We start from the raw sequence: 129170 nt of genomic DNA, 5'->3' as shown, positions 1-129170 counted from the left end.
AAATATGTTCAACATCTTTAGTCATAAGGGAAATGCAAGTCAAACAACCCTGATATTCCACCTCACACCAGTCAGAATGGCTAAGATCAAAAACTCCAGCAACAGCAGATGCTGGCAAGGATGTGGAGAAAGAGGAACACTCCTCCATTGTTGGTGGGGTTGCAGACTGGTACAACCATTCTGGAAATCAGTCTGGAGGTTCCTCAGAAAACTGGACATTGAACTGCCTGAGGACCCAGCTATACCTCTCTTGGGCATATACCCAAAAGATGCTCCAACATATAACAAAGACACATGCTCCACTATGTTCATCAAAGCCTTATTTATAATAGCCAGAAGCTGGAAAGAACCCAGATGCCCTTCAACAGAGGAATGGATACAGAAAATGTGGTACATCTACACAATGGAATGTTACTCAGCTCTCAAAAACAATGACTTTATGAAATTCATAGGCAAATGGTTGGAACTGGAAAATATCATCCTGAGTGAGCTAACCCAATCACAGAAAAACACACATGGTATGCACTCATTGATAAGTGGATATTAGCCCAAATGCTCTAATTACCCTAGATGCACAGAACACATGAAACTCAAGAAGGATGACCAAAATGTGAATGTTTTACTCCTTTTTTAGAAGGGGAACAAGAATACCCTTGGGAGGGAATGGGGAGGAAAAGATTAAAACAGAGGCAGAAGGAACACCCATTCAGAGCCTGGCCCACATGTGGCCCATACATTTACAGCCACCAAACCAGATAAGATGGATGAAACAAAGAAGTGCAGGCTGACAGGAACCGGATGTAGATCTCTCCTGAGAGACACAGCCAGAATACAGCAAATACAGAGGCGAATGCCTGCAGTAGACCACTGAACTGAGAATGGGATCTGTTTTTAAAGAATCAGAGAAAAGACTGATAGATATGAAGGGGCTTGAGACCCCATATGAACAACAATGCCAACCAACCAGATCTTCCAAGGACTAAGCCACTACCCAAAGACTATACATGGACTGACCCTGGGCTCCAACTGCATAGGTTCCAATGAATTGCCTAGTAAGGGAACTAGTGGAAAGGGAAGCCCTTGGTCTTGCCAAGACTGAACCCCCAGTGACTGTTTTTTTTGGGGGGAGGACGGTAATTGGGGGAGGATGGGGAGGGGAACACCCATATAGAAAGGATTTGGAGGGGTTAGAGGGATGTTTGCCTGGAAACTGGGAAAAGGATTAAAATTTGAAATGTAAATACGAAATACCCAATTTAATAAAGATGGGATAAAAATGAAAAAAAAAAAGAAAATTTTCCATTTCAAAACAAAACAAAACAAAACAAAACAAAACAAAAAATGTCTAAGCCTACAGGCCGTATGTGCTAGTACTAAACACTATTGAACTTCAAAGGTTGTCATTAAATTTATGATAGAGAACATTTATTAAAATTCACAAAACAAGTAATATTTCTGTGAATATGTACAGATTTGTGAGCATTTTCACCTATGAAACACAATGGCAATGAAATTATATGGCTTCCAAAATTAGGTAATAGAGAGCTGAGACAATGAGCTTGGAAAGGACACTAATTGAAACTTCATTCCAGAATCTAGAGTGTTGCCCAAGAAATCATCAGTGAATCAAAGGCTGTGAGTCCAATGAATCAAATGCTAAGTTACCAAAGGCTAACTACCCATAGGAAGCATATTATTTTGCTAAAGGGAATCAAGATTACTAATCATAGATCTATCAGAACAATAGAATGATTACTTTATACCATAAATATGGGATATAATTTTTAATGTGGGCAGATTATAGAAGTGATTAATGGTCTTTAACTTTTCGTGTGGCTGATTTTCTAATAGTGAGAAAAAATGAATTTACTTGTGGCACATACAAAATATATATGGAATGAAATGAAATGTTTACATGCTAATGAAACACTAATTATAAGTGATGAATCTATGCAATTAGGAGGGTTCATTCTGACACACTCCACTTTTTTATGTTTTGTGAAAAACTTATCTCTTGGAAAGTTTCACAGGGAAAAAAGTAAAAATAAATTTCATTAGGAATAAAAGTGGAGTTTAGGAAGACTATGGCACCTTCAACTTGTTATCCAAATCCTAGAAGAAAGAAAGAATTAATATAGGATTTGAAAGGAAGTTAAAAGTTATACTTGAGAAGAATTAAAGGGAGAACAGGACCTGAGAGATCAAAGTGCACCTTGAAAGATATGATAAAATCACTTTGTTCTATAATTCTGTGTGTTATGTGGATGTACTTCCCACATATTTTAGAAACCATTTTGGACAAGAAAATTATCTTTACCTTTGTATTTCTAATGACTTGCCTGCTACTTGCCATGTTTAGGACATTCTGACATTACCTAAAGGGGAAGAAGTGTGAATTTGAGTTTTAATAGAAGAAAAGCTGTGCATGTGTATTTATGCAGAGCTGACTATATGGAGAAAGAGTTATTAATAAATGAGTTCTTAGGTTCTGGCATCAGAACTGTTATGTATGTCATATTGTAATTCATATGACAAATGAGCCGGGCATGACATTTTATAGTTGAAAATCATGTAGAAATGGACATTTAAATAAATCCACAGCCATTTTCATTTAAAAAAAATACAAGTATATATAAGCACATGATTTTGTCATGTGTTAAAACTGATTTGAGGAAATGTTATAGAAATAAAATAATTTCTAAAGATAAACCATCAAAGTTCTCCTCATCCTTTTACCATAAGAAACTTTATGCACATGAATATGTGTCCATGCACACACGTGTGCATGCTCATACACACAAACACACACACACACACACACACACAAATTAGCACATAGACATTAAAACATCTCTGCAAATGAAAAACTGTTACTTTAATGATATATACAAGAGTTTCACATGTTGTATATATAACTGAAATATGACAAGAATTACAGTTTTCAAACAACATATTATTACCTCCATGAAATAAAGAGACAGAATCATTCAGTTCGTAAATGGCTACAGTTCAAGGCGTGCTTATCTCTAAAATAGTTACCAATCATTAAAATATTCAGCCAGTCTGTAGTACCAGATTGAAACATACTAAAGTAGACACACTCATTCTGACTATTTATGAAGGAAAAAAATTCCCTGAAATGGGGTCAGAGAATTGATAATGTTTTTACACAAGGAAATATAGAGGTTGCATAAGGCAATGTGAGAATGTTAGCTTTTCTGAACTTGGTATGATAATAGCTGAAATTAATTTCTCAAAACTAAGAAATTTGGCAGAGGTATTTGGAGGTTAAGAATATCCCTATGAGAGAAGGAAGAAATTAAAAAATATAAGAGCGATGATCATGGGGAGAGAATCCCTGTTCACCTTTCCAGATGTCACAAAGTGGTGGCTCATGTTTAAAAATGATATAAAAAAAATTCCCCTGGGAAAGAATCAAGCCAACAGCTTTAAAGAGCAAAATAGCTGGAGAAATGCTTAAAGAAATACAGAGGCTGAGAAATCCCATCGAAGACTTGAAAGTAGAAATTCACTCAGAATTATGGGGTCTATAAAGACCACATAAAGAAAAAAGAAAGACCGGTAAGGATAAAACATATCCCACAGATATCTAAATTATGTAAATATAAGAGGGACGAGCAGTAAAATGGCACAGGAGAGTCTGACACTGGAAAAAAAACACAAACAAACAAATCCAGCAACAACCAACCAATGGCAGTGCCTCTGATCCTAGATGATAGCTGAGGTCTCTCTAAAAGAACCTTGGAAACGAAAGCAGAGTCCGTTCTGGTACAGCATAGCAGGCGAAGAATAAGGAAGTGATTTATTGGCTAAAAATCCCGGTAGGGGGGGTCAAGGATAAAAGAACCCCAATGAATTATTGTGGCCAAATTTAGCATATTTTAATATATTATTCATTAAAATATTTTAAAATGTTTTTCACTGGGCCCTTCAATTAAGATTTTTGTTTTTAAGATCTATTTAAAGAGATGGATACCATTGTAACTGAATAATGACCTCCAGACTTTTTAAAGTATGACATACGACACATTAGGTACCTCAGTAGGATGAGAAATGCAGAGACTTTGGGACACTGAAGAAATACAATTTAAGGAGAAAGTAAATTATATATATATATATATATATATATATATATGTAAAATTTTAATGAAAGAAATGTTTGATCATGAAAACAATAATAACACAAACAGTTTTTCTTTGAAGCCATCTGTCTGAACATTGTGGAAATAAGTGTAGACGTTTCCCAACAGCACTGTCACTAGCCTGTGATCAGTGGTTGGGGAATGTCTGTGAAGGTTGTATAAGTCAATGTGGCAGAAACACAAGTCCTCGTTTCTGGTCAAGCTTTGGTATGTCTACGTAGTCTAACCACTCTTAAGAAGTAGTCATTTCTGGGAAAGTAAGCAGAATAGGAGTCAGGGTCGTAATGTTAAAGCTGCTGTTGCCTAATTGACAAATGTATTTCAATTCTTTGGAGATTTAATACGTTAAATCAAACACTTTGAAACAATTTCAGAGACAGTGAATTGGAATACCTTCAACCATAGTTCCAGTAAACTCTTACTTATATCCACCTATTCCAAGCCCAGGGAAAGACTCTTGTGGAAAAGATCTCAAAGATAATACAACTGTGTTTGACTTCCCCAAAACTTCACTCTAATGGGAGAATTAGTCATCAGAGAAGAGACAAGAAGGTGACGACTGCCACAAACAGACAGACTTCTGTTCTACTGAGGTGAGTGACAAGGGATTACTCTCAAGCTATCTTCTTCCTAAAAGGGTAATCCTTCATTTCCAGTGTAATTTAATCTCATCTTCTATCAACAAATGGCCATTTTGCCTTTACTGCAGAGAAACTGTGACCCAAACTATGACTGTCCTTGGTGCATGTTTGTCTCCCCTGGAATTACTATTATGTAAATTATCTTTAGGCTTTTGCTTTCCTTTCCATGTCTAATGTTTGTAAACTACTCCGGATTTGCTTCACATTGTCCATAGCTCTCTTGCACAGATTCCCATTTGCTCATTTTTCTCAGTTTCTTTGTTTTTGCACAGGGAGAAGTGAGTTCCATTCACTCCTGAATTCAAACTGAACTGAAGCGATATAGGAAAGACTAAGGAAAGGGGACTGTTTTACTGTAAACTGAAAAAAAAAAGGTAAAGATTACAAATTATTTTTAAAAGAAGATGTTAAATAATAGACAACTGTAGAGATAAAGATAATGTAAAAACATGGAGGTTACCTTATCTAACAGATATATCATTAGGGACAAATATATAAATCAGACATGTTTAATCTTAGAGATGAAGATATTTTTAAGTTTTATTTTTTATTAACATATCTGAAGGAAGTTATAGAACTGGGTCAAGATAAAGATGTCTTTTAGGGAAGACATGAGGTTCTGTCTTAATGCCATACTAAAGGTCTTCCTAAGAGAATTTGCTAAGGAAGAGAACAGGAAATAGAAATTAGCCGGGCAATTTTATGGACAGTGCCCATGAATTTTATCCTTGGCCAGAAGCTGAAAATGTTCTTAAGTTTTGTTCTTCTATGAACCTATAATTAACTTATTCTAAAAACTCACTTTCACAGTTGTCCACACAGGATATTACTGAGTCTGAATGACAAAGGGCTGGCGTCTGCTGGCATGGGATAGCTTTGGTAAAGATCAATAATTTTTCGACTAGATCTGTGAGCTGTGGATGATTAGAGACAAGAAAGCTCCTGTCACCGACAAGGGCTTCTGACCTCAAGATTGCTTTAATATAACTCAGCTCAGGTTGTTTAGATGGTAGTGACAGTAATTTTATTTGCTTATAGAAAAGTGATGAATTAGAAAAGAAAATTGTCAGAATGAGCTAGGAGAGAAGAAAATTTTATCAGGACTGTTTTACAGGTTACAGAAAGAACAAGCTAGTCACCCAGTGAAGACAGAACAATACAGAATAAAAATCCAGAAGATTAGAACAATTAGAAGATTAGAAGATTAGAAGTTAGTATGAGGCCAAACACAGCAATTCAATCAGAAACCAAAAGGAAAGGGGGTTTGAATCAGTCAGCTTGGAGAAGTGTTTTGAGTCATAGCAGCTTAGTTAAACCAACCAACTATAGTTCAGAAAGAATAGAAGGATAAGTTTATTCAGCATTAAACCTCCGAGACAATTGCATCTGGCAAATAAAAGTTACTTTTACACACAGTGTCTTTTCAGTCATCTAGATTTGCATAGTATCTGAATTTTCCATGATTTTATAGACATAGTATGTATCCTCCTGTACACACTGGTCATCATATCTGGCAGAAAAAACACATCTATCTCTGTAGGCCTAAACAAGCCTAGGATATATTGCCATTCATTTTGTGTCTTGTTGCATCAATGTCACTGATATCCCAAGATATCAAGATATCCCAAGAGAAATGTGAAGCCAGAAGAATGAAGAAATTGACAGGCATCTGGTAAATAATGGAAAAACAGTATCTTAAATCTTGGAATACACAAGGAAGAAGTTATTTTCTAGCAGAGCTCCTTAAAATGTGGCTTATGGAATGGAATTTGTCTGTTCTTCTGTCCTGTATTGTAGTAGGTAAACAAAGACACCAAGTATAGGTGACATCAACTATAGAGTCCAGTCACTCAAACATAGATGAAATAAGTAAACTTAAGGCCATAGCGAGCTCTCTTATTACACTGAAAACTTTACATATAGATTTTATAGTATTTTTCAGAATGTGAACAATGTGCAGAAATACCATGTCCTTTATAACTGTGGGCTTACCAAAAGTTAAGGAATAAATGTTATGAGTGTAATAGTGATTATTTTAGTCAAGAGAGTTAACAGGATTTTTAAATAAATTTTTGGTATTATACTTTAGTGTTGCGGCATTTGAATTTAAACCTGAGTCAATAATTGCTATGCTTTAAGTATTTTTTTTAATAATGATACTCCTTATTGGATTTTATGGATTTATTTATTTTCAATCAAAAATAAAACTAGAAATAATGTAAAACGGTCTCCTTTCAACATCGCTACATTACATAAAAAATGTTGCTAGGAGGATATTGGGGAGAAGCAAATTGCACTCAAAATAGAAAATAAATAATAAAAGGGCTATTAACTCAGAGGAATGAACCTGTAATGATATAATTTCAATAGAGGATGCCATTTAAAGATATTTGTGTCATATTCAGGTAACATCTAAAATAATCTTATAACTGAAAGGCACCATAGAAGCAGATCCAATATGGAAATACACATCTCTTTTTTATTTCAACACTTATATTTTTATTATTTGATTTATTTACAGTATACTATGTTCATGCACTCAGAACTTTTATAATAGATTCATTATCCACAATGTTTGATTCAAGCTACCAAGTATTTAGTTGAACATGAGGGAAGAAATGAGTTTTCTTTTTCATGTATTTGGCTAAGTTATTTTTAAGAGTGAAAGTTAATATTGGTATTTAAAACCTAAATATTCACACACAGTTTAGGGGAATGTCAGGGCAGGGAGGTGGGTAGAGGGGGTGTTTGGGGAGGGGGAGCACTCTTATAGACCAAGGGGAAAGGGGATAGGATAGGGGGCTTATTGACAGGAAACCGGGAAAGGGGATAACACTTAAAAGGTAAAAAAAATATCCAATAAAAATGAATTAAGAAAAACCCTAAGTTTTCAAGCTTACTGTTAATCCAACCGTAAGTCTGCTGCTTAGGTCACAGGGCTGCCCGTGAGTCTTCTTTGTTGGAGAGCAATTAATCTCTTGAGCCACTTTTTTTCAGTTTCAGCTTTTTCAATAAATAAATTTAAATGAGCTAGAGAATTGTCATCTTGGTACTTGATAGCCGTGGGGATGCAGTCAGGGCCTATGTGCTGAGTGGGTCAACAGCTACGGATGCTGGCCCTGGTGCTGGAGTCACATGCGTCACTTCACTTGGTTCCACTGACTTTTTGGCATCTTTACTTGACCTGAATGTCTGCTGAAAAAAGAGTCACATTCAATTGCTTCAATTTCTTTTGTTCTTTTTATTTGTTCTACCAGTGTGACTTGGTCTTCTTTGGTTCTCTTTGGTTCTCTTTGCTTCTTCCTCATTCCTTTCTTTGACTTTTAATGCTTCATCTGCTTTTGCAGCCCCTTCAAGGACCAATTGAAATCTGCTCAGCTAAGGCAGATGTTTTCATCCAGCTTTGGTGTTTCCAGAATCCCCGCGTTTGATGCTGTACACTTCTTTGTCTTTGCTTTTATCCTTCTCCTTTTCCCTTTTCTCTTTGTCCGGGACTTTCCGTCCATCTCTGTTCCTGGATCTAATATGAGTTCTTCGGTGACTGACCCTTCACTGCTTCTACTATGTGAGCACGGATGAGGTCTTGACCTGGACCTTCTTGTTCTGCTCTTTTGACTGAGACCTTTGAACTCTATAGGATTTCCTTCGGCCCCTGGAATGACTGCGACTTTCTCTTCTTTTTCTTCAGGAGCTGTAAGAAGATATATTTGCGATATATCTAAGATATATCTAAGAAGATATACCTGCGCCTATATCTTCTCTGATAAGAATGTGAGTAAGGATGACCAAAATTCGGACCAAACTCCTTCTTTAAAAGGGGAACAAGAATACCCTTAGGAAGGGATTGGGAGGCCAAGTTTAGAACAAAGGCTGAAGAAACGGCCATTCAGAGCCTGCCCCACATATGGTCCATACATATACAACCACCAAACTAGACAAGATGGATGAAGAAAAGAAGTGCAGGCTGACAGGAACCGGATATAGATCTCTCCTGAGAGATGCAGCCAGAATACAGCAAATACATAGGCGAATGCCAGCAGCAAACCACTGAACTGAGAACGGGACCCCCGTTGAAGGAATCAGAGAAAGGACTGAAAGAGTTGAAAGGGGTTTGAGACCCCATATGAACAACAATGCCAACCAACCAGAGCTTCCAGAGACTAAGCCACTACCCAAAGACTATACATGGACTGACCCTGGGCTCCAACCTCATAGGTAGCAATGAATAGCCTAGTAAGAGCACCAGTGGAAGGGGAAGCCCTTGGTCCTACCAAGACTGAACCTCCAGTGAATGTGATTGTTGGGGGAGGGTGGTAGTGGGGGGAGGATGGGGAGGGGAACAGCCATATAGAAGGGGAGAGGGAGGGGCTAGGGGGATGTTGGCCTGGAAACCAGGAAAGGGAATAACATTTGAAATGTAAATAAGAAATACCCAATTTAATAAAGATGGGAAAAATTTTTAAAAAATTCCCAGAAAAAAAAAAAGAATGTGAGTGAGGTTGGTGGTTAGTAGACCAGGATCTTGACTCGGACCTTGGCCTTCTCCCGCCCTACTTGCAGCTGTATGTTCTGCTGTCTGAAGAGCTGCTTGAAGATGACTCCCTCCAGTGTTTCTTTTTTCTATTGCTTTGGCTTTCTTCTTCAGTGTCTGAAGACCTTCTGGTTCACACCTCCTGATGTAGGGACCTGGAAACCCCTCCTCTAACCTTGGCTCCATGAGCGTCCTCAGAACTTGCTTCAATTTAAGCTCAGAGCCTTTCTGGTTCTAGCCAGAAATACATCTCTTATTTATTTTTTATTTATCTTTCTTTTCCTTCCTTCCTTTCCTTCCTTCCTTCCTTCCTTCCTTCCTTCCTTCCTTCCTTCCTTCCTTCCTTCCTTCCTTCCTCCCTCCCTCCCTTCTTCTCTCTCTCTCTCTCTCTCTCTCTCTCTCTCTCCTTCTGTCTGTTAACATTTCTTTGTTTCTTGAAGCTATAGTTTTTATACATGCTAACAAGGACCGTATCACAAATCTGCATCTCCATTTTTTCCTTCTACTTCCTGCATCACATATCATAAACTGCTATGTCAAATAAAATGGCAAATGAGGAATGAAAAAATTAAAGCATCTTGGGTCATTGAAATGGCTTAGTAACTAGAGGCGTTGTGGTAGTGTACTTGGGATGTCTTTGTAGGCAAGCAGTTTGACCCTGTAAGCAGTAGGAAGGAGGAAGCTCCGGTGTTTGGACACACTGTGAACCAGAGGAAAGCTTTGGCAATTTCAAGCCTCACCTGTATGAGAAAGATTTTTGACAATTTCTCTTGGGTCTGAGACTATGCCATGTAAATAATTCATGTTCACCAAGGATCTCTTCTACTCTTACAGGTTTACTCAGGCTCCACACATCTCTGTAGTTTTCAAGGCTTTGTAAAACAAGATATAACATGGATTTTATACGTAATTATTTTTACTATAAGGAAAGAGATAAATATCCTTAATTCCGTCATTCACAGGACAAGTGATTATTTACATGAAAGGCATGATTCCAAGTTATTTCTTGATGATGTTTACAAATGTCTAAAGCCATTAGATAGTTCAGAAAGGATATGGGGTTCTTTCAACAAAATAAACCAGTTTTATTTTCCAACCAAGTACTCTATGGCTCCCTGTATGTTTTGCTGATATTTCCTTAAGTTTGTCATCTCTGCAATGCAAGTCAACGATCCTGAAAGGAAAGTGCCAAAAACAAACAAACAAACAAACAAACAAACAAAAATCTAAAATTGGGCACCTTTCAGAGAGGTAAGCAGACATAAATTTCCTTGAAAGAAACTCATTTAAGGAATAGGTTTCTGTGTAATCCTTAGTCATAGAGTACAGGCTTACCCACATAGGTGTCAGACTGGTTTACCCACAGGGTCAAACCACGGGACTGTTTATGTCATCCATGAGCAAAGTTAGTAGTATTTGAATATTTGTTAAGATTTTATAATAAATTGGTGACAATAGTGTGTGTGAGAGAGAGAGAGAGAGAGAGAGAGAGAGAGAGAGAGAGAGAGAGAGAGAGAGAGAGAGGAGGGAAAGCTGAGAGGGAGAGGGAGATAGAGAGCAAGAGAGAGAAGAGAGAAGGGGGACATAGCAAGAAGCAGATATAATAAAAGACTTGCTTATACACTGAAAGGCATGTTATGTAGGACACTACTTTTTCTTACTTTTCTTTCTTTCTTTCCTTTAATGAAAATAGAACCTTCTCTCATAACCACGTCCTGATCAATGTTTCCCTTCTCTTCATTCCTCCTAGTTCCCTGTGACTTCTCCCCTCCCCCAATCCACTCTCCTTCCTTCTCCTTCAGAAAAGAGCAGGCTGCCAGGAGACATCAGCCAAGCACAACTGTACGTGAGGGGTCCGGAGGTACCTGGAAGAGAATGGGGGACAAGGGACATGAAGAAGGCCGCCAAGACAAGAGTCTGATCAAGGCGACAATTTTATTTTTCCCCAAGGAATTTATACCATAACAGGGGTAACAGAGGGAGAGGGGAAATAAGAAACATTTATGCAGGCCAAGGACACAGTATTCGTGTGGTCAGGGAGTCGGCTGATGTTGACAGCTTGTCAGAAAGGTCACAGGTTTGTCATACCTATTAGTCAGCAGGATGTCTTTATCATATTATTATTCATCCTGACCACCAGATTTGTATCAGTCTTCTGCAGCTGGCTGGGGATTTTCCATGAACCCAGTCATACTTAGTTCTAACATCAACAATGGAGGGCTAAAGGACACCACTCCCAACACACAACAAAGCAAAATACAGCAAGACAAGGCAAAAGCCCTCACATGGAAGTTGAACAAAGCGACGCTAGAAGAAAAAGAATCTCAAGAGTCAGAGGTACACCTGCTTCCCAGTTAGGTTGGGAGCACTAATGCAGACTAGGCTATTTTATTTTCCTTCTCTTTCCAAGTATCAAATTAGTTTTATATTTATTGTTTCCTCATGATATCTTTATGTCATTGACACCTTTCCAGATTTGAAGGTGAAAAAATTCCCTAAATATGCAAGTCCTTGTGCCTTATAGAGCAGCTGGCTTGTCCCGTATCCAGGAAGTGAATGTGCACACCTGTGAGTACTTCATAGCCTGTTTTGCTGTAGACATCGCAATCATCCTATGTTGAAAGATTTGTTGTTTGCAGAGCCATCTAAAGCTCACATCAGAAAATATAGGAATCTATATGCATTTATGCATTCCATATGAAAAGAAAAGCTGATTTGCCTTACCATAATTTTTACCCTGGAAATGTTCATAAACCCAATCTTGTGCCTTTGTTTTTTGTCAAGATGATTCATTGTCCTTTCGAGCCTAGACTTTATTCTTTTTATACAGGAAACTAAATATTTGCAATGGCGCCCTCCCTTCCGGCTTTTCTCTTCATTGGGGAGAGTGGCTAGACAAGTGTACAAGCATATTGGTCAATCTAACTTGATTGCTTTCCTCAAGCAGTGGGCAATTTTAATTTCCTATCACATTTATAGTCAGATTTGAGAAAGGGCAAAATAGGTTAATGAAATCATTATAATTTCATTCAAATGATATATATTTTAACAGCTCAATTAAAGAAAGGGGTACCAGGGCACCACATTTCAGTTTGCCGTTTGGAAACCATGGCACTATACTACCTGTAAAGACCTTGAATGCATTCGCAAAACTCAAATCATTCTGAAGATATTAGCATCACCATGCATACCTATAAAGTATTCTGTGAAAATAGATCTGTTCCTTTATCTACCTAATTTGTGCTTAATCACATTTCTGTTCATAACTTTTTGTTTCTTGGTTTTCTTTAACAATAAGGTATTACATGTCATAGTGGCATTTCTGGACAAAGTATGTTTTAGTACATTTTCTCTCTACTTATCTTTTCTACTTCCCTTTTTGTCTGTCTCTTGTATCCTAGTTTAAAATTTGATTTGATGGCAAATCCTTTGTATTCATGTTGTATGTCTTCTTGAGTAAGTTTATACGTATTACATGCATGCAAGTGATGTCAGAAGCTGGAGGAGGGCAACAGATCTTCTGAAACTAGAGTTAGGGGCAATTTTGGGGAACCTGATGTGGGTGCAGTGGATGCTTTTAAGTCTCCAGTCAGCTCGTGCTCTTTGTAAACTAAAACAACAAAAGTTTCTATTAAAGAACAGGAGTTAGACTCAGTTAGAATTTTGTTTTTGTTGCTTACTAGATCTATATCTTTTATATGTAATTAAACCTACTTGTCTACCGTTGCCTTTAATAAAGAACTTGTAAATATCATTAGCCCCAGGCTGATGGGGCAATGAATAGGCAGTGTGCAGTAACATATTCTATGTACATGTTACATATATGATACATGCGTGCTTAACATATACTGTCTAGGATGTTTATTTGGTGTGACCATTATTATTACTTTCTCATTGCCTTTGGGATACAGATGTTTCTGAATTGAAGGTATTTCTTGCTTTTTATTAGATACATTTTTTTTTATTTCTTGCTTTTTTATTCCTTAGTATCCAGGCCAGAAAAGAAATAGAATGATAAGCCTTATTCTAGGATTGGATATAAACACTAATTAACATGATCTTATGCACACTGTCAGTCATGATTTACGTGAGACTTCAAGAGTACTGTTGTTTCACAGAGAAGACATGAAAAAGGCCACAGAATAAGGACCCTCTCAGTCACATGTACAGCTAGTGCTAGGCCGAATGAGAGCCAAGAGTCACTATTTCTGAAGTACAGTGTTTAGTTCTGCTAATTTTTTTACTTTTCTGAGTAACAACATCCCACAAAGTCAGAAGCACTTTTGCTTTTTTCTTAAAATACCTTTCCCAGATCCTGAATTCTAGCTGCTAAACACTGTTCAGGCTTGTAGAGCTTTGCAGAAGGGCTGTCCTCAAGCTTACTCAATTTTAATAAGCCACTAGGACACCTGTGCAGAATTTCTCAAATTTCCAGATGAGTAAGCACCTTCTTGAAGCTGAAAAAAAATATTATGGTATCCATTGATTGGAACAAAAAAATTGCTAAAAAGTTGTTCAGCTACACACTTTGCGTAGTATAAAAAACTGAGTGTGGCAAAAATGAAATACTCTCTTCAGCCAAGTTACACACGGAGCATCTGTTCCTTTAGCTACTGTAAATAAAATGAGAATTATTATGAAAGATATTGTCATAGATACATAGATGGATGGTAGAAAGATAGACGCAGCTTAATTTATAAATTTATGAGTGAACCTTGGAATAGCAGAGTAGTCTCATGTCCAAAACAAACTTGTTTTCATGTGAAATTATCAGATTTGGGGTTGGGTAGTTTACCAGTGTAAGACACTGCACTGTTCTTGTGGTGGACCTGACTTCAGTTCCTAATACCCAGCTCATGGGATACACAATGGGCTCACATCCCAGACTGGTGGATCCTACAAAGTCTTTTGGCCTTTGTTGATACTTCATTCAGCAAACCCCCATTTACACATACATAATCACATAACTAAGATAAAATGGCTTTAAAATAAAGCTATAATGTATGATCACAATTGTTACATGAGAACAATATTGTTTTAGAATTATTTTCCACCTTCCACACAACTGTGAGAATCCAGATATTATAATGTTATGTGGATAGGTTAAAATAGCTGTTTCTTTTTCCCTTTTATTGAACGTAGATTTTCTTTATCACATGACTTATGATTATGTGATATAGTTTTCTTAATATGGTTAAGATAACTTAATTATGGTTCTCTGTCCCCCTAATCCTCCTCATTTCTTCCCACCTCTTCTACTATCCTGATCTACACCTTTCTTCTTCTCAAGCAAAGACTTTTAAGGAATAATAATAAAGTATGATATAATTACATAGTACAAAAGTAACATCAGAATAGGATAAAACAAGCAAACAGAAGACGGTACGAAGCAAGGAAAGGAAAGAGAAACATATAGACTTCGTGCCCCACTGGTTTGCACTCAGGAATCCCATTAAAATGCTCAAGTGGAAGCCATAACATATATGAAGACCCTGTAGTTACCCTACATGTACTATAATAAAAATAGAATAAAAGGAATATATTTAAAATAAATAGTAAGATTCATAAAAGGAAAAGTCCTAATATGACTTTATGAGACAACAAGGAATTTCCAAAGATGCCGCTGTGGTCATCCACTGCTGGGCACGAAGTATACTTATGAGTAGTTTGTGTCCCCAGTGAGACTCCCTTGGAGAAAACTAACTTTTCATTTGCAAGTGGTTATCAAATGAATATTCTTTCTAGTTTAGGGATGGAGGCTTGTTCCATTTCTTTCTCATCTACCACCAGATCTGGTACAGACCTGTGCAGGCCCTGTGCATGCTGCTTCAGTCTCTCTGAGTCTGTGTGCCTTGTTCTTGTTGATTTGGAGGTCTTTTTTTCCTTTTTTTTTCTTGAGGCATTCTGTCGAGTCTGGTTCTTACCCCATGTCCTCTCCTGCAGAGCCCAGCAGGGAGGGATTTGATGGGAGATATCCTATGTAGAGTTGTGTGATCAAAGTTTCTCTCTATATAGGTAATGGCTGGTTGTGTCTTTGTATTTGTTCCCATCACAAAAGGAAGTCTCTCTAAACCCAGCAAAGCAAAGCACTGTCCATACGCACAATACAATGTGTTTAAGAGTCATTTCTTTTCTTTTCCTTTTATTGGATTTTTTATTTACATTTCAAATGTTATTCCTTTCCCGGTTTCCTGGACATAAGCTCCCTATCCCCTCCCCCTCCCCTTCTTCTATAAGGGTGTGCCTCTCCCCATCCATCCTCTTCCTGCCTCCTCCGAAATTCCCCTACACTGAGGAGGTCCAACCTTGGCAGGACCAAGGGCTTCTCCTTCCATTGGTACCCAACAAGGCCATCCTCTGCTACATATGCAGCTGGAGCCATGGGTCAGTCCATGTATAGTCTTTGGGTAGTGGTTTAGTCCTTGGGAGCTCTGGTTGGTTGGCATTGTTGTTTTTAATGGGGTTACAAGCCCCTGCAGCTCCTTCAATCCTTTCTCTAACTTCTCCAATGGGGACCCTGTTCTAGGTTCAATGGTTTGCTGCTAACATTCACCTCTGTATTTCTGCTGTGTATGTTTACTTTTGAGCAGTGGTATTTGGTTTTATGCTAAATCACTGGGCCACCCAATCTCAGGGTCTCGATAACCCAAATAGCATCAGGCATTGGCTTTATCCCACGGACTGGGCCTCATGCCATATCTGATATATTTTGGTAAACCCAATAAACCTTGTGTCACTATTGCACCAGCATATCTTGGAGGTATTAGGGTTTGTGGCTTGATTGGTATTCTCAGTTCTCCTTTGATACTGTGCAGAAAACCTTCTTGTACCAGCTCATCTTCTGCATTTTCAATGAGTTGTGTGGGTATTGTCTTCAGCTATAGAACAAGCTATAGTTTTTACAAAGGACCCGGTTTGTTTTGGAGATTTTCTATGGACATTTTATGACCAATCCCAGTTTTGGAAGCTTGGTTTGGTGGTAAGAGATATTCAGGTGGAGCTCTGTTTCTCTCATTATTTGGCAATTTAATTTAGATCACCATGTGTATATTTTTGGAAGGTTCTATTGTATTAGGTTTTTTTACTGCTCCTCAAATTTCCCTCATTATCAGCTGTCCCAATATTCTCTTTCATTCTTCTCTTCCCTTATCCTCCCTCTTTTTACACTGGACCTTGCCATTAAAGTTCCACTCTCTATCCATTAACAACTACCAGAGATGCATCTGACACCATGGTGAATAATTTTTTATTTTTTATTGGTTATTTTATTTATTTACATTTTAAATGTTATCCCCTTTCCTGGTTTTCTCTCTTAAAACCCCCCATCCTATTCCCCCTCCCCTGCATCCATGACGGTGCCCCCCACACACACTCTTGCCCCTCTGCCCTAGCATTCCCCTATGCTGAGTCATCAAACCTTCACAGGACCAAGGGCCTCCCTGTGATGCCAGAAAATGCCATCCTGTGCTATACATGCAGCTGGAGTCATGGGTCCCTCCATATGTATTTTTTGGTTGGTGGTTTAGTCCCTGGGAGCTCTCGGGGGGGGGGGGTCTGGTTGGCTGATACTTTTTGTTCTTCCTTTGGGATTGCAAACCCCTTCAGCTCCTTCAGTCCTTCCCATAACTCCTCTTTTGGGGTCCCCTGCTCAGTCCCGTGGTTGGCTACAATTTTTGATGCACTTATTCATGGTTTCAGTTTACAATTATTTTATTGAAAAGTTTTGCATCCATGTTCATTAGGGAAATTTGTCTGTAATTAATTCCCTTTCTTTGCTGGATCTTTAAGTATTTTGGTAGCAGAGTAACTGTGACCTTGTAAAATTAATTGGGCAATGTTCCTTCTGTTACTACTTAGTCAACTAATGTGAAGAGTATTGGAATTCATACTTCTTTGAAAAGCTTGTTGAATTCTGGTCTAAAACCAACTCACCCGGACTGTTTTGATTGGTACAGTTTTAATTACTGCTTCCACCTCACAAGGGGTTATATGCTTGTTAAAATTTTGGACCCAATCTTGATTTAACTTTGTTACATGTTATGCATTAATTTGAGCAAGAGTTTTTCAAGTATGTCGCTATGATTCTCGGGATTTCCTCAGTGTGTTTATGTCCATGTTTTTATCTCTAATTTTGTTAATTTGGAATTTCTCTGTTTGTCTTTTAGTTAATTTGCCTAAGGTTCTGTCAATCTTATTGATTTTTCTCAAAGGACCACCTGTTTGTCTCATTGATTCTTTGTTTTACCTTTTGTTTCTATCTAATTGATTTTAGCCTTCCGACGGTTTCTTGCTCTCTGCTCCTTTTTGGTGTACTTTCTTCTTTCAGTTCTAGAATTTTAAGGGGTGCTGTTAAGATCCTAGTATTAGATCTCTCTAGTTGCTTTTATGTGGGCACTTTCTCTAGAAACTTGCCTTTCAGAAACATCTTTTTTTTTTTTGGTTATATTTTCTTTTTTTTTATTGAAGTGCTTCTTAGAACATGTCTCTAGAATCAAATTTCTTTCTTTTTTTTCTTTTTTTTTTTTTACTGATTTTCCTCCTATTTTTCTTTTTTTTTTTTTTTTTTTTTATTAACTTGAGTATTTCTTATGTACATTTAAGTGTTATTCCTTTCCCGGTTTCCGGGCAAACATCCCTTCCTCCCCCCCCTTCCTTATGGGTGTTCCCTCCCCACCTTCCCCATTGCCGCCTCCCCCCGACAGTCTAGTTCACTGGGGTTCAGTCTTAGCAGGACCCAGGGCTTCCCCTTCCACTGGTGCTCTTACTAGGATATTCATTGCTACCTATGAGGTCAGAGTCCAGGGTCAGTCCATGTATAGTCTTTAGGTAGTGGCTTAGTCCCTGGAAGCTCTGGTTGCTTGGCATTGTTGTACATATGGGGTCTCGAGCCCCTTCAAGCTCTTCCAGTTCTTTCTCTGATTCCTTCAACGGGGTCCCGTTCTCAGTTCAGTGGTTTGCTGCTGGCATTCGCCTCTGTATTTGCTGTATTCTGGCTGTGTCTCTCAGGATCGATCTACATCCGGCTCCTGTCGGTCTGCACTTCTTTGCTTCATCCATCTTGTCTAATTGGGTGGCTGTATATGTATGGGCCACATGTGGGGCAGGCTCTGAATGGGTGTTCCTTCAGTCTCTGTTTTAATCTTTTTGCCTCTCTCTTCCCTGCCAAGGGTATTCTTGTTCCCCTTTTAAAGAAGGAGTGAAGCCTTCACATTTTGATCATCTGTCTTGAGTTTCATTTGTTCTAGGCATCTAGGGTAATTCAAGCATTTGGGCTAATAGCCACTTATCAGTGAGTGCATACCATGTATGTCTTTCTGTGATTGGGTTAGCTCACTCAGGATGATATTTTCCAGTTCCAACCATTTGCCTCAATTTAATTTCATAAAGTCGTTGTTTTTGATAGCTGAGTAATATTCCATTGTGTAGATGTACCACATTTTCTGTATCCATTCCTCTGTTGAAGGCATCTGGGTTCTTCCCAGCTTCTGGCTATTATAAATAAGGCTGCGATGAACATAGTGGAGCACGTGTCTTTTTTATATGTTGGGGCATCTTTTGGGTATATGCCCAAGAGAGGGATAGCTGGATCCTCAGGCAGTTCAATGTCCAATTTTCTGAGGAACCTCCAGACTGATTTCCAGAATGGTTGTACCAGTCTGCAACCCCACCAACAATGGAGGAGTGTTCCTCTTTCTCTGCATCCTCGCCAGCATTTGCTGTCACCTGAGTTTTTGATCTTAGCCATTCTCACTGGTGTGAGGTGAAATCTCAGGGTTGTACCCCATAATTTGGGGGTTATTTTTGTATTCATTTGCGTTCTATTCTCAGGTGTCCTTAAATTTTTCTTAATGTCTGTCTTGAACAACTTTTCATTCAGTATGGAGCTGTTCATTTCCAAGAGTTTGGAAACTTTCTTTTGGTATTGATTGGCTTTACCATGTGATGGTCATAGGACAGAGGCTATTGTTCCAATTTTCTTGTATCTGTTAATGATTGCTTTGTATCTAAGTACATGGTCAATTTTGGAGAAAATTTCATGTAGTGCTGAAATAGGGATTTGGGTGTGTGTCTGTGTGTGTGTGTGTGTGTGTGTGTGTGTGTGTGTGTGTGTGTGTGTGTGTGTGTATGTTTGGGTGAATGTTCTGTAACCCCCTATTAGTTTTATTTGGTTTGTGATATGTTGATGCCAGAATTTTTGCTTAATTTCTTTCTCCTGGATGACCTGCTTACTGGTAATAGTTGGTTTTGATGTCTCCTATCAGTGTTAGAGGAGCAATATGTGACTTTAGCTATAGTTAATGTTTCTTTTATGATCTTAAGTGTCCTTGGGTTTGGTGTATAGGTCTTAACAATTGAAATGTCCTTTTGATTGAGTTTTCCTTTTATGTGCTATGTGGTGTTCTCTATCTGTTTAGATTAATTTTGGTTCAAATTCTATTTTGGCAGATATTTGCATGTTTGCACCAGCTTTCCTTTTGGGTTCATTTGATTGGAATAACTTTTTCCTCATTTTATCCTGAAATGATGTTTATTCTTAATGTGAAGGCCTATTTGATACAGCACAAGAATGGATCATGTTTTCAGCATCCACCCTGTTAGTCTGTATCTTTCTGTTTAGGAATTGACATTATTGATATTAAGATATATCAGTGATTCCTGTTTTGTTGCTGCAGCTGTGAGGTGGTAGTGGTGGTGTCACTGGTAATAGTGTGTATGTGAAACTGTAAACCATCCCCATTGAACGTCTTCTTTTATAAGAGCTGCCATGGTCATGGGGACTCTTCACAGCAATAAAGTCCTAACTGAGACATCATCCTTTACATTAAAGATTGTCAGGGGGACATAAAAATTGGAAGAGTCTAAATCTGACATTATTCCTAATGCAGGGAAATGATAAATGGCATTCAAAATGTGTAACTCAAGAAGTAATTTTTAAAGACAATAACATGAAAATACACACCGTAATCACTGTATAGTAGGATTTTGTATATATCCACATTCTTATCAAAATCAATTTTCAAATACTGGTGCTTATATCAGATGACAGGCCTTTATGTGTTGCTGGCAGTCAGGATTGCAAATTGGTACAAACACTTTTACAAATTATTTCACATTATATATAAAAGTTGATGACATAAATGTCTATGAACCACAAAGCTTAGTATTCATTTTTACCAGAAAGAACCTATGCATATGTATCCCAAAAAGCATAATATTTTCATAGGGAAATATTATATAACTGGTATCAACATATATTTTTGTTATCATTTTCTTTTGTTAAACAGGTACACACAGGACTTAATGTTTATGAGTAGGTGTATTTATATGAGTTCTTCGGAATAATATGGATACATGAGTTCCTATTATGCAAACTATTTTGCATCTCGAAAGAGTCGAAAGAAATTAAATTCCCATTAACAGTAGCACAAATGAATAAATGCTTGTATTATATTCGCATAGCAAAATGTAAATGAAAGAACTTCAGCTACTAATAAATTTTAAGAAGCTTCAGTGAAACTAAAAACACCCATAAACTAGATTTATATAATTTTACTATTTTTGAAATATTTTAGAATGATGTGAAATAAACGCTGGATTGTCTAAACCTTCAAACTCTATATTTTCTAAATCAAATTAAAAATAAATATGAAAAGCAGGACATGCATTAGCAAAACATAAGGAAATATAAGGAAAAGGGAATTATAAGCAAAGTGTCAAAAACAAATTTATATTCATTTTATAAGCAGAGTAGTTTGGGTATATGACCTTATTTGCATTTTTTGTGTATTATTTCTTAATTTTTAATAAATGTGCCTTATATGGTTAAAAAAATAACTTTCAAGGTTAAACATTTTCAACTTCAATATAATGGAATTTTATATGATATAATATTTAATTCATTCATTCATGCAGAAAATATAGTGTTTCTTGAAATAGTTGTTATATATATATGTGTGTGTGTGTGTGTGTGTGTGTGTGTGTGTGTGTGTGTGTATAACAGAGCTGGACTTGGTAGAATATTCTTTCAATCTCAGTACTGGTGATGTGAGGCAGGAGGATTGCCGCTAATTTGATACCAGTCTGGACTACAGAGTGAGACCCTATCTCAAACAAACAAACAAACAAACAGATTTTTATTTATTCTAAAGGAAAGTGGTCTGCTCTTTAGATATCCAATGAAGAAATAAAAGTATATGACTAGTAACTACAGAAATCTAATTAAAGTGGTTTAAGGATATTCTGATTCTTTCCATATAAAATTGTCTAATATAGGGTCACTATCATGTCTATAGGACTTCACATAGCTCACAGAGTTTAGATTTTTAACGTGTCTGACATTGGGGAAGTGGCTCAGCAGGAAAAGCCAGATGTCAACTAAGCCTGGCTCACGTAATGGGAGAGGCAGAGGACCAATTCCACGACATTTCCCTCTGACTCCAAGTACGTGCATTGTGGTGCACATGACTTTCAACATCATAGAAACAGACAGACAAAGAAACGAATAAAAATTTCATCTAGCAAAAGGTGGACTAATGATTCAAAATACCTGCTTTTCTAAAAACTTTATTCTTTCCAGCACCTCTGACTACCATGTGGTCAAATACAGAGCTGCTGTGGGGCTAAGGAGCTAGAAGACTTGGTAAATAAAACGTGACTTCAAAATTCACTTAATTTTATTAAATTAAAATGAAATCTATTCAATAATTAACTTATATGATTTCAATTGAAATAAAATACATATGGGGAGAAGATTTGATGCTCATGATTTATTTCTTAAAATCATGTCATTAAGCAACTCTAAGCAGATGAACATATGACTTTATTTTGTCCCTTCATGTGTATAGAATTTACATATGCTATGTATGTTTTCTTTTGACAAGAATATAATATTTCATTTTTAAAAACTCACCCAGGGTCATGGACAGATGGTTCAGTGGTTAAGAGTCCTAGCTGCTCTTCGAGAGGAACTAGACATGCTTCTTAGCACTCATGGGCAGATAACAAATATTTGTAACTCCAGTTCAGGGGGATCAGATGCTATTTCCTGCCCTCCATTGGCATCAGCCATACAAGTGGTATGTCCAGGCATATATTCAGGCAAAACACCAATAAATATTGAATGAGATCAAACTAAAATGTAAACATATTCACCTGGGAAATTTTCAAAATAGTTCACTGGAAGCAGCACCAATCTTCTTTACAGATATTCTTCCTTTGAAATATCAACACACACAAACTTGCTTTGTTAACAACACTGCTATGTAGAGATGTTATTTTATATACATGATAGGGAGGGTGCACTAGGAAATGTCAATAATATAATCTCATAAACAAGAGCTGCCCAATAGTACCTGCTGGCATACTTATTTGAAAATATCAAATCCTACAGGTTTCCATGTCTACATGAAGAACTACAGACAACTAATGGTTGCTGAGAGACAGAGGATCAGTCTTCTCTAAGGATGAAGGCCAGAATGGGTTATCCAATCTCAAGTGATATGTGCTAAATGCAAACATGTGCAATCAAAGAATCAATTAGACTTTCTTCATATAAACATATGTGTGTGTGTATTTGTGCACATGTGCATGCATGTGTATGTGTAACAATACTAATTAAAGAAGAAAAGGTCAGGAATTTGACTAGGAGTTAGGGAAACATAGGAGGCAAGAGCGTTGAAATGATGTAAGTAAAATACTTATGTTTATAAAAAGTCTCATAGAAAACAAAAACGATAAAGCAAAACTCAGCTGTGCAATGCTATGTGAGCTCGTATTACCTTTAGTCTGAATTTGCATTGGCTAACTCATCAGAGGGTTGTTAGTCACTTTGAATGATACTTTTCCACAATGATTTTGTAACTAGGTACCATTGTAACGGTGAATCCTGGTTTTCTAAGAAAAGCTACCAAAAATGTTACTAAACACAAAAGGATTTTATTTGTGTAAATTCCAGAGAGTAAATGACAAGGAAAGAGCTAGTTAAGACTGAAAGTATCTTCAGAATGTGATACAAAGCCGACTCCATTGTAGGACAGAATGAGAAAAGTCAGAATTTTGGAAGCTCTGCTTCAATCACGCTGCGTAAGGAACAGTTGGGCAAACCATCAGGGAGTCCTTGAGCCTAAGCCAGGCAACAATGGGCACACTTTTTGTCAAATAATATTTGCTTCGGAAGCCTGGTTCAGTCTAATGCAGACTGCTCTAGGACCAAAGAGGCAGAAGCCAGTAGATTTGGTCAGTAAAAGTGTATCTAGTTGAAAGTTTGCTGATTCAAAAGGAGATAATTCATTCTTTCTGTTGAGAAGGGGGATTAAAAATATTCAAAGTTTAAAAAACATTTACTTTAGAACACTTTATTAGAAGTACTTTCTTATGTCCTTGATATATATATATGTATATATATATATATATATATATATATATATACACACACACACACACACACACACACACACACACATATCACCTCAAAGAATAGATTGGCCTTTATGTATTCATCAGCCTTAGGGTCCAGGAATTTCATTTTGCAGGGGATAGTTTCTCCCTGGCAAACCTCACAGAGAATGGAGCTGCACCCACCATGGTCTCCTGGAAGGAAGGGACTGAGCTTTGATAAGTACCTGCCGGAAGCTGCAAAGGTGTTGCTCAGCCTTCTGATCTAGCGCCTTACATGAAGAGATCCTACAGGTAAAGAAACTCTGAAAATAAAATATTTGTTGAGTGCTTGCTTAAAGCTCAGAGGGTGAGTAAAGGATATGATGGTAGGTAGGCAGGTCTGGTGCTGGGGAGCAGCTAAGAGTTTTCATCCTGATTAACTTTTAACAACTGGGTCTAGCATGGCCTTTTGAGATTTCAAAGCCTACGCTAGTGATATACCTCCTTTAACAAGGCCACACTTTCTAGTGCTTCCTTAGCATGCTGCCAACGAGGAACCAAGCACTCACACAGGTAAGCCTATGGGGTCTAGTTCATTCAAATCATCGTACTTATGAACTAGGTTTTATTTACCAGGCAAACATGTGGAGAGGGCTTCATCCATTCTTGGCTACATAAAGGTGACAGTTGTTCTGTTTTTATAAACAAAGTTTTACAACAGGCATCATATTTCAGTATAATGATTTTAAAATAACAAAGAAATTTCATTCTATACAACTGCAATGGAAAGAGGTAGGATATTGGCAGATCATTTTATTTTCAATGGTTCTGATAGTTTGATTATGCTTGGCCCAGGGAGTGACCCTATTGGTAGGTATGGCCTTGTTGGCTGAAGTGTGTCACTATGGGGTGGGAAATTCTTTATGAAAATTACTCAATATACAGTGTTAATTCCAAATGTGGCCCTGAGTTCTCCATGTACAGTCTGAGCTATGCTCCTTTCCTGTTCTGTTTCCCATAGGGCACATTTACTATTCTGCATTCTGTCTTGGTTACTTTCTTTGACCTTTTCTTGCTTTCATTTCGCTCCTTTTGACTTACAAATCCCTTTCAATCTATAGCAAATGCAATGGATAAATAGCACAATTTTAACTTCTCACCTCTTTATCTTAAATATACTCTTTCTGCAAACTGCTGGTAGTATTTATAGCAATGTACCGATATCCTGATTTTCATAGGAGGTAACAGTCAATTCTTCTCAAACTTTTAATCTTCTTTCATTCTAAACAGAGAAAATTTATTGTTAATAAATTTAAGAAACTTCTGTGACAAGAAAGTATGTACTGACTTTTAAGACAGTAAAATCTCATTTATATAAAATTGGAATGGAAGAGTATCATGTTAATTATTTATATTCCTGAATATAATCGAAACAGTCAAATCACTGTATTATAAAGTTTCTTTTGATTTAAGAAGCTGTCTGCAAACCAATCATGGATCTAGCTCTTCACTAAAATATGAAATGATTTCTTTACATAAGTGTCTGTCTGAAAAGATAGTAGTGAATGAAGTAAAAAACAAAAACACAAAACAGTCAAATATCCAGAATGCAATAGCAATAACACTAACTAGCTAGCAGAGTAATCTGTGTGTCAGCCATCTTTGTAGCACTTGATCCCTGAAGACCACACTAAATAAAGGTGTGGCTCTCTGGCAGGCAGTTTGAACCGTTATGGATACATGGCAGCCGTTGGCTTCGCTTCTGTTCAAATGTATGATTTTATGGAAGTGTTATTGTGTGTGTTTCTTTTCATAGAAAAACAAGAACCCCTGTAATGTGGTTTTGTTTCCTGTTAAAATTTACATCCCATGCTTCTATTTTTTTAAAGTTTTCAGAGCTTTCAACAATAAGATTTTAAAATAACTTTTCATATTTTCTGCCCTTCGTTTGAGAATGTATTTACTGGTATCAGTGTCAAATCCTGATACACACAGTGAGCACACTGAATATAGGAAGTTGGAGTTCTGCGTTTCTCCATGTAGGGTAAAACAACTAGAAAAACAACTCACAGTTATATAATTATGTTCCTTGTGCTCACAAGCAAACACACTCACCAAATATTCCTTAATAGCATCTCTACTCAGTCTCTATGTGATGATCACTAGTTTATCATCATCATCATCATCATCATCATCATCATCATCATCATCACCACCACCACCACCACCACCACCACCACCACCACCACCACCACCACCACCACCACCACCACCACCACCACCACCACCAATTTCCTAGTTTGGTGTTTGGGCAGAGACAACTGGCAATATTTATGTTATACCCCAAAGACACCATCTCAATGTACTTGCTGGATTTTACTTTATACAAGACATATACACTACCTTTTTATTGTTGTTTGTTTTTTATACCTCTATAACATGTGAAGCTAATTTAATTTTAGGTGCTAGATGTTAATTTTAGGTGCTAGATGTTTTAGAGGACTGTGGGAATAGGTTGATAATAAGAAATATCTTTGCAAATAGAAAGGAATCTTCGGTGTGCCAAAGCACAGTTCCTCTTATTTTACAGTTGAGATCCAACCTTCACTATGGTTTCATTCCGCTTCTATCAAACTGAGGATAAATTTCATTCTGGTTGGCCCCTGAGAAAAATGAAGCATCCCAAACACACATAAAACTAATGAAAATCCTCTTGTTTATGTACCATAAATGATAAAAATCTTACATTTACAATAAGGGTTGCCTTTATAACAGTGTCTCATATCTTGGTTTTTCTGACTCACAGTCTCCTGTAATATTAACATGCCATTATTATTAGACTTGACTGCCTGCTGTGAACCACAGAAAAGCACACAGAAGGATTTCACTACAGGCAAATGCAAACACTGAGACTTTAATGGCTGTTAAGTAAATTTGAACTTAAAAATAAACAACAGACTTAATAGGGGCTTAATTACTGTCAGAGGCACTGTTTTAAAAGAACGGAATTTGTCTCTATACCTGTCATGAAAATATATTTTCCCTTGAAGGAAAATCTTATTTGCCTTTTAAAATATGAGAACTGCCAAGCAAACAGGTACCACTCTGTTTAATTATTGACTGTTTTCCTTTAGATATAAGACTATTCTCAGAGATGAGATAAATTTAGAGACTCAAACAACAAACACATATCATGAAAACAGACTTGTCTTTGTCACACATTCTCATATGTTCAGGTTCTTGACACTCAAGTTAAAAGATTGATTGAGTTAGAACTTGGTTTCCTTCTTCCTTTTGCTTGATTTTCCTCAGTATTTGTCTTATTGCTAATGTAGTTAACTTGCTTTTTTATTTTTAGGGCAGCAACTGTTAGATATTTATTGATTACCATTTCATATTGATGTGCTTTGAGCACATCTACAAAGCCACGAGCATATGAAAGAGCATAAAAGCCTTGTTTACGTCACACATCAGTGTCCCATCCATCCATCAGCTCTCATCTACTTAAAGAAATTCTAATTGGCAAGAAAGGATCAGAGTTGGCAGAAGAGAAAACTTTAGCAGGCTCTTTTAGGAGGTTTGTCAGTTTACACACTGGGAAAATGAAACAAAAGTAGATTGACAGAAGGCTTTTGAAGTAAGTAGAGAAGTGGAAGGAATTCCAACTCTAAGGGTAAGATATCTTTACAGTTTTATCTACCCTCCAATGACCTCTTCTACTCAAATAAAGAAGTGTCTCAGCATTGGTGTGTGTGTGTGTGTGTGTGTGTGTGTGTGTGTGTGTGTGTGTGTGTGTGTGTGTGTGTGAACTCCATTTGTAAAAGTAAGTTTTATTTACCTGAAGTAATTTTTTAATTGTTGCTGAATAAGCTCACCCTTTCTAGCTCTTTCTGTACTTTGACTGGTTCAACTCAGCTCTTCTGGCTCAAACTCCTCTCCAAGCTGACTGATTCAAACTAGCTTCTCCCAAATTCTGGAAGAAATGCTCATCTTGGCCTTACACTAACTCTAGTAATCTATTCTAATCTTCAGGCTCCTTGTTCTCTGGCTTCATCTGCCTCTGCTGACCTCCACCAATGCCAAAACTCAAACCCACTGTACTGACTCACTCACTGAGCTGACTGGAACTCAGAGCTCTGAATGCCTGTCTCTCTAGTGCTGAGATTAAAGGTGTGTACCGCCATGCATGGATCTACGAGTTTCTTTACCTAAAACTTGAACTCAGAGACCTGAGCGCTTTGTGTCCTGGGATTAATGGTCTGCCTGTATTCCAGATGAAGTAGCCAGGTTAAAATTCCTGTACACTCATTTTTGGGTAATTCTACATAAAACAATGTCTTTGGGGAAGTTTCTTGCTCCTTTGTTCATTAGCTATGCTAATGCTCTGAAACATTTCCCATAAAACCTCTGTTTTGACTCATTTAGCCATCTCAGACGTTGCTGGCCATTTGGTTTCTTCTGACCTCCTCTCGTTCTGCCCATCTCAGCTGAGGGAGCCGCTCACTGCTCAGTTACCTTAACTACACAGTTCCAGACTCACCAAGGGATACATAATTGTATTAACTTTACTTTTAAATTTTTGTGTTATCTTATATTATGCCTGTTAATAAATTTGGGCAGCTTTGCTATATCTTGTTGTCCTCTGCTTGGATACCAAAAGGAATCATTTGATTCTGAGTCTGTTCTGGGGGACAATTAAAGTCTGTTCTCTGCCATACTTGTTTTTCAAACTCCATGGAGTTCCTTTCACAGTATTCTACATTCTCCTAAATGTTATCTATATTGTGACTCTTCTTCCCTCTTGATAAAAGAACTCATAAGTTTTTGAATAATGTTGGGTGGGCGAGTGTTTATACTGTGTTACTACCCTTTTTTAGTACAATAAATTTGTGTGCTCCATACTCTTTTTAAATTTTTTCTTTTATTATTTTGTTTTTGTTCCAGCAAAGCTACAGGGAACAAAGGGGAGATTTTTCTTTCACTGAACGTTCAGTAACTTGATTCAAATCAGACTTGTGGAAGCACAGTCAAGGGTTCACAGGGCTTGTCACGGAAAGCAAAGGAGTATTTTTGCAGCTAGACTACTGACATTGACCTGTGGAATCTGAGTGAGTAGATCAGGAAAAAAATAATCTGCTTGTTACCTTTGCATTCCAAAATTCGATTAAAATTAAACTTGATTCATTTGCACTAGTCTTAAGGCACCCTGGCTTTGGTGTATGCTACCTTGAATATTCATTGGCTGCCTATTATCCTTTTAGAAGCAACACATTTAGGTTTGTGGTTTATTGGTGTTGTCTTGTAATGGATAGAACAGGATTTAACATTGGCCTAAAGCCTACCTACCTCTACTATTCAAAGGAATCCAGCAGTATGGTGAATGCTGTGTTCTCATTACGAGGGAATCTCTATAGAAACATCTTCGTCGTAAGTCACAGGTGCAAAAGCCATATACTTGCCTTGTCAATGCTCTTAAGAATCTTCCAGTAGTTCTTGTGAGGGAGCTTCTCTTAGTCAACCAACCAAGGGATAAAAGTTTTGGCTTGTGTCCAGTATGTCATATGAAGGAACAGATATTGAACCATGGAACTTCAAGTGAAATGTTCTGTCAAATTTTGCCAAGCTAGGAGAGGAATTTGTCTTTAAGGAACTCAGGTGGGCATATAACACCACATATGATTCTGAAACCAGAGACACTTCCAAGTGTTTGCATGTGTATGTGTGACTGTGCCAACATAAGCCCAGAGTAGGAGGAATATCTTTTCAGAAAACATCATTGTTAATGTTCTGTGGTAATTTGTCTTTGGTTTTCTTAGATCTGGTTCTAAGAGTAAATTTAGTGAACCATGAGATAGTTCTTTTGCACCTTTTCAAGAATGCATCCCACTTTAATTGGACAAATTTTATTCTAATCTTGAAAAAGCCCAACTATTAGTCTTTCAATGTAAAGGTAGAATATGAATGAACAGACATTCCATCTCATATCCTGTTAGTGGCCAGAACATTTGTCTTTTGAATTAGAAAGATTTTCCCAGTAAAAGAATAAAAATTTGAAGAGCTTTCCTTTTAAAGGGCTCTCGTATTGGTACCTATAAAAAGACAAAAGGAAAAGAAAAGGAAAGTAATGAATAGCTTTAAAAGACTCCTTTGATAGATTAAGAGACAAAAATCAGATTTAGAACAAAATGCAAATCTTTTAAACCTGAAGATCTTTTGGATCTTCTGGAACCCTGATTTCTAACTTCCATTCCTGAATATAACCCTCAGAGCTTTCTTGAAATTTACGAGGAACACTTTCATAAGGATTATTTTAAATTAGGAAAAAAGCAATGTCTTTGTTCCACATTTACAGTTGTGGTATCATTTTGTAATTCTCACTTCATATCACACTTCCAATCTGTTCTTGTTTCAACTGCTACTATGCTTCTCCATCTGTCAGTCTGAGGCAACCCATGGGCAAACCAAAGTAAAAAGACTCTTGAACATGTGGATACACAGGATTGGATGGTAGGGTCATAAACTTTTTCTGTTTTATTTTTCTCTCAACTATTATTAGGGGCAATCTAGGTCTTTGAAGGTCTGCATTTTTCCTTTATCTCTGTACACCTAGTTGAATTCACAAAGCCTTACTTCTTTGGACTCCTACACTGTATTTTTGAGCACCTGGTTTTCTATTCTAGAAGGAGCCTTGGGAACACACAGAAAGCATGGAATACCGAGTGAAGGTGAATTGTGGAATGGGTATTCTTATGTGAAGAAAGCAATGCTTTAAGTCTGTGGGAATTTGGCAATGTCTTTTCTCTGACACCGTTTGGAGTGAAAATGTTGGCACTGCATGGAATTACAAGTGTTTACTGTTGGTTTGAACCATTTCTATAGAAACTAACAACTGTAGTTTTCTCCTCCTGAATGCTACAGCCTGAGACTCTTCCCCAAACACCTCCTATGCAGACCAACTTCCCAACTACTGTGATATAAATAATGAACACATTCATTGATCTTCAACAGTGTGAACAGAGCCCAACTGGTGCTAGCATTTCTAGATGTGCATTTTTCATTCTTTATTATCTCAGCACCCCTATTCAGTTTTGAGGAACAAGTAGTCCTCTGATTTAAAACATTGTTTTAGCCTTAAAGTATGAGAATTCCCTTATTTTACTTAGCTTTCAATTTACTGAAATGGGTCCATATACTTAATAAACACTAAAAGTGTAATGTGCCCATGGAAGCTCTCTTTGCCTTGTGATTTTCATAGAAAATATGTTATACTATCCCATGAGACCAGTCATAATCAAGAATGAAGCAATCGTCCTTCTACCATTGCTCCTATAGACACCATGGTCTCCTCTAGGGAAAGGGAGAAGATGTGTTCCTGCCACTAATACGAACAGTGTATGGGTGCAAGACAAGATGCTCTGAGATCCACATCTTCAAAATTATATATTTTTCTCTCCAACCTCAAATACTTAGACACTCATTTCAAGAAGGAAAAGTAATTTACATTTAAAGACCTTTGATTTAAAATATCCATCTAACTGGAAACTGTAATTATACATTTATTTTCTAGTTTTACATATATTACACATACAAAGATATGTATATATCTATATTGTTTTTATAGCATTACATGTACAATGACATGCACATATAGACACACACACACATACACACATACACACATACATACACACATACATACAATACACACATATACACACAAACACACACTTCTCTCATTTGGCTCTCAAATTCAACCAATTTTTTTTTTCAAAACACCCGTCAAACAAACCCTCCGTGATTTTTAGGAAAAACTTTAGATCTACTCAAATTGATTCCTTTAAGACATCATATTTTATTTGTTTCTGGTCCATTCACCTTCACATGGTCACCAGTGAATACCAAATATTAAGAGATACATGAGACTCCTGACTCATATATAAGGGTGTGAGAATGAGACTCGAGTCTTAGAGGGACAAGTACACTGCTAAAGAAAGGAGAAATACTTAACCCACAACTTTTTATTTTGATTTAAATATTTATTATAATATACATGGGAAAATGAACAACTTCAAAGTGTCCAGTCTGTAGCATTTGCAGAATGAATATACAATTCAAATTGAGGCATGGAACACTGCCTCCAACATTATGTTATATAATTCAACATATGTTATGCTATATAAGCGAATGCTATATAAATGAAAACATGCTGTTTGCTTTACTGATTCTCTTCTTTCATTGAAAATTATGGACACATTTTATCCCTGTTAGTGAATGTTCATTTAATTCTGTATTTTACATCATTTTTTTATTTTATTATTTGTCAACATTTGAATATATTAAAATTTTAATGGTTATAAGTGGTGGTGTTATGCATATTATTATATACATTGTGTGCACAAAATAATTACTTGCACATCTTCAGAAATAAAACTGCTTAACCACATGTTATCCTCTGTTTTGGGGTGTTATGCCTAAATCACATCAGTTCTTATGGAAGGAATGTCTGAAAGTATAGACTACTGTTTTATGTTCTAGGGAAACTTGCTTATATCAGGTTCTTATTCATACTTAGCTCTGCATTTTAAAAATTATTATAATGGTATAATGGTATGTGGTAGAGTATTCTCATAGACTTTCATTTCTCTGAAGAAATGTTAAATACCCTTTTGCTCACTGTCTATATGTACTTGGATGTCTTTCTGTCTTTCTCTCTCTCTCTCTCTCTCTCTCTCTCTCTCTCTCTCTCTCTCTGTGTGTGTGTGTGTGTGTGTGCACCTACAGTCATAACTATTATCTAATAACATGGAAATCCATGTTGTATAAATATTTTCAGTGTGGATGATATCACACATGTGTACTGGTCCATATGCAGAGTCCAGACAATCTTCAAGTATAGGTTCTTGCCATCCAACGGTCAGATGGGTTTTCCCTTGTTTCTGCTGTACAGTTGACTCCATCCAGCCTTTCTCACCTTAGAGTTTCCAGAGGATCCTCCTTTTTACATTTCCCACTACATGATAAAAATGCTAGAAGTACAGATGTACAGGGAGGCTTTTCATGACTTTCCCTGATACAACTCAGGTAATCAGACTTGTCCAAAATGCAGTTTTCAGATCTAAAAGCATTCAGATCTAAAAGCTAAATATATCTCTGAAAGAGAAAGAGAGCAGAGAGGGGTCACATAAAAATGATGAACTTCTGGTTTCTAATTCACCATTTTGACCTGAGAAAAATGTCCTCTGGGAATGTTCTTTTACAAGCAGTACCTGAATTTTTAAATAAATAAATAAATAAATAAATAAATAAATAAATAAATAAATAAAATTGTTATTTTCCTGATATAATTGTTATCTCAGAGGCTTAAATTGCCCTTTATAGTTCTTTTTGAACACTGGCTAGCTGCTTCAATTCAGTTGTTCTGGTTCAAAACTTGTCTCCAAGCTGACTGATTCAAATTGGCTTCTGTAAGCTTCTTACTGAGTTGCTCTGCTTGGAAAAACTGCCACGTTTCCCACCATGACAATAATGGACTAAATCTCTGAAATTGTAAGCCAGCTCAAATTAAAGGTTTGCCTTTTTAAGACTTACGTTGGTCTTCCAGTTTCTGCCTGTGCCCAGAGGTGACCCAGTCCTACAGCTCTCTGTACACAGATCCCCTTGGGAAAGAATGGGGCTTTCAGAAGTGCAGAAAATATTGAAAGCACAGGGAAGATCACCAATTCTGCTCACATTTCTTGCCCAAGAGGAGCCAGCATGGAGCCCTCTGGACACAGGAACCAAGGAGCAGACTGAGACAGGATCCTTCCAGTTTCCTCCTGCACCTAGAGCTGACACTGTGACACAACTCTCTGTATCCAGATCACTCTGGGAGAAAGCATGTTTCCAGGAGTGCTGACACACAGGCTTAGAGGAGGATCAAGATACTGCCAGAGAAAGAAAGACCAGCAAAGAACAGAGATAACCAGATGGCAAGAGGCAAGCATAAGAAAGTAAGCAACAGAAACCAAGAATACTTGGCATCATCAACAAAGCAAATAATGAAGATAGAGTATGTTAAGAAGGACATAAATAACTCCCTTAAAGAAATACAGGACAACACAGGTAAATAAGTAGAAGCCATTAAAGAGGAAACACAAGAATCTCTTAAAGAATTACAGGAAAACATAACCAAACAGGTGAAAGAATTGAACAAAACTACCCAGGATCTTAAAATGGAAATAGAAACAATAAAGAAATCACAAAGAGAGAAAACTCTGGAAATAGAAAAACCTAGGAAAAAGGTTCATAGATGCAGGCATCACCAACAGAATATAAGAGATAGAGGAAAAATCTCAGGTGCAGAAGATACCATAGAAAACATTGATGCAACTGTCAAAGAAAATGTAAAACTCAAAAAGTGCCTAACCCAAAACATCCAGGAAATCCAGGACACAATGAGAAGATCAAACCTAAGAATAATAGGTATAGAAGAGAGAAAAGATTCCCAAATTAAAGGACCAATAAATATCTTCAACAGAAATATAGAAGAAAACTTCCTTTACCTAAAGAAAGAGATGCCCATAAACATACAGAACTCAAAATAGATTGGACCAGAAAAGAAATTCCTCCCATCACATAATAGACAAAACACCAAATATACAACACAAAGGAAGAATATTAAAAGTATTAAGGGGAAAAGGCCAAGTAACATATTAAGGCAGATCTATTGGAATTGCACCAGACTTCTCACCGGAGACTATGAAAGCCAGAAGATCCTGGACAGATGTCATACAGGCCATAAGAGAACACAAATAGCAGTCTAGGTTACTATATCCAGCAAAACTCTCAATTAATAAAGATGGAGAAGCCAAGATATTCCATGACAAAACCAACTTTACACAATATCTTTCCGTAAATCCAGCCATTCAAAGGATAATAGGTGGAAAAACTTCAACATAAGGAGAGAATCTATACCCTAGAAAAAGCAAGAAACTAATCTTCTTGCAACAAACCCAAAAGAAGAGAGGCACACAAACATAATTTTACCTCTAACAAAAAAACCAAAAAAACCCCAAAAAACAACAAAAAACAAAACAAAACAAAACAGGAAGCAACAATCACTATTCCTTAATATCTGTTAACATCAATGGATTCAATTCCCCAATAAAAAGACATAGACTAACAGACTGGATACATAAAGAGGACCCAGCATTTTGCTGCATACAGAAAACACATCTCAGTGACAAAGACAGACACTACCTTAGAGTAAAAGGCTGGAAAACAATTTTCCAAACAAATGTTCCCAAGAAACAAGCTGAATTAGCCATTCTAATATTGAATAAAATCGACTTTCAACCAAAAGGCATCAAAGACATAAGGAGGACACTTCATATTCATTAAAGTAAGGCCCACCAAGATGAAGTCTCAATTCTGAACATCTGTAGTCCATATGCAAGGGCACATACATTTATAAAAGAAACCTTACTAAAGCTGAGAGCACACATTACATCTCACACAATAATAATAGGAGAATTCAGCACCCCACTCTAGGTAATGGACAAATCATGGAAACAGAAACGAAACAGAGACATGTAGAAACTAGCAGAAGTTATAAGCCAAATGAATTTAACAGATATCTATAGAACATTTTATCTTAAAACAAAAGAATATACCTTCTTCTCACCACCTCATGGTACCTTCTCCAAAATTGACCACAAAACAGGCCCGAACAGATACCAGAAAATTGAAATAATCCCATGCATCCTATCAGATCACCATGGACTGAGGCTGGTCTCTAATAACAACAAAAACAACACAAAACCTGCATACACATGGAAGCTGAACTTTACTCTACTCAATGATATCTTGGAAAAAGAATAAATAAATAAATAAATAAATAAATAAATAAATAAACTAAAGACTTCTTTTAGAATATTAAAAAAATGAAGACACAACATACCAAACTTATATGACACAAGTGCTAAGAGGAAAACTCATAGCTCTGAGTGCCTCCAAAAAGGAAACAGGAGAGAGCATACACTAGCAGACTGACAACACATTTTAAAGCTCTAGAACAAAAGAAGCAAATACACTCAGGAGGAGTAGATGGCAAGAAATAATCAAACTCTTGGCTGAAATCAACCAAATAGAAAGAAAGAAAAAGAACAATACAAAGAGTCAACAAAACCAGGAGCTGGTTCTTTGAAAAAAATCAAAAAGATAGCTAACAACCTTAGCCACACTAAGCAGAGGGCACAGGGAGTGTATCCAAATCAACACAATCATGAATGAAAAGGACGACATAAGGATAGAACCAGAGTAAATTAAAAAAAATCATCAGATCCTACTACAAAAGCTTATATTTAACAAAACTGAAAAGTCTGCATGAAATGGACAATTTTCTAGACAGAAATTTTAAATCAGGATCAGATAAACCATCTAAAAAGTCTCATAACTCCTAATGAGATAGAAGCAGTTATTAAGTCTCCCAACCAAATAAAGCCCAGGACCAGATTGCTTTATTGCAGAATTCTATTAGACCTTCATAGAAGACATAAATCCAATACTGTCTAAACTATTTCACAAAATAGAAACAGAAGGAACACTACCCAATTCCTTCTATGAAACCTTCCTATGTAGTTTAGGCTTATACCTAAACTACAAAAAGACCCAACAAAGATAGAGAACTTTAGGCCAATTTCTCTTCTGAATATTGACATAAAACTACTTAGTAAAATTCTCACAAACCAAATCCAAGAACACATCAAAATGATCATCCATCAAGAAGGCCTCATCCCTGCATCCCTGGATGGTTCAATATATACAGAAATCCATCAACATAATCCACTATGTGAGCAAACTCAAAAAAACAAACAAATAAACAAACAAAATGATCATCTCATTAGATACGAGAAAGCATTTAACAAAATTCAATCCTCTATGTTAAAAGTCTTGGAAAATATCAGTAATCGAAGGCCCATACCTAAACATAGTAAAAGCTATATACAGCAAAACACTAGCCAATATCAAACTAAAATGGAGTAATCACATTAAATCAGGGACTAGACAAGGCTGCCTACTCTCTCCATAACTATGCAATATTGTACTCGAAGCCCTAGCCAGAGCAATCAGACAACAAAAGGAAGTCAAAGGGATACAAATTGGAAAGGAAGAAGTCAAAATATCACTATTTCAGATGGTATGATAGTGTACTTAAATGACCCAAAAGTTCCACCAGAGAACTCCTAATCCTGTTAAAACTACTTCAGCAAAGTGGCTGGATGTAAAATTAACTCAAACAATTCAGTATACTTCCTCTATTCAAAGGATAAACAGACTGAGAAAGAAATTAGTGAAATGACACCCTTCAAAATAGTCGCAAGTAATATAAAATACCTCGGTGTGACTCTAATGAAGCAAGTGAAAGATCTGTATGACAAGAACTTCAAGTCTCTGAAGAAAGAAATGGAAGAAGTCTCAGAAGATAAAAAGATCTGCTGTGCTCATGGATTATCAGAATTCATATAGGCCCTCTTGCCAAAAGCAACGTAGATTCAATGCAGTCCCCATCAAAATTCTAATTCAATTCTTCCTAGAGTTAGGAAAAGCAATTTGTAAATTTATTGGGAATAACAAAAACATAGGATAGGGAAAACTATCCTCAGTAATAAAAGAACTTCTAGGGGAATCACCATCCCTGACCTCAACCTGCATTACAAAGCAATATTAATCAAAACAGTATGGTATTGGTACAAAGACAGGCAGATGGATCAAAGGAATAGAATTGAAGACCTAGAATTGTAGACCCAGAAATGAATCCACACGCCTATGGTCACTTGATCTTTGACAAAGGAGCTAAAACCTTCCAGTGGAAAAAAGGATATCATTTTCAACAAATGATGCTGATTCAACTGGTGGTCAGCATGTAGCAAAATGCAAATTAATCCATTCTTATTGCCCAGTACAAAGCTCAAGTCCAAGTGGATCAAGGACCTCCACATCAAACCAAATACACTCAACCTAATAGAAGAAAAAGTGGGGAAGGGCGTTGAACACAAGGCACTGGGGAACATTTTCTGAGCAGAAGAGCCTGGGCTTATTTTCTAAGATCAAAAATCAACAAATGGGACCTCATAAAATTGCAAAGCTTCTGTAAGACAAAGGACACTGTATTAGGACAAAACAGCAACCAACAGATTGAAGAAAGATCCTCACCAATCATATATCCTGTGGAGGGCTAAGATTTAATATATAGAAAGAACTCAAGAAGTTAGACTCCAGACAATCAAAAACCCTATTAAAAATATGGTACAGAGCTAAACAAAGAATTCTGAACTGAGGAACACTGAATGGCTGAGAAGTACCTAAAGAAATGTTCAACATCCTTAGTCATCAGGGAAATGCAAATCAAAACAACCCTGAGATTTCCCCTCATACCAGTGAGAATGGCTAAGCTCAAAAATTCAGGTGAGAACAGATGCAGGGGAGGACGTGGAGAAAGAGAAACACTCCTTCATTGTTGGTGGGATTGCAGACTGGTACAACCACTTTGCAAATCAGTCTGGAGGTTCCTCAGGAAATGGACATGGTACTACCTGAGCATCCAGCTATACCTCTCTGGGGCATATACCGAAAAGATGCAAAAATTCTTTACTATGTTCATAGCAGCCTTATTTATAATCACCAGAACATGGAAAGAACTGAAATGACCTTCAATAGAGGAATGGATACAGAAAACATGGTACGTTTATACAATGGAGTACTACTTAGCAATCAAAAACAGTGACTTCATGAAATTCATTGGCAAATTGATGGAACTACAAATATCATCTTGAATGAGGTAATCCAATGGTGTGCACATACACAGACATGCCTCCCCGCAGATGTGGTTACACATGGTATGCATTCACTGATAAGTGTGTAGTAACCCAAAGCTAGGATTACTCAAGATACAATCCACAGACCACATGAAGCTTAAAAAGGACAACCAAAGTGTAGATGCTTCAGTTCTTCTTAGAAGAGGAAACCAAAATATTCATAGGAGGACATATGGAGATAAAATATAGAGCAGAGACTAAAGTAATGACCATTCAGAGACTGCCCCACCTGGGCATCCAGTCCATATACAAACCAAAAGCAAACACAGTCACTATTGCTGATGCCAAGAAGTGCATGCTGACAGGAGCCTGATATAGCTGTCGCCTGAGAGGCTCTGCCAGAGCATGACATAGACAGATGCTGGCAGCCAACCATTGGACTGAGATGGGGGTCCCCATTGTATTGGAGGAGTTGGAGAAATGAATGAAGGAGCTGAAGGAGTGTGCAACCCCATAAAAACAATACCAGAGCTCCGAGGGACTAAACCACCATCCAAAGACTACACATGGACAGACCTATGGCTCCAGCTGCATATGTAGCAGAGGATGGCCTTGTTGGGCACCAATGTGAGGAGAAGCCCTTGGTTCTGCCAAGGCTGGACATTCCAATGTAGGGGAATATCAGGTTGGGTTGTGGGAAGGGGTTTGTGGATGAGTGAGGAACACCTTCATAGAAGAAAGTGGAGGGGGTGGCATAGGGAGTTTATGGATGGAAACCAGGAAAGGGCATAGCATTGAAATATAAATAAAAATATCCAATAAAAAATAATCAACAAAGAAAAAAGTTAAGAAACAAAGAAACAGACAAAGAGGTAGTAGAGCAATACGATTCTGTTCTCACTGCTTCTTTTTCCAGATACGAAGTGACCTCAAGCTCCTGTCACAATACTCCATGCCAAACTGAGCAAAATAAATTCTTCTTTCCCGAAAAAAGGAAAAAGGAGTTATGTTGGTTGTGGTGTCTTTCCCCAACAATGGAAACTCTAACCTCAGACAATATTGAACTCATACATGTTCTTTGTATTCTCCCGTAGGAATTGTATGTTGTCTAAATCTTGCACTGGAAGTCCTCTGCTTGTGCAGTCTTTTGTGGTAATAGTTTTCTGGTCACTCTTTCTTTTCCCTATCTAAATGCCTTGTAGGTATGAGAAAGCCTTACTCACCTCTTCAAGTATATGTTTCTGTTCCTATATCAATTTCCACACCTAGATATGCCATTGTTTTCTTTAGTTCCTCTCAATTTACTTGAAACTGTCTTCTCTCTTTTTCTTTCTGTTCTTGTTATGCATAGTTGTTTCTAACTTGTAGCATATATGTGCAATAATTAATACACAACAGAGGTATTTTAAAGGTGAAGAAAGATACTTGATAGGCAATATAGTATTTAATTTATTGAAAGTAGATTTTTTTGTATCATACATTCTCACCATAGTTACCCCTCCTTTCACTACTCTCAGCTTCTCCCTTCCCCTCTCCTCTCCCTACGTCCACTCTCCTTATAATTCCTTTAGGAAAGAACACACACACACACACACACACACACACACACACACACACACAAAAAAAAAAACATGAAAAAACAAGATACAATAAAACAAGGCAAAAGCACATATTATCGAAGCTGAACAGGGCAATCTAAGAGGAAGAAATTAGCCACAAGAGCAGGAAAAATAGCTCAAGACATACCTCTTGAATTAAAGGGACTTCTCATCAAAATGTTAAAAGATAAACAGTTTTTGGGTAGAAGGTCAGTTAACACCATTAATTTGATATTTAAGTATACTCATTTTTATGTTTGAGTAAGATACCTGACATTCTGGGACACTGGTAACAAGGTCTCGCTCTCATCTGGAATCCTATGCCTCGCTTCAGACACTACTTCCAAGTGTGGAATGAATACAACTTCCACTAAGGAACAAGTAACCTTAAACAGAGACATCAAAATGCTAATACAAATCATGTCAGTTTTATTTCTCATAAATACATAGTTATATATTTCAATTTATTATAATAAAATACCAGATGCAACCAATGTAAAATGAATCAAGCTGCTTTCTTTGGCCCATTTTCCTGCTTTACCCTTTGGGTGTTTGGCTCTGACAGACAGGTAAGCTCCACCCTGTGGAGCTAGGCTACCCACAGAAGTGAGACAGCAAAGAGGAAGGGATTGAGAGCTTCACTCTCTTTTGTGACGACTCGGTCTCTCAATGTTTCCACTGCCTTACAGCAGTGCAAAGTTGAGGCGAAAGACTACCTTCTATAAATAGACCTTTGGGGAACTAGAGAGCAAACTAAGGAACGATTTACAACAATTCTAGAAAGAAAAAGATAGATTTACAGAGATTCTAAGTTTATAAATTCTCAGAATGTAAGAGAGGATGGTTTTTAATGTCTTCATCCAGAGGATTAATCTCTGTTAATTATCAGCTAAGAAGAGACCTAAAGTCCTGCAAACCAGCCTAGCAGCAGTTGGTTGAAGAACGTAGGAAGGCAGTCCTATGGTAAAATTATGAGCTACTGTAGAACAAACAACTAAAAAAGGGCCCATGGGTCTGTGAGTTTTTCACAGACCAGTTCATATTTTACCAACATAAATCTGCAATTTGTACCAGTCTGTTTAAAACTTTTCTAAAAGTCAGCAGTGAGTGACATTTTAACTGTGGTGACTTCAAATTCCTGCATCAAGTGTGCAAGATATCACTTTCCTCTTACAACTCACTTATATATTATCCAGTGTCTTAAGTTTTGCTCACTTCTTTCTAGTCAGTTAAAAAAAGTTTTACTTTCATTTGTTTTACACTATCTGCTTCGAAGAGCCGTGTTTGTCAGGGTTTAAGGTTTGGATTGTTCTACAGCCCATGCTATGTAGTTCTATGGTGTTAACTTAATTCTTTCGTAAGAGTAATTTTTTATTCTTGACAGTTCTACCCACTGCTTGAATAACATCTCCTCAATCATATAATATATAAACCTGTGGTCTTAAATAGCTTACTAGATATATTCTATGTGGATGCCCATAGAAGATTTCAGTTTCATGGCTCTCTAGGTCAAAGTTATCTTCCTCTCTAAAACTGTTCTTCCTTCCTTCCTTTTCCTTGAAGTTAATGAAATCACTATTCAGTAAGTCACCCAGGCTAGGAAACCTCATTAGGATGCTCACCTCATCCATTTATCTCATCTCTCACAATCAGTCAGTCAGCACCTCTTGCTAATTCTAACTCCTGCATATCTTTAAGATCTGTCTTCTGCTTTCCCTTCTCAGTGCTACCCCCCTGCTTCAAGGTTCATCATCCCTTTTTCCGGGATAACCATGGCGTCCTAACATTTTTTTCTGACCACTCTGGCATGCTTAAAAATACTTTGGTCTTCCACGAATCTTTTGCATAATTATACATGTTGTGTTTCTATAGCATAAATCAAATCCATTTCAATTTTACTTTAAAAGCTGCATTTGCAGAATTGTAGAAATAGTTTATAAGGTCTAATATAGGTTGAATCTAAATTAAGAACAATTATATTTTCTGGGGAAAAGGGGGGAATTTTTATCCAATAGAAAAAATATGGAAGTCAATAAAAGGCACTACTTAACTAATTTTGTGTGTTAGATTTTATTATTTTTAAAATCAGTCCTTTAATTTTATGTTATTTAAGGATGTTAATACCTGTACTCATTGTCCACTTTGCATTTCCTTAGATTGAAGCTATCATGTAGTTACTTTTTCTATCCCATATATACACATACACACATATCTATATAATTTACATTGAAATGTACATGCATATGTAGATGCTGCTTAAGCAACAATCCAAGGGAAACAATATTTATGACTTCATGAGAATTTATGAATTCATTAAAATGAGCCTAAACTATCTAATTAGAAGTATTTTTTTTTAGAAAGAACTCTTGGGGTGCATTAAAAAAGAGCGAAAATTGTTTGTAATCAGCACTTTCCCCCTTAATGAATAGGGCAATGAGTTGGTATTAAAATGTGCATTTATAAATAGGATTCTGCAAGCATGTGACATTACACACCTGCCCGGTAGCTTTAAATTGCAAATGCAAGTTTTTTCTTGTCTTTTTCTATTTTTGTATATATTTATAGAAATTGATCAAATTATTTTTCATATGTGATAAAACTTCTATTTCTTTCTGTTATTTAAAATGGCAACCCCTCTGCTAAACATCAAGAGACAAAGTAGTTTTGGTAAAACAAAACGTCGCTTATTAGGTAAAAAATTAATGGTATATTGTAACCTAATAAGTTATCATTCTTCTATCTATCTATCTATCTATCTATCTATCTATCTATCTATCTATCTATCAGAATAATTTTAAAATATTACTTATGCTAAGATGCTTGTTTTAATAACTCATTTTCTTCCCGAAAATTTTTAAAAATAATTCTAGGTTTTTGATTTACACATCTTGAGTGAGTCCAAATGCAAACTGAAGAAATATAGTTTCTACAAGAACACTGAACACTGATTTAAACCAAAGTCAAGTCAGTCTGCCACGATTTCCCTCCAATAAAATTGAGAAGAAACTAAAATAAAAATATATGTTTTGAAAATTATTATAAGGCATTCTTAGTGTCCATCTCTAATCTCCTGGGTTCACCATAACATGAAGATCTGTTCAGCTTTTCAGTCTTATCTTTGGAACTAATTTTATCTGTGAAAAGCATTCTCATATAAGTATTTTTTAACATTACAGAGCAACAATGACTAGAGCAGATTATTTGATGATTTATTAGTTTGGAGACTGACATGCAACTTATAAATGACCCTGTTCCTCCGCATAGTTGTAGCAGTAATTGTTAAAAAATGAAATGGTTTCTTTTATCCAGTGCTAGTGCCAGCACTGCATGGCCACATGGCATCTACGGGATACTTTCATCTCAGTCAGCAAAGCATCTCACCCACTAAGCTCCATCCCATCTCACACTGCCAATGGCTACTCTCTGAGCCTAGCAGCAATCTCTCTACCCATCTAGTTCCCAAGGCGGGTCGCTGCCATTCAATCTCTTGAACTCAATTAAATTGCCACATGAAAGAACACACCACACAACAACCCCTGAACCAATTGATAAGATAACATTTGCCCCTCAAGACAGCACAAAATCCTGTACACACCCATCTCTTAAAAATATTCATTGCAACCTGTAACTATGTGCAGAGAAGAATCTTAACATCTGCCGCCATGTTCTCCCAGCTCCTCCTCTTGCTATGGCTCCCTCTCCTTTTTCTCAAAATTTTTTCCCGCCCATCCCTCCTTCTCCTTCAATGACAGGCCTTGTTCTATGCTGTACCTGTCTTCCTGCATAAAGACATCAACCTTCACATAGTGATTAAAATATAACCTGAAATCGATGCTGCTCATTGGTATAAGCAATGTGCAATACCCTTTAGGAAAATAGACAGGTAAAGAGTGCATCTGTGTGATTCTTTCATTTAATGTTGTAATAGATGCTACTTAGCGATCTATAGGGTTGTTTTAGGTGTATAAGGAGAGTGAGTGATGTTATAGTGAACAAACACCCATTTCTTCCTCCTTTTTTCAGAATATAGATCTCATAAAAAATATTGGGTTTATAAAAAAGACTTTAGTAGTACAAGTGCTTTAAAAATTCTTATTCCCTTGAAGAAGGTGTTTGTATTTGGAAGTAAATATAATCCTTCTTTTAAAATCATATGTAACTCTAACAATTTAATCATTATTCACTTTTCAACTTAATGTTTTTCTTGAACAAAGTTGTGTTTAATGTTATAAATTCAGGAAGAGTTGATGTGGGTCGAGGGGGTCTTGTAACATGGTTCCTTCTAACTTGACTCACAATAGTCCCTCTCAGGTGAAATTCATGTTTATAAGATACATAAACACAAACAAACTGAAGTGACTAAGCAGAGCTCGGCCTAGTTTCAGAAGAATGGATAGAGATCATGAGTTGGTAAAATGACAACAATTTCATACAGTCCACTGCAGATACAATACAAATAACTCCTAAAATTTATGAAAAATGTATTATTTAATAAACTGGTAAATGATAACAAGAAACACAAATTGTGCAGTTTTTGCATGAAAATATTGACCAAATTAATTTATTTCATATTTCTGTGAGAAAGCTGATTGTTTCAAGCTCTAGTTGTCAGAATCACTTGATGATGAGTTTGGTGTAACCTGTAGTAATTGTTATATATAGTTATTCATACTTGTTTATAGTTATATTATTTATAGTTAGCAACTTCGTTCTCATTTTTCTGCCTTAGAACACTTGTGCATGTGGACTGAGACACATATAAGCTTATCTCAATGCTGCTTTACCAACAAAATGTACCCTGTGCCTCACTACCCAAAAATGGAATACCAGTGGGTAAGACGTCAGTATAGTGATTTCTATACAACATAGAAAATGAAAAATCTAAACACATACACTGCAAAACAAATGGATTTCAATATAAATTCAAGGTCATTCTCCAAAATAATAGATTTCTGAGTGAGATAATTGCTTCTCTTACATATTTAACTTTTATTTTCCTTTTAACATGGCATGCAATGTTTGTCTGCCTGCTTTCTCTGTGTTCCATGTTTCAGAATTTTAAACCAATGCATAAAAAGTAACCATAATGATGAACACGTTCGAGGCACTAAGAAGAAACCCAATGGAGGCATTTTCCTATGGAATTTGCTTAAGAGTTCTTTTCAAAACCTTAGGATTCCCCCTATAATTTCCTCTTTCAATCAACAAATCCTGCCATCTCAAAGTTTCATTGTGCCTAGATTTTATTTTATTACCAAAGTAAATTAATAAAGGAGCCAATAACTTATGGCCTCTTTAGAACTGGTAAATACTCCCTATACTGATAAAAGATTGGCAACACAGACATTTTTATTGGTGTTGATAATATTGTCAGTAAGGAAATATAGCAGGATTGATAGCACAGGCATTAATGGAGGTTATATCAGTGGTGACTGAGATAAGTAAACTGTGAAAGTAATATTATCAATGATCACTATTGCCTTAATCGTGAGTATAGAGGGAAAAGAAGATGATTCTATGTATAAAGGTGCATGCAACTAACTTGGGCAATTTGATTGTGATTTTCCTGACACACGTGGAGGAAAGAGAATTAATGATCATAATTTGTTCGCTTGCATCTATATGCTTAAACATGCCTAAACACATGCATATATACATGTATAAAAAAAGCACGAAAATGGCAGGTAGATTAGGGCAAATGCTACAGAGTACCTTTTCTGGGTAAGTTCTTAAAGTGCATGAAAAAGTCACTGGGAATTCCCAGTACAACAAGCTATTTTAAATTGTTTTCTTAAAAAAAATCTGATTGAAGTAGCATCAGATTCTGGAGAGGCTACTTCTAGTGATTATCAATATGATACATATTTTAAATATTTTTACTTTATCAATATTTATCTATTTTTTATACCTGAGTCATGATACACTTACAGATTATATATGTATAAAATGTAGGTTCTATAAATATAAAAGCATAAAATTATGTAAACATGTTTGTGTATCTTGATTTTATATCATGAAAATGTGCAAAATATTTGAGTGCTTAGTGAACAAAATATAAAATAAAACCGGCAGCCAAAGAAGACTTGTGAATACTAAATCAATTTATGGATGACGTTTGAAATATATTTATAAGTCAAGATGTCACTGGTGAAATTGGGAATTTAGAGAAAGTATAATTTGTTGCTGAATATGAAGTGGAAAGTTTCTTGTCTAATAATTCATTCTGAAAGGACACAAGAGTAAGCCAAGCATTGGTTGAAATAGCCTGTCTTACTTTGAGCTGCTATAAACAATTATAATTCTCTTAGCTTGTAAACAGTAGTTCTTGTAAAAGTAACTTTTATTTGTCAGGTGTAATTGTCATCTCTGAGAGTTACTGCTGAACAAGCTTAGCCTTTTTTCTTTCTGAACTCTGGCTGACTGGTTCAACTTAGCCATTCTGGCTGAAAACTTCAGTCCAGCTTCTCCGGATGTCTGAGTGAAATTTTCTGCTTGGCTTCCTACTAACTTTGGAAATCAGTGCTAATCTTTTGGCTAAATCTCATTCTCTGGCTCCTTCTGTCCTCATGTGTGTCTAGCTTGTTCTCTCTGCAGTCCGTCTCTGTAAGACTGTTCCAATAAAACTGTTGTTTCTCTCTCCCTTTCTGTAGCTTATCTTTTTCTCTGTTCTCATCAGAGTTGGGCATATTTTATCTCTGACTCATTCTTTCAAGCCTGTCTCTGATTGAAACTTTATCTGCCCCTCAATTAGATGTCACTTTCAAAGAAGGCTGCTGTTTTCTATAAACTAAACTTACTTTCATTGTTTGGGTGTGTATGAAGGGCATGTCTGTATTTCAACCAGATCATAACTAGAATCCTGAGCATGATTGTACTCCAGCTGGATCACATAGACATAGAAGGTGTTTCGATGTGATCCTTTGCCAAAGCAGCCATGTTGCTGGATTAAAATTTCTCTACAAGTTCAGAAGAGTGGTATTCAAGATTGCAGTATCACCAGGCCAAAATTTCTGGTGAGGAGCACTTTCCCAGCTTCAGAGTACTGTTGACTTGCAATCTCAAAGCCCAGAGAGAGTATTGGGGTTACCTCCTAAGACTCCACTTCTAAGTCCCTTACCTGATGTAAAAATGTCTGCCCCATGAAGAGTATAGCGTCCTTTGATGAGCTTGGTTTTCCATGGCTCCAGCTGCACATGTAGCCGAGGATGGCCTTACCTGGCATCAGTGGAAGGAGAGTCCTTTGGTCCTGTGAGGGCTCGATGCCCCAGTGTAGGGGAATGCCGAGGTGGTAAGGTGGGAGTGTGTGGGTGGGTGAGGGAGCACCCTCATAAAAGCAGGGGAAGGGTGATGGGATAGGGAGGAGAAACCAGGAAGGGGGATAGCATTTGTTTGAAATGTAAATGAATAAAATAACCACATTTTTAAAAAAAGAAGCTTGGTTTTCATAGCAAGAAATTTTGCTCATAAGCCTAGGCAACAGAATTGGGGAGGAAGAGAATAAAACTATATGAACAAAATAACTTTTATGTGATTCTGAGAGACTCAATAAAATATTAAAAACTATTCAGGGCAAAATCAATATAAAATGAAAACAAAAAATCTTTTTTCACAATCGATGTCTTTCAGAATTATGCCTTCATTATTATTATTACTCATTCAATATTCTTCTCAAACTCATTTCTACCTCCCGGTTTATCCAATTTTATGTTCTCTCCCTCTTTTTTAAAGTCTGTTGTGACCAAATTGTGTTGATCAAAATTTCTGTTGTGTGGTGCCATTTACTGGTACGTGGCCTACCTAGCAGGAATCATACATTTATAGAAAGTTGACTCTTCCCCTCCCAAAAGCTATTACATACCATAGCTTCTCTGCTGAGGGTTGACTCTCACGACCATTTTAAACTGCCGATGCTCAGAATCTGTCTGGCGTGAGCCTGTTCTGATGCATTCAGTCACAATCCAGATGAGTAAATGCATATTGTTTCTGTCAAGAAAACACCGGGGTTTTTTGGTTTGGTTGTTTGTTCATTTGTTTGTTTCTTTAGTCTTCTATCACCTCTGGCTCTTAGACTTTTAGACTCTCTTTCTGTCTCCTCTTTCACAATATATTCCTGAGTCATGGGAGGGAAGGGTGATTATATATATATATATATATATATATATATATATACACATATATATGACTTCTCAGTCTTTTATTCTTTGAACCTAGACCACTTATTGGATACTGTTAATTTCCATCAATAGTGGGAAAATTCTTGGTAAAGCTTGAAGTACAAACTAATTTATGGATATCACTTGGCAGAATAATCATAGTCGGTTTTCCTCTTAGGTCTTATGAGTCATACAGCCACAGGTTCCTGGCCTTAATGGTGCAAGTATGGGTTCCATATTGTAGCAGGCCTTAATTACAGTCATAAAGTAGTTATATCTACAACATTCATGCCACTGTTGCAATGGAGAACATATCTTCATATGAGTCATTATTGAAGCTTAGATTGTTTGCAGCTTCCTAAGACTAATGATTTCTCTTCTTTGATAACATGTACAATATATTCTAGTACTTTGATGATTTATATATGCTTGGCCCAGGGAGTGGCACTATTTGTAGGTGTGGCCCTGTTGGAATAATGTAACCTTGTTGGAGTAGGTATGTTACTGTGGGCATGGCCTTAAGACCCTCACCCTACCTGCCTGGAAGTCAGTCTTCTACTAGCAGCCTTCAGATGAAGATGTGGAACTCTCTCAGCTTCTGCACCAGGCCTGCCTGGATGCTCCCATGTCCCCGCCTTGATGACACCAGACTGAACCTCTAAACCTTTAAGCCAGCCCCAATTAAATGCTGTCTTTTATAAAATTGCTTTGGTCGTTTTGTCTGTTCACAGCACTAAAACCCTAAGACAAGCACCATGAAAGCTACTCTATAAGGATCAGCCTTCCAGGTCAGTCTCCTGATTTCTCCTTGGTCTATGACTCAAACATGTGGTGCATTCAGCATCAGGATCTTACCATGCAGTTCTTGAGAGTAACAAAAGCAACCACCTATAATATTTGGGGTTTGTGGATTTGAGTGGTCCACAACTCAAACAAACAAACAAAACAAAAAAGAGTCAATCTTTTCATGGTATTGAAGCTTTTGTTTACTAGCATGTAGGATAAATCTATTTAAACTATTTGTAAATGTGTATATACAGAATTTTAAGAAGCTTCTATAGTATTAGATATCTGTATTAGTTTTGAAGAATTTTCAATAAGTATTTCATGCAACCAATGATGGTTGTCTTTTCATTTTATAGATCTTCATAAATTATGATCCTAACTGAATGGCAGGAGTTAGCTCTCTAGTTTTATAATTGTAAGTCACTATAATCACATTGCCTTTGTTAATGAAGATGCTAATAGAACTCCATAGTAAAAATATCTGCTCTGAATTTCAGATTTCTATCGGAATGAGAGGAATAGAATTGAAAAAAGCAAAAGTTATTCCCATTTGATATCATTTCATATTATTAAATACCCATGTAAGTCCAAGGGAAATATGACAATTCTGTAAGGATATATCTATATATAGATATAAAAATTATATTAAATAGAAACAATACAAATGAAATAAAATAGAGACAGAATTAAAGTAGGAATTTCAAGATCTCTTACAATAAAAGCATATTAAAATAATCATAATTTTCTCATGTTATATTCCTCTTCTGGTGATCTAAAAAGATTGAGTATTTCTTTTAAATTTCCTCTACTTAAATAATTGTTTATGATAAATTTCATATAATGGTTAATAATTTACATTGGAAACATTGTGTTTTTTGAAAGGCAGAATATCTTGATGTACATAAAAATCCATCTGGAGGGGGATGGGAAAAAAAGAATCCATCTGGATATTGTATATGGTAAATTTTAAACATAACTATGAATGTGCATATGCTAGCAATAAACTTTTATATACATATTTATTTAGAATATATTGCATTATATTGAGTACATCTTTTTATATCTGTATACAATTATGGATATAATAGCAATTATGTCTCAATAGCATTTAAAAATTAAAGATTGTCAATTACCGACAAAATAGAAAACTACCAAAGTATAATACTTCAATGTCTACGTTAACATTAAAGATATTTATCAAAATTTGTTCTTATACAGTCAACTTTGGTTTATATTCTTAAAAAATTTTTACACTGTGATTAATTTCTATAATATGATATAGATAAATATTAGTAGTAGTACAATTTTCCCAAGGGAAAGCTGTAGCATAAGAGTTGATTTTCCATTTACTTCAACAAACTTCAATACAAGCCAACAACAGCTATTAGGAGGTGTATGTCCTTCATTAACGGGTGTCATGTCAAGCTTTTTTTAATTGACTAAGGTGGACAAGAGTTTTGGAAATGATACAGAAGAAACCTAGAAAAATATTTATCAATAGTGTTGCGTAAACCTAGGAATCTGGTTAAAAATTTGAGGAAGGTAGACTGGCCCATACTTATTTTCTTAATTTGATTTCCACACAGATAAAAGATAATAATCATTTTCCCAATGGTCCAAAGTGGCTGATGCCTATAATGACAACTCTTTGGAGGTTAAAACCGGAGGATTCCCGAGTTTAGTGTCATCCTGAGCTAATGAAAGAACTCCGGAATGTCTGAGCAACATATATAAATCCTCTTTCAAATTAAAACACTGTATAAGAAATTAATTGTAAGTAGTTTTTTCCAAAGACCTTACAATGTCATAATATAGTAGCCAAAATAAAATTGTTATCACAATCCTTTCAGTCAAAACACATAAAGAAACAAACAACAACAAAAAACTAACCATCTAATAACAAATAACAAAAGATCAAGGAGAAAAAAAGACATTTGCCTTTGTGCTACAATTAAACTATTAAAGTAACCATTGCTGTATCTTGAATAATGTATCAGTACTCAATTTAAAATAGAACAAAATTCACTTATCTCCTTATGGAAAGGTTTGAAAACAAAGAAGCATACAATATATTTCAATAAGGTAATATAGTGCAATATTACATAATTAGCATGATGTTGGCATAGCTGAATCCAAACAAATATGGAAGGAAAGAAAGCATAATATATCTAGAATTTGAAAAGCAGTAAATGGAGTTCAGCAGGAGGAAGAAAGGCAGAAACATTGGAGCATGGTCTGTCAGCTAGACTAATGCATTTATTCCTAGTTTCTTTATTGTCTCCCTATTTGAATACCCTGACAAAGAGCAACTTAAAAGGGAAATGGATTTATTTTGCATTATAGTTTCAAAATGGAAATAGTCTATTAAAATAGAGGAGGTTCATGAGGTTAGCCCATTGCATTTCATTCGCATAGAGAAAGAAGAGAAGAGAAGAGCAGAAGAGTAGACAAGAGAAGACACGAGAAGAGAAGACAGAGAGAAAGGTGGAGCAGAGGGAAATATAGGGCAGGATATAGAGAGAGGGAGGAAGAGATAGAAAACAAAAGAGGACAAAGGGAGTGAGAAACAAAGATAGGCAGAAAGAGACAGAGAGCAAACAATGAAATCACAGCTACATATCAAAGCCTGCCCCCAAAGATTTACCTCCTTCAGCAAGACTCCTCCTTCCTAAGTTCCTATATAGCTTTTCCAAATAGCATTATTGACTGGGGACAATGAGGAAAATGCATGACCTATGGGGAAGATTTCTCATTCTAACTGCATCCAGCAATAAGCAGTAGAGAAGACAGACTTATTTCTGTTTGTTTATAAAAATAGGGAACAAATGTAATGCCAGTTTGTTTGCTTTAAGAAAGTTTAAGAACCAATACGTCATCCCCAGTCCTACTTCTATAGTATAGCCAATGCGGTACCTCAGAGTCTCAAAACTTCTTACCTATACGCCAGGATTTGGAAATAACTAACATGGAATAACGTCATTTAAATGAGGGCATAAATCATAGCAAGGTCTTGAGAATCATGTACAAAGCCTTACCAGAAATGAATCAATAGTCATAATCATCATAATAAATTGTCAAAGGTAACGACTGGTTGTACATCCTTCCCAATCTGCAAAATGCCCATTGGCAAGTAGGAAGAGAGACACAGTGGTATGTATGACGGTGACGAATATCTTATTATGAGCAAAATCAGATAAACCTTGGTGGAGATTCAAGATGCTAAGGAGACAAAGAGCATGTGGAACTCTATCTAGAACTACATGCAACAAGGTATGTCGGCTTACCCTGAATTAGGCAAGTAACCTTTTAAAATTTCCATGCTATGCAAATGTCTAAAAAGCTCATCTTACGTGGCATAAGACCTAAATTCTTTGTACAAGGGAATTTAAGGTAACAAATTACCTCTCTGTTCCTGTACTAGAGACTAAATAGTCAGTTTAGACCATGAGTTATACGGTTGCAAAACTCTTCTTGAAACTTGAGAGATTTCCACTTAACCAGTGGAGAAAACCTTAATCCCAATAACGTCAAATGACTATATATGATTTACCTCTTGCTATGTCTCTGAATTGCCAGCCTCATACTACTGGTAGTGTAAGAAGGAGCTGTAGATACAAGCTTCACCAACAGAATACAAGAGATGGAAGAGAGAATCTCAGGAGCAGAAGATTCCATAGAAATCATTGACTCAACTGTCAAAGATAATGTAAAGCGGAAAAAAGCTACTGGTCCAAAACATACAGGAAATCCAGGACTCAATGAGAAGATCAAACCTAAGGATAATAGGTATAGAAGAGAGTGAAGACTCCCAGCTCAAAGGACCAGTAAATATCTTCAACAAAATCATAGAAGAAAACTTCCCTAACCTAAAAAGAGATACCCATAGGCATACAAGAAGCCTACAGAACTCCAAATAGATTGGACCAGAAAAGAAACACCTCCCGTCACATAATAGTCAAAACACCAAACGCACAAAATAAAAGAAAGAATATTAAAAGCAGTAAGGGAAAAAGGTCAAGTAACATATAAAGGCAGACCTATCAGAATCACACCAGACTTTTCAGAAACTATGAAGGCCAGAAGATCCTGGACTGATGTCATACAGACCCTAAGAGAACACAAATGCCAGCCCAGGTTACTGTATCCTGCAAAACTCTCAATCAACATAGATGGAGAAACCAAGATATTCCATGACAAAACCAAATTTACACAATATCTTTCTACAAATCCAGCACTACAAAGGATAATAAATGGTAAAGCCCAACATAAGGAGGCAAGCTATACCCTAGAAGAAGCAAGAAACTAATCGTCTTGGCAACAAAACAAAGAAAAGAAAAGCACACAAACATAACCTCACATCCAAATATGAATACAACCGGAAGCAATAATCACTATTCCTTAATATCTCTCAACATCAATGGCCTCAACTCCCCAATAAAAAGACATAGATTAACAAACTGGATACGCATAACGAGGACCCTGCATTCTGCTGCCTACAGGAAACACACCTCAGAGACAAAGACAGACACTACCTCAGAGTGAAAGGCTGAAAAAGACTTTCCAAGCAAATGGTCAGAAGAAGCAAGCTGGAGTAGCCATTCTAATATCAGATAAAATCAATTTTCAACTAAAAGTCATCAAGAAAGATCAGGAAGGACACTTCATATTCATCAAAGGAAAAAAATCCACCAAGATGAACTCTCAATCCTAAATATCTATGCCCCAAATACAAGGCACCTACATACATAAAAGAAACCTTACTAAAGCTCAAAACACACATTGCACCTCACACAATAATAGTAGGAGATTTCAACACCCCACTCTCATCAATGGACAGATCATGGAAACAGAAATTAAACAGAGACGAGACAGACTAAGAGAACTCATGAGCCAAATGGACTTAACGGATATTTACAGAACGTTCTACCCTAAAGCAAAAGGATATACCTTCTTCTCAGCTCCTCATGGTACTTTCTCCAAAATTGACCATATAATTGGCCAAAAAACGGGCCTCAACAGGTACAGAAAGATAGAAATAATCCCATGCGTGCTATCGGACCACCACGGCCTAAAGCTGGTCTTCAATAACAATAAGGGAAGAATGCCCACATATACGTGGAAATTGAACAATGCTCTACTCAATGATAACCTGGTCAAGGAAGAAATAAAGAAAGAAATTAAAGACTTTTTAGAATTTAATGAAAATGAAGATACAACATACCCAAACTTATGGGACACAATGAAAGCTGTGCTAAGAGGAAAACTCATAGCGCTGAGTGCCTGCAGAAGGAAACAGGAAAGAGCATATGTCAGCAGCTTGACAGCACACCTAAAAGCTCTAGAACAAAAAGAAGCAAATACACCCAGGAGGAGTAGAAGGCAGGAAATAATCAAACTCAGAGCCGAAATCAACCAAGTAGAAACAAAAAGGACCATAGAAAGAATCAACAGAACCAAAAGTTGGTTCTTTGAGAAAATCAACAAGATAGATAAACCCTTGGCCAGACTAACGAGAGGACACAGAGAGTGTGTCCAAATTAACAAAATCAGAAATGAAAAGGGAGACATAACTACAGATTCAGAGGAAATTCAAAAAATCATCAGATCTTACTATAAAAGCCTATATTCAACAAAACTTGACAATCTGCAGGAAATGGACAATTTCCTAGACAGATACCAGGTACCGAAGTTAAATCAGGAACAGATAAACCAGTTAAACAACCCCATAACTCCTAAGGAAATAGAAGAAGTCATTAAAGGTCTCCCAACCAAAAAGAGCCCAGGTCCAGACGGGTTTAGTGCAGAATTCTATCAGACCTTCATAGAAGACCTCGTACCAATATTATCCAAGCTATTCCACAAAATTGAAACAGATGGAGCACTACCAATTCCTTCTATGAAGCCACAATTACTCTTATACCTAAACCACACAAAGACCCAACAAAGAAAGAGAACTTCAGACCAATTTCCCTTATGAATATCGATGCAAAAATACTCAATAAAATTCTGGCAAACCGAATCCAAGAGCACATCAAAACAATCATCCACCATGATCAAGTAGGCTTCATCCCAGGCATGCAGGATGGTTCAATATACGGAAACCATCAACGTGATCCATTATATAAACAAACTGAAAGAACAAAACCACATGATCATTTCATTAGATGCTGAGAAAGCATTTGACAAAATTCAACACCCCTTCATGATAAAAGTCCTGGAAAAAATAGGAATTCAAGGCTCATACCTAAACATAGTAAAAGCCATATACAGCAAACCAGTTGCTAACATTAAACTAAATGGAGAGAAACTTGAAGCAATCCCACTAAAATCAGGGACTAGACAAGGCTGCCCACTCTCTCCCTACTTATTCAATATAGTTCTTGAAGTTCTAGCCAGAGCAATAAGACAACAAAAGGAGGTCAAGGGGATACAGATCGGAAAAGAAGAAGTCAAAATATCACTATTTGCAGATGATATGATAGTATATTTAAGGGATCCCAAAAATTCCACCAGAGAACTACTAAAGCTGATAAACAACTTCAGCAAAGTGGCTGGGTATAAAATTAACTCAAATAAATCAGTAGCCTTCCTCTACACAAAAGAGAAACAGGCCGAGAAAGAAATTAGGGAAATGACACCTTTCATAATAGATCCAAATAATATAAAGTACCTCGGTGTGACTTTAACCAAGCAAGGGAAAGATCTGTACAATAAGAACTTCAAGACTCTGAAGAAAGAAATTGAAGAAGATCTCAGAAGATGGAAAGATCTCCCATGCTCATGGATTGGCAGGATTAATATAGTAAAAATGGCCATTCTACCAAAAGCGATCTACAGATTCAATGCAATCCCCATCAAAATACCAATCCAATTCTTCAAAGAGTTAGACAGAACAATTTGCAAATTCATCTGAATAACAAAAAACCCAGGATAGCTAAAACTATCCTCAACAATAAAAGGACTTCAGGGGAATCACTATCCCAGATCTCAAGCAGTATTACAGAGCAATAGTGATAAAAACTGCATGGTATTGGTACAGAGACAGACAGATAGACCAATGGAACAGAATTGAAGACCCAGAAATGAACCCACACACCTATGGGCACTTGATTTTTGACAAAGGAGCCAAAACCATCCAATGGAAAAAGATAGCATTTTCATTCAACTGGAGGTCAACATGTAGAAGAATGCAGATCGATCCATGCTTATCACCCTGTACAAAGCTTAAGTCCAAGTGGATCAAGGACCTCCACATCAAACCAGATACACTCAAACTAATAGAAGAAAAACTAGGGAAGCATTTGGAACACATGGGCACTGGAAAAAATTTCCTGAACAAAACACCCATGGCTTATGCTCTAAGATCAAGAATCGACAAATGGGATCTCATAAAACTGCAAAGCTTCTGTAAGGCAAAGGACACTGTGGTTAGGACAAAACGGCAACCAACAGATTGGGAAAAGATCTTTACCAATCCTACAACAGATAGAGGGCTTATATCCAAAATATACAAAGAACTGAAGAAGTTAGACAGCAGGGAGGCAAATAACCTATTAAAAAATGGGGTTCAGAGCTAAACAGAGAATTCACAGCTGAGGAATGCCGAATGGCTGAGAAACACCTAAAGAAATGTTCAACATCGTTAGTCATAAGGGAAATGCAAATCAAAACAACCCTGAGATTTCACCTCACACCAGTGAGAATGGCTAAGATCAAAAACTCAGGTGACAGCAAATGCTGGCGAGGATGTGGAGAAAGGGGAACACTCCTCCATTGTTGGTGGGGTTGCAGACTGCTGCAACCATTCTGGAAATCAGTCTGGAGGTTCCTCAGAAAATTGGACATTGAACTGCCTGAGGATCCAGCTATACCTCTCCCAAGGGCATATATACCCAAAAGATGCCCCAACATATAAAAAAGACACGTGCTCCACTATGTTCATCGTAGCCTTATTTATAATAGCCAGAAGCTGGAAAGAACCCAGATGCCCTTCAACAGAGGAATGGATACAGAAAATGTGGTACATCTACACAATGGAATATTACTCAGCTATCAAAAACAATGACTTTGTGAAATTCAGAGGCAAATGGTTGAACTGGAAACTATCATCCTGAGTGAGCTAACCCAATCACAGAAAGACATACATGGTATGTACTCATTGATAAGTGGCTATTAGCCCAAATGCTTGAATTACCCTAGATGCCTAGAACAAATGAAACTCAAGACGGATGATCAAAATGTGAATGCAGATCGCTCATGAGAGACACAGCCAGAATACAGCAAATACAGAGGCGTATGCCAGCAGGAAACCACTGAACTGAGAACAGGACCCCTGTTGAACAATCAGAGAAAGAACTGGAAGAGCTTGAAGGAGCTCGAGACCCCATATGTACAGCAATGCCAACCAACCAGAGTTTCCAGGGACTAAGCCACTACCCAAAGACTATACATGGACTGACCCTGGACTCTGACCTTGTAGGTTGCAATGAATATCCTAGTAAGAGCACCAGTGGAAGGGGAAGCCCTGGGTCCTGCTAAGACTGAACCCCTAGTGAACTAGACTGTTGGGGAGAGGGCAGCAATGGGGGGAGGGGTGGGAGGGGAACACCCATAAGGAAGGGGAGGGGGGAGGGGGATGTTTGCCCGGAAACCGGGAAAGGGAATAACACTCGAAATGTATATAAGAAATACTCAAGTTAAAAAAAAAAAAAAAAAAAAAAAAAAAAAGAATTACAGAGAACGAATAGACAGGCAAAGATGAGATTATTCAAGACTATCAGTTAGAGAGGGGGAACTAACTCCCCAGCTGGAAATAGATTGACCACATCCCCATCTCCTGCATGAAGTTGGGTCTTCCATTTTATGAGAGGAGTACTAAGTAGCCAGATAGGGATCAGTAGCTTTCAGGGCTATAGACAATGGACCCTACCTCCTGTTTCCTTGGCAACACTAAAAAGTGAAATAACGTCAACATCTGCATCTCTATAGGATTTAAAATGGAATACTAAAATATAGAGGTATTCTGGTTTTGTTGGAGTTCATTAAAAAGAAATGGGATTCCTGCTGGCCAAAAGAATGGAGTCTGAGTTCTTCCTATGACCCTGTGTGGAGACTTGACATTCTGATGTGCTGCAAATAGAGAATCTAGTTGGACCTCTTAATCACGTGTTCAGGAGAAAACTCCATAGAAAAACTGATTTACCTAAAGATATGCTAACAAAATTATCCCCTGAATAAATTCATCTATATATCTATCACTCCTATTAAACATTCTGACCCCTCATTGTAAATGCAGCGGTGTGCAGATCTCCACTGCTAATTCTGCCCGCTTTACTGTTTTCTAACACAAAAAGTATCTGTTTTACTTTTCTTTCTCTTTATATCTTTTTCAAAAACTGGCCAAAAGCTTAACTGTGCCCTCCCTGACACTTTGGGCTTTATCACTGTTTATCTGAAGAATGTCTCCACAGATATTTCCCAATATCCATGCCCAAAAGGCATGTTTTTCAATGTTTTTCACTTCCTGTCTTGTCTCCACCAGGAAGGGCTGAGATTTGTGGCTTGCCTGATTTCTTGTTTTTCTCTCAAACTCTAATGAAATTGTCATTCAACTTCTTTCTGAGTCCATCTCTAATTTCCAATATTAACAAAGAATCCACCAAAAGAAATATCGATTCCCCTGATAGCAATAAAGGTTATACTAATTTACATTTCCACCAACAGTATGTCAATGTCTCCATTTTTCTGTAGCCTTACCAGAATATGCTATATTAACAGAAATGTAGTGTTTATATAATGGAATACTATCCACTCATAAAAACATGTTCATTTGGGTATGGTGAAGCAGTTTTCTCTGATAGCAACCATTAGAGCTAGGAAGAAAGTTCCTTAAGATACAGGCTGTTTTAAAGAGAGCTGGAATATTTTATCCTGCAAGGAGGTTTTTTTCAGCTTAGTGAAATAGACAACTGAAAAGCTCTAGGAAGTCCCTGAACTTAACCAGATTCCCTAGGTGTCTGCATCTCCATGCTTTTCCGAGGGGCTAGGACTGCTGAGAGATGCTACTGACAAACCTAGCTAAATAAAAGATGCAGTTTCCACCAAGGTGCTTGAAAGGCAGACCAGATTAGAGGAGCAGGGAAAAGTCAAGGTGCCTGAGATCCCTGCCAGAGCCCCTCTATCCTGGTGAGCTGAGTGACAGTGAGCTCCAGGTCTCCAGCGTCCACGACTCATTACCCACGTGATGGTGAGCTTATAGTGAGACAGATGCCTTAAAGTCATTTCTCCTCCTGTGAAATGCTACATTCGTGTAAGTGCTCCAATCATTAGTGGTATTTATTAGAGAAAAGCCCTAAATTTTTGAAAGCCATCATAAAATTATCTACAAGATTACAAATAACCAAACACATCTCTAACATGTATAAAACAGGGATCAGAAGATAAACAAGTGACAGGGAAGTAGGATGTGACACTTTCAGTACTCTGTACTTTGCTAATCATCATCATAAAAATAAAACACTTGAAATTTATATTTAGAATCAACATATTTGTTCAAAAGGACTTCTGTCATAGTGTCACAATGCAGAAAACGTGCTGTTTTCACTTTGTCTCCAATGAGTGCAAAAATATTAAAACCAAATATGTAGAACAAAAGAACATCATAGTATGAGGCTAATGTTCTTTTTGCATTTTTAATCTACATAGATATTTGTGAAAAGCAATAGCAAGGTGTTTCACCCTTATATTATGGTGACAAATTACGTGAAATGGTTATGTACAGGAGGAACGATTTATCTTGACTCATGTCTTCAGGAGTTTCATTCCATGGTCAACTGCCTTTTTCACGTTGGCATGGATTCTAGCCAAACGCAGTGGAAAGAAGTGTTTTCACTCAAAGATACTCATTTCATGCATCACAAAAAGAGCTAACAATGGCTCAGAGTTTTCACTGCTTTGTAGAAAACTCAGGCAAACACAGGTTATTTGTTTTATTTAGTATTTTTCTTCTCATCCAAGTCCAAGAATTTTGTCAACTGGAATTTAAACTCACCCAAATACATCTACATAATATTTTACCACTTCTGTGTAAGAAATCAGGCTTGATAAACAGATTCAAAAACACAGCAGCGGGCTAAAAATGAGTTATGCTACCAGGTGGTGTGCAAAATGTCAGGCTGGCTTATATTACAAACTTTAGGTGGTGTTTCAGTTCTACAGGTGACTAAGATAATACCCTCTGCATCACTAAAGTACTTTGTGACAATATGGATCAGTCTAGACCTGCAACTTAAAATAGCCAACGTCTGTCAGAAAAAGCAATCCTGCTGTCTCAACGGCTTACTTCAGGCCTTTCCTTATTAACAGAACAAGTGCTTGCTGAGGGACAGAGTAGCTATTGAACATGTAACCAGTCACCCTTAGATGTTAGTAAATTTCCCCTCTGGTTGTTCTAGTCCCTTGCAGTTGGCATTGAGTCAGAAGAGAAGGTTGAGGAAGCTGTAGCATCGCGACCTCCTGCAGCTCGTGTGAAGAGATCAGGTCTGTTCACCAGGACCCTCCTAGGATACTTCTTCTGACTCTACAACAGGGCAAACACAAATTAACCCAACCTATCTTCCACTCCAAGGCTTTACTGTACCTTTGAAGAGCTAATATCTCTCAAAAAATATATCAGGGGTTACCTCGTTAAATCCTGAGGGTCAAGTACAGTGGATAGGCCCCACATATGGAAGAATGAGATCATTATAGATATAGTTGGGGATGAAATTTATGAAAAGTAACGCCGAAGTCAGCTAGTGAGATTATAAATGTTTTCTAGGTGGGCAGAAGCATTACACTATTGCCATTTGCTTTTTGAATTTTTTCAATCCCAAATGGTCACATAGGTACTCCTATTTTGCATTTCTTACATTCCAGCCAATGAACAGTAATTTCAACTTAGTCTCCAGCAGTATATATGTTATATCTTACATAACTCACTTTTCACTGCTCCTTTTTTTCTCTCTCTCCAGAGAGCTTTCTTCCTATGATCATGAGCCACACACTTAAGGTTTGTCCCTGAAAGGAGGAAACATCACCCACACTATTAGCTGTCACATTCATTATATCTCCCACCATCGGGGACCTCCTGTAACCTCAACTTTTTTAGGGTGACATTCTGTGATTTGATTTACTTGATCTTACAGTTTCATACTCTGTATTTTAGACACTTATGCATTATTATGTTTTATTATCATGGACTTGGATTCCACCTTCTTAATGCTCTACATTATTTCATCATATCTGCAGGTCACCAGTACCCAGATATCTTCTAAGGAAGATGTGTTAATTAGTTCTAACCTTCCTCTTCTGGAAAAGACTCAGTGTTTATAGTTCTGAGTATCTTTTTCTTTAGAGGACAACAGCTTTGAGAAGGATGTATAATAGGAAGCCTGAGGTCTTTACTTACAATAGAAATACTGGCACTTTTCTCCTAAATGATTTCTTTTTAACAGTACACCATTTAATAAAAGCAAATGCTTCCCTTACCACCGCTCCCCCCACATCTATAAATACTTGATATTTCCATTGTCATTGTCTCCTGCAAAGAAAAATAATCTCTCATTTCAACTTTGCATTTCCCCCCAGAGATGCAGAAAGGCTAGGGGGATTTTCATGTGCTTATTGGTCATTATCTCTCCTGTTTACTAATTCTTGTTTATAACCCATGCACACATTTCTCTTTGAGCTATGTGTCTTTTGTTAGTGATGTGTAACCCTTTCATATTTATTGTAATTGTAGAAATATCTCCTAAGTCTATGACTAGTACTCTAATATCATTTGAAATAAGTTGGCCATCCAGTGGTTTTGTTAAGTGCTATCATATGTGGTTTTCTAATCTTTGTTTTGTATTTTTGTACTTTTTATTCTGTTTATGACCTGCTTTGCTTTTTCAGTCCTCCAAATCAGTAAGCTAAATCCAGGCCTCTGATGTGACTACATTTAGAGACAGAGTCTGAGTAATTAGGATTTACAAGATCATAATCTTTTCAGACTGATACAACAAAACAGTAGAGTTCATTAGCTTAAAAGTTTTTAAAAAGTCAGAATTCTGAAAGATGCAAAGTATTAGATTAAGGTGTCAGCAAAATAGCTTTATTCTGATGCCTTGTAGGAAGCAGCCATTTCCCTTTCTGTTTACATGAGCTCTGGAAAAGATGCAGAGAGAAATAGAAGATGTGTTTGGTGTCTGTTGGGAAAGCAACAATCCTATCATTTCAGAACTTAACTATTTCAAGCTCTCATAAAGTTATTACTTTCTATGCATTCCTTTATTCACATCCCTGCTTTCTTGATCCAACGTGGGAGTTATAAGATAGCTATCAATTTTATGCTGGTATCACAAACTGCTTGAGAGCAAGCACTTTAGGAAGAAGGAATGTTGTGTGCAGTCGGGATGGATCCCCAGGTGGAGCAGTGTCTGAATGGTCTTTCCTCCAGTCTCTGCTCCACCATTTGTACCTGCATTTCCTTTTGACTGGAAGAATTCTTGTGGAGGGGAAACAGGGAAGGGGGATAACATTTGAAATGTTAATAAATAAAATAACCAATAAAAAATGAAAAAAGAAGGAGTATTGACTACTTACCTAAGGAATGAAAATTCCAACAACAAGGAACTAGAGAAGCTAAAGACTTCACAGTTACATCATAAAAATATGTTCACATGGTGCAGCAAATGCTAACAATTATTTAAGTTTGAGTCCTGCTTCCTTTTCAAAAGGCCAATCCTACCATAGGTGTCTCACCTTCACTACGCCTACCACAGGTGTCTTACACTCTTGACCTTGTTCCCCAATTATCTCTCATAAGTACCATCTCCAAACCTAATCACTCAGGTATTCTGGGACTAGTATTTCCACTGTGAACTTCCATGGGGTAAAATTAAACCGTGGCTGGGGGAGATACAAATGCTCAGTCCCTTGAAATAGGACCATATGATGTTATGCTTGGAGGCCTTGTAAAAATATTCGTCTTTAGGATTTTCTTTGTCTTTCCTAAATGCCGGAAAGAAGAAGTATGTGACTCAGACTGAGTGCCAGCCAAGAAGTGAAGGACCAACGAAAGCCAATTTTAGTCATGGATGTTTAGAATGTGCAACTGTTAGCAAACCACTTTTAACTTGAAACCTTTCATGGTAGACAGACTTACGACATGACCTATGCTAACACTATGTCCTGGTTTTCAAACGTTTTTGTTTGTTTGTTTGTTTGTTTGTTTGTTTGTTTTTGTTTTTAGAGGAGACCTAAATTTAACTGTCTCCAGTGGATATAACATAGCACAGCTCGTGAGATGCCATAGTAGTTTATGTTACAAAACACATTTCCTTCTAGTTTGATAGTAGATTCTGCAATAAGGAAGGCATGTGGATGCCAATTTTTGACAGCAACTTTTAGCCACAAAGAAGCAGGAGTCTGGAAACCTTTACCTCTTCTGAGGAGCTAACCTCTACCAACATTTTCCCAAGCTTGGGAGGAGTTATGTTCCAATTGCAGCCCAGCCATGGCTTCAGATAGAAGCCTTTATCGAAAACTGTCAACAAAAGATCCAGCTGAGCAGTGCAGACATTTCTGGTCTATAAATCCGTGGTTAGTTAATACCTCCAGCTAGCAAATACCAGTGCAATACTTTTATAATCTCTTCCTATCTAAAACAATGTTGGTGACCTTCAAACTAAACATTGTGTTGCTGCCTTATGAGTGTTACAAAGCTATTACCATATAGCACTATTATTATTCTAGCCACGTTATTTCCCTATAGTACTCACATTAAAATCTCCAAGGGCAAAAATTTACATCAGAATAGCATACCCCTAACTCTAGCAGAAATTTGATTCTCTTCTGTGTGAGAGAGCAGTTACATCTAAGTATGTTTAGGTCCTATAGGCCAGTAAGGTCACTATCGCTATCACACAGAAAATAAGTACCTGCAAGTCATATTATGTTCTTTAATAAATCAATTTATATAAAATACTCATTCAATGTTTTTAATGAGTTTTGTCTTTATTGCGCGTGTACTTCCATGTATGTCAGTGTGACACAATGTGTGTGCTGCGCTCTAAACCTGGGTCCTCTGAAGGAGCAGCCGGTGCCTCTAAGCACTGAGCCACCTCTCTAGCCCTTGAGTTAAATATTACTGTCACTGTATTTGGTAGCAAATTTTCTGACACGATAGAATTTTGAAAAATTCTGCCTCAAGTTTTCCAGAATAGCTTCATCTAGATTTGCTCTATCTTCCTAGTGTGGTTTCAAGAGGAAAAGAAGGATGGAAAGACATCTTTAAAAATTGTTTTGTTTAATAATTGTCTTTCACCAAGTTACCTACTTCACAAATTATTTAAGCATTTTGCTTCCAGTTTCAATTAGTTGATGGTGTCCTTTGAAATTATAGTTTAAAAAATGGTGTGCCTATGCCTAACAATTTGTGATTAATTTTTCCCCACGACAGACACTGGAGCCTGGGCCTGCTCCCTGTGGTTCCCTTTATTCATTACTCAGTGACTCTGTCAGCGATGGGTACACAGAAATGAAATTTTTCTAAGCTAACTTAGCTATGCTCAGCAGGGACTAGGAAGTTTAGCCGTGAGGGAAAAAAAGAGAAAAAGCCAGGTACTCCATACAGCTATAGGCAAACACTTGCTTGAAAGGATTTTCTTAAATGACTATGTTGGGTCCCATAAAGCAGCGAGAATGATTTTTTTATGTGAAATCCCAGGCCAAGAAGGAAGAAGAGAATATATGAACACTGCCTCGTTTGAGTGGAACTTGAAAGAGTCAGACCCATCACTGTGGATCAGCTGGGAGTTACGATTTGCTCTTGTTTTTATGTAGTTAATCACTTCTGGTTAAGAAGCTCACAGGGTTTGCACCTTTGGGATGGATTCTGAAACAGTGTTCACTCTACCTGTCCCCTAATGCTACGCCAACCAGCTGATGAGTCTACGTTTTTTAAAAGTTGTGCATTCTCTGTGACTAGGTGATGTAAATCTGTCACACGATTTCAGGTGACTTGCCCCTATAAGGCACCATGTTTTCAAGTTCAGTGCCATTTCTCTGTCACTTTTCCCTTTTCAAAGCCTTCACCTTCAATTTATCTTTTCTGCCACAGGGGGCGGCAGAGTCTCATGGGTCCAAGGTACTGACCTTGCTGATGTGAGACCCCATTTACCAACTCAGCTCAAACATCATTTTAAACATATTTTAGTTACATTAATTTGAACTTTGAACCTAAGTTTTCCAATGAGGGTAATAATGCATAATATTATCAACACTGGTTATGGATTTTAACTAATCTGATTTGTTTAGGTTATCACTATAGTTGATTTTAATTTACCCGTGTTGATTGAGATTGAGTATATCGAAAATACAGAAATTATACTGATTATCTATTTCTATTCATTTTTCTTCATATTTGCAATGTTATAATCATGTATTTTGACATTTTCTGTAAAACTTATTTCTTTTTTATTTTATATAGATAGCTTGGTCATGAATAATTCTCTACCCCTACAACACTCCTTTTGATCTAGATTTTGTATTCCTTTTTATTGAAGAACAGAGAAAGAATCCCTGTGAGTGATTATAAAACTTCTAGAGCTTTACTTTAAACCTGCGACTTGCTAAGAGTGATGCCCAATCCCTTTATATTAGAGTAGAAATGGGGTAATGTAATTCAAACAAATTCAATGGGTCATCCAATTGAAAGATCATAGAGAAAACTATTGTGCACATATGTAAAACAATCTATCATTGCATATTGTAACATTTTTCCTTATTAAAATTTTTATTATTAATATATTTGCATGTCAAGAAAATTTTTGTCACAAATAGTTTTATATAAATGTTCACACAGATTTGGTTTTTATAGTTATTTAAGCCTCATAATTTTAGAAATGCAAAAATCATATAACATTTAGCTTTATTGTTTGTGTTATTATCATGTTGGAATATATTGAAGCTGGGGAAATGGCCCAGTGGTTCAGATATTTTGTTATTTCTGTTCTTACAGATGTTTGGTTCCATACATGTACATAGCAGATCACCACTGTCTATAATTCCAGTTTCAGAGAATTTGATGCTTTCCTCTTGCTTCTGCAGGAACCAAGCATTCATGGGGTTCATAGTTAAACATATATGCACAATGCCTAGATAAAGGTAAAAATCAGGAAAAGAATATATGTGTTCTGTGACTGTAATGTAAATATATGAAAAAGACATATTTGTGTCTTAAAATTAGCTGTGTCTCTCAGGAGAGATCTACATTCGGTTCCTGTCAGCCTGCACTTCTTGGCTTCATCCATCTTATCTAGTTTGGTGGCTGATATGTATGGGCCACATGTGGGGCAGGCTCTGAATGGGCGTCTGTGACAAAGTGAGAAAAACAGACACCCAGTGAAGTTCGTGGAAATCACTTGGCAAAAGACAGAACCATTAAATGACTGGGAGCATGATTTTAAAGGCACATAGCAAGTGAAGACATATCTGTTAAAAGGAATTTTTGACAATTTAGTGAGAAAATGAGTCAATTGTTTTGACATTTGAAAATTCTCCTTCAATACCTTTCTAGTTTATTAAGATTAAAAAAAAAATACACTCCCGATGGTTGTATAGCTGCTTACAATGCTTCTTCTACTCCTAGCTCTTGTCAGAAAAGCTGTTCTCTTCAGAGGATCAGAATATCTATATTTTTGTTTTGTTCAGGCCACAGGAAGTACTTGTTGTGGATATGCAGTAGGGACATGCAAATAAGAAGATAAGGATAGAAATACTCTCCACCTACAACCACCATCCGCTGACAGAATGATCATTCTCCCTTGGACTTAGTATCACTAAGGTTACAGGCTCCTTGATGACCACATTTATTCATACTCTTAATGTGATAATTTTCACCATGCTATGAAATTTTCAAGTTATTTTTAATCCTTAAATAGTCCTTAGCAACGGGGGCAGAAATATCTCATACACTGGCATTCAATGTTGCCCAGAGATCCTCCTTCAAAACTCTGGTTCAGAGATCTTTTTTGTTTTGCTTTTTTTTCTGGAAAAATAAATATAATTTAAGAAGGATTGCTTCTACATTCTATGATGTTTAGGTCGAAGCCATGGACACTCTCAAACACATCATAGGTTTTCATCAATGTGCCTGGATGAAATTAGTAAATCTGGTGAAGATAAATTGAGTTTTAGCAAGAATTTTAGACTAAAGGGAATCTCTCGGATGTGAGTTCTATAAAATCAGAAGTAAGATTTTTAATTCAAAGTTTTCATAATACATAGTACACATTGAGAAAGAGAAAATGGGGTTATTGAAAAGAAAAACCAAACCAATAATGGAACCAGACATATCAAACACTATACCCTCCCATATTTATGAACAATATTTTTATTTTGTGATGAACTAACCTGTCTTTCAGTAAGTGAAAGTAACCCCTCCCTCTCAGCTTTATGCTTGGGTAATTCTGACTCTTGTGCTGTCAGAACATTGTACCTGCAGTTTTCCTTATTTAATATCCCAAAGTTTTGTATGCCCCCATATCCTGATATTGTAACTTAAGATTCTAACTTCACAGTTCTATGCCAAGCCCTTCAGGATTCTGATCAATTTGGGATCTCACTACCTTCTTGGTAATAAAACTGTGATGTAAGCTTTCTTAATTCCTATATCTCTTGTGATTTTAATGTCTGACAAATCACTACAATGTGATCAATGCTACCTGCCTTTGATAGAGTTGTATTCTAACTCACTCAATGCTACTTGTATATCTGGTTTGTACGCCTTTGTTACTCAGTCCATGCAAGTGCTTTCCAGTGTGTCTGTTTTAGAATGGGAAAGTCCTAAAGTAGCACTCTTAATTCTTGTAAACTCCTTTCAAATGGATTTGCAATGTTAAGAGCAGGAGTCTTTAATAGTCTAGATCTTCACCCAAAGGTACCATTTTCATTATTCACTGCAAAAGCAATGGGTTACTTTTGCGGCAATCTCTGGAACACTTTCAGATTTGCTTTTGTTTGCATCCTTCATTTCCTTAGTTACTCATTCCCTCTGGCTGCTTGATTCACCAACTTTCTTAGTTCCTTGCCCTATGTTCTTCTTTCCTATGAGAAATCTGAAAAGAAACAAACAAACAAACAAACAAAAAACCCACAATGACCAATAACAATTCCATAGCTGGAATGTTCTGTGGGCTTGGTAATTTCTCTGCCAAACCACTTAGTCTATTATTTTTTAACTCAACTTTAATTAATATTTTAGGATGCAGGTAGAATACAGTCATATCCTTCAGCAGAATACAACACAAATGGCTTGTCAAAATTTTGTTACATTTGTTGTGACATTAAATCTCCAACAGATTCTTTATTCACATCTCAGTCTTTATGAAATTCTTCTTTACTATTGATATTTCTAGCAGTTTTATTTTGTCTTCTATACTCCCACCAGGGTGACCTATTATTATTTTCAAAAACTATTTTATGGCTTATCTAGCACGAAGCTTCAAACTTTTCTACATGCGTCTCATAAACATACTCAGAAGCTTAGGCATCCCATGCCCACGTTTCAAGAGTAAAATAAACGGCCTCATCTCTTGGTACCAATTTTGGTATTAGTTACATTTTTCATCAGTATGATAAAATACCTGATAAGATACAACTTACTGGAAAACATCTTAGTTTGCCGTATCTTCCATCATGGTCGGGAAGGCATGACAGCGTGTGTCGCCACACCAGTGGCAGTGGAGGGCAGCTGGTCCTTCACATCCCATAAACCAAGAAGCAGCAGCTTCAGTTTCATGGATTATTGAGCCCAATGCAGTAACCATTCGTCAGCTATTGCAACCTCATAGTAGGGTGTGACCAAGGAACAAGACAAAAAGGTACCTCCTGAAATATTGTCATTTTAGGACAGATAAACACCACATCGCATCACACATGTTGAAAACATTTACTAGTTTGACAAGCAATTATGCCTGAACAGTTCCTCCTCATTTTTGCGATGACTGAATGAAGTGGTTAGAGGTGCTCTAAAGTGTCCAGTCAGCAACACAGAATTGGGAGTTACTTTGGTATGAATGGATGATGTGTTCACTGAAGGATAATCTGGACATAGGAAATGCCAGTGAGGGAAGCTTTAGGGACTATCTTTACAGATGTCTTCAAGACAAGGTTGTAGAGACGGCTTCATGCTTAAGAGCGCTTACTCTTGGAGGACCCAAGTTGCTTCGGAGCACCAATGTGCTTGCTTACTGGAGCCTGCGATTCTGGTTCCAGAAAACACAGTGCTCTCTTCTGGCCGCTTCAGGTACTGCATGCACACTCAGACAAACATCTATGAAAGAACTATACAATATGATTTTGAAAAAATACTGTCTACGCTATGCCATATCGAAAGCTAAAATGTATACTGGAAGCACTATGAAATTCTGGGATAAAAGGTACCGATCAGCTCCACTTTATGCTGTCCATCCATCTTGGTGGCCACCAGCTGTTGTCTCTGATTCTAGTCCTAGGAAGGTAAGATACCTAGATCCAGTGACCCCAACCCAAAAATGTACAGCCGTGACTATCTACTTGCTATGTGATTTACTGCTTTTCTGCCTCCTTAACTTGCTAATGCAAATACCCAAAGATTGTTTTGAGTTGCCTTAATCACTTAAGTAGGCAGACCGGAACGCATTTTACTTGCTTGCATAGATAATGAAGGTCACTGTGTGGACTTCCCCTTTGAAGTTCTCTCTTTTGTGGCAATCTCAGATTTGGCTTAGAGATTGTTTGTCCTGCTAGCAGCTAATCAATGGATCTTTGATAATATTAATAATAATTATAATATATATATATATATATGAGTTAATACTCAAAGTAGCTGAATCAGAAGTGACAGGTGACAGTGCTAGGGTCATTGAGATAATTCAGTGCTTATAATTCAGTATATGCTTTGCTGTCAAGTCTGATCTGAGTGTTTTCTCTGAACACACATGATAGATGCAGAGAACCAACTGCTGTGAGTTATCCACAAGTGTACCATAGCCTTTACATGCCTACACACACACACACACACACACACACACACACACACACACAAACCACACACATACCACACATACACACACACCACATAGCACAAATTAATGAACGTTTAAGAATTTCTGAAAGACAAGTAAATGAAAAAGGATAACAGTAAATGTAAGATGTCACTTTATATGCTGAAAGTGTAAAACATTAGATAAAATAAATGGCAGAAAATTAAATATGAATTTTTCTGAACAAATAATTTGAATAAACAATGAAATCTTTTCCACTGGAAAAGTCCAGGCCCAAATGCATTATTACATTTGCTGGATAAAGTATGTCCCTGGGGTTAGGCCATCAGACTTTTTAGCCCAATTTCACTTTCTGTTCCCTCTCTTTCTTGTGTCTCCATATGATATACTGAATTTCCTCCTGATTTTTCTGTCTTAGATTTTCATTATGTTGAGGTGTAATATCCCCTAGAATTTAAGTCACAATAAAACTACCCCCCTTTTAAAAAATTCCTTCTTATCAGATATTTTTCATAACAATGAAAAAAAGTAAGTAAAACAATGCTTTGAAATAACCGAGTATTCATACTGAGGAAGTGTGACCCTCATCAATGTAGATGGGCATCTTCTGACCTGTTGAGGGGATCAATAGACAATAAGTGGAATTTCTCTGCTTGAGCTAAGACATTGATCTCCTGCCTGGTTTCCACATCTTGAGACTAGGACATGCATTTACAGTGTCAGCTCCTTGCCTTTCTGATATTCTAACTTCTTCGATTTTTTTTTTTAATCTTTAGATTGTGAGAGTTTTCAGCCAATATCTACCATGGATCTCGTTGTCTCTTTGTCTGCCTCATTTTAATTTGGCAGTCACAAATTTGGCAGTCAGTTGCTATCATTTCCAACAGCCTGCTTTGTTAAAAGAAAAATTCTCAACTTCAAATGGAGTAACAAAACACCCAAGATAACGAAAACAATTTTCTACTATAAAAGAATCTTTAAGGGTGTGGGGGGTGGGGATCACCATCCCTGACCTCAAGCTACACTACAGAACAATAGTGATAAAAACTGCATGGTACAGAAGCAGACAGGTTGATCAATGGAATAGAATTAAAGACTCAGAAACACAATCACACACTTATGGACACTTGATCTTTGATAAATAAGCCAAACATAACAGTGGAAAAAAAGAAAGCATCTTTAATAAATGCTGCTGGTCTAGCTTCATATATGTAGAAAAAATGAAAATAAACCCATATCTGTCACCTTGCACAAAGCTCAAGTCCAAATGAATCAAGGACCTCAACATAAAACCAGATACACTAACCAGAATCTAACAGAAGAGAAAGTGGGAAAGAAACCTGAACTCATTGGCACAGGGGGGATTTTCCTAAACAGAACGTCAGTGGCTCATACTCTCAGATCAAGAATTGATCCATGGAACCTCCTAAACTGGGAGGCTTCTGTAAGGCAAAGGACACTGTCAATAGGACAAATTGGCAACCTACAGTTTGGGGAAAAATCTTCACCAATCCCACATCCGATAGATAGAGAGCTAATATGCAAAATATGTAAAGAACTCAAGAAGCTTACCACCAAAAAACAAACAAACAAACAAACAAACAACCCAATCAAAATATGGGGTAAAGAACTACACAGAGAATTCATAACAGAGGAATCTTGAACGCTGAGAAGCACCTAAAGAAGTGTTCAAAGCCCTTAGGGATCAGAGGAATGCAAATCAAAACAACCCTGAGATTCCACCTCACACCAGTCAGAATGGCTAAGACCAAAAACTCAAGGGACAACACATGTTGGTGAGGATGTGGAGAAAGATACTGGACCACCAACCAGGCAGCACACACCAGCTGATATGAGGCCCCCAACACATAGACAGCAGAGGACTGTGGGGTCTGGGTTCAGTCAGAGAAGGTGCACCTAACCCTCAAGAGACTGGAGGCCCCAGGGAGTTTAGAGGTCTGGTGGGGTGGGGACATCCTTGTGGAGACAGGGGTGTGGGGAGGACATATGGGATGTGGAACTGTCAGAAGGTAGACTGGGGGAGGAATAAAATCTGGAGTGTGAAAAAAATATATAGTTACAGAGCAGAAAAATTGACCTATTTCACTTCTTAGGTGGCTTTAAATATTTTTAGATTATTATTATTATTATTGTTATTATTAGATGATGATTCTGTGTGTGTGAAAGTGTGTATGCACATATATGAGTGGGTGCCTGTAGAGGTCAAAGATTTTGAAGATTCCTGCTACACAGGTTACATGTGGTTGTGAGCTGTCCCATATTGGTGCTGTGAACAAAACTTGGGTCTTCTACAAGAACAGGAGATAATCTTAACTGCTGAGTTATCTCTCCATTTCCTCTTAAGTGGTTCTTTTCATTCTTTGAACTTGTTACTGTATTTTTATAAACTAGGAGGGCAAGACGATTAAAAAGCAAATGTCACTAAACAAAATTACAACGAAAATTATTTAAGTTGAAATTTTCAAGGGCCTGTAATTGGTTAAGAAATCATTTAAAATTTCTTAAAAGAAATGAACTCTGTAATGAGCATTTCTTTAAATTCTGCTTGCTTTAATCTTCTTTGTTGATACATAGATATGTTACTAGCTGTTGAAAACACTCAGCTTAGCTTTGACTAGTTTATAAGGACTAAGATAAGCTGTAAGCTACCTAGCTGGCTCTTTGGTACTCACAGTAATCTGGCTGTAAGAAATAGGATCTTCTTCTCTGCTTCTGTACCCTAAATGGAAATTGAAACTGTGCTTAAGAGATGCTCACAGCCAGCCATTGAGCTGAGCATGGGGTTCCCAACGGAACAGCTAGAGAAAGGAATGAGGGAGCTGAAGGGGTTTGCAACCCCACAAGAAGAACAACAACATCAACCAGTCAGATCCACCCGGAGCTCTCAGGAACTAAACCACCATCCAAAGAGTACACATGGAGTGACCCATATGGCTCCAGCTGCATATGTAGCAGAGGATGGCTTTTGTCAGACATCAGTGGGAGGAGAGGCCCTTGGTCCTGGAAAAGCTCAACTCCCCAGTGTAGGAGGAGGAGGCAGGAGTGGGTGGGTAGGTGGGGTAGCACCCTCATAGACACAGGGGGAGAGCAGATGGCATAGGGGATTTGCAGAGGGGAAACTGGGAAAGGAGATAACATTTGAAATGTATGTAAATTAAAAAAATCCAATAAAGAGAGACAGAAGGAGGGAGGGAGGGATGGAGGGAGAGAGGGAGAGGGAGAGGGAGAGGGAGAGGGGGAGAGAGAGAGAGAGAGAGAGAGAGAGAGAGAGAGAGAGAGGTCACCCCATTCATTGATAGACAATAGTGGAATATATTGGAACTGAATTAGATTCTCTGGAAGAGCTGTAAATGTTTTTAACCACTGAGCCAATTCTCTACTCACCACTTTTATAGTTTTAATATTAAATAAAGCAAATTCCTTCTGAAAGAAATATAATAAATTTGTAGACACATAAACTATTTGGGCTATGTTCATCATATACAATCTAAACTTGAAAAAATGTGTTCTTACTACTTGACTTTGGCTTTGTGTCTTGTACAAAAACAAGAAATTGAGCAATTCCTTGAGGTCTGAAAACTGATGTGAGTAGCATGATCATTTTTAAACGTTTTTGTTCTGTTGACTGTCTAGGAGAAAATTAAGAAGAATCTTAATGGTAGTGTGTGCCACCTTGAAAGGGTTTCTTCTCGAGAAAAAAGCCCATAAACCATTGTAGACACAAAATAACTTCAATGAGATTATAATCAGTAAAATCTACATCTGCTATTTTATTAACTTATGAATAGTGTGTGCCTACATTCAAAAAGGCAGAACAATTTTGTCTGTCTGCTATTACTAGAATTATAGTAAATAAAGTAAACTCTAAATATTATATATTTGCAATAAAGAGATGGTCATAGAAATTTTTTAAATTGTATACTATACCTTTAACTAGTTCTAAAACAGCCTATCCTTAAGATTAATTGAACACACTGTGACTTATAAAATAACTGCATGTGCAACCAACTTTTAAAGGTCATAGGGAATTGAAAAGGGGTGGATGGGTAAGACAGTTAAATGCCTTTTTTTTTTTTCTAGGTATGAGTTTTTCTGTAAAGCCTTCCAGAAACCTTTGGCCCAGAAAGTAGTTGAGGAGGGATTAAATTCTTGCAGAGGAAAAAAAAGTTTGTTCCCTGAAGATATTGTAAGGATCCCAGCTGTTGGGGTGCATACTCCCTGGTTATGATTGGCACTGAAATGTCAAAGCTCAAAATCCCAAGCCACTAAATTGCCTTAATCAGAAAAAGCTTGCCTGCTCCCCACTGCTCTGGATCAGTCAGGAGCTGTCTGTCTCACGTTCTCTCAGTCTTTTGACTGAGCTTGCACTTCCCCTGTCCATTAATTATTTTAGATTTTTTTGTTTGTTTTCCTTCAGAAAATCTTCCTTCCATATTGCATTGCTTGAAAAATGATATCAGTTAAAGAACGCTTACTACCCACTCCTTTAGACTTGTTTTTACATGAATAAAATAAAAAAGGTATTTGCTCTTTGAGCTAACCATTCAAATATTATATAATTTGACCTTATATTTCTTTGTTATGATAACACATAAAGACATATAATCTTTAAAGAGTAGTGAATTAATATAATTTTCCATAAAATATAATACATGCCCATATATATAATATGTAATATATGTAATATATATTACATTATATATGTAATATAATATATAATATATGTAAAATCACATATGTGTGTATGTATGCCAGTTTATAGTTGTAAATATGTATACAGATACTTCTCTGATAGCTTGTAGTACCTCCATTCCAATTGCTGCTGTACTGACATCTGTATGTGTACATCTATATGTGCCTGTTTATCTAACAGTATTTCATCTATGCATATGTATTCACTGTCATCAATGTAATCTGTGATGATTTGCATATGCTTGAGCCAGGGAGGGGCACTATCAGGATGAGTGGTCTTGTTGGAGTAGGTGTGCACTGTGGGTATGGGCCTTAATGCCCTAGTCCTAGCTGCCTGGAAGCCAGTCTTCTCTTAGAGATCGGCAGATGAAATGTAGACTTCTCAGCCTGTCCTGCACCATGGCTTGTCTGGGTGCTCCCATGCTCCCGCCATGATGATCCTGGACTGAATCTCCGAACCTGTAAGCCAGCCTCAAGTTAATGTTGTCCTTATAAGATCTGTCTTAGTTAAGGTGTCTGTCTGTTCACAGCAATAAGACAATATCTATACATACATACATACATACATACATACATACATACATACATACATACATACGTGTGTGTGTGTGTGTGTGTGTGTGTGTGTGTGTACTGTCTATCCATTGATACATATACGGAGACAGATAAAGAGAAATGAGAGAAGGTTAAGGCAGATAAAGGTTAAATCCTAATACACAAAACAGGTCTGCAATGTCATTTGATGAAATACTTAATTAGAGTCTGGTCTTCATTTGTCAAAAATATGACTAACATTGGTTAGCCACCACAGGCAGTTTGATTTATAAAAATATTTTGAAAAAGCTTAAACTGATTTAGTAATTTATCCCAAACATAATGTGTGCCACCTGCACAAATATTCATTAAGTGTAGATTTTGTATTTGTACATTATTTCTAACTATAGAAAAAATTCCATTCATTATTTCTTGATAAATTTCTCTGCTTGTTTTATCAGGTGATTCAAATTTTTTTGGGGGGGGGAGTGGCATTCTATTTTGGTAACTTTGGTACTAAATATAATACTTTGGAGTGAAGTTCTTCAACCTGATGCAAGTCTGATACTCTTCTGCATAGTTTTTTAATCCACAGAGAAGTCATCCTTGGCTTAGCTAATGGTCACAGTCATAGGCATGACCAAGAAGCACTGTCATTTTTCTGTGCTTATGTCAGGAACCTTCAGCTATCATCTTCTGGTTAGGTCATCGATTGTGTTTGGTAGACATTTATTTGTCAAGCATCATTCCTTGCATTTTGTCTGCTGAAGGAGCATTTTAGTTAAATGTTTGAAACAGTTTCTTCTAGATATCCTCAAAAGATGGCAGTCAAAAAGACAAAAATGAAACAAAACAAAACAACAAACAGCTTCATGTCTTCCCAAAGAGATCCATGTGCTGAAGTTTTTTTATTCTGTTCAATTTTAAGCCTATTTTTACATATTCAAGGCATTATCTACGCATACTAAAATAATTTTCCTATTTTATTTATGTTATATTCTATGTAGATGTACTGAAATTTCACTTAACAATGCAGAGGCCATTAGTATTCATTGTTTTGGGTTTAGGTTTTGTTTTCTGTCAAACTTTGCCAGGAATAGAAGAGTCCTGTCCTAGAATCTTATTCCCTATGTAGCATCTCATTTAATCTTAACAATAATGTGAGGTAGAGTGATAACTATTCTTATTTCCAAAATGAAAAGGGTAATTTATGATTAGAAGTCCATGTTGCTTTCCTGTTCATGGGTTTCATTCATTTGCTTTGAAACTGTTAACAGTCTCAGGTCCCTGTTTGATGAAGTACATGATAGAAAACTTGAATGTGATTGCTATTTGTTCACAGCCCTCCATCTTTACTTGTGATATAAAACATGGGAGTCCATGCTTTGAGAGTTGTATAGCTGCATACTTAATGTTCATGGATCCTATGAAATGCATGGATCCTGCTAGCAGAAGGCAAGGGAATAAAATCCCGAGCGAAGACAAATGTATTAAATAAGAATTACTGGAGGGAGAGGGCAAAAAAAAAAAAACAAAAACAAACAAACAAACAAACAAAAAAACATGGTATTCTCCCTACATCCCTACATAAAAGTAGGAATTTGGGTTTGTCACAAGCAAACCTTGACAAACAAATATAGCTCTAACTCAAAAAAAAAATAATCAAAGTAATTCTGGTTTCTATGTAATTATGTCCAAAGTCTGGCTTTGCTTTAGGCCAAACTTGTAAGACTTAGCCCATATTGCTATTAATTTTATCTTTATTGCTGTCATTTACCTTGGCATTATGGCAACAAGATACCACAGATTAAATTGAAGGGATTGATTTCAAGGTGACCACCTATACAAATCCTAATTCATCTCAACCCTATTTCTTTTGCAATGGCATCTAGAGAGGGACATTTATTTATTTTTCTATTCTTCCGATGTTTGAAACATGGCACTTAATCCAAACCAAGTCCCCAAAGCATATTAAACATTCTCCAAAATTCCTTTAGATTTTTAAAGATCTGATATTGTGAGAGGGAAAGCAAGCAAGTAAACTCACATAGTTCTTGATTTTACTGTAGCTATTTTTTTTCTTTTCAAAATAATTTAATATGAGTCAAGAACGGAAACATAAAATAGTATAGAGGTTTACAGAATTAACATACTAACTCCTGGCTCACTGTACCAGCGACTTCAGAACGCTTTAAACTCACGATTTACTTACTCTTCTGAAATTGCCTTCTATAGTTTATTTCTAGAAACTTGGTACATACATCTTACTGGTAAATTCACTTGATTATAAGTGTGTAACATTCCTTGTTCCCACTATGATTTTATCAGTTGCCACCTCTGACCAAGGTTGGTTAAATTCACGTCCTTTTTCTATGTCCTTAGGTGGTCAACAAGAGAAATCTTTTTCTTTTTTGTGTTCTCCAGGGACAATTTCTTTGACCAAAGACTGTACTGAATTTCTAAAAGAAATGCACCATTAGGCATTTTTTATTGGAATTTGGGGGATTGGCCTGTTTCATGTCTTCCAATTTATCTGCAGTGTCCTTCATAATAATTAGCAAGAGTCCATTCTTCTGCAATCAATGTCTTAACAGTCACCTAAGAGGTACAGTGAAGGTGTAAATTAACTGGCACTGTAATTCTACAAACTGCAAATTCAATATCTGGGTTTCTTCTTCAGTGCTTTGTTTTATCAGAGAAGACATGTTCTTTTAGCTATGTGATAAAAGGTTTTGGAATAATTTTGCTTTCTTTGGGAAAATATTACAAGTTGGTTTGTACTTTATTTATATTTGCAATAGATATTGGGGAATACGTACATGTGATCAAGATATTAACTTTTATGCACTTGACATAACTTGTCCTCCCAGAAGTTACCTTACTTAATAATCAACTACTATTTGACTTTGTGTTATTTCTATTCATTTGTGCTATTATTTGTGTTAGTATTTTCACTTCCCTAACCACAATCATTACTGTAGAGCCTCAGTTGTCAGTTATACTGAATAATAGGTTGTTTTTAGCATAATAGCGCAGTGATATATGAAGATTAGAACTGTCCTTCCTTCACCTTCTATACAAAGAGAGATCCAGAGTAAGAAAAAAGTATATATGGGGTAGATTTTAGAGTTAAAATCTTTCAAGAAAATGGTCCTTTAAATCGAAAGTATGAATGCCATATTTTGTCCTTTCAACTATACTGCCACATCTCTAGCCCCAAAATATATCATATTAAGGTAGTTATAAAATCTTTCCATAATCTCTGATTATGTTCTCAGCTTGGTTCTAGTTCTAGGTACTTAAAGAAATATTTCTAAGTGCTAACAGATGCTACAACTTTTTTTCTGTAGCAGGAATAGTGGGTCCTATTTGGTTTCATTCTTAGTGGTTGTTAGTACTGATTTTAACTTGGCAGGATGCAGTAACACATAAGCATGCCTAAGATGATTTTAAGGAAAAAGTTAGTGGAAACGAGAAGATATAGCATAAATGTGTGTAGCACTACTGTATCAACTGGATTATGGGCTATAGATGAGAGTAAAGCTTGATGGATATGGGCGCTTTCATCACTTTCTCCCTCCTGGGAGTGGATACAATGTTACTAGCCAGCTTCCGGCTGCTGCTCCTCTGTGCTCTCCTCACCCAGATAAACTGTATCCTTTAGAGCCATAACTGATGAAGGAAGGCTCTACTTTAAGATGCTCCAGCTTGGGTATTTTGTCAGAGGTATGAGAAAAGTAACTCTTGTATTTTAATTTCTGTTGCTACGATAAAACATCCCACCCAAAATAACTGGGGAGAAAAGTATTGCGAATAGTTTTAAAAATCATGCTACCGCCTTGCCCTGGAGCTACAACTGCACTACCAGCCCACTTCCTGATCCCTTTTGTCCTACCCAGTTTAGCTTCCGTTCAATCTCACCAGTCCTAACCCGAGGCCCCTAGAATCCATAGATAACGGACAGACAGACAGCTTTATTATTTTAGAACTTGTGTGCTAGACACAATTGCTGGGCACAGAATCTCCAGCCTAGAAAGGCATATCCTCTCAATCATTATCTCTGTTTCTCCTCCTGCTGTAAACTTATCAATTAGGTTGTATCAGCTACCCAACCCAATCCCCCAACCTATTCTGACCCATCCAGAGTTGCCCTGAGGCCTTACATGACTGCTGCTTTCTCCTCGTTCCAGAGCATGGCCTAAAAGCCCTCTTTCCCTCCCTGAAAGGCCTTGGGATCCGGAAGTCTCACCTTACCTTCTGTCCAACAATTGGCTCTAGGCCTTCTTTATTAACAAGTCAAGAGCCAATTAGAGACCCAGACTTTAGTATCGGCATTTCCCTCTACAAAAAATTATTTATCAAATTGAAAAATACCGGGTACAACCCATGCTTTCGGGGAAATTAAGACCATTATTGAGACCCCTAGTCAAGTCACATCCATAGTCAAGAACAGAGAGAAATAAATATGTCCATGCTACCTGCTTTCAACTGACTTTCATCATTCTGAAGTATTTCAAACTCCAGCCCATAAAATGGTGTCACTCACAACCTGCCTGTCTCCTTCTGTCTCAGTTAACAACCGTGACAATTCCATACAACCACAGGCAATTTAATCTAGATAATCTCTAAAAAGATTATCTACGTGACAACCTACTCAGGTGACTGTTAATTATTTCAAGTTGACAGATAAAACTAACTAGCACCAGTAATGAATATACTATTTTTTCCTATTTTTCTCATTTGTGATTCCTAATGGATTTGTCACCACTAATCTTGGTATTAATTGTGGTTCATGCAAAATACGATATCAGGAACCCAATCAAAATCTCTAGTATTAAGAGGAAGAATTTGATATTTTATGAAATTTCATGCTATCATAGTTCTGTGTTGATGTCGGAGAATTGGATTATATTTTGTTAAATTTCACAATATCCTGGTTCTGTGTTGATGGGCCATCTCCCTCCCCTTTTCTTTTTCTTCCTGCCCCACCATCTTGCATGTTTCAAATGTTCTTTCTCTGTTTTTGTTTTAAACAGCTATTTTGTCACTAGCTGTGTTTGGAGTGTATATCTCTATCTAGAAACTTGAATTATCCTGATTGTATTGGCTATTGTCCCATGTACCTTGTGGATCAAGTGATTTGAATGACACCCACAAGTTCTACAAGGTAAGATTACAAATGAAATGTCTCCCAACAAGTCACATGTGTTATATGTTTTAACCTAATGGAGCTGTTGAAATGTTATTGAATTATAAGTGTTCAAATAACCTCAAGATATAATCTCATTGATGAGTTCATTTCTTAATAGGAAATATGATGTAGGTTATAGTCATAGGAAGTAGGCCTTTGAAAAACAAACACTCTCTTTGGATTTCTATACTCACTCTTACTCCCTATTGGACACAGGGTGAGCTCTGCCATTTGCTATATTCTGATATCATAAAAATAATCTACTTTCTAGAGGCTCAAGACTGTAGATCAAGCTGAAAATGGGTTGAAATAAAAGTATAAGCCAAAATTAATCTTTCTTATTTCAAATTCACTTGTTTAAGCTTCTGTCATGACACTGAAATCTCTCTCTCTCTCTCTCTCTCTCTCTCTCTCTCACACACACACACACACACACACACACACACACACACATGCACACAACACACAATAATGAAGGCAAAAGATTGTTTATGTGGCTATACAAAACTACCTGATTCACATGTCTTTGGAACAAATTTAGGGGATAAATTTTAGAAAGCTTGGATAAGCTAGGTACACAATGGTTAGAACTTTGTTATCAGAGGGTAAATAAATTATCCTGATGTAAACTCAGAATGCAGATAGTCACATGGATACCAACCACTGTATGCATGAAATTTCATAATAAAACTCTATCTACATTACGATATGTAATGTAGATCATTAATAGTGTATCTTGGTGTGAATGTGACCACATTTTGTCCACAAACGAAGACACTAAAGGAAGCTGGGTTGAACTGTCATATATTAATTGGCAGAGAAAATATCAAGGTAACAGAACGTTTAGGTTGCAAAATATGGAGCAGAAATATTTGAAAACCTTTAAATTTAGCCAGAAAAAGAATGCATATAAATATTTGGGCCAGAAATGGTATGGTTGCTATAGAGACTCATGCGACTAGAAAATATCCAAATACTATCCATTGGCAAAATGCAAAAGATACCTTATGGATTTCTGTAGAATAGGCTGGGTCTAGATCTGCCAATTGGTGATTTGAAATACTCTTCTTTGTACATTGTCTGCTTGCAGAGGCTACATAAAAATCTTTGATTTTTCTTTTCTTTTCTTTTCTTTCTTTCTTTCTTTCTTTCTTTCTTTCTTTCTTTCTTTCTTTCTTCCTTTCCGTTCATCTAGTTAGTTAGAGAATATTCTCATCATTCGCTAAGTGAGCTTAGTTGCTGTTCAAGATGGTGGGATATGTTAAGATTGAATGGTACTGAGTTTGCAGTCATGAAGAATGATAGAACTGATTCAATACTGAGTCTTCCAACCAGATTTCAAATGGAAAAAATTGAGACCGTGTCACATGGGGAAGAGTTGAAATCTACGTGAGCAGAGACCAAGAGGGGACTCATGAAGATCTGAAGGTAATGTCCTAGCTGAAATAAAAACAAAATAAAATAAAACAACAACAACAAAACAACAACAACAACAAAACACATTTAAGTTAAAAACAGCAGGAACTTGAACATTTTTTTTATAAAGTTTCAGGCTTTTAAAAGCAAATCGAGCTGAAAAGCCATGTAGGCTTCTATTGTCAAAGATGTGGGGAGGAATAGCCAGACCCTTTGTAGTACAGTAGATTCCATCCGATGCCTGGATGCTGGTCATGGAGCACTAGACTGTGAGGTTTGCTTTGTTACATTTTATTCTTACTTTACTCATTACTCCTGTCTACACCCTCGATTCTCCCTTATTTATTTGGTGTATTTATTCTGTGCCATTTGTGTTTTTATATATTTATTTAATTTTACAAGGCTCACAGGTATGCGCTTTGCTTAAGATACAAAGAAAATTTCTGAGTAATGCTGTATCTTTTGATATCTTAGAGAATTTTAAAGACTGACTCAATGAATTTTTAGTTCTAACAGAGAAACCCCTTTCATATCACAGAAAACAGAGTATGTTTTGGATGTAAATCCCACAGAGTGGCTAGTTCAATTTCCTGGTGGTTGTTCTGAGGAGAGTGCTAAGAAGGTGCTAACTTAATTAATGTATTAATTAATTAAGTTTGTACATAAATGCACTGTAGGTGTGGTATGTAGTTAGAAAATATAGATCACTGCAAACATGCTTCTAAAAACTTATCTAATTATCAGAACATTCCTTTCTTAATTTGAATGTTCATTGTTTGCCATGTGATAGTTATTTTTTTTTCTGTCACAATCTCTTTTTGACATGATAATTTGCATTACTTCAAGTCCAAGCTATTTGAGCCAGATATTTGTAGACTTAAAATCTAAATTAAACTTTAAGTTGATTTGCTTATGCATTTTACCACAGTACTAATAAGTAACTAAAACTACAGATGCTGGAATTTGAGGGCCAAAGATTGCCAGGTTAATAAGATTATTATAAAATTTATTTCTCTATTGTTTCATTTGCTCCTGATTGTTGTGTGTAGTTTCCTGTTATTAACAACAAACATTATGAAAACTTTTTCCCATAATAACAGTTATTTCAAAATACTATATGAAGTTGAGTGAGTTGAACTAACTGACTTCTCTCAAAGTGTTCTGTCCCCAAGCACATATCTTTGCTCAAAGGAGTTTAATGGATATATCAAGGCTGACCAAGGATATATGTTTGACAACAAGGTGGCAATATTACACATATATTTAAGTTGTTCAACTCTTTTAACAATCGTGCATAGAACAGTCTCTTACTTTCTACTACTATCTAAACACTCTGGTGAATGGTTCCTATTCAGATCAAAAGAAAATCAAATAACTTCAAGAAAAATGTAGTAATAGGCCAGACAGATTAGATAACATCATTCAGAGTGATGGGGAAATAAATAGTTGGATCATACAATGTGACAGCCTTGATTGTCAAATTTAGGGGATTGGGCACTATATGGTAGGTGGGCAACTGATGTGTAGATTAAGTTAATAGAGGTAAAAAGACCTAATGTGGGCTCTGGTACTTGACCACATAAACAAAGATAGAAATCTGAGGGCCACCAATTTTATCCATTCCTCTGATTCTTTTCTCTGTGTACAATGTGGCCTAATGTTTAATGTTCCATGCTGTCAGGACTTGTTCAATGTTATACACAATGTCTTATGTGAGGCAAAATTAAATAATCCTTCCTTCATTAAGTTGCTTTTGTTACTTATTTTGTTGACAAAATAAAATTAGACAAAACTGATATACAAGTTTGCAAGGAAACTTGAGATCTTTACAGTCTTCGGATTTATGTTGGCCAGTTTTGAATGCCATGCCAGTCTGATTGGGTTCAAGGATAAAATCCTTAGCTGAGCTATGTTAAAAAGAGTTTGGTGTGTGAAAATTTGCATTCACCACAATAGGCTTTTGAGGTAACAGGTCTCCGCAGGCTGTGAAGTAAATGGCTTAGAAGCTGACATACAAAGGCCGTCTTTGGCTCATTTATGTAACATCTACTGAATGCCATTTTGGGGAAAGGATTTTTCTGGATTTTCAAAATCCAGGTGGAATTCTTAGTTGCCACCAGATGTTTCATTAAATTCACTTGAAGAAAAAGATTAGTTTTGCAGCCCTTCACACTGCATTCTGGTAGTCACTTATTTTCACTGTTTTTTTTTTTTTTTTTTTTTTGTTGTTGTTGTTGGTTGGTTGGTTGGTTGGTTGGTTTTAGTTTTGGTTTTCTTTTTCTTTTTCAAAATACCTTCAATCATGTCTCTCAGTGTAACCTTTTTATTTTCTGTCCTGATTTTTTCAGCTTTAACTCTGGGAGAAAGGAAATACAAACAACATCATTTCTACTGGCCCTTTACCCTTAGTAAATTAATAATTTCAGCAAGTATTTGTTAAAATGTTATAATATGTTAAGTTGAAATCAAAATATATGAAAAATTCATATATTTCATTTCGGAAATCCAGGAAAATAGAAGAATTGAAATACACCCAAATCTGAGATATTAATTATATTGACAGAATGGAGCTATTGGTAAATATATTTTCAAGCATATCAAGATTCAGATCAGGGCTTCTTTGTTAGATTCCATTTTTTGTGAATATTCTTAAATATTTAATTAGACTGACTTGTCAGTTTATAGTTACCACTTAATTCTTTAGAGCCATAACCCCTTCTTAAGCTTCTCCTCCTCCTTTACCATTTCCTCTGCCACCTCTTCATCCTCCTGTTCCCCCTCCTCTTCATCGTCAAGCTCCATCTTCTCCACTTTTTCCTCCTCTTCTTACTTCTCCTGTGCTTTTTGCTGGCTTCTGTGGACATCTGACATACAGGTGATACAAAAATCCATCTTACAAGCTAAATAAATAAACATTTCTAAAAGGAGCGTAATTGATTTGCTGATTAGTTTCCCTCCCCTGTATTATTTATTCCTACCTGGACATACATTATCAGCCGTTGAATTAGTTATGAGAATAGCTTTAGTGTCTATAAGGTACTGTTACTTGTATAAACACAAGAAAGTACTTAAATTTTTGAATTTCTAAAACGTGGACTTTTTGAGTTATTGAGGATATAGATGTTGGAAGGTAAAATGTTGGTAGTGTCCAAGAAAGTACAGTTTAAGTAATGAGCTGATGGCAGCCATCTAAGAAAAAAAGGTTAACAGATAGTTAACATTATTTCTACAACAATATTTGACAATATAACGGGTTAATAATTCATGATTTTGGGCATCCATATTTATTGGGAAATGGAAATATAATTTCTTTCGTATGTGTCAAAAGTAACAAATAAAGGATTAATTATGGCAATCCAGTTCCTGAAAGACCTTTAATGTCATAGTGACAGTGTTCCTTTGTCCAACACCAAATCAGGAGTCAGGTCCTTATTTTTACTGTACACATTGTAAACTGAATAAGTCAGCTTTTTTGTGTTTCTATTTTTGAGGTTAAAAACTTTTAGCGCATTGACTAGAAAGGTAATTTAGATTATCCACTTTCTATTAGTATCTTTCAATAGTCTAAATATAATGTTAATGTTATTTATTACAGAGTCATTATTATAACTGTATTGGTTAAGGGTATTTTGGTAAGTTAGAATAGCATTCACAGGGTTGAGGATTTAGCTCAGTGGTAGAGCGCTTGCCTGGCAAGTGCAAGGCCCTGGGTTCGGTCCCCAGCTCAAAAAAAAAAAAAAAAAAAAAAGAATAGCATTCACACTGCCATCATTTTCCCCTTAGATATAGTTTTCCATCATGTGTCTTAGATTGTAATCCTAACATGAAAAGAACAAGGAATGCAGAGTTAAAGTTACTAGGAAGCTGTTAGACTTTTAACGACTTAGACAAGTTTTTCATTCATGAAAACATGTTGAATTTTACTGACCTATCACTTCTTTGTTTCTACCACTTTAAGTTTTGGATCACTACAATAATGAAAAGATCCATAATGAAAACACACTCTTGGCTATGCCCTGATGATGCAGTGGATAAAGGGCCTATGTAAAAGTCAAATACCTAGTATTCATGTATAATCTGACTGATGAAGCCCCAGAGCTATAATCACAGCACTAAAAGATATAAGGTCAATCTTCAGACCAAACTGATAAATTTATTCAATAAGTAAGTTTCATGCATAGTGAGAAGTCTGGTTTCAAAAACACAAGTTGGAGACGAGTAGAAAATGCACCTGATATGACCTCTGGGCAACACATGTTCACACATACATATATCAAACACACACACACACACACACACACACACACACACACACACAGAGAGAGAGAGAGAGAGAGAGAGCTAGAGAGAGAGAGAGAGAGAGAGAGAGAGACAGACAGACAGACAGACAGACACAGAAAAGGACACAGAGACAGACACAGAGACACAGAGACAGAAAGAGACAGAGACAGAGACAAAGGGAGAAACAGAGACACCAAGAATACAATACTAAAATATATTTTTAATCTTCAAAAATGGAATTGATAATATTTTATTTTAGAAAATTTCTATTGGCTATTTAAATCTATACTTGGATATATTAATTTTAAATCTAATGTTATTGTATGTCCATCCTCATAGATAGTAAGATATTTTAAAATTGGATGGGAGTTATTTATAATTATTTAATAGATACCATAAGCAGTGTGCTTCTAAATCTTAATGTTTTATATGGATTCTCTGGATACAAGGCTTGGGATGAAAGTTTTCTGAGGTCTTAAGGTGAAAAGGGGGGATATGGGAAGATTCCTGGGTCAGTCCCAGCTCTTCTTCTTAGTTCCTTTTTTTTTCTCCATCTTTATTAACTTGGGCATTTCTTATTTACATTTTCATTGTTATTCCCTTTCCCGGTTTCTGGGCCAACATCCCCCTCACCCTTCCCCCTCCCCTTCTATATGGGTGTTCCCCTCCCTATTCTCCTCCCATTACTCCCCTCCCCCCAACAATCATGTTCACTGGGGGGCTTCCCCTTCCACTGGTGCTCTTACTAGGCTATTCATTGTTACTTATGAAGTTGGAGCCCAGGGTCAGTCCATGTATAGTCTTTGTGTAGTGGCTTAGTCCCTGGAAGCTGTGGTTGGTTGGCGTTGTTGTTCATATGTCTTCCAGTCCTTTCTCTGATTCCTTCAACGGGGGTCCCGTTCTCAGCTCGGTGGTTAGCTGCTAGCATTCGCCTATGTATTTGCTGTATTCTGGCTGTGTCTCTTAGGAGAGATCTACATCCTGTCCCTGTCAGCCTGCACTTCTTTGCTTCATCCATCTTATCTAGTTTGGTGGCTGTATATGCATGGGCCACATGTGGGGCAGTCTCTGTATGGGTGTTCCTTCTAGTGGAAGGGAAAGTGCATCTGCTGGGATAAGACTTGGTCTTATGAGATATTTAGCGTTTGTGTTTAATAATAAAACATTTGCCCATCTTAGGTCTAAGTCACTTTGATACTGTAGGTGACCTGCCAGAGTTCCTTTTGTGTCAGAAACTTCAGTCTCTGGAAGTTAGCCCCTCATCTTAAAACAGCAGGGGATTATAAATTGCTAGAGCCAGGTACCTCACTCATCTGGCTAAGAGGAAGTTTGGAACAATATACATTTATTGAAGCAGGAGAGGAGAATGACAACCACAGAAAGAAAAAACTTTCCACAGGCAAATATGAATTGAATTCATATACAAATTCATGTACACATATTCACAAATCTGTTTTAACCAGTTGGGTCAAGATTGTACATTTATCTCATAATTGCATACTTACATACACACATCCATACTTACATATTTACATGGAGCACAAGACCTAGACCCTGTGCAGAAAGAGCTCAGTCACTCTGGATGAAAAATGAGTTCCAGTCTTTTTTACACAGTGAAAGAAAAAGCTCTTACCCTTTAATGCTAAATGAATTAAAACCAAGTCACTAGAGGAAAGCTTTGTTCCCTTTAGTAAGCCTAAGCCTTCCTTGACATTAAGAAAAAGACCTGTTTTATCACAGCATAAGGACAAGCCTGTCTTTTCCTTCTGCTCTTTCTGCAACTTCTTCTTTTATCCTTTTTCACCCGCATTCTGCATATTGCTCCCTTAATATTTTACATTGCCTTATAATTTCTAAGATACCCAACTCTGCATTCTTCTTCTTACTTTGCTCTTTCCTGCTCTGATGTGAAAGTGCTTTTGCTTCCAATGCCTTATTCCCAATGCTTTCTCTACAATATATTCCCATGTGATTTTTCCTCATCTAGGAGAAAAGATCACATGGTGTGTCCAAGAATCCTTTATTTTTTAAACAAAAGTTTATTATTAATTCAAACATAAATTGAATAAGAAGTTTGCAACAGAGCATGTTTACATGCATATCCATTAAGAGTAATTACTTGACTAAACATTCATCATCTGTCACTAGTTCTACAGATTCATGGAGAGTTAAAAACCATAACTTTGTGGTTAAGTTACCAGTGAAATTTTGTGTAGATAAATCCAGTCATTTTTTTTATCTTCTGTCATTGCACTTATAGTAAAAAATTAGTTCCCTTTTCATGACCTTTGGTTAATGATTTTGCAACCTCTCGGAACATGCTCTAAGTTGCAGGTGCCTGCATACTATTTTTGAGGCAATTAACTGGTGACACTTGAAGACTGGCAGGGTTTTCAAGGCAGTTTTGACATCAGAAAGGATTTACTAGCAGTCCTATTATAAAATAGCTTCATAATTACTAATATAAATTTAGGAATTCTTATAGCATCATCATTAAGAATTAAGATATCATCCATTTGTCTATATAGCAATACTACAAAGCAGTACATCTTCATTATTCTGGAGAAATTTGGTTAAAAGTGTGGACTAATACCGATAGATAGATAGATAGATAGATAGATAGATAGATAGATAGATAGATAGATATAGAAATAGAAATATATAGAGATATATCTTTAATAATAACATGGAAAGCATATTAATAGCAGTAGTCTTTCCTAAAATGAAATCCTCATGACCTTGCCTAAATGAGCAAATCTGTTGTAGATTTTTTTTAATTCATGGTAGAACAATCTTGGGAAGATCACCTGCTAGTTTTTAGCTTCTCCTTGATGGCTACTTTGAGGAAGCATGTCAAGGAGCTCCAATGATGATCTTAGATTTCAGCTTTTAGAGGAAATTCTGTGAATTAAACCCCATCATTGGTATAACCACAGCTTAATGTAGGAAAATCCCGCCTCATACATCCCAAGTTAAATGTTATATATGCTTTTTTGTATAGGTAAGATATGAAGAAATGATGGCACATGGGCAGAGAGAAAAGCATGGCCTTTTCCTCTTCTCTGAACTGTTGATTATGTTAAACAATCAATTTTCATTTTATATTCTCAAACCAGCCAGCTGAAACTTTGAACTATATACTATTTTTTCTCTTCTATTACCTACTCTTAGTTACTCCTTCCATGACACCATTGGTATCACACAAAGTAGAAGTGCTAATGTACAAAGTAAATATGCTACTCCCACTATTGAACATTTCATTGGGCTTTTGGGCTATGTATAGTCTTAGAATTATCTTTTACCATTCATCTTCAGAGTTTTCCACGGTGACATTTTTACTGAGGACTTCAGAGACGTCTTTTAGTCCTCAACCATACCTACTAAATACACACTAAGTGGCATTGCTCAGTTGTTTTTGCTTACACAGCTGTCTAACATCTCACTGTAGCTTTTTGTGATTGTTTCACTTCAGGTTTCCCTCATGTTGGGAGGTATATTATCATCAATTAATTTTCTTGATAGGTAGTCTCAAAAACTGAGTACAGTGCCTTCACCCAAAGAGTTTGTTAGGATTACTGAGATGCAATGCAAGGTCTAGGTTTCTGTCTTGTTCTAAATCAATTGAAGTAGGAACATTTCCTAAAGTGAAAGGCCATAAATTACTGAAAGCATAGTTATTTCTCATTGAATAGAGTTCAGTGTCTTTCTAAGGAATGAAGAAAACATTCCAGTTGGTATGAATATTTTGGAAGTTTTTGAATTGTTCTTCAAAAGTCTACATCTTTTTTTGTAAATATCTTCATTACTTAGTTGATATTCCATTTTCTTGGGAGATTTGAGCTAATTATTTCTTCTTTTATTATTGTGTGAAGTTCTTTCTCTTGAAGAGGCAAATTTGGGTTCTGGGTCTGAGAACTTAGTTAGAAATTGAAACCATTACATATTCCAATTATAGTTTATTTCTATATTCTTAGTTTACCTTATTTAATCCGTTAGATTTTGCATATTAGTTTGATCTTCAAAGATGATCAATTATTTACTTTTAAAAACACTATGTTATAGTATTCTCTATAGACCCCAATGGTTTAGGCCTCTTGACTGCAGATTCAAATAAGTGGCTTGCTATTGTCATTATGCCAAAATAGCAATTGATAAATACATGATTATTATTCTGCATTTCTATCTGTATCTCAGAGTATTAGTTGGTTCTTATTACAGTTGTTGTTTTTCATAGAAGATTTTAAAAGTATAAAATTATGTATTGTCTGAGATCTAGGCAGAAGAGTTTGAACATTGGTTGTCTCTCCAAAGCCCATGTTTAAATGCTTGACTCCCAGAGTGTTGCCATGCTTATGTGATGAGAAATTTAAAAGATAGGACATAAGAGTAGGTCCCCGAGTTTTAGAAGATTGTACTTCAAAGAAATTGTTGTGGCTTCAGCTCTAGCCTCTTTTGCTTTATTCTGTAGCTAGTGATGTAATGACTTTCCATAAGCTACATATTCCCACAACTATGTACTGACTTCCTGAAGACATGAAGTAAAAAAGCCAATCAGTGGGTGATGGAAATTGTCACAGCCTAGGAAAGCAGCTGCTGTTTCCACTTAAAAAAAGCTCAGAAACACATATTCCATCCCTGGCTCAGAGAAACTATCTGGTTAACTCTTATCCACCAGTCATATTTCATGAGGATGAGGTTATAGCTCTTAGAGAAAAGATTCAGATTTATTTAGGATAATTTCTTCCAAATAGCATTGGTTGTGAGTCACTTTTGACCTAGTCTTATAACTTCTTATAGCTTATAGTGGGTGATATTTCAGTGTTCACAAGGTAGGAAGAAGATGCCTGAAAATGAGAACACCTAGCATTTTTACATAAATGTAACCCGCATGAGTTAATCTTTACTTCAAATGTTCCGAATCTGTGTGTTTACACCAATTGGAATACTTCAGGTGAGCAAATGACATCTGATATAATCTTATTTTGCTTCTGGGCTTCAGATAGAATATCCACACTTCAAATTACCCAGATGATTGTCAACGTGCACTTTCATTTAGGGCTGTGAAATCCTATACACTAGCTTTATTCATATTGTGCTGTGCAAAATGAAGATGTTGTTATTATCCTGTTATTTGGATCATCCAGAGTGGATAACTTGGGCCTCAAATTGGCTTTTCTTTTCTTACTTGAATGAATCAATTTACCTGTTTAAATTGATAAAAGCCAGCTTTCAGTGGAAGAATATTGGTCTATACCTGTGTGGGATTGGTTTTCCTGCAGAACACCAAATAGTCTAGATGAAATGCTAACCATCAGATGGCTCAGATGAGGAGTGTTGCACCGCAGTTTCCACACAAAGTGAAGAGAATGATTTCAGCTGCTATTCCAAGCCATGATGAGTAATTGTGTTTGTTAGATAATCTATGGCTGTGGTTTCTGTTCCTTAAAAGTAGCTGATTTGATTTCACAGTGCATATGTCATCTGGGGAAATGGGATTGCCTCTTTGTTTCTGGAGAGTGGGAAGATAATAAAAGTAAATTCTGAAAACCTCAAAACTGTATCTTTAAACTTTAAACTTTAATTGGAAATCATATATGCTGATAGCTTTATTTTTTTTTCAATTTTAAAATGTAAAACATTGCATTACTGATAACAATATATCTGGATAAAATTTATTCACTAACACATGTTCACTATTTTAAATAATCTATTAACATATTTGTATTATTTGATATCAGTAATAATAGAACTGTCTTTTATATGAATACTATAACAATATAAAGATACATTAATAACTTTAAAATCTACCATTTTTTGGTCTATTTAGTGAAAACTCTTTTTTTCCTTTTTATCAATACAATTTTGACTTCCTTTGATTTTAGGTATTATTTGGAATTATATGTTACTCCTCTCCCTTGTCACTGAACACTGAGGAAGAGGAGAGTGTAGAAAGAATGCAATAGCCAGAGGATGGCGATAAGTACTTCAAGATTCTGTCTTCTGTATATGATATGGCAATATGGCATGGATGTTGTGCAGTGAGACCTACATTCTAGGTCAAACCAGTGAACAGATACAGCATGGATGGAAGAACAGTTCCCAAGGATGATCTATTGGAAGTTGATGGCCGGTAAGAGAGGAACACTCACCTGTTGTTGGGGGTGTGGATACTGACATGTTATTCATGCTTCAGTGAATGACCCGTACACCTACATGTATGGGTTGCACTAATTGTACTCACTGGGTTAAGATAAATATGTAAATAATTAAAAAGAAGACATGATATTGGGAGGAAGAGGAATAGTGAGTGTTTTAGTTACTGATCTATTTCAGTGATTAGACACTGTGACCAAGGCAACATATAAAAGACAACCTTTAATTGGTGACATGTTTACAGTTTCAGAAGATGAATCCACAACCAACCTGATATAAATGTGGCAGCCAGCAGGTACCATGGTGCTGAAGAATATTTGAGAGCTTATATTTGATATCTGATACACATGCACACACACACACACACACACACACACACACACACACACACACACCAAACAAACACCTGAGAGAGAGGGGGGACCTGACATATGCTTTTAAAACCACAACCCCACTCCTGTGATATATCTCCTCCAATAAGACCATGCCTCCTAATCCTTTTCAATCAGTTCTCTCACATAAATATTCATTTATGTCAGCAGTAGGCATTTTCATCTACACCACCATAGGGAGACTGGTAACTGACAAGAAATGGGAGTGAGTGAGAGGTGTACACAATCAGGATACACACAATCACACACACATATACACACAAACATATATATAATATATATATATACATATGCACACACATATACATAAATAAATATGTATATAATATGTATATATAATATATATACAATACTGATGTTATGAAACATCAATGACTTTGAATATAATCAGTGTTGTGCTTGGCACTAGAGGAAGTCTGCATACTTGAGAATGTGTGTGCGTGTATATATACATATGTATATATGTATATATATGTGTGTGTGTGTTTTTGTGTGTGTGTGTGTGTGTGTGTGTGTGTGTCTGTTGATGGATGGAGAGGTGCTTTTGTTATGTGTTATTTTTAACTGGTGTTTTAAAAGTTACCTTTTTGCTTTTTTTTATTTTAGCCTTTCTGCCCATTATAGAGGTTAGAAAGTAAAAGTTTCCAACTCACTTTCAAATTTTTACTGAATTAGTTCTGTGATGATTCCATACGTATATGAAGTGCATTCAAATATCTTTATATCCTTTTATGTGCAATCTTCTAATCACTTTCCTATCCTTATTGCTTTCTTCCTCTTAGTCTCTTTTTCATATTCAAGTAATGTGGTTTTGTAGTTGTTGTTTTTTATTTCTTGCTTTCTGTGATTTTAAGACCAATTAGTTCAGGTAGGGACTAAAATGATATGTGACCATGAGCTTGAACTATCCATCAGAGCTTGGTGGTTCCTCTGTGGGTAGACAACTGAAAAGAATGACAGCATAGCCTCAGAATTCATCAGTAGCTAGTAGTTAAGTGTCCCCTTCAGATCTGTGAATGATGTTTAACAGAGGGGAGAAGAAGAATACACTCAGTTTTGGCTAGTAAATTTGATCATTTTAAAATGTATATATAAATAAAAATATATAGACTGAAGATGTTATATTTAGGAATTATATGTGTCCATGTGTGTGTGTGTGTGTGCATATGTATATACATATCTGCATGTATGAACAATCTATGATAAAAGTCTATGTATTTAAAAGGGAGCAAAGAAGAATATAGGAGAGGATTTAGAGGGAGTAAAGAAAAGAAAAAAGATGTAATTATATTATAACATGAAAATTAAAAGAAAATGCCTGCTTTCACCATTTTGAAGTTGAACTAAATGGATTCATTTCCTTTACTAACTCCTTTTTCTTATAAGTAGGTCCATTAAAATTTGCATAATGCATAATGCATTTTATTAGAGATAGGAGGAGGAAAAACCTATAATTTTCCACAAAAACTAAAACTACTATAATAGTAAATTATATATGAAATACATCATTGTGGGTAAAAGTTATGATGGAAAAAATTTTAAGAAACAAAAAGTCTTCCCTGGAAAACTTATATTGACAATAAGAGCACCGGGCCTCATGACTAAGATAAATACAAGCCTTTACCATTGACATCATGAACTATTTCTTTCTACATTGGTGTTATTTGATTTGAAATTTATTGATTAATTATTTTAGGGTAATTATAAAATTTATTTATGAGCATTTTCCCATATATATATATATATATATATATATATTTGAAAAACATTTGATATTTTACCACACAATATTACATTTTCATGATTCTCACTCCCATAAACATTCTTACTTCATAATGCTTTTAGGAACTTTGTTCCATAAAACTCATTATTTTGAAAAGGTCTTCCTATATTAGCATTAACCAGAATCAAGAATCCAATTTCATTCTAGATTTTAGCTGTAAATAATTTTTATATGAGACCTTCTCATAGACTTGTTTATATATCAAAGATAATTATTTTTCAACCAAGTAAATATACAGTAATATATTATATATTATTTATTACAGATTATTACTACCCAAGTAGGAACATTTTCTATTAGCTAAGCATACTTATGCCATTTTAATGTATAATATTTATTTGCTTATATAGATCTGAAACAGTAGTTATTATTATTCTATTTTACAGACAAAGATACAGAGACTCCAAAGAACAAAGGAATCTTGCTGATGCAATGTGGTTGTTAAAAGTCAGACTAGAGGCTTGATCTAAGGCAGTCTGGCTCAAAGGATTGATGTATTCATATTTGCCATGTATTTTTCTGTTTCATATATGCGCTTAATTGAATTGTTTCTTTATAAATAGTTTTATTTTATATTATTTATAAGAATCATAATTTGTCTATATTCTTAATTTCTGATGTATATCCTTAAATTTCATAGTTAAATGTATGCTCTGTACCTGGCAATGTATGTATGTGTGTATTTATGTGTGTGTGTGTGTGTGTGTGTGTTTGTGCTTGACTTATAACTTAAAACATAAATAATGCTGTGAAAAGTTTGAAATAAATGGTTCCTCTTTCCCAATTTCATAAAATTAAAATAATCATACCTTGTCATATATTACTGTAAACGACATGATATAAAATATCTAAAATTTACCATAAGTGTCATTCACATATACATATTAATGCACTATTTGTCACATTTTTCTTCATTTTATTATGTTTTTAAAATACTTAAATCAATATTTAAATTTTGTAGTCATTCAAATTTTAATTTCTATTTCCTCAGTTATTACTTTTGTTTGCTTATTGCTCCTCCACAAACTTCTTTTCCTTTGCTTCTTATAGCCCACTGCGCTAAAACTTCTTAGAGTTCAGATTGTTAGGAGCAGGAAGAATTTGCATACAAGTAGTATAGATAGGAATTCAGACAAATCACTCCCTGGTTTATCCCAGTATCCAAGAATACAAGGGAATGAATGAGTGAATAATTAATACATGATTACATAAATAAGCTTACCCACCTTACCTGAAAAAGAGACATGGTATAGATTCATGATAATTATCATACAGTTTCTCATGTAGTATGCGGATGTTAACTGGTCTCAAAACCAGTAGATTCTTTAAAAATTTCACTTGTGTCATCTTTTTTTTCTTTATGTTTTATGAAAAGATGCCCTTACTGATTTCTTTTGAAGAAGTTTCTGAAGAAATCACAGATGAGTTCTAAAACACAGGGATGATAGGGATGGCTTTCAGGAAATCATTCCTAAGCTAAGTCCCTTGTGCAAATGCTTGTTTATAATGCTCACAATCTCTAGCATTACTTAAGAAGACACTGTTAGAAAATATGATGATTTATGGCTTTGACATTTGTACTAATATACACCTTTCAGTGGTTATAGCAAGTTCTTGCTACTATGACTGACTTGAGCATGGGATGCTGGGTTTTTCCAGCCCCTCCTTAGAAGGGGAGAGAATAAATATAAAGTTGTATGGATAGTGTAATAGGGAAACATCTGGAAAGAGTTGGAAGGGATAAATATAATAAAACATATTTTATAAAAACCCTCTATGAATAAATTAAAACATCTCTTTAAAAGATTGACTTTAATTAAAAGAAGACTAATGCTTCTGAAAATGTTTGTATCTAGTGATAAATCTTTAAGACGTTGTTGCAGAGCTAACTGTTACACATGGACGCACTGGAATTGATAAACTTAGTTTTGGATAAACTACCATCCTCTTTTCAGGTAACACTTTTACCATGTAGATGAGAAGAATAAACACTTGAATAAAAAAGCAAGGACTTAGAAAATAGCTACAGATCTCAGTGTGAAATAATGGTAAGATATTTATCAGTGATGGTAACATTGTGGTGAAAATAAGTGCTTAGGAATAGGATGTAGTAGGAGACTAAATGCTGGGAATGGATAACCCGGTGATTATGGGGAAAGAAGACAGAGACGACATAGCATTTAGCTTGTAGGATTCTACCATTTGTCATGGGGAGACTCATGTTTTTTCTTCCTTGCAAGAAGTGGACAAAAGTAAAATGCTTGAAATTAAAGATGGGTCAGTTGGTTCTGGAATCATCCAGTTCGAAGTACTACTAGGAGTGAGAAATGAAACATTCAAGGTATATTTAATATTTGAATTGTGTTTTCATATTTAATTACTTCTTCGGCAGAGATCCAGGTGGGGAGAATCACAGCAAACATGCATATGGTCTTTGAAACAATGACAAAATTGAAAAAAAAATAGAGAAAGTAGAATAAGAACCATGGTCTGGAGAACTTACCTTTGAAAGGAGGATTAAAAAACTAACCTTCCAACCAACTATATTTTTCCATTTTTAAATGTTACAAGTTAAAAAGAGGAAATTTAAAGAAATGCATTAGCTGGTGACATAAACTGAAAAGGTCCATTCTATTAACATTATTCAATAAATTATAAAGTGAAGTCATTTATATAAAAGCCCAAAATAAAGGATAAAATTCAAAACATCAATTTCTTTGAGTTAGAGCACTATATATCCCTATCCTATACCCAATTTCAAGTGTCATTATTAGTAACCTAATACTGCCTTAAGGTTTTCATATACTTGTAAATCACAAAACATTGGGGGAAGGGAAATAATATCTCAAGTAAAATTATTTAAAAATATTGTTGCATAGTCTCAGTATTTCATTTGCTCATTTTTGTCAATTCTGGAAATGGCTGCATAGTGGACAAAGAACTTCTGTAGACACATGACAGTGGAAGAACATGGGGTATCTAGATGAAAAGTATTATTATGCCATTAATAAATAAGATTACCTGGATTACACTTGTTCATGTCTCCTCTTTTCCAATATCGGGTGGCAGAGATGAAGCTAATCTGGGTTATGTTCTAATTTTTGTGTCTGTCTCTAAAATTTCTTTCCATGCATAGCTTATTAAATGTAAGAATCAAAAAGTTTCAAGGACCGAGTACAAGGCATGTATAAGAGGACATTATGTACAGCACTACATCACATGACTTATCTTGGAGTTACTTCTCCAACTCAAATGCTATTCTCGCTACTGTATAGATGCTACTCACTTAAACATTCAGTAAATTTCAGATCTCTAGTTTCATTGTAAGGAAATGGAAGGGCTAGTTTTGCAAAGCTCTGAAGTACCACCAAGATCATCAAGTTTTCTTATACTTGTTTCTTAACTGATTGATGATTTCTTTGAGCGATTGATTTTTTTTTCTAGGTTATGATGTCCTTAACACCTTAATTACCTAGAATATAAGAACCACAAAATTCTTAATCTCATGGTCATAGTGAGAAAGATTTTAGTTTTGTATTAGTTAATAAGGAAGACACTGTCAATATTCACAAATACAATTTAGTGATTCTTGTATCCATTTTGATGTGGTTTGCATAGATCTTTCTAGAATGGAAAGGCATTTCATTTGACATAAAAAATTGCATGTTTCAATCGTTTTCTGGTGTTTGTTGTAGAAGGTCAGCTTTTCATTTGCTTTCTAGAGTATATGCCATATCCTTCTCACTTCCATAACAATTTGGCCTTCTACTCATCCTTCTCAATTGGGGCAGGGGAGAAAGAGTTATGTTTGCCTCAATTTTTGGATAACATCACAGTGTTAAAGAGTGAATTAGCATAGTACATAGGAAATCCTAACTAACACTGTGGCTTATAGGTAAGGAAACTTAAGATTTATGAAGCTCATTAACTATCTAAATAACAGAAGAGTTCAAAATATACTCGACTCTTCCATGAAACTCAAGAAGGATGAAGGAAATGCGGATTCTTCACTCCTTCTTTAAAAGGGGATCAAGGGACTAAGCCACTACCCAAAGACTATATACATGGACTGACCCTGGGCTCCAACTGCATAGGTAGCTATGAGTAGCCTAGTAGGGGGACCAGTGAAAGGGGAAGCCCTTGGCCCTGCCAAGGCTGGACCCCCAGTGAACGTGATTGTTGTGGGGAGGGCAGTAATGGGGGGAGGGTGGGGAGGGGAACACCCACATAGAAGGGGAATGGAAGAGGTTAGGGGGATGTTGGCCTGGAAACCTGGAAAGGGAATAACATTTGAAATATAAATAAGAAATACCCAATTTAATAAAGATGGAGAAAAAAATATTTGTTTTATACTTTTGAGAAAGTAATGTGATTATGTCATTTCTCCTTTCCCTTCTGTCCCTCTGCAACATCAACTATATTCCTTCCTCTCTTTATACACTCAAAGCCTCTGTTTACATTAATTGCATATATATATATATATATATATATATATATATATATCCTGAATATTTAAATACAAACTGTTCGGTCTGTATAATACTACTTGTTATTTTTTTCAATGCTGACCACTTAGTATGGTATGGTCTTCTCTGGGGAACATTATTAGTTTTCTGCAGTTTTTCATGTAGGGCTGAGGCCTCATGAGCTTGACAGGCCACTGTACTAAACTAGTATAATTTCTATTGCATTTAATGAAGTAAATAATAGAGAGAAAAAAGATAGACTGTAAAGACACCAGTTGACAGTTGCTCCACTCAGTCATTCTACTGCACAGTTGCAAACTGGATTGAAGTGCTCTGATTTTCAAATTCAAGAGGGATGAACAGTGATATTTTTCTATGACTCCACAATGGAGATAGTTTAATAAAGGCTTGCTTCATTTTAATTGTTCCTTGTTCACTAGCAATCCTTCAACTATAGTCAATGGTGATTTTTCTCTTGCTTTTTCTAGGCAAAATGAAACTAATAATGATTTTAATTCTCAGTGTTTTGTTATTTGGCTTGAGCCATTGATTTCCAAATTTTAGTTTGTATTTTTGTATTGTATTCATAAAACAGTGGAAAATATTGTTAAATAGGGAAGATTAAGTCTTCATAAAACAAGTCAAAAATTTGAAATGCTCCATTCTTACATGTTTAATATGTCTCAATGTACTGGGACTGTGATATTGAATCACTCATGATACATTATTTTGAGACATTATGTAAATGTGGCAGAAATATTGATGATTTAATTATGTAACTTGCTTGGGAATAATTTGTATGTTTAAAACTTTTAAGTACCTTATAGATATGCTTGAATCAGCATTAAGAAAAATTTGTTTTGCTTAATATCTCTCAAGTTTAGATTGATTTACTTAGCAGTATAACAAATTGTGAGAAAATTTATCTCCTTTTCATCTTGCATGCTCATTTAAAACAAAACACCATTTTAAATTCTTGAGATATTTACTGTCTTAAAATTTGTACAGTACATATTATACATATGTATAGCTTTTATAAGTACTCACAAAAGCATCCTGATACTTGAAGAAGAAAGACATTCATTCTGCATAGTTTATTTTCTAGCATCTATTTACATAACTATGATATGATATGGAATATGCAATTAGAGAGAAATAACACACACATAAAGTTATAGTCAGGAATATAAATAGAAAATATCAACATGTTTCAAACGTCTTGCAATTTTAACATGCATATTATTTAGCACATATATTTAATATGTATATTATTTAGATAAAATGAATAGCCAGTGCTTTATGATTGAGTTATCATATTTAACTGTATGGCACATACTCACTGAAATATTATTGAAAAATCACAAAATTGCCTGTATCTATAGCCAAATAGTCTGTTAGGATATAAGTGAGCTAACTGCACTATAATAGGAAGAAATATGTACATAAAAGCCATTACCCAACCAAAAAATTATTTAAAACCCAGAAAACTAAACTCCTTGTTGTCCCTTATCTTGACATACTGGTACATTTGTCACTTACCAAAAAGATTTATTTCACAGCAATTGCATTTTGGTTCAAATTTAACGTATAAATCTTTACTATATGTTTAGTCCCTAAATTTCCTGGGTGCTATAAGATATGCATATCTACCACAAATACTATCCAAACTTGTTATAGCCTGTTTTCTAAGCAATTAATAGTTATGAAATACAAAGTAAAAAAAAAGCTTGTTAAGCATGGTTTATGATTTTTCTTAAAAGAGTCAAAATGCTATCTATCCAATGGGGGAAAATATCACTCATCTGAAACAACGAAAGACAGAGAACCCCAAGCTTAATATAGAGCCCAGGAGTTTAAATATCCCAAGATCAATATCAGTGAAATAGAATCTCTATATATAGTCTTTGAAATAAAGAAAAGCAGGAAATGGAAAGCAAACAGCTGTATATTATCAACACATCCATATCTTAGCTTAATATACATGGTGAAAGCTTTTTCTCCTCTTCTATAGTTGATCAAGGACAGCCCTACTCTCATGACCTCATTTATCCGTAATTATAGTCCATAGGCACTACCTTCAAATCACAGTGAGATTAATGTCTACGTTGCTTTGTAAAAGTTACATTTGTTCTTTTGAAAATTCTGTACACATATATAGCTCATTCTGGTGACTCTCTTATTGCTCTCCACTTATATCAATCTCTTATCCTGTACACAAAAGGAACTCTCTTGAGTTCATGCTTCTCTGTTTCCCTTTGTGTTTTTATCATCACAGATTTGCTATGACTCATTGGAGTATGATGAGTTCATCAAAAGGTAGACAATGTGTTTGTCTTCCTAAGGGTTCTTGACAGGAAGAGATAGAGGCACAAAGACCCTACACTGATCTATGATTGAGAGTTAACAGGCTCAGAGCTGTTTGGATCCACCTTTAGCTGCTTTGTGATAATGGTCTCATTGACTGTGTCATATTCACAAGATACTATTTCACAGAACCTCTTACTGTCATCCAGATCTTCAAATTTTCCTACCTTATCCACAATGTTACCATAGTCTTAGTAAAATTATATATATATATATATATATATATATATATATATATATATATGTTTAAGACTGAGCATGAGACCATCATTTTTGAGCATACACCATCATTTTACAACATGCTTCCACTGGTATTTTCTTTCTGTCATTGTGAAGAGAAGTTTTTGTGATTATGAGGGAGACTCAGGGATCTGGAGAGAGGGGCTTAGTGGCTGTGAACACTAGATGCTTTCCTAGAAGACCCAGATTTCATTCTCAGGACCCATATAGCATTCAAAAACTGTGTTTAACAAGGTAACAATAAAAGGGGCTGCTTCAGACATCAGCATTACTAATTTCAAGTTGCACTTCAGAGTTACAGTAATAAAACAATGCATAACATTGCCAAAAAACCCAAGATGTTGATCAATAAATTGGAATTGATAACCTACACATAAATTCAGATACTCGGGGCTGGGGATTTAGCTCAGCGGTAGAGCGCTTGCCTAGCGAGTGCAAGGCCCTGGGTTCGGTCCCCAGCTCCGGAAAAAAAGAAAAAAAAAAACAACTAAAAAAAATTCAGATACTCATGGAAAACTGATTTTTGGATAAAGAAACCAAAAATGAAAATTGAAAAAAAAATCATCTTCAGCAAATGTGGCTTGAAAAAATGGATGTTTGCATAGAGAAGAGTGCAAATAGATTCGTATTTATTATCATGCAAAAAGCTGAAGAATGAGTGGATTGAAAAACTCAACATAAAACCTGACACTGACACTGACAGAAGAAAATGTAGGGGAACAGTCTTTAATGCATTGGCATAGACGACAACTTTTTGAACACAACACCAATAATTAAGTCACTAAGGTCAATATTTAATAATTGGGACCTCATGAAAATGAAAAGTTTCTGTAAGCCAATTGAACAAAGACACAGCCTATGAAATAGAAAATAGTTTTTTTATTGGATAATTTTTATTTACATTTTAAAGGCTGTTCCCTTTCTGGGTTTCCCGCCCTTAAACCCCGTATACCATCCCCCTCCCCCATCTTCTGTGAGGGTTTTCCCCAACCCATCCACCCACCCCTTCCTGCCTCCCCAACATGATATTCCCCTACAGTGGGGGGGGGGCGTGTCCAGCCTTGGCAGGAGCAAGGGCTTCTTCTCTCATTGGTACCCAACAAGGCCATTCTCTGCTACATATGCAGTTGGAGCCATTTTGTCCTAATGACAGTGTCGTTCGCCTTACACAAGCTTTGCAATTTTTTTAAGTCCCATTTGCCAATTCTTGATGTTAGAGCAAAAGCCATTGGTGTTCTGTACAGGAAATTTTCCCCAGTGCCCATGTGTTTGAGGCTCTTCCCCATATTTTCTTCTATTATTTTGGACTGTATCTGGTTTTATTTGGAGGTCCTTGATCCACTTGGACTTGGCTTTGTACAGGGCAATAAGAATCGATCCATTTACATTCTTCTACATGCTAACTTACAGTTGAACAAGCACCATTTGTTGAAAATGCTATCTTTTTTTTTCCCACTGGATGGCTTTAACTTCTTTGTCAAAGATTGTAGGTGTGTGGGTTCATTTCTGTGTCTTCAATTCTATTGCACTGATCTACCTGCCTGTCTGTGTACAAATACCATACAGTTTTTTATTGCTCTATGATACAGCTTGAGGTGAGGGATAGTGATTCACCCAGAAGTCCTTTTATCGTGGAGGATAGCTTTAGCTATTCTGGGTTTTTTGTTATTTCAAATGAATTTGTGAATTGTTTTTTCTAACTCTATGAAGAATTGAGTGGGAATTTTGATGGAGATTGCACTGAATCTGTAGATTCCTTTTGGCAAAATGGCCAGTTTTACTATATTAATCCTGCCAATCCATGAGCATGGGAGGTCTTTCCATCTTCTGAGATCTTCAATTTCAGTTCTTGTCATACAGATCTTTCACTTGCTTGGTTAGAGTCCCACTGAGGTATTTTATATCATTTGGGCCTATTGTGAATGATGTCATTTCCCTATTTCTTTATCAGCCTGTTTATCTTTTGAGTAGAATGGTAAAGATTTGAGCTAATTATTTTTTATCCAGCCCCATGCTGAAGTTTTTCATAAGGCTTGATAGTTCTCTGGAGGAACTTTTGGGGTCACTTAAATCTACTATCATATCATCTGTAAATACTGATATTTTGCCTTCTTCCTTTCTAATTTGTAACCATTCGACCTCCTTTTGTTGTCTGATTTCTCTGGCTAGGACTTCCAGTACTCTATTGAATAGGTAGGGAAAGAGTGGGCAGTCTTGTCTAATCCCTGATTTTAGTGAGATTGCTTAAAGTTTCTCTCCATTTAGTTTGGTGTTGGCTGCTGGATTGCTATATATTGCTTTTACTATGTTTAGATATGGGCCTTGAACTCATGAACTTTCCAAGACTCTTAACATGAAGGGGTGTTAAATTTTGTTAAATACTTTCTCAAGATCTAATGAGATTATCATCTGGTTTCTTTTGAGTTTGTTTACATAATGGGTTACATTGATGGATTTCTGTATTTTGAACCATCCCTGCATCCCTGGAATGAAGCCTACTTGATTATGAACGAGGATAATTTTGATGTGTTCCTGGATTTGTTTTGCAAGAATTTTATTGGGTATTTTTGCATTGATATTCATAAGGGTAATTGGTCTGAAGTTCCCTTTCTTTCTTGGGTCTTTGTGTGCTTTAGGAAACCTGGAGCAGTTAGGCACAGGATCCCTTTGGTTTCTACCTGCCTCCAAACAAAAAGCTTGTCTCCAGGAGTGCTGACACACCTGAGAGCAGGGGTAAGACCACCTCTTCTGTTCCTAGAGACCTGCCTAGTACCCTAGGACAGAGGAACCAAGGAAGAATGTGAGACAGGATCCTTCTAGTTTCTGCCAACTCCCAGAGCTGACCCTGTTACACAGCTCTCTTTGCCCAGATCACACTGGGAGAAAGTCGTTCTCGAGGAGTGCTGACACTCCTGACTGAGTGTCAAGTCACTGTCAGAGACAGCAAGATCAACTAACACTGAGATAGCCAAATGGTGAGAGTCAAGTGCAGGAACCTAAGCAAAAGAAACTAATATTACTTGGCATAATCAGAGCCCAGGTCTCACACCAAAGCAAATACTGGATATCCCAACAACATTAGAAAAGCAAGATATGGATTTAAAAGCACATTTTATCATGATGATGGAGGACTTTAAGAAGGACAGAAATAACTCCCTTAAAGAAATACAGGACAACACAAGTAAACAAGTAGAAGCCCTTAAAGTGGAAACACAAAAATCCCTTAAAAATTACAAGAGATCACCAAATAGGTGAACGAATTGAACAAAACCATCAAAAAAATCTAACAATGAAAATAGAAACAATAAGAAATCACAAAGAGAGACAATAATGAATGACCACTGCTCAAGAAAGAAAGAAAGAAAGAAAGAAAGAAAGAAAGAAAGAAAGAAAGAAAGAAAGGAATGACTTTTTAAAATTCAGTGATAGGAATGCACAACCTCTCAAACTTACTGGACACAATGAAAGTCGTGATAAGAGAAAAGTTCATAGTACTAAGTACCTACATAAAGAAATAAGTGAGATCTCATACTTATATTCATGAAAGCTCTCATACAAAAGTATGTGTACATAACCAAGATGAAGAGATGGCAGGAAATAATCATTCTCAGGGCTAAAATTCAAAAATATGAACAAAGAGAACAATACAAAAATTCTATGAAACAAAGTTGGTTCTTTGAGAAAATCAACAAGGTAGCCAAACCTTTAGCCAAACTATATACAAACAGAAAGAATATCCAAATTAGCAAAATCAGAAATGAAAAAGGGGACATAACAATAGATAACATGGGAATGAAAAGAATAATTAACTCTTACTTCAAAAATCTGTACTGTGCAAAATTGGAGGATCTAAATGAAATGGATCATTTTCTTGATAGATACCAGCATTAAATCAAGATCAGATACACAATCTAAATATACCTATAACCCTTTTGAAAATAGAAGCACTTATTAAAATGTCCCAGTCAAAAGAAATGTCCCAACCAAAAGAATCCTTCAGAACTAGATGGTTTCAGTGCAGAATTCTCCCAGAAGAAGAGGCAATTTAAATACTCAACAGATTATTTCACAAAATAGAAACAGAAGTAACATTGTCAAATTCATTCATTCATTTTCATCACCCCGATACCTCAACCACACAAAGACTCCACTAAAAAGGATAATTTCAGACCTATTTTTCTTATGAACATTGATGCAAGAATTTTCAGTGAATTACTACCAAACTGAATCCAAGAACACATTGAAAACATGATCCACCATGATCAAGTAGCTTCATACCAGAAGTGCAGGGATGGGTCAACATGCAGAAATCTAGTAGTGTAATATACTATGTAAGCAAACTGATCATCATATTAAATACTGAAAAAGTTTTTGTCAAAATCAAACATCTCTTAATGATAAAAGTCTTTGAACAATCAGGAATAAAAGGCACATAAGTAAACACAATGAAGGCAGTGCTGAACAAGCTGATAGCCAGCACAAATTAAATGGAAAGAAACTTAAAGTTATTCCACTAAAATTAGGAACTCAGCTGTCTACTATTTCTGTATCTATTCAATATAATACATGACACTCTAGCTAGAGCAATAAGAGAATTAAGGGCAATGAAGTAAATACAAATTTGAAAGGAAGAACTCAAAGTATCACTGTTCACAGATGATATAACAGTCTACAAAAGTAACTTCAAAAATTCTACCAGGGAATTACTAAAGATTATAAACATCTTCAGTAAAGTGACTGGATAAAGAAATAACAATATCCTCCTCCTCCTCCTCATCATCATCAACAACAACAACAACAACAACAAACCAATAGCCCTTGCATATATAAAGCATAAACAGTGTAAGAAAGAAATTAGGAACACCCTTCAAAATAGACCACAAATAAAAGAAAGTATCTCCATGTAATTCTAACCAAGGAAATGAAAGACCTGGATGAGAAGAACTTTAAATATTTCAAGAATGAAATTGAGGTAGATTTCAAAAGATAGAAAGATTGCTTGTGCTTATGGATTTGTTGATTGCCATAGAATAAATGGTCATTTTATCAAAAAGCAATCTACAGATTTAACACAATATTTATAGATCTTGAAAGAATAATATTCAAATTCTTGGAGAAATAAAAGAGTAGCTAAAACAATCCTGGAAAATAAAAGAACTTCTGGAATTTTAACCATCACGAAGATTTCAAGCTGTACTAACACACAGGTTGGTCTATGGAATCAAACTGAAGACAGATAAGTAAATCCACACATCTATGGGCATTTGGCTTTTGAAGGAGAAGTCAAAAACAAGGAAGGCTTGAGACTAGAGGTAAGACCAACTTTTCTGCTTCAAGTGACCTGCCTGGTGGTCTCAGAACTCACAGAGGCAAAATTCCTCCAGGACCCAGCACTTCCCTTTTCTAACTGGGGCCAGAACCTCACTGATCCTGGCCCACAACTCCCTGCTCCCAAACCCCATGGGAGAGAGAGCTCACCACCCAGACAGGTGGGCACTCCTGGGACTGCAGGGCAGGAGAGACTGCCAGTACTGCCCACCACTGGTGACATCCCTGGCCCAAGACTAAACTGTATAGGGCTTCTGGGAATGGGAAGACAGGGGCACTCAATGCTTCTGTCCAGACACCACCCAGATCTGAATGGACCCAGTCAAACAGTTCCCTGCACCCAAATGTCTTGGGAGGGAGAGCTAGACCTTCAGAGGGGCAGACATGCCTGGGAAGCCAGAAGAGACTACTCTCTGCCCACATTTCTGACTCTAGAGGAAAACACCTAGTGTCATCTGGGACCCCCGGGCATGGCGTCTCGAGCAAAGGCGAGGCAGGCCCTCCTGGTTGCTGCCCTCATGGAAAACTGAAACACAGATCTGAGAAGCGACTGCAGGCTCCAGATGAGAGGAAAGACTAACTTTTCTGCTCCAAGTGACCTACCTGGTAGTCTCAGGACACACACCCACAGGAACACCTGAAGACCAGTTGACAGGAACAACTACACGCCTGAAAGCAGAAAACTTTCTTCCCATAACTGGATGAAAGAGAACAGGAAAACAGGTCTACAGCACTCCTGACACACAGGCTTATAAGACAGTCTAACTACTGTCAGAAATAGCAGAACAAGATATCACGAGAGACAACATGATGGCAAGAGGCAAGCACAGAAACCCAAGCAACAGGAACCATGACTACATGGCATCATTGGAGCCCAACTCCCTACCAAAGCAAACAGTGAATATCCAAACACACCAGAAAGGAAAGATCTAGATTAAAAATCACATTTGATCATGATGATGGAAGACTTCAAGAAAGACATAAAGAACACTCTTAGAGATATGCAGGAAAACACAAATAAACAGGCCAAAGTCTATAGAGAGGAAATGCAAAAATCCCTGAAAGAATTACAGGAAAACACAATCAAAAAAGTGAAGGAAGTAAAAAGGAAATAGAAGCAATAAAGAAAGCACAAAGGGAAACAACCCTGAATATAGAAAACCAAAGGAAGAGACAAGGAGCCTTAGATACAAGCATCACCAACAGAATGCAAGAGACAGAAGAGAGAATCTCAGGAGCAGAAGATTCCATAGAAATCATCGACACAACTGTCAAAGATAATGTAAAAAAGGAAAAGCTACTGGCCCAAAACTTACAGGAAATCCAGGACACAATGAGGAGATCAAACCGAAGGATAATAGGTATAGAAGAGAGTGAAGACTCCCAGCTCAAAGGACCAGTAAATATCTTCAACAAAATCATAGAAGAAAACTACCCTAACCTAAAGAAAGAGATGCCCATAAACATACAAGAAGCCTACAGAACTCCAAATAGATTGGACCAGAAAAGAAACTCCTCTCGTCACATAATAGTCAAAACACCAAATGCACAAAACAAAGAAAGAATATTAAATACAGTAAGGGAAAAAGGTCAAGTAACATATAAAGACAGACCTATCAGAATCACACCAGACTTCTCACCAGAGACTATGAAAGCCAGAAAATTCTGGACTGATGTCATACAGACCCTAAGAGAACACAAATGCCAGCCCAGGTTACTGTATCCAGCAAAACTCTCAATTAACATAGATGGAGAAACCAAGATATTCCATGAGAAAACCAAATTTACACAATATCTTTTTACAAATCCAGCACTACAAAGGATAATAAATGGCAAAGCCCAACACAAGGAGGCAAGCCACGCCCTAGAGAAAGCAAGAAACTAATCATTTGGCAACAAAACAAAGAGAAGACAAGCACAAACATAATCTCACTTCCAAACATGAATATAACAGGGAGCAAAAATAACTATTCCTTAATATCTTTCAACATCAAAGGGCTCAATTTCCCAATAAAAAGACACAGACTAACAAACTGGATACACAATGAGGACCCAACATTTTGCTGCCTAGAGGAAACACACCTCGGAGACAAAGACAGACACTACCTCAGAGTAAAAGGCTGGAAAACAAGTTTCCAAGCAAATGGTTTGAAGAAGCAAGCTGGAGTAGCCATTCTAACATCAATTAAAATTGATTTTCAACCAAAAGTCATCAAAAAAGATAAAAAGGCACTTCATATTCATCAAAAGAAAAATCCACAAGATGAACTCTCAATCCTTTAAATATCTATGCTCCAAATACAAGGGAAACTACAGATATAAAAGAAACCTTACTAAAGCTCAAAGCATATATTGCACCTCACAAAATAATAGTAGGAGATTTCAACAGCCCAATCTCATCAATGGACAGATCATAGAAACAGAAAGTAAACAGAGACATAGACAGACTAAGAGAAGTCATGAACCAAATGGACTTAATGGTTATTTATAGAACAATTTATCCTAAAACAAAAGGATATACCTTCTTCTCACCACCTCATGGTATTTTCTTCAAAATTGACTATGTAATTGGTCATAGAACAGGCCTCAACAGATACAGAAAGATAGAAATAATCCCATGTGTTCCTTCAGACCACTATGGGCTAAAGCTGGTCTTCAAAAACAATAAGGAAAGAATGCCCACATATGCATGGAAGTTGAATAATGCTCTATTCAATGATAAACTTGTCAAAGAAGAAATAAAGAAAGAAATGAAAGACTTCATAGAATTTAATGAAAATGAAGGTACAACATACCCAAACTTATGGGACAAAATGAAAGCTCTGTTAAGAGAAAAACTCATAGCTCTGAGTGCCTGCAGAAAGAAACAGGAGAGAACATATGTCACCAGCTTGACAGCACACCTAAAACCTCGAGAACAAATAGAAGCAACACAGCCAGGACGAGTAGAAGGCAGAAAATAATCAAAGTCAGAGCTGAAATCAACCAAGTAGAAACGAAAAGGATTATACAAAGAATCAACCGAACCAAAAGCTAGTTCTTTGAGAAAATCAACAAGATAGATAAACCCTTAGCCAGAATAAACAGAGGACACAGAGAGTGTGTCCAAATTAACAAAATCAGAAAGGAAAGGGGAGACATAACAACAGAGTCAGAGGAAATTCAAAACATCATCAGATCCTACTACAAAAGCCTATATTCAACAAAACTTGAAAATCTGGAGGAAATGGACAATTTCCATGACAGATACCAGGTACCCAAGTTAAATCAGGAACAGATAAACCATTTAAACAACTCCATAACTCTTAAAGAAATGGAAAAAGCCATTAAAAGTCCCCCAAACAAAAATAGCCCAGGTCCAGATGGGTTCAGAGCAGAATTCTATCAGACCTTTATAGAAGACCTTAAACCAATTCTATCCAAACTATTCCATGATATTGAAAGAGATGGAGTGCTACCAAATTCGTTCTATGAAGCCACAATTATTCTTATACCTAAACCACACAAAGACCCAACAAAGAAAGAGAACTTCAGACCAATTTCTCTCATGAATATTGACACAAAGTTACTCAATAAAATTCAGGCAAACTGAATCCAAGAGCTCATCAAAATAATCATCCATCATGCTATAAGGCCTCTGGGAACCAGAAGATAGGGGCACTGGAGCTGCAGTTCCCCTGTGCTCCAGACACCACCAGAACCTGAAGGGACTGGATCAACAGTTCTCTGCACCCAAATCCCGTGGGAGGGAGAGCTAAACCTTCAGGGAGGCAGACACGCCTGAGAAGCCAGAAGAGACTACATTCTGCCCACATTTCTGACTCCAGAGGAAAACACCTAACACCATCTGGGACCCCGGTGCACCAGGGCTCCCAGAAAAGGCAGCACAGGCCCTCCTGGTTGCTGTCCTCACGGAGAGCTCAAAAGCAATACCCCAGGAGCAAACTTGAGCCTCGGGACCACAGGTAAGACCAAGTTTTCTGCTCCAAGCGACCTGCCTGGTGAACTCAGGACACAGGCCCACAGGAACACATGAAGACCAGTAGACAAGAATGACTACAGGTCAGAAAACAAAACACTCTGTTCCCATAGCTGGCTGAGAGAAGACAGGAGAACAGGTCTACAGCACTCCTGACACAGCAGCCTATAGGATGGTCTAACGACTAGAACAAAGAAACACCAGAACTAATCTGATGGCGAGAGACAAGCACAGGAACCCAAGCAACAGAAACCAAGACTACATGGCATCTTTGGAGCCCAATTCTCCCATCAAAGTAAACACTGAATATCCAAACACACCAGAAAAGCAAGATCTAGATTTAAAATCATATTTGATCATGATGCTGGAGGATTTTAAGAAAGACATGAAGAACTCCCTTAGAGAAATGCAGGAAAACGTAAATAAACAAGTAGAAGCCTATAGAGAGGAATCACAAAAATCCCTGAAAGAATTCCAGGAAAACACAATCAAACAGTTGAAGGAATTAAAAATGGAAATATAAGCAATGAAGAAAGAACACAGGGAAAAAACCCTGGATATAGAAAACCAAAGGAAGAGACAAGGAGACATCATCACCAAGAGAATACAAGAGATAGAAGGGAGAATCTCAGGAGCAGAGGATTCCATAGAAATCATGCAACACAACTGTCAAAGATAATGTAAAACAGAAAAAGCTACTGGTCCAAAACATACAGGAAATCCAGGACTCAATGAGAAGATAAAACCTAAGGATAATGGGTATAGAAGAAAGTGAAGACCCCCAGCTCAAAAGACCAGTAAATATCTTCAACAAAATCATAGAAGAAAACTTCCCTAACCTAAAGAAAGAGGTGCTCATAAGCATACAAGAAGCCTACAGAACTCCAAATAGATTGGACTAGAAAAGAAAATTCTCCCATCACATAATAGTCAAAACACCAAATGCACAAAATAAAGAAAGAATATTAAAAGCAGTAAGGGAAAAAGGTCAAGTAACATATAAAGGCAGACCTATCAGAATCACACCAGATTTCTCGCCAGAGACTATGAAAGCCAGAAGATCCTGAACAGATGTCATACAGACCCTAAGAAAAACAAATGCCAGTCCAGGTTACTGTATCCTGCAAAACTCTCAATTAACATAGATGGAGAAACCAAGATATTACATGACAAAACCAAATTTACACAATATCTTTCTACAAATCCAGCGCTACAAAGGATAATAAATGGTAAAGCCCAACATAAGGAGGCAAGCTATACCCTAGAAGAAGCAAGAAACTAATCGTCTTGGCAACAAAACAAAGAGAAGAAAAGCACACAAACATAACCTCACATCCAAATATGAATATAACCGGAAGCAATAATCACTATTCCTTAATATCTCTCAACATCAATGGCCTCAACTCCCCAATAAAAAGGCATAGATTAACAAACTGGATAAGCAATGAGGACCCTGCATTCTGCTGCCTACAGAAAACACACCTCAGAGACAAAGACAGACACTACCTCAGAGCGAAAGGCTGGAAAACAACTTTCCAAGCAAATGGTCGGAAGAAGCAAGCTGGAGTAGCCATTCTAATATCAAATAAAATCAATTTTCAACTAAAAGTCATCCAAAACGATAAGGAAGTACACTTCATATTCATCAAAGGAAAAATCCACCAAGATGAACTCTCAATCCTAAATATCTATGCTCCAAATACAGGGGCACCTACATACGTAAAAGAAACCTTATTAAAGCTCAAAACACACATTGCACCTCACACAATAATAGTAGGATTTCAACACCTCACTCTCATCAATGGACAGGTCATGGAAACAGAAATTAAACAGAGATGTAGACAGACTAAGAGAAGTCATGAACCAAATGGACTTAACAGATATTTATAGAACATTCTATCCTAAAGTAAAAGGATATACATTCTTCTCAGCACCTCATGGTACTTTCTCCAAAACTGACCATATAGTTAGTTATAAAACGGGCCTCAACAGATACAGAAAGATAGAAATAATCCCATGCGTCCTATCAGACCACCACGGGCTAAAGCTGTTCTTCAATAACAATAAGGGAAGAATGCCCACATATGCGTGGAAGTTGTAGAATGTTCTATTCAATGATAACCTGGTAAAGGAAGAAATAAAGAAAGCAATTAATTTTAAAGACTTCTTAGAATTTAATGAAAAAGAAGGTACAACATACCCAAACTTATGGGACACAATGAAAGCTGTGCTAAGAGGAAAATTCATAGCTCTGAGTGCCTGCAGAAAGAAACAGGAGAGAGCATATATCAGCAGCCTGACAGCACACCTAAAACCTCTAGAACAAAAAGAACAAATACACCCACGAGGAGTAGAAGGCAGGAAATAATCAAACTCAGAGCTGAAATCAACAACTAGAAACAAAAAGGACCATAGAAAGTATCAAGAGAACCAAAAGTTTGTTTTTTGAGAAAATCAACAAGATAGATAAACCCTTAGCCAGACTAACGAGAAGACACAGAGAGTGTGTCCAAATTAACAAAATCAGAAATGAAAAGGGAGACATAATTACAGAATCAGAGGAAATTCAAAAAATCATCAGAACCTACTACAAAAGACTGTATTCAACAAAACTTGAAAATCTCCAGGAAATGGACAATTTCCTAGACAGATACCAGGTACCGAAGTTAAATCAGGAACAGATAAACCAGTTAAACAACCCCATAACTCCTAAGGAAATAGAAGCAGTCATTAAAGATCTCCCAACCAAAAAGAGCCCAGGTCCAGATGGGTTTAGTGCAGAATTCTATCAGACCTTCATAGAAGACCTCATACCAATACTATCCAAACTATTCCACAAAATTGAAACAGATGGAGTGCTTCCGAATTACTTCTATGAAGCCACATTTACTCTTATACCTAAACCACACAAAGACCCAACAGAGAAAGAGAACTTCAGACCAATTTCCCTTAGGAATATCAAAGCAAAAATACTCAATAAAATTCTGGCAAACTGAATACAAGAGCACATCAAAACTATCAGCCACCATGATCAAGTAGGCTTCATCCCAGGCATGCAGGGATGGTTTAATATACAGAAAACCATCAACATGACCCATTATATAAACAAACTGAAAGAACAAAACCACATGATCATTTCATTAGATACTGAGAAAGCATTTGACAAAATTCAACACCCCTTCATGATGAAAGTTCTGGAAAAAATAGGAATTCAAGGCCCATAACTAAACATAGTAAAAACCATATACAGCAAATCAGTCACTAACATTAAACTAAATGGAGAGAAACTTGAAGCAATCCCACTAAATTCTGGGACTAGACAAGGCTGCCCACTCTCTCCCTATTTATTCCATATAGTTCTTGAAGTTCTAGCCAGAGCAATCAGACAACAAAAAGGAGGTCAAGGGGATACAGATCGGAAAAGAAGAAGTCAAAATATCACTATTTGCAGATGATATGATAGTATATTTAAGTGATCCCAAAAAGTTCCACCAGAGAACTACTAAAGCTGATAAACAACTTCAACAAAAGTGGCTGGGTATAAAATTAACTCAAATAAATCAGTAGCCTTCCTCTACACAAAAGAAAACAAGCCGAGAAAAAATTAGGAAACGACACCCTTCATAAGAGTCCCAAATAATATAAAGAACCTCGGTGTGACTTTAACCAAGCAAGTAAAAGATCTGTACAATAAGAACTTCAAGCCTCTGAAGAAAGAAATTGAAGAAGACCTCAGAAGATGGAAAGATCTCCCATGCTTATGGATTAGCAGGATTAATATAGTAAAAATGACCATTTTATCAAAAGCGATCTACAGATTTAATGCAATCCCCATCAAAATACCAATCCAATTCTTCAAAGAGTTAGACAGAACAATTTGCAAATTCATCTGGAATAACAAAAAACCCAGGATATATAAAACTATCCTCAACAATAATAGGATTTCTGGGGGAATCAGTATCCCTGAACTCAAGGAGTATTACAGAGCAATACTGATAAAAACTGCATGGTATTGGTACAGAGGCAGACAGATAGACCAGTGGAATCGAATTGAAGACCCAGAAATGAACCTACACACCTATGGTCACTTGATTTTTGACAAAGGAGCCAAAACCATGGAAAAAAGATAGCATTTTCAGCAAATGGTACTGGTTCAACTGGAGGTGAACATGTAGAAGAATGCAGATCGATCCATGCTTTCACCCCGTATAAAGTTTAAGTCCAAGTGGATCAAGGACCTCCACATCAAACCAGATACACTCAAACTAATAGAAGAAAAACTGGGGAAGCAACTCGAACACATGGGCACTGGAGAAAATTTCCTGAACAAAACACCAATGGCTTATGCTCTAAGATCAAGAATTGACAAATGGGATCTCATAAAAGTGCAAAGCTTCTGTAAGGCAAAGTACACTGTTGTGAGGACAAAATGGCAACCAACAGATTGGGAAAAGTTCTTTACCAATCCTACAACAGACAGAGGGCTTATATCCAAAATATACAAAGAATTCAAGAAGGTAGACCGCAGGGAGACAAATAACCCTATTAAAAAATGGGGTTCAGAGCTAAACAAAGAATTGACAGCTGAGGAATGCCGAATGGCTGAGAAAAACCTAAAGAAATGTTCAGCATCTTTAGTCATAAGGGAAATGCAAATCAAAACAACCCTGAGATTTCACCTCACACCAGTGAGAATGGCTAAGATCAAAAACTCAGGTGACAGCAAATGTTGGCGAGGATGTAGAGAAAGAGGAATACTCTTCCATTGTTGGTGGGATTGCAGACTGGTACAACCATTCTGGAAATCAGTCTGGAGGTTCCTCAGAAAATTGGACATTCAACTACCTGAGGACTCAGCTATACCTCTCTTGGGCATATACCCAAAAGATGCCCCAACATATAACAAAGACACGTACTCCACTATGTTCATAGCAGCCTTATTTATAATAGCCAGAAGCTGGAAAGAACCCAGATGCCCTTCAACAGAGGAATGGGTACAGAAAATGTGGTACATTTACACAATCACATATTACTCAGCTATTAAAAAACAATGACTTTGTCAAATTCATAGGCAAATGGTGGGAACTGGAAAATATCATCCTGAGTGGGATAACCCAATCACACAAAAAGACACATGGTATGCACTCATTGAGAAGTGGCTATTAGCCCAAATGCTTGAATTGCCCTAGATGCACAGAACACATGAAACTCAAGACGGATGACCAAAATGTGAATGCTTCACTCCTTCTTTAAAAGGGGAACAAGAATACCCTTGGTAGGGAATATGCAGGCAAAGCTTAAAACAGAGGCAGAAGGAACACCCATTCAGAGCCTGCCCCACATGTGGCCCATACATATACAACCACTCAATTAGACAAGATGGAGGATGCAAAGAAGTGCAGGCCGACAGAAACTGGATGTAGATCTCTCCTGAGAGACACAGCCAGAATACAACAAATACATAGGCAGATGCCATCATTAAACCACTGAACTGGGAATGGGACCCCCTGTGAAGGAATTAGAGAAAGGACTGAAAGAGCTTGAAGGGGCTTGAGACCCCATATGAACAACAATGCCAACCAACCAGAGCTTCTAGGGACTAAGCCATTACCCAAAGACTATACCTGGACTGACCCTGGGCTCCAACTGCATAGGTAGCAATGGATATCCTAGTAAGAGCACCAGTGGAAGGGGAAGCCCTTGGTCTTGCCAAAACTGAACCCCCAGTTAAAGTGATTGTTTGTGGGAGGGTGTTAATAGGGGGAGGATGGGGAGACAGAAGGGGATGGAGGGATTATGGGGATGTTGTCCTGAAAACCGGGAAAGGAAATAATAATTGAAATATAATAAGAAATACCCAAGTTAATAAAGATGGAGAAAAAGATGAAAAAGATTAAAGAAAAAGAATCAAAACAATACAATGGAATATAAATATCCTTTTTATTCCTTAGAAAGTGATGGGATCGATGAGATGAGATGAGTGCTGTACCTAAGCTGTGTGACTATATTGCTTGGACTGAGCCCATAGTGTTGCTTTCTCTCTTCTAACTATTCCTAGGTGTCGCCCTGTAACCTTCCTGCCTTCATACAATTTAATCTCAGAAATGACCAATTCAATCCAGCTTCTCTCTGCTTCTGACTGAATTGTTCTGCTTTGTGTCATACTAATTTTGGCAAATGGGTCTAAACTTCTGGCTCATTTTGTGTTCACGAATGCCTGTAACATGTTCTATACACCCTCCTCTTTTTCTCTCTGCCTCTGTCTCTGTCTCTCTGTCTATCAGTCTCTATCTCTGTCTGTCTGTCTGTCTGTCTGTCGCTCTCTCCCTCTCTCTGTCTCTTGCTGTTCTTAATTAGCCTTTCTTTCTGTTTGGGTATATCTAACTCTCTTTCATTTTGCCAAGTCTTTCTCTGATTTGCTACTTTGTGTGCCCTCAATTAGATGTCACTTCTAAACAAACAAAGCTTACCTTCATTGTTAGGGATTAGAGGTGTATAATAAGAGTATGTCATATATATTTGATTAAATTAATTAATATAAACATGATGAATATGATTATATATCTATATGATGAATAGTGTTGTTATTACTGGAAAGTGAAAATGAAACCGTACATTGAACTACCTGAAGTATTTATTTAACTGTTCAATTTGTATCTATTCCACAATATATTTGATATAATTATAAGTAAAGAACTGACAAATGAAGGAGGTAACCATGAAGCATCAGGAATCACAATCGATATTGTGCAATTTTCTCAGTTTTTTTTTTATATGTACATATAGTTTCTCTTTTCAAGAAGAACTGATTACATTGAATGTGTCAGGTAGCCACTGGTTAATCGCTCATGATCCAGTATAACCACATCCTGTCCATGTGCATGAAAACAACTGTAATTAATCTTGATAGATCGCAAAATAACAATGTAAAAATGAGAGAAAATTTATTGCTAAATAGTTAGGGGAGAATAAGGTATCTATGGAGTGTGTATGATCAAAACAGTATAAACATTTATACAACCATAGAAGAACAAATTTTATAGAGAAATATATCAGCCCTATGTTGCCAGCACTTGCCCATGGAGAACTTGGAAAAACAATTGTCTCGTAGTCACTTTCACCCACTTCTGAACTACCATGTCATGAGTTCAATAGATCATGTATTCTCAAGGTATTATATCTGTTTCATGGAACTGGGCCAGCACAGTATGAATAGATATGTAATTTCTATCCTCAACTTCAAACTAATTTCTCATTGATATAAGTTCAATAGCAAGAATGTTCCCAATTTTTTGGAGTAAGAAGAGAACAGAATGAAGGATAGGGTTCTTGTAAGAGAGAGGAGGCTTCCTGGTGTTACTGTAAAGGCCACATTCTGATAAAACCATGCTTGATCTTGAGGACTGATTGATGAAGGTCAGCCAATCTGGCACAATATAAATCAAAATTCCACCTTAAACAACCACAAATAAAAATTCAGCTCCTTTATAAAGGCTAACTCTGTGAGGGCTTTTGTAGTCATGAGTCACTTGAAATTGCTTAGAATCTTCCCATATCTAATCTGTTTTGGCTATGTCTCCTTTCCAATTGTCCTTTCCTCATACTCACTTTTACTTAGAGGAACATCAATTCTGTCTACCTGTGTTATAGAGGACCTGAAGGAGAAGTTCATTTGTTTTTTGAATCCCAATTATTTCTTATTTCACCTTGCCAATTAATTTTAGTTTATATTACTAAATGTATTATAATTTTACAATGTTGTAGATGTATTAATTTCAAGACTAAGATTAGCCTATTTTCTTCCACATTGCTGAAACAAGTATCTACCACAATGAGGGATGAATTATTCCTTAGACATAGGTATACACTTCAGAATAAAAATGAATTCTTTGGGATAAGAAAGATAGGTTTTCAGTGAATGGTATAGGAATAGCCACTGTGAACCAAATTATAATTAATCAAAGGGCGGTTGGAAGGTACTACCGCTCATTTGGAGGACAGACTATCTCTAATGATTCCACAAGGCAGAAAACCAATAAAAATCAGGATATAAAATCCTAATGCATTCTCGATGAACCATGAAAAAAATAATCTCTCTAAACGTAAGAGAGGATGAGAGAAAAAGAGAAGCACCGTAGCTGTGCTGACTCACTAGTGAGCTTACATGTTGTGGAGACTCATTTGGTACTTACTGTTTCAAAAGAAAGGGAAAGTCTAGATGAGGAATCATAACTGTCTACATTCATCATCTCAATTTTCAGTTAGTTGGTTTTGAGTAGCAAGCATCTGCAAATAATGTTTTAACATCAAAGTTGCAATATTTTTTCACTTCCCTGATTGTGATGCTTTAAAAAGAGACTTTTACCTTTTTCATATATGCACTTTGGAAGAATATAGCAATATAAACCTAACTTCCAATTTGGCTCAGATATTATTTTATCAGACTCACATGAAAAAAACAAAATACGTCTGTGCTTTTATAATTGACACTCAGAATTGATAATGCTCTTTGAGAATCATTTCTATAATTCATTCATAATGGTGTCTATGGAGTAAAAAGATTAGTCTTAATAGGAAAATAAAATACCTTCATTCAAAATTCTCCTAAACCATGCCCATCCTGTATGGATCTCTTGCCAGACAATATGAAGTACATATGGGTCCATCTCCATTTGCTTCCAGGTCAGCTGCCTTCTAGGCCACTTATTTACAAGGTGTGAGTATGACTTTGACTTTGTTTCTTTCTTTCATTTGCTAGAAAGTTATATTATAAGAACATCATTTTTCTGGTTGCTAACCTCACAGAAAGCTGAAACATAAGCCTGAGGAGCGAATTCAGGCCTGAGACCAGAGGTAAGACCAATTTTTCTGCTCCACATGACCTGTCTCGTAGACTCAGGACAAACAAAGGCAAAATTCCTCTGGACAGGATACTTCCAGTTTCTAGATGGTGCCCCAGCCTCACTGATCCTGGCCCACAGCTCCCTGCTCCCAAACCACATGGGAGAGAGAGCAGATAACCCAAAGTGTGGGCAATCCTGAGCCTACAGGGCAAGAGACTGAAACTTCTGCCCACCATTGCTCACATCCTTGGCCCAAGTGGAAACTGTATAGGGCTTCTGGGAACAAGAAGATGGGAGCATAAAAGCTGCAGGAGCCCTGCGGTGCTGGCTGTACCTGGATCTGAAGGGATCCAGTCAAACAGCTCCCTGTACCCAAATACCTTGGGAGGGAGAGCTAAACCTTCAGAGGGGCAGACATGCCTGGGAAACCAGAGGAGACTGCTCTCTGCCCACATTTCTGAATCTAGAGGAAAATGCCTAGCACCATCTGGGCCCCCTGTGCACAGGGACCCCAGAGAAGGAGAGGCAGGCCCTTCTGGTTGCTGCCCTCACGGAGAGCAGAAACCAAGGCCCAAGGAGGGACTTCAGGCCTGAGACCAGAGGGAAGACCAAATTTTCTGCTCCAAGTGACCTGCCTGGTGGACCCAGGACACATGCCCATAGGAACAGCTGAAATCAAGTAGACAGGAATGACTACACGCCTGAAAGCAAACCATTCTGTTCCCATACGGGCTGAAAGAAAACAGGAAAACAGGTCTACAACACTCCTGACAAACAGGCCTATAGATGGTCAAGCCACTGCCAGAAATAGCAGAATATGGTAACACCAGAGACAACCTGATGGCGAGAGGCAAGAGCAGGAACCCAAGCAACAGAAACAAAGACTACATGGCATCATTGGAGTCCAAATCTCCCATCAAAGTAAACACTGAATATCCAAACACATCAGAAAAGCAAGATCTAGATTTAAAATCGCATTTGATCATGATGATGGAAGACATTAAGAAAGACATAAAGAACTCCCTTAAAGATATGCAGGAAAATACAAGTAAACAAGTAGAAGCCCTTAGAGAGGAAACACAAAAATCCCTGAAAGAATTACAGGAAAACACAATCAAACAGGTGAAGGAATAGAAAATGAAAATAGAAACAATAAAGAACGCACAAAGTGAGACAACCCTGGATATAGAAAACCAAAGGAAGAGAAAAGGAGCCATAGATACAAACATCAACAAAAGAATACAAGAGATAGAAGAGAGAATCTCAGGAGCAGAAGATTCCATATTAATCATCGACACAACTGTCAAAGATAATGTAAAACGGAAAAAGCTACTGGACCAAAACATACAGGAAATACAGGACCCAATGAGGAGATCAAACCTAAGGATAATAGGTATAGAAGAGAGTGAAGACTCCCAGCTCAAAGGACCAGTAAATATCTTCAACAAAATCATAGAAGAAAACTTCCCTAACCTAAAGAAAGAGATGCCCATAAACACACAAGAAGCCTACAGAACTATAAATAGATTGGACCAGAAAAGAAACTCCTCCCATCACATAACAGTCAAAACACCAAATGCACAAAACAAAGAAAGAATATTAAATACAGTAAGGGAAAAAGGTCAAGTAACATATAAAGGCAGATCTATCAGAATCACACCAGACTTCTCACCAGAGACTATGAAAGCCAGAAAATCCTGGACAGATGTCATACAGACCCTAAGAGAACACAAATGCCAGCCCAGGTTACTGTATCCAGCAAAACTCTCAATTAACATAGATGGAGAAACCAAGACATTTCATGACAAAACCAAATTTACAAACATCTTTCTACAAATCCAGCCCTATAAAGGATAATAAATGGTAAAGCCCAACACAAGGATGCAAGCCACACCCTAGAGAAAGCAAGAAACTAATCATTTGGCAACAAAACAAAGAGAAGACAAGCACAAAAATAATCTCACTTCCAAACATGAATATAACAGGAAGCAAAAATAACTATTCCTTAATATCTCTCAACATCAAAGGATTCAATTTCCCAATAAAAAGACACAGATTAACAAACTGGATACACAATGAGAACCCAATATTTTGCTGCCTAGAGGAAACACACCTCAGAGACAAAGACAGACATTATCTCAGAATAAAAGGCTGGAAAACAATTTTCCAAGCAAATGCTCTGAAGAAGCAAACTGGAGTAGCCATTCTAATATCGAATAAAATCGATTTTCAACCAAAAGTTATCAACAAAGATAAGACAGGATACTCTATATTCATCAAAGTCAAACAAGATGAACTCTTAATCCTAAATATCTATGCTCTAAATACAATGCTACCTACATACATAAAAGAAACCTTATTAATGTTCAAAGCACACATTGCAACTCACACAATAATAGTAGGGGATTTCAACACCCCACACTCATCAATGAACAGAACATGAAAACAGAAATTAAACAGAGACATAGACAGACTAACAGAAGTCATAAACCAAATGGACTTCACAGATTTATAGAACATTCTATCCTAATACAAAAGGACATACTTTCTTCTCACCACGTCATGGTACTTTCTCCAAAATTGACCATATGATTGGGCACAAAACAGTCTTCAAAAATACAGAAAGGTAAAATTAATCCCATGTGTCCTATCAGACCACCATGTGCTAAAGCTGGCCTTCAATAACAGTAAGGAAAGAATGCCCACATATACATGGAAGTTGAACAATGCTCTATTCAATGATGACCTGGTCAAGGAAGAAATAAAGAAAGAAATTAAAGATTTCTGAAAATTAAGTGAAAATGAAGGTTCAACATACTGAAAATTATGGGACACAATGAAAGCTGTGCTAAGAGGAAAACTCATAGCTCTGAGTGCCTGCAGAAAGAAACAGGAGAGACCATATATCAGCAGTTTGACAGCACACCTAAAACCTCTAGAACAAAAAGAAGCAAATACACCCAGGAGGAGTAGAAGGCAGGAAATAATCAAACTCAGAGCTGTAATCAACAAACTAAAAACAAAAAGGACAATAAAAAGAATCAACAGAACCAAAAGCTGGTTCTTTGAGAAAATCAACAAGATAGATAAACACTTAGCAAGACTATCCAGAGGACACAGAGAGTGTATCTAAATCAACAAAATCAGAAATGAAAAAGGAGACATAACAACAGAGTCAGAGGAAATTCAAAAAATCATCAGATTCTACTTCAAAAGCCTATATTCAACAAAACTTGAAAATCTGGAGGAAATGGACAATTTCCTAGACAGATACCAGGTACCAAGTTAAATCAGGAACGAATCATTTAAACAACCCCATAAATCCTAAAGAAATAGAAGCAGTTATTAAAAGTCTCCCAACCAAAAAGAGCCCAGGTCCAGATGGTTTCAGTGCCAAATTCTATCAGACCTTCATAGAAGACCTCATATAATAATATCCAATAATAATAATATCCAAACTATTCCCTGAAATTGAACGAGATGGAGCGCTACCGAATTCCTGCTATGAAGCCACAATTACTCTTATACCTAAACCACACAAAGACCCAACAAAGAAAGAGAACTTTAGATTAATTTCCCTCCTGAATACAGATGCAAAAATATTCAATAAAATTCTTCCAAACTGAATCCAAGTACACATCAAAACAATCATCCATCATGATCATGTAGGCTTCATCCCAGGTATGCAGGGATGGTTTAATATATGGAAAACCATCAACATATAATGCACTATATAAACAAACTAAAAGATAAAACCACATGATCATTTCATTAGATCCTGAGAAATCATTTGACAAAATTCAACACCCCTTCATGATAAAAGTCCTGGAAAGAATAGGAATTCAAGGCCAATACCTAAATGTAGTAAAAGCCATATAATGCAAACCAGTCGCTAACATTAAACTAAACGGAGAGAAGCTTGAAGCAATCCCACTAAAATCAGGGACTAGACAAGGCTGCCCTCTCTCTCCCTACTTATTCAATATACTTCTTGAAGTTCTAGCCAGAGCAATCAGACAACAAAAGGAAATCAAGGGGATACAGATTGGTAAAGAAAAAGTCAAAATATCACTATTTGCAGATGATATGATAGTATCTTTAAGTGATCCCAAAAGTTCCACCAGAGAACTACTAAAGCTGATAAACACCTTCAGCAAAGTGGCTGGGTATAAAATTAATTCAAATAAATCAGTACCCTTCCTCTACACCAAAGATAAACAAGATGAGAAAGAAATTAGGGAAAGGACACCCTTCATAATAGTCACACATAATATAAAATACCTCAGTGTGACTTTAGCCAAGCAAGTAAAAGATCTGATAAGAACTGTAAGCCTCTGAAGAAAGAAATTAAAGAAGATATCAGAAGATGGAAAGCTCTCCCATGCTCATGGATTGGCAGGATTAATATAGTAAAAATGGCCATTTTACCAAAAGTGATCTACAGATTCAATGCAATCCACATCAAAATTCCAATCCAGTTCTTCATAGACTTAGACAGAACAATTTACAAATTCATCTGGAATAACAAAAAACCCAGGATAGCTAAAATATCCTCAACAATAAAAGGACTTCCCGGGGAATCACTATCCCTGAACTCAAGCAGTATTACAGAACAATAGTGATAAAAACTGTATGGTATTGGTACAGAGACAGGCAGATAGACAAGTGGAATAGAATTGAAGACACAGAAATGAACCTACACACCTATGGTCACTTGATTTTTCATAAAGGATCTGAACCATCCAATGGATAAAAGATAGCATTTTCAGCAAATTTTGCTGGTTCAACTGGAGGTCAGCATGTAGAAGAATGCAGATCAATTCATTCTTATCATCCTGTACAAAATTTAAGTCCAATTGTATCAAGGACCTCCACATCAAACCAGATACACTCAAAGTAATAGAAGAAAAAGTGGAAAAGAATCTTGAACACATGGGCGCTGGAGAAAATTTCCTGAACAAAACACCAATGGCTTATGCTCTAAGATTGAGAATTTACAAATGGGATCTCATAAACCTACAAAACTTCTGTAAGGCAAAGAACAGTGTTGTTAGGATGAAACAGCAACCAACAGATTGGGAAAAGATTTTTCCCAATCATAGAACTGATAGAAGACTTATATCCAATATATACAAAGAACTCACAAAGTTAGACTGAAGGGAGACAAATAACCCTATTGAAAAATGGGGTTCAGAGTTAAAGAAAGAAATCATAGCTAAGAAATTTCGAATGGCTGAGAAGCACCTAAAGAAATGTTCAACATCTTTAGTCATAAGTGAAATGCAAATCAAAACAACCCTGAGATTCCACCTCACACCAGTCAGAATGGCTAAGGTTAAAAACTAGTGACAGCAGATGCTGGCGAGGATGTGGAGAAAGAGGAACACTCCTCCATTGTTGGTGGGATTGCAGACTGGTAGAACCATTCTGGAAATCAGTTTGGAGGTTCCTCAGATAATTGGACATTGCACTAAATGAGGACCCATGTATACCATCTTTTGGCATATTCCCAAAAGATGCTCCAACATATAACAAAGACACATGCTCCACTATGTTCATAGCAGCCTTATTTATAATAGCCAGAAGCTGGAAAGAACACAGATGCTCTTCAACAAAGGAATGGATACAGAAAATGTGTTACATCTACACAATGGAATATTACTCAGCTATCAAAACAATGACTTTATGAAATTCGTAGGCAAATGGATGGAACTGGAAAATATCATCCTGAGTGAGGTAACCCAATCACAGAAAAGCAGACATGGTATGCACTCATTGATAAATGGCTATTAGCCCAAATGCTCAATTTACCCTAGATACACAGAACACATGAAACTCAAGAAGGATGACCAAAATGCGAATGCTTCAATCCTTCTTTAAAAGGGGAACCAACTAATGAGTATACATGGAGGGACCCATGACACATGTAGCAAGGGATGTCATTGTCCATCATCAATAGCAGGCCGTTTGTCCTATGAAAGCTCATTTCCCCAACGAAGTGTAATGCCAGGGCGTTGAAGTTGTAGTGGGTGGGTGGGAGTAGGAGCATCCTCATAGAAGCAGGGACAGTGGGTGTGGGAGAGGGAGGAAAAGGGGTGGTATTTGAAATGTGAATACATAAAATATTCAGGAAAAATAAAAATAAAAACAAGAAAAAAAATAAAAGGGGAACAAGAATACCCTTGCGAGGGAATAGGGAGGCAAAGTGTAGAACAGAGGCAGAAGGAACACCCATTCAGAGCCTGCCCCACATGTGGTCCATATATATACAGCCACGAAACCAGGTAAGATAGATGAAGCAAAGAAGTGCAGGCTGACAGCAACCGAATTTAGATCTCTCCTGAGAGACACAGCCAGAATATGGCAAATACACAGCCGAATGCCAGCAGCAAACCACTGAACTGAGAATGGGACCTCTGTTGAAGGAATCAGGGAAAGGACTGAAAGAGCTTGAAGGGGTTTGAGACTCCATATGAACAACAATGCCAAGCAACCAGAGCTTCTAGGGACTAAGCCACTACCCAAAGACTCTACATGGACTGACCCTGGGCTCCAACCTCATAGGTAGCAATGAATATCCTAGTAAGAGCACCAGTGGAAGGGGAAGCCCTTGGTCCTGCCAAGACTGAACCCCAAGTGAAAAGGACTGTTGAGGGGAGGACGGTAATGGGGGGAGGATGGGTAGGGGAACACCCATAAGGAAGGGATGGGGGAGGTGTTAGGGGGGTTGTTTGCCTGGAAACGGGGAAAGGGAATTACAATAGAAATGTAAATAAGTAATACCCAAGTTAATAAAGATGGAGGAAAAAAGAAGCTGGACAACACTCTACTCAATGACAACTTAGTCAAAGAAGACATAAAGAAGAAATTAGAGAATTTTTACAACTTACTGAAAATGAAGGCAGTGCTAAGAGGAAAACTCATAGCTCCAAGTGCCTACAAAATGAAATTTGAGAGAGTAGACACTAGCAGTTTGACAGCACACCTAAAAGCTCTAGAGTAAAAAGAAGCAAATATACCCAAGAGGAGTAGAAGGTAGGAAATAATCAAAATCAGGGCTGAAATCAATCAAGTTTAAACAAAAAGAACTTTACAAAGAATCAACAAAACCAGGAGCTGATTCTTTGAGAAAATCAACACGTTAGATAAACCCTTAGCCAGACTAAGCAGAGGGCACAGAGAGTGTATCCAAATTAACAAAGTCAGGCATGAAAAAATATAACAACGAAAACTGACGAAATTAAAAAAAATCATCAGATTCTACTACAAAAGTTTATACTCCATACACCTGGAAAATCTGGAGGAAATGGACAATTTTCTAGATATATACAATTTTTGTATTGAAAATTTTCTCTCAAGGGAAAATGGTGATGTAATTTTGTACCCTTACATCATTATAATAAAAGCAGAGTCTGTTACTATCCCTAGAAGTTGAACATGCATAGAATGAGACAGAGAAAGGAGAAATAAGTACCAGAATTTAGAGGATTTGAATCATTTTTTAACTTATTTATTCTTCTCTAATATATTATATCCAAACCAGCTTTTCCTCCTTCCTCTCCTCCTTACCCCTGCTCCCACAACCTATTCTTTCCCTCACATTCATTCCTACTCTGTTTCCTTTCAGAAAAGGACAAACCTCCCAGGAATAATATCCAAACATGGCCTGTCAAATCGCAATAGAACTGGGTACTTCCCCTCATATAAATGTGGACATAGGTACAAAGGTCCCCAAAACAGGCAAAAGAGTCAGATAGCCCCCACTTTAACTGTGAGGAGTCCTACAAGAACAGTAAGATACATAACTGTAACATATGTGTAGAATTCCATGCAGCTTCCCTGGTTGTTGGTTCAGTCTATGTGAGGCTTTATGAGCCCAAGTTAGTTGATTCTGGGGGCCATATTCTTGTGTTTTCTTGAACCCATTCTATACGTGATATATATTATAAATCTGCATATGATTAATTGGCTTGATTTTTGAGATTTTTATGTTTGCTGATGTGTGTTAAGAGTAGGAAATATAAAGATACACACACACAAACACACACATACACACAAACACACACACTTAATTTCTCAATATAGTCAGTTTTCCATTTACCAATTAAAGACACAGATTTCCAAATTATAATGGCAATTATTCTAAAGTTTCTATTTTTTTAATTTAAAAAATTTTGATACTACTTTCTTGAGATTGTCATACAAAGCATGTTAGTCACATTTACCTCTTCCTACTTTTCCTGATGATCCCAGATCCACCTCCTCATTCCTCTGCTCCCTGCCAATCACATAGACCTTTTGTTTGTCCTCTTTTCTTTTTCAAAAGGACTATCTTGTAGCAGAAACCCTGGTCTTCTGAGTCTTATATTCCATGGTTCCAGTCTTCTGCCGTGTTTCCCGAGAAGTGCAGGATTTATGTTGTCAATGTGTTAATTTCAGACTGCCAGACAGTTTATCTGTGCATCTTGTCCAGTTATGATTTTTGGTAGTGATTTTCATCTGCTGTAAAATAAAGCTTCTTTGATGAAAGTAGAGAGCTGCATCAGCAAATCTTGACAATTTAAGATATGTTAATTTGTGGTTGAATAAATGATTGAATGTAAATTATCAATATTCCCTCATACCTCCCCTACCTCTTTTCTCAGAAAAGGAAGTAAAGAGAATGAAAACCTAGTCACTAGAATAAAGGTTAATAATAGAATTGTCATTTACCCGAGGGGAGAGAGAAATTCAGTTTTCTCCAATGGAACATGTTCACTAGTAGTTTAACAGTGTATAATGGACTCCACAGTTTTCCGTGTGATTTTCCTTGATTATAGTTTGGTGGGTTTTTCTTCTTGGTTGGTGATTTATTTTGTTTTCCTGGTTTTTTGTTTGATTTTGCTTTTGTTGTGGGTGGTCATTGTTGTGTTTTACTTTTGTCTGTTTTTTGAAAAAGAACTTAAAGTTGGTTGAGTAGGGAGAGAGAGAAGATCTGAAAGAACTTGAGTGAAAAAATATAAGAAAAATATATTTATAAATTTATTTATTTATTTATTTATTTATTCACTTAACATCCTAATTTCACCATCCCATCCCACCTTTCCTCCAAGTTGCATCCTTACACATCTCTTCTCCATTGTCCTTCCCTTCTCCTCAGAAAAGGGTAAGCTCCCTTCAGTCTCAGTAGGCCTATGAGCATCCTTTCCCATTATGACCCAACTAGGTCATAATGCAAGGTCATATGCTTGGCCCAGGGAGTGGCACTATTAAGAGGTTTAGCCTTGTTGAATTAGGTGTGTAACTGTGGGTGGGGGCTTTAATACCCTCTTCCAGTCTTCTGCTAATAGCCTTCAGATGAAGATGTAGAATTCGTAGCTCTTCCTTATACCAT

At 36.6% G+C, this 129170-nt stretch overlaps 1 pseudogene; it reads right to left on the bottom strand.

Moving 5' to 3' along the window:
• Positions 1–7730: 7730 nt before the first annotated feature.
• LOC116898390 lies at positions 7731–84770 on the bottom strand (annotated as a pseudogene).
• Between the last annotated feature and the right edge of the window lie 44400 nt (positions 84771–129170).

This window comes from Rattus rattus, chromosome 4, assembly GCF_011064425.1.
Source record: "Rattus rattus isolate New Zealand chromosome 4, Rrattus_CSIRO_v1, whole genome shotgun sequence".
NCBI lineage: Eukaryota > Metazoa > Chordata > Mammalia > Rodentia > Muridae > Rattus > Rattus rattus.
The sequence above is the reverse complement of the archived record's forward strand: the minus strand, read 5'-3'. Positions and strand labels throughout refer to the sequence as shown.